Source organism: Peromyscus eremicus, chromosome 7, assembly GCF_949786415.1.
Source record: "Peromyscus eremicus chromosome 7, PerEre_H2_v1, whole genome shotgun sequence".
NCBI lineage: Eukaryota > Metazoa > Chordata > Mammalia > Rodentia > Cricetidae > Peromyscus > Peromyscus eremicus.
The window spans coordinates 44,975,929-45,080,254 of NC_081422.1; the positions used below are offsets into that span (position 1 = coordinate 44,975,929).

Consider the following 104,326-nt stretch of genomic DNA (forward strand, 5'->3'; position numbering starts at 1 on the left):
AGAGAAAGGCAGAGCTTCCAAACAGACCACCTACGCGATAATTACTCAACTGTGGACTTCCACTCCTCGGCGTTTACCACTTCTCATTAGCCTTCTCCAAGGCCTCAGATGTCAGGTGCTGAGGTGACGGACGTGCACAATAATTTATCCAGTCCTCTTCTTGAGCAAAACTGGAACTGGTAAAGGATGGTTGGTGACACAAAAGTGGAGGCTGGTGATTCATTCCTGGTGATGTCTTGGGCCAAATTCCAGAAGGCAGGTTTTTTTTTTTTTTTTTTCAGGAGGGAGGAGGGAAATTTGCATACGACCTCACCCAGAAGCTCCGGCCCCACAGCATATAAACTGGAGAGCCCCGCACTCCTACTCAGTCTTACTACTGCCAAGCCCGGCAACCAAGCGGACCAGGACCATGGCTGTACCCCGTGCCTTGCTGCCACAGCTGGGGCTGTTCCTGTGCTTGGCTCTGTGCTTTTCTCCTGCCTTTTCTGCGAGTTTTAAGAACCCCTGCATGGCTTTGGATACGGTCCTCACCTCTGACAACTTGGGAATCAGCACTAAGGCTGGGGGCTCTGGCGGGAACAGAACTTACACAGGTGAGTCAAAGCCATTCATTCCGCTGTCCTTTGTTCTCTCAGAACAAACCCCTCCATCCTTGCACTCAACGTGTGTGTGTGTGTGTGTGTGTGTGTGTGTGTGTGTGTGTGTGAACAGGATGGGAAATGAGGGGGCGCTGATTCATACCTGAGAGTGGATTGGGAGGACTACTTCAGCAGTTCCTGTCCATAACTGAACCCCGGGTGGTATAAAGCCCCGGGGCCCAGATTAACTGAGCCCTAGCCAGATCACACCTGGACAGACATATTAAAGGGATGTTATGTTATTTTGAGGGATTTCATTGCGGTCTACAGTCCTCACATCCACTTGACAAAATGACTATACCCCAAGAACACCAGGAGGGATGGTTTACATTTAGTGCATGGGAAAAACCACGGGAGCTAGAGGAAGACATCAGTAGCCCAACTTTTCTGTGAGGAGCCCTGAGTGCAGAGGTGTTAAATGACTTGCTGGGGACTCACTGCCCACAAGCGGCAGAAGCTCCCTGACCCTTCGTTATTCAATCTTCACCTAAGATTTTTCTTAGAGGTGTCTGGAAAGTATTTCACATCTTTCCCTTTGGTGATTCAACAAAACATACAAGCTGAAGAATAACCTTTCTAACTAGTCAAACCTACTAGTCAAGGAAATTGCTCTCTACCTAGTTTTATTTGTACTTTAGGGGAAAAAAAGTGTAATGTTCACCCTTCCTTAAAAGTCTAAGCAAATTTTGCAGAGACCACCTGGTTACAGCCTTACCCGTGGACTGCGGAGGCCCAGCCTCAAAGGCCTTCCCACACTCATCCTGCTTGTCCCTACTGTTTGCTGGGGGCTGCCCCTAAGCAAGCGCGCTGTAACAGGACGGTGTCTCATCCCATCACCCCCCCCCCCCCCCCGCCCCGTGCGCCCCCCTCTCCCTTGAGAAGTGGGTCTTTTCATAGCAGAGCAGGGGAGATAAGTCTGTAATTCAAGATGAATGCTAGGTGAGTGTGTGTGTGTGTGTGTGTGTGTGTGTGTGTGTGTGTGTGAGTCCTTTACTGCAAGAGCGATTGTAAAATAGCACATCAGGAGACAGGCAGGTCTGCTGCTGAAATGGAAGAAAGAGAAGTCTACCGGGCGGGGGGGGGGGGGGGGGGGGGGGGGGGGGGGGATGATAAGATGAAGACCTGGAAGCCTTTCTGAGCAGAGGGAGGCAGGAGGGCGAAACAAGACAATGGGGAGTGGGGGGGGGGCAACCGCAGCTGTTCCTGTAGCCTCAGGGAAGAGGAAAAGAACTCCACTTCCTTGAGTGCCTATACCTGCTTTGCTCTTTATCAGATTCCATTTCAAACCAAAATGTGTGCGAGTCAGCGAGTGAGCTCTGAGGTAAATCTGACTCAGACTTTAAATTAAGGTCAAAAATGCTCTCTGTCCTTGGGGATGAGAAGGGCCGAATTCCACCCCTACAGTTACAAAGAAGGCTTGTCCAGTCCCTTTGTAGAATGTCATGGTGGGACTCAGGCCTTCCGGAGATCCCGAATAAACACCAGGTCAGCCACCTTCCCCTGTTTTGGTTTGAAATCCTTTTCCACTTCAGCACTGGCTCAACAGTGGTAAGCGATGTATAAATGGCTACAGTGTAGCCAACACCTCAGCGCACCTTCCCTGGATCGGTTCAGGAAAGAAACCCGCAGTATTTACTTTAAGACTATGCTAGGCCAGCCTCGGCCTCAGTGTTCACTTCTATGGGCAAGAAGGATGTAATTTATTACTTCCTGAACTTTCCAGCTTTAAGAACATTGTACTCCATTGAATAAAGGATTTTTTTTTTAAGTGCTACAGACAGAACTCAAGACCTTGAACATGCTAGACAAGCACTAGCCCACTAGTTTACATCCACCCCTGCCGGATGCAGGCCGTAGGATCGATCAAAAGTAGTAGTTTCCCTGGGCTGCCCAGACGCTAACACCAATGAAACCATAAAACATACTTAAGTATTCAATTCTAGAGTCAGCGTGTCAGTGTTTCAGGCATGAGGGGAAAAGAGAACTAAGTTAGTCCAGAGGAAGGATGAGAGCAAGATCTGGGTGTGTAAGTGGGGACAAGGTGAATGATAACAAAAAAGGAAGGTTCCAGACAGGCACCCAGACATGAACAAACACCAGGCCCAGGTGTGGGTCAGATAGGGGCCAGGTGCGTTTGCAGAGCAGCTGGGGGTGGGGGTGGGGGAGGTGGGAACCAGCTGCTGTCCCTAGAGTGGAATGCGGACCGAAGAGGGAGGCTAGGCTCTTGGGGTCCTGAATGCTGTCTCTGACAGGGAAAAGACTGTGGAGGCGGAAATGTTTCGGTTCTCTAGGTGGAAAGGCACACTTCCCACTTGAGTCTGGTCTGGTCACGGCATGTTGCAAGGCATCCTGAGGGAGAGACTGAGGCCACAAATCCAGAGAATGAAAGTGCTCGGAAGGAAGGCAGGAAGGCTTTAAGCCCACAGTGAAAGGGGAGAAGCAGAAAGGAACAGTCCAGAAAACACCCGTGGAGAGCTTAGAGGATTGATGACTGTCTATCTAAGTGACACCGTTGCGCATCACCTTCCGCCACACCAAGACCCAGAAATGTAGGGCAAAAGTCAACTCCTCTCTGAGTGAGTCAGGGCTTATGGGATTTGCGTCAGCTGACCTTCTTGGCAAGCAAACCAGGCCAATGAAATATAATGTGCTTAAATATAATTAGTAATAACGTTCACAATTTGTCCAATATGAACCACATGTTGGTATCTTTCCCTCAGTCCTCAGGAGCCTTTACTGATAGGTAGCATCATCTCAGATGATGAGGGATAACATCATTGTTCCCCAGACCCAGAGCAACAAAGTGGGAACTTAAAAAAAAAATGTGTAGTTAAGGATATAGCTTAATTAGAGTGTTTGCCCAGCACATCCCAGGTTCTGGGATCTCATAAACTAGGCACAGCTGCACACACCTGTAATGCCTGTACACAAGACAGAGAAGCTGGAAAATCAGGAGTTCAAGGTCATCCTCAGCTACACATGAGTCCAGCTCAGGATGAGATCCTGTTTCAAAAACCAAAAACTGTGCACAGTGACCACTGAGCCAGAAGAAACCAAGGCCCAGAGGTAACTTGTCTTGCTCCTAAGTACCAGAGCCAGAACGCAGATCCAAGACTGTCTACTATTGTGCTATGTGAGCCACTCACTTTGCTTTGTGAAGGAGTTTCAGATGATGAGACACCCCAATATCAAAGCATTTACCAGAGAGAATGACATATCCTCATGTCGAAATTAACAGAGATTAGTGAGGGCCCCTGTAAGTGCAGACAGGCTGGGTCTCAGACCTCATCAGATAGAGAATACCCATAGGGGTTATTTGATTGGTCCTTGGATTAGGACTCTGTGGCCCAGACCTCAGTGTCTCACAGGTACCCCAACTGCTGTCCTACCCCACCCCCACCTTCAACAACCAAGACCAAGAGAATCAGCCTTTCTGGGGTCAGGAGCAAGGTTTTGCTTTTACTCAGCAACAATACTCTCTGTATTCCTGAAGCACTTCCTAGGAGACCTCGTAACTTTTTCAGGGGTATCTACCTTTGAGGAGAGGCTAAGCTACTCACTCTTAGGATCTGTCCCCTCGTGTGTAGCAGAACCAGGGCCAGAGGATGATCAGACTCTTAACTGCCTTTCACTGTAGACTATTTGGAAAATGAAAAAACAAGCATGAAGAAGAATATTAAAATCATCTGTAGCCCAGGCTGGCTTTAAACTTCTGTAGCTGAGGAGGACACTGAACCCATGATCCTCAATCCCCCACCTCCCACAGGCTGGAATTACAGGTGTATGGCACCCTGAGTTCCCCGTTAGTATCTTCATAATTTTCTTCTAGGCTGCCTTCAGTTTCTTTTACAGAAACGGAGCCCTGCTGTCCATACTCTGTAACTTCCTTGTTCACACTTCGTTTTGGTTCTGCTTGGCTCACACTACCTGCTACCTTGTCCTGTCCTAGTGTTCGTTCCTGTGAACAGTTCCGTCAGTGCCGTGATTCTGAAAGCAGTGAACCAGAACAACAACACCGTGGGATCCTGGACTGGACCAACTCAGGAATGCAATGACACCAGTGTCCTCTATCTCATGACATCCTCAAACAACTCCAACTTCCAGGCAACGTGGATAGCTCCTGATTCTGAGGATGTGACTAAAATCAACCTGCAGTAAGGATTGATCGTATTTCACTTTGGCTTTTGAATTTTCATAAAAGGTTTATACAGATTCACATTAACTAGGATTAAAATTAGACTGTGGGTGTGAGTGGAAAACCCAGCAGCGCCGCTTCTTGACTGCCTCGCCTTCCCTTGCTGTGCCTTTCATGCATGCACACACACACACACACACACACACACACACACACACATACACCAATGCACAGTGCCCAACATAATCAGGAAGACTGGGATACTCTTTCAAGTTCTCCATATTCAAACTGGTGAATTTTTTTTTAATCTTTTGTTAGCATACAAAATAATAGATTTCATTATGACATTTTCATCATGTATATCATTGTACTTTGCTCCTATTCACCCTCATTACCTTCTCTTGTTCCCCCTTCCCTTCAGTTACCTTCCTTCCTGCAAATAGTCCCCTTCCACCTTCACACACACACACACGAGAGAGAGAGAGAGAGAGAGAGAGAGAGAGAGAGAGAGAGAGAGAGAGAGATGTGTAAATCTAGTGGAGAATCATTTATAAAACATACACTACTCATTTTGGAAATGTGCAAATAAGAGAAAGTGCAACAGCGAGTAATAACAGTATTTTCCTTTTGTCATAAAAAATGGATGCCCTGAGGCTCTAAGAAGAGGTCACCTGGAGGCTGGCATTATTCTTTCACAACAGATGCCTCTTACTCTGGGGACCTGGTATGACATCGGCTTCAGAACCAAGTGTTGTGAAGAACGCAGTGTTCCTGAAAGGGCAACCCTGGTGTGCTGTGTCCACTGTCAGCACCTTGGTCTCTGTGGAAGCTGGTGACACTGTTAAGCCATGCTTCCCTCTCTTGCCACACTCTGGGCCTAGCCAGACTTCATTGGCTTTAGAGCTGGGACCGTTGTGCCCATAGAGTGATAAATGAAAGCAGAATCCAAAGGGAGCCATTACTACCAATCCCACCGCGGCAACAGTTGCTTAGAAGCCAGTTAGTTCTACTTAGAGTAAGGACTTGACCACACTGGATGCACCAGCTGTGACACAACAGTGACAATGTGCAGGAGAAACAGCACAGGCCCACCAACAGTGCAGACTTGCACATTTACTACAATACACTAGTCTCTCTGCTTGTTCATAGTATACACACTCATGATCAGCAAGACTGACTCAAGGGGAGGCGGACACAAGGAATACCACCATGGGGGCACACTATGCTGAGTAGGGTCCAAAGGGACGACAAAGGTCTTGGCCTGTGGGATTTATAGTGAACCTGGGAAACAGGACCCACACACATGTTAGTACTGAGGTGAAATTCTTCCTCTGCTTTCCCTGAACATGTAGATTCAGAAAGAGCTCTGTTACACACTCTCCAGCCTTCCTCTACTTCATCACACACATCATAACTGCAACTGACTCGTTAATTAATTATCTGGCTATTCACTGAAATCTGTCTCTGAAGACACTGTAAACACCATGAGTGTAAGAGCCATGACTGGTGGGTTCACGGTTGTCTGCTCACACCAAGCACAGTAACTGGTATACAGACTGTGTCCTTTCATTGGTGACCTGCTGGATGTATAGACAAGGGGCCAATGTTATGGTAGACCCACTAATTTAATAACAACAGGATGAGCTCTGAGGATCATTTAATGAACGTTAAGTACCTACAGTACGGCAGACATTCACAACAGAGCCTGCCCTCCAGAAGTCAGCCCTCTAGTGGGTAGAAAAACTCATAGCAACGTTAACAAAAGGTGGGAGATGTGTCAGGGTTAACCATAGGGAGACTGGACTTGAAGGATATCCTCGAGTTTCTGGGCAGATATGACCAGGGAAGTTATTACAGACAAAAAGATTCTCTTGAACAAGGGACAAATATGTGTACCAGCCTGTGGGGAGTTCCTAATGATGAAGCTGGTGGGGATGGGGGATGGGAGAGCTGTTTAGAGTTAAGACCCTAGAGGAGTCCAGTCAAGTCAACATGAACTAGGTCAATATTTAATGATCAGCTTATTGTGCCACATGAAAAGTACGCTCAAAAGACATTAACAGGATGGGGTGGTTCAGAAAGGCTCAGATGCAGCTTGTGAGTTTCACAGACAAGATCCTCACCATTTCTCTCACTGATTTGCCCTCCAGAGTCTCCATCGTCACCGACAATCGTACAGCTCTGATGTCATCTGTGAGACTGGAACAGATAAGTGAGTTCTGTTGCAAACGCTTTGTATATTTACCGATAAACTCAAGCAGTCTGGAAAATTATTTTACCCAAGTATCAGTTGAGTTTCCCACCATCCTCATACCTAATGTGAGATTTTTCCCAAGATTTGTGCAACTTCAGAAATCCCCGTGGTCACCCGTGGTTCCAAATCCTTGTTTCAACAGGGACTACTTCTGTTCAGTACTAGATAGGCACCAATCTGCAAAAGCAACATTATTCTCAGTGTCCACCCAGAACCTGAAACCCCACTCACACAGGCTTTCACAGGGTCTACCTTTAATCAACCAGTTTTTAAGGGAATTATGCAGGGTAGGGGGAATGGAAGGTACTAGTTATACAAAGAGAGTTGGTATCACAGAAATGACAATAATGTCATAAGTTCTTGTCGACTTGCTGTTTGTTTTTCTTTTGCAAAAGATAGATTGACCCTAGTACCTTGGCACAAACTAAGAAAGTACGTGATTGCTTAGCTGAATCCTGACCCTTTCATGGGTTTTCTTTCTATTCCGTGTGTGTGTGTGTGTGTGTGTGTGTGTGTGTGTGTGTGTGTGTGTACGCACACGCACACATGTATTCACAAACATGCATGCATGTTCATATGTATGCATGTATTCATGCTTATGGAGGTTGGTAGTCAGCCTCACCTTGTTTTTTGAGACAGGGTCTCTCACTGGCCTGGGACTCACCAAGTAGGATGGTTAGCCAGTGATTCCAGTGATCTGCCTTCTTGGCCTCTCTGGTGCTGTGATTACAAACATGTGCCACCACATCTGGAATTTTCACAAGGGATTGAGGAGATCAAACCCAGGTCCTCACAACTGAGCAAAAGGACTTTACTAAGTCATGTCCACAGCCCTTTCTCGAGTTCCTAACAGCCTCAGCCACTCTCCCCACCACCAGGAATTTCCACCAGCCTTCCACAGGGTGCAGACCCCAGGCTCATACTTTCCCGGGCTCCTCATCCTTCCTCTGTTCCCTTTTCTCATATTTCCCTGTAAGAAGCCAAAGCATCCGAGCTTCAGAAAGGATAGTCAACTTCCCTAAGGACACAGAGAATGTCCAGAGCAGAGTGAGGACTCCAGTTCCACATCTTACACCTTTTTCTACTTTTCTTAGACTTAGGTTAAAACTAAAGAGATCATTTCAATGCAGTTTTTTTAGTCTAAGATTCGGCCGAGAGCATGCGTGAGGCCTTGGAGTCAAATCTCCAGCATGGGGGGTGTTGTGGGGGGAGAAAAACAAGAACTATTAGTCTTTCACAATGTCCAAATAGCAGGCCTTCCTCTTGAGTCCCAGAGCACTGAAAGGCACACAGCATGCGGCTGGTTTTTCTTTAGGTTATCTACTACCAAACGCACCAATGGAACAGTTATTTCTAACAACAAGTTTTAAAATGCTTATGCCTAATCAAACTATTATATGACAGTCTTAACTTTTTCCTGGGTGGCTTTCCCTCTCTGAGGTTATTTTCTCCCTCAAGGACATTTTTGAGAAAAACACTTTGCAGAAATGCTAATGGAGGGGGAAATGTCTATTTCTAATCAGGACCCCTTAGCTCTACCCTAACAAAATACAGTTTAAAAATCAGAGGAAAGGTGTAGAGTCGTGGTGTACACCTGTGTTCCCAGCAGTTAGGAGGCTAAGGCCAGAAGGTCACCATTTCAAGGCCAACCTGGGCTATACACAGAGCAAGACTCTTGTCCCAAACCAAATAAGAGAATGACAGAAAAGGGGAAGAACGTGGCTGTGCTCTGCTCTCCAGCTGCATGGAATATCCTGGAGAAATGCTGGAGAGAGAAGACACCGTCTCAGAGCAGGAGCGCATCCACCAGGCAGGCAGAAGGAGGCCTGGGCCTGGGCCCATTTTCCTTCTTCTCTTGTTGCCAAGTTCTAAAGGGGAAGAAAGTAAAATGGGCGGGGGCGGGGGAGGAGGGAGTGTGTGGACATGGGGAGGACAAGGGAGGGCATCCTCTGCCTTCCTCGATGGCTTTTCTTTCTTACGACTAAAGATAGGGGCTCTCGCTGAACCTAGAGCTTCCCATTTCCCATGCTGTTGGCCAACAAGTCCCAGCAATCCTCCTGTCTCTGCCCTTTCCTGAAAGTGCCCTTCTACCCACTCCCAGCTAAGGGTGAGACACCCTTGAAGTGTCTGTGCTCCAAGCTCCAGGTGTTCTGGCATCAGACAAGGCCCTAGGAGTGCAGGCCTGGCTCTCTTTGCTTCTCTAAGAAATAATCACTGAGAACCAGAGTCCAGCCAGAAACTGCAAGAGAAAATGGCCTGTGGCTTGCTAGCCGGAGAAATAAAGTCAAGGATAGGGTATCTCTGTATACCTGTCTAGATAGGGTATCTCCTACTAACGTTAAGGCAGAGGCCACTGTTCTTGGTTCTACATGATACTGAGTTCTCACAAGGCCTCGGAATTAACAAGAAAGTCATAAAATTGCACTACATTGGGTCTATTTGCACTAGAGTTGAGAGTATGAAGATATTTGAGAGCACACTGCCCAACCAATGACAAGTTCATATGTTTTATAAATTCTGTGGGTCTCCTCATCTCAATAGACTACGTGGGTGCTGGAGAGATGGCTCAGCTCAGCAATTAAAAACACTGGTTGCTATCCCAGAAGTCCCAAGTTCAATTCCCAGCACCCACGTGGCCTCACAACTCTCTGTGACTCCAGTCTCAGGAAATCTGACAACCTCTTCTAGCCTTGAGGGCACTGTATGTGATGCACAGACACACATGCAGGCAGAACTCTACACATTTGAAAAACAAATAAGCGAAATAAAATGCAGGAGAAAAGACCATGCAGACCTTAAGGATAGAGGCTTAGGGTTTTTTTGTTTGTTTTGTTTTGTTTTGGGGTTTTTTTGTTTTGTTTTTTTTTTGGTTTGGTTTTTTGGTTTGGTTTGGTTTTGGTTTTTTGAGACAGGGTTTCTCTGTGTAGCTTTGGAGCCTTTCCTGGAACTCACTCTGTAGCCCAGGCTGGCCTCGAACTCACAGAGATCCCCCTGCCTCTACCTCCCGAGTGCTGGGATTAAAGGCGTGCGGTGCCACCACCCAGCTGAGGCTTGGTTATTTTTATTACTTAGCAGTCTGAACCTTCTAGCTGCCTACAGCTCCCTCCCCCACAAGGCACTGGAGAAATATTGACTGACTTTTGCTCCTGATCTCTGGCTTTACTATCTTGAAAAAAAGTATTTGTTAGTATTGTGTGTGTATGCACACAACTTATATGCAAAGGTCAGAGGACAGCATTTTAAGATCAGTTATCTTCTTCCGCCTTTATGTGGAATTGAATTCATGACAAGTGCCTTTACCAGCTGAGCCATCTTGCCAGCCTTTTTCTAGCGCCTACCCACCTCCCAACAAAGGTCTAAGAACATTGTTTCTTTGATTTCTCTTTCTCCCCCAGCAACACCTGCACCCTTGACCCCCACCCCTGAGACTTCTGGGACCAGCTGGACTACAACCATGACTACAGCCAAGGGCCAGACCACAACCATGACCACAGCCAAGGGCCAGACCACAACCATGGCCACAGCCAAGGGCCAGACCACAACCATGACCACAGCCAAGGGCCAGACCACAACCATGACCACAGCCAAGGGCCAGACCACAACCATGACCACAGCCAAGAGCCAGACCACAACCATGACCACAGCCAAGAGCCAGACCACAACCATGACCACAGCCAAGAGCCAGACCACAACCATGGCCACAGCCAAGAGCCAGAACACAACCATGACCACAGCCAAGAGCCAGACCACAACCATGACTACAGGCAAGACCACAGCCAGCAGCCTGGCCGTCAACGCCCTCGGCAGCCCCCTCGCAGTCTCCCTCCATATCCTGCTTGTTTTTCTCATCAGCAAACTCCTCTTCTAGAGGAGACGGAGGAAGCCAATCTTTGACCTACAGAACGTCCTCCCAAAGCTAACTCCAGGCCAGTGCTTAGCCGTGTGAATGAAGATTTTTATGTCCTCAGCATGCAACTACACCACCTCGGACCACAGACATGTGACACAAACTAGTGCGTTTGAGCAACACAGAGTTTGCCGGGATCTTTCAGGGCACAAATTCTGCTTTTTGTAAATACTTAGGCCAGTCTAGTTGTAACCCGGAGTTCTGACTCTCAGTTTTACATGCTGATAGCCAATCTGAACTTCCGTTTATTGCCAAAGGATTCCCATGAGCCTCCTGGGTTGGGGGGTGGGAGGGGGATCCTTCTTTACTTTCAAGATGATTTTAGATTTCTGGCCAAATCTACTCAGGTTACAAAGAACTTCTGTGACTTATATGACTGAAGGGAAAAAAGAGAAATGAGTGACAGTCTCGTGGCTCCTAGCAGATCCCCATTGTGCCCAGACCAGCAGGTTTTGAAGAGCAGAAGTATATGAAAACTATGTCTGGGGAGCCAATGACGGGACACATGATTTTTTTTTCCCTAAGTCAAATAAACGATACGTTGAACAAGAATAATAAGTGTGTTAAATCGAAAGATAAGCTTTAAATGAATGATAAAACAAAAATACCAATGAAAGTGTGTGTGTGTGTGTGTGTGTGTGTGTGTGTGTGTGTGTGTTTGTGTTCAAGAACAGATACAAGGTTAATTTATCTCAATTTGGTCAACTGGTTACTTCTTCCTTGATGGTAATTTCAACCAAGAAATGGGCAAAAAAAAAAAAAAAATACTTGTAATATTTATAGTACAATGTGAAACAAAATTATTTGCAGCAGTAAGCCTGTAATAAGAAATAAAGTTTTTCTTTAATAATTGCTGTCTTATACATTCCAGGACCACCTACCCAGGGGTGGCACTGCCCGCATCAATCATTAATCAAGAAAATGTTCCACAGAGTTGTAAGCACACAGGCCAATCTGATGGAGGCATTTTTCTCAGTTTAAGTTCTCTCTTCCTAGATGACCCTGCCTGGGTCAAGTTGACAGGAAACTAACGAACACACACGATGAAGAGATTCCCTTATAACATTATTATCGTCTGTGTGCCGATTCTGTTAGCTGCTTTCACAAACACCGCATGAGCAAGTGTCACAAAAATGTGCTGGCCTGGAAACTGCCTGGTGGTTCTGTACATTTTTGAAGATAAGAAGATTGAGGGGTCAGAGAATGTCTGAAAGCAGCCCTGGCCACAGAGAAAAGCAGCACTCCCCAGTAACCCCGGCACTCATCAGGCAGAGGCCAGAGGACTACTGGGAAATTCAGGGCCAGTCTGGTCTAGGAAGTTCAAGGACAGGAGAGAGCGGTCACTGAGCTGGTGAAAGGCAGGACAGGGATACAGAACTTGGTTTCCTACTTAGTCACAAAGTTCTGAGTCGGTCCTGCCCTTTAACTGGCTGAGACGCAAAATAGAACACCCCTGCTTCACTGAGGGTGTAATGACCACAGTGCTGTTCCTAGGGGCCATGACTACGGCGTCCACTGTAGCCGTGATCACGACATATCTTTGAATCTCCTGCAGTTCGTTTTTTTGTGAATGGAGACGGACATTCATGTCTTTCACCAGCTCCGGTAGTTTCCAACCCTTATCTCTGCTCTTCCAGCTTCCTCCTCTCCTCCATGAGTGTGTCTTCATCCCACAGACCTCTCATTTTCTTCTTTTTCTTCCTGCTCCTCAGACTAGATCATTTCAACCGAGCTGTCTTCAAATTCACCACTTCTGCCTCTTCAAGTCTGGGGCTGAACCTCGAAATTTTTATTTTACTTGTTATACTTTTTAGCTCCAAAATTTCTATTTGGCTTCTTACTATAATTTCTCTCTGCCCACCAATATTCTCTGTTCAGAAATAATTTCCCTGATTTTAGTTTTTTGTCATGGTTTCTTTTTCCACTTTCACGTAGTTAAATCGTTCACTTCAAGTCTTTGCTTCTTCGGCCTGATGGCTGGGCTTTCTTGGGAACAATGTCTGCCTTTCTTTTTCCTTTGAATTGACCATACCTTCTGGCTCTTTTGTACCTTTTTTAATTTTTGTCGAAAACTGGGTATTCTAAATACTACAGTGTGGTGGCCCTGCAGACCTGATTCTCTCAGGTACAAGCAGCCTGTGCTATTGTTGACTCTGTATCTGCAAACAGCATTCCTTGTGTGGTCACTGAAGGTCTGTCCTGATCTCTCAGCAGTTAACCAGGGACCTTTCAGATTTTGTTAAATGATGAAAGTCTGCATCTTTGCCCTGGGTTTTTTGTTTGTTCTCTTTTGTTTTGAGCAGATTACAGAAGTCTAAACATTTTGACAGGTGTTGCCATCTTACAACTGCTCTGACGGAGAGACCACAACACTAGGAACCTTTTATTCATTGGTTTTCTCTTACTGGTGACACCTGCTAGCCCGTGCTAAGCACTGTACATGAATCATCTCATTTAATCCTTACACTAGCTCTATGAAAGTGGGTCATTTGACAGATGGAGACACACAGCTAAAGAGGAAAATTAAAAGCTCAGGATGGAGGTTCAACTCTGTATTTCCAGCACTCCAGAGACTAAATCAAGAGGATTGCTGTGAATTGGAGTCCAGTGTAGGCTCCATGGAGCACCCTGGACTATAGTGTAAAACCGTGTCTCACAAAAACAAAAACAAAAACAAAAAAGAAAAATGAGAGAGAAAGAATATATTGCCCCGTCAGCGAGCAAGCACTGAAGCTGGCATTTAACAGCTGTTCTGTCTCACTTCTGACCTGCTGCCCCTTCATCAGGATACCTGGGGAGTTCCTGAGTAGCTACAAAGTTGACAGGGATTCCCCCAGAAAAACTGGCTCACCTGGTCATATGAGTGGGTGTGGGAGTCCCTCGCTGACACACAAGCTGTGTTCTCTGGGAGTGCTTCTCCGGGTTCCACTGTTGGGCGCCATCTCCAAAATAAACATCGGTGAATCCTGCCCCAGCACGCTAGGAGCAGTTTCGTATTTATCTTTGGCGGTTCAGCTTGTCCCTCGTCTCAGGTGCAGTGTGGAAGGTGTGACAAATGTTGACTTTGCTGCAAGGGGCAGTCCTGGCAAAATAGTTCTCTGAAGATTCCTAGACACAAAGAAATCGGGGTAGTGGGAGTCGGCCAGGCAACGCAGAGGCAGCTGAACAAGAAAATGAGATTAGGAAGCCAGAGACCCAACAGGTCTGACCTTCAAATAAGTTAGAAGGTGAACGGTGGCAAGCTGTGGTGCCGTCTTTTGTCTTGTTTCCTGGTCTGTTAGACAGTGCTCAACCGGTGTCTCGGCTCCCTTCCAGGTCTCAACTTGGGTTTCTCTTGTCATACCCAACACTAACTTTTTTTAAATTTCTTTTGTTTGTTTTTTCTATTTTTATTTTATTTTACGTGTATGAGTGTTTGTCTACACCAATGTAATGCGCCACACGCATGCCTGGGACCTATAGAGGTCAGAAGAAGGTGTCCGGTCCGGTCCCCGGAACTGAAATCATGGATGGTTGTGAACCACAGTGTGGGTGATGAGGACTGGACCCGGGATCCTCCACAAGCATAACAAACGGTCTTAACCAGGGAGAGCTCTCTCTCCAGTCCCTCCATCCTAGTTTAAGAGTCTAGTCAGGGAAGATAAGAAGATGCTACCCTATGCCACATTTGGATGGTTAACACTGCTGGGAGCATTGCCGAGGACTGTGAAGCAGAACCAGGCTGGGGGTGGGGGTGGGGGGTGCTCCACAAGAGACACCCCCCATGGACTCAGAAGGCAGAACCCAGGCTGGGTGGGAGTGTGGGGGGAGTGCTCCACAAGAGACATCCCCCATGGACTCAGAAGGCAGAACTGAAGCAGCACAGGAGTGAGGCAACTGCCACGCCTGGTTGCTCCATAACGGAGTTTATACACAGCAAGTGCAGCAGGCAGCAGAGGAAGAGGAAAAGAGCTTGCGCATGCGCGGTTTCAGGGAGCACTGATTCTAGCCTATTCAGTCTGTCTTCTGAGCCTCATTCACTGGAAAGTGACACCCTGTAAATGCACACACAGCTAAGTGGACAGTTGTCACTCGCTGCTCAACCTTGTTTTCCCACGTGTGCTTTGCTTACAGATTTATGCTTTATAAAATCGATGTATTTCAGTCATTAGGAACAAAAGCATCTATCCACCTAAAGGATATGATTTCTTTCTGAGAAAGCAGGGGAAAAGGCAAATGTCTTCCGAACCCAATTACTCAAGATCTTAAAAAACAGCCCCAAACCGGGTCAACAGACCAATTATTATACCAATAATTCAAAGCAGGTAGAAAACCCAGAATGGCAGATTATTGTTAATCCTTAGGTTTTTTTCTCATCTAACTGAGGCTGGCATTGAGTTCCTGATACGATATGCTTGCCTTCCTCCTCCTTCATGGTGCTGAGATTCAATGCACCACCATATCAGGCTACTTTTAAAGTAAATATTTTAAAATACTAGTAATTAAGTGAAAATTAATCTCCTCTTTCATAGGATGTTAAGTGGCTAAATGTAAACTCCTAAAGCCACATGCCTAGTTTCGGTCTCGTTTGGTTCTTCCTAGCTGTGGGACCTTGTAGATGTGACTTAGTTTCTGTGTGACTTGGCCGTATCATAGGTTGCTGTGAAGGTGAAGGGAATTCATGCACACAAAACACCTAAGACAAGGGCTGGCACCAAGTATACACCACCCAAATATTGCTACTTAATGCCTAAAAAAGATATCAAAATTGATACTGATGGACAAGATGACCAAGCATTACAAACAATATAAATATGGACAAAATGGTGTCTAGATCAAGGGCCAACCTTATAAAGGTGTCACTTCTCAAAGACTAGCTCATGCAGGGCTTTGTACCACCTTCCCTTCCTCCAGCCCCAGTCTCACCTCCGCCCTTCCCTCTTCTAAGGAGAATGTCCTCCAGCTGTCTGCCTAAGCTCCTGGCCGTCCTTCTCCAGAGAATTCAGAGTGGATAATGGGGAGGATGAAGCTGTAATTAAGAGCTTAGCTGGGAAAAGGGGGCCAAGGGAAAAGAGCAAAAGCAATCTTGGGCTGAGCACTCTGGGGACACAGATCAGAGATTAGAGTCATCTGAAGAAAAGCCCTAGGACTTCTCAGACACTACCTGGGCGACAGACCGGGTCTTCCTTGATGGCCTTCAAGAGGTGTAAATGAAAATTAAGTCCATGATGGGACTCAGCACTGCCCACACTGATTTTATGTGCATCATATCCACATAAATAGGTATAATGAAACTACATACATCTCTTTATTTAAGTAGAAAATACATTAATATAAGCAAAATCTCCATATTCATCTCTGTTTACACATATGATTCATATAAAAATAACTGGGCAAAAGCTTGAGCCCAACAAACTCAAAAGGCCTTTTGAAAAAGTAAAACATGCACATAATATGTATTTAAACAGCTTGGAAAGTTTATAAACAGTCATTTTAGCTGTTGTATGTTGTTGGTAGTTTTGCTCTTTTGGGGGGCCCACCACCCAGCTCCCAAATAAATCACACACAGAGGCTTATTCTTAATTATGAATGTCTGGCCTTAGCTTGACTTGTTTCTTGCCAGCTTTTCTTAACTTTAAATTATCCTGTCTGCCTTTTGTTTCTGGGCTTTTCCCATTACTTCTACAAATCTTACTCTTTATTCTGTGGCTTGCTGTGTAGCTGGGTGGCTGGCTCCTGAAGTCCTCATCTTTCTCTGGCTAATTTTTCTTCTCCCAGATTTCTCCTTCTATTTATCCTCTCTGCCTGCCAGCCCTGCCTATCCTTTCTCCTGCTTTGCCATTGGCCGTTCAGCTCTTTATTAGACCATCAGGTGTTTTAGACAGGCACAGTAACACAGCTTCACAGAGTTAAACAAATGCAACATAAACAAAAGTAACAAACCTTAAAATAATATTCTACAACAGTTGTGCTTGGAGGGCATGTGTGTGTGTGTGTGTGTGTGTGTGTGTGTGTGTGTGTGTGATCATCCATACACATACATGCAAGCTCACTCATGTTTTAAGCCAAAGAGACCAAGCTCAAACTTGATTCTTTACTTATGGGGTGACCTTCAGCAAGGTTCTGAACCTGGCCAGGTGTGTGGCACACTCTAAGTCTAGCAGCTGGCAGGTAGAGGCAGCAGGCTCAGGACTTCAAAGCTATCCACAGCTACAGGAGACCCTGTTTCAAAAGAAGAGGTTCTTTTTTTTTTTTTTTTGATTTTTTTGAGACAGGACTTCTTCTGTGTAGCTTTGCGCCTTTTCCTGGATCTTGCTCTGTAGAACAGGCTGGCCTCAAACTCACAAAGATCCACCTGCCTCTGCCTCCCGAGTGCTGGGATTAAAGGCATGCGCCACCACCGCCTGGCCAAGAAGAGGTTCTTAATCTCCTTGAGGCTCGGATTTATCAGTAAACTGGAGCTGACTGCTCCCCTGAAGAGCTGAAGTGATGAACTCAAGCCTAGCAAATGCTCAATGGAGAGCACAATACTCATTCACAAGCCAGAAAGGGCAAATCCTAAAATGTCCAATTATGCAAACAGCACAGTCTCAAGTGGGAAGGAAATACCTTTATAATCCACAACGTGGTTTTCTTTCCTCTTTGTTTTTTTCTTCACATTTCATTTATTCTGTTATTCTGTTCATTTATTTGTCTTAGAGTTTTCATTGCTGTGAAGAGACACCATGACCACAGCAAGTTTTATAAATAAAACATTTCATTGAGGGGGGCTTGATTACAGTTTCAGAGGTTCAGTTTATTATCATCATGACAGGGAGCATGGCAGCAGCAGGCAGACATGGTGCTGGAGCTGAGAGTCCTACATCTTATAAGCAACAGGAAGTCAACTGACACATTCCTATCTTGAGCATAGGAAACCTCAAAGCCCACCCCCACAGTGACACACTTCCTCCAACAAGGCCATACCCACTCCAACAAAGCCATGCCTCCTAACAGTGCCGCTCCCTATGAGATTATGGGAGTCAATCACATTCCAGGAAGTCAACTGACTATCACACTGAGGGAATCTTGAGCAAAAGAGACTTTAATTAGGGTTTCTATAGCTGCGATGAAACACCATGACCAAAAAACAAGTTTGGGAGGAAAGGGTTTATTTGGCTTACACTTCAGCATTGCTGTTCATGACTGAACAAAGTCAGGACATGAACTCACACAAGTTAGGATCTCAGAGACAGGAGATGATGCAGAAGCCATGAAGGACAGCTGCTTACTGGCTTGCTTCTCATGGCTTGCTCAGCCTACCTTCTTAGAGAACCCAGGACCAGCAGCCCAGGTATGGCACCACCCTCCACGGGCTGGGCCCTCCCCCATTGATCACTAAACGAGAAAATGCCTTACAGCTGGATCTCAAGGAGGCATTTCCTCAACTGAGGCTCCTTCCTCTGACGACTCTAGCTTGTGTCAAAACCACCCAGTACAGCATGGTAGTCAGGAGTCTTTGGCAGGTGTATAGAGGTCAAAGAACGGTTTGCAGTAGTCCATTCTTTCCTACAACCATATGGGTCCTACCATGTGGGTCCTGGGTATCGAACTCAGGTCATCAGGTTTGGTGGTAGGTACCTTTATCCCCTGAGCCATCTCAAGGGCTCCCTTTTCTTTCTTTTTCCATTTCTCATGTGTGTGTTTGATGAATACGTATGTGTGAGCATGTTTGTGTGTGTGTGGTCACATATGAGCACATATGCATGCCTGTGGAAGCCTGAGGTTGATGTCCGGAGTCATTCCTGATGTTCTTATTCACTGAGGCATTATCCGCTAAGGCAAGGTCTCACAATCAAACCCGAGCTCACCAATATGGCTAGTCCCCAGCTTGCTCTGGGGACAGAGCCTACTCACATGGGATCTGGAATCTGAAATCCAGTCCTCAAGCTGGCCTGGTGAGTATTCTAATGGGACACCCCACCTTAAGGCCCACCTTTTTCTCATTTACACTATTTTATTTGGAAACGTTTGTAACAGCGCAGTGAAGTTAGTCTTCAGAGACAATGGATGTCAATAGTTTAGGCATCATCGGTTTACTATAAAAGGGAAGCATGGAAACTATTTACATGATGAAATAAATGTTCGGAACTTCAGCGGGATGGACAGCCTCATGTGACACCATTTCAGCAGTGATTTCAGTCCACATACTTTCCAAGAAAGTCATCATCTCTAAATAAGAAGTAACCATGTCGTCTAGAACTGCTTTGGCGCCTCCACGCTCTGGAAGAACTTTGTCTCCAGTTTTCACACTGGCTGGTTGCATCTCTCCACCCTTCCTCTCAGCACCTGATCCCACAGCTGACACTGTGCTTGCAATACTTTTCCTTGAGACGTTTCCGGAAGCATCACACCACCATTGGCTACAGTTTCATAACACTCCTTTCAAGCAACATTCGGTCAAAGAGTGGGAGGATCTTCCTGAAAGCTTGACCAGCTGTGACTTGTGCCTCTGTAGCTTGGACTCTACACTCGGGGCCCCTGTGAGGAGATCCTAAGCCCAACTCTTCTTCCTCCTCCTTCTCCTTCCTCCTCCTCCTCTTCCTCGTCTTCCTCCTCTCCCTCCTCTTCCTCTTCTTATTTTTCCTCTTCTTCCTCCTCCTCTTCTAGAATGGCGTCTTAGGCTGGAAGGATGGCTCAGTGGTTAACTGCACTGACTGCTCTTTCAGAAGGCAGGAATTTGGCTCTCAGCACCCATATGGTGGCTCCCAAACATCTGTAACTCCAGTTCTGGCAATCAGATGCCATCTTCTGACCTTCACAGGCACCAGACACACATATGAATACACGCAGGCAAACACTCATACACATACAAATTAAGAAGGCTAGAGTTTCCAGATTCTCACTAGTATTAGAAAATTACTGAGATTATGGTAACAAGTCAGGCCCTTCTTTGCTGAAGAAAAACACATTGTCTTAAGTTCAGCAGTCCTCAAGACAGCCCACTCTCTAGCCAAAAAGAGAGAGCTCCCCCAAGGCTCAGCAAACCTCCAAGGACATTTGGAGAGCTTCCCATTACCGCAACCGAAGCATTTCCCCTAGATCTTGCTGTAAGAGGAACCGTGAGTCAGGGCTGCTAAGGTTGGTGTGGATGTGAGTGAGGAAGGCTGTGAGAGATGAGAGACTGAAACCTCCAGATCGTTGCTGTCTACATTGGTAGTTAAGGACCAGACAAGATTTTACTCAGAATGGAAATGGAAAATGCCTAGGAAGGTAAAAAAAGTGAGCAGGACAAACAGGTTTGAGGGGGATCTTCAGGGCTATTCTCTAAAGTACAGAAAAAGTATCAAAAGATGTTATCTAATGCATGTTCCAAATGGTTCGGTGTCTCAAACATCTGGCGAGCCAGGGCCAGCCAGATTTTCAGAGATGACAGGTGTGTTCATTATTCAGTAAGTGAGTTTAGTTAGGGCCCTGTGTCTGTGGGTTCCACAACCATGGATTCAACCGACTACCGGTCAAACATACCTTAGGGGAGGGGGTCGCATCAGTTTTGAATATATACAGGCTCACCAAAGAAAACAGTGTAAGAGCTACTTACCAAGGCTTTTGTCTTAGGGATTAGAAGTCCAGATGACTTAAAGTCTATGAGAGGACAGTCATAGGTTCTCTGAAGTGCTGGGCCACGCAGACTTTGGGAAGCAGAGTGGAGGTTGTAACATACATCTGAAAGTAAGAGAGTGTTTTCAGGGGGCAATACGGAGGAGGTAGGAAGATCTGAATCACGTGTGTGTGTGTGTGTGTGTGTGTGTGTGTGTGTGTGTTCGGAGATCTATACATGTGAGGGCAAGTGCCCATGGAGGCCAGAAGAGGAAGTGGATGCCCTGGAGCTGGAGTTGCAGGCAATTATAAGCCTCCTGACATGGGTGCTGGAGCTTAGACTCCAGTTCTCTGGAAGAGCAGTATGGGCTCTTACCCACAGGATTATCTCCCCAGCCCCTGAATCACTCTTCTAGAAAGGTCGCCTCTTTTAAAAGGAGCATGGAAGAGAACCAAGGAAAAGCAGACTAAGAGGCAATGTCAGAATCTAGCAAGAAGGAACGGTGGCAGCTTTTGTTTTACCTTGTTTTTGTAACAGGGTCCCACTGTGTAGCCCTGACTCAAACCTGCTATGTAAATGAGACCGGCCTCGAACTCTCAGAGAACTGCCTGCCATTCCTTCTGAGTACTAAGATTAAAAGTGTGCGTCACCATGCCTGGTGTGGTGGCAGTTTTGGCTAGGGTAGTGGCATCAGAAAAGGAGTACTAGACAATAAACACTATCCGTTTGGAAGGAAGAGCTAATAGGGCTGATAGGTTAGGTGTAGGAGGTGAGAAGGGATGGCATGTGGGGGAATCAAGGACAACACCCAGATTTCTGACCTGAAGAAAAGAATGGAGGGTAGTGGCATTGGAAGACTGGCAGACAAGGGGAAATTGGAGCTCTGTGTTATGTAGTGATATGTTCTGCACCCCAATAAAACTTATCTGGGGATCAGAGGACAGAGCCAGCCACTAGATTAGACAGAGAGGCCAGATAGTGATGACACACACCCTTAATCCTATCACTGAGGAGACAGAGACCTGTCTGGATCTCTGTGAGTTCAAGGCCACACTGGGAACAGAGCCAGGCGGTGGTAGCACACACCTTTAATCCCAACACTTGAGATCTCATGCCTTTGCTTGGGAAGCACACATGCCTTTAATCCCAGGAAGTAAGATGGCAGGACAGAAAAAGGTATATAAGGCGCAAGGAAACAGGAACTCACTGTCTTAAGACTGAGGATTTCCTAGAGGTAAGAGCTTGTTGCTGGCTTGTTCTGCTTCTCTGATCTTTCAGCTTTCACCCCAATATTTGGTTCTGGGTTTTTTATTATAAGACCTTTTAAGATTTGAGTTACCGGGCTGGAGAGATGACTCAGAGGTTAAGAGCTGTTCTTCCAGAGCTCCTGAGCTCAGTCGCCAGCAACCACGTGGTGGCTCAGAGCCATCTATAATGAGATCTGGTGCCCTCTCCTGGCGGACGAGGTACATGCAGGCAGAACACTGAATACATAATAAATAAATAAATCTTAAAAAGACAAAAAAAAAGATTCATGTTACAGTGTTGGGATGTTAAGTTTGACACATCCGTGAGATGTCCACCTCTGGTCTTGTGATCAGATAAAAATTGTAATAGGTTAAAAAAAAGATCACACCGTCTCGTCTCTCCCACTTCTTCCAGTTGTTCTTACAATCATCGTATTTATTAAGATACCGTGAGAAGGAAAAGGAGTTTGAAGTGTTGGTTCGTGCTTATTATCATACTGTGCTGGGAATTTCCAGGGAAAAATCAACGGACTGAATGAAGCATCTCTAGGAACACAAGCCTGGGACGTCATCTCTTATCTGTGCATACCTAAGACATACAAAGGGAGTGGAAACCTGCCCCCATCACCACTCTGACGGTTTTCCTGGGCACGAGCCCCTTTGCATCTCTCTACGTACTAACAGTTCTCCCTGGAGCCACATGGAGACTTGAACCCTGCTTGTCTGGAACATTTTCCAAAACTGTACTGCCACAGAATCTTGCTAGAAAGGGAAACTAACAGGGTTCTTCCGTGTGAAAGGGAGGCTAGAAATACCTGTTATAACAACAGCAACTGAGCGCAGTCTGTTTCCAAGGTGCTTTCCATTCCAGGAGGAATTTAAAAGCTAAGTTTGAAAATCCAAGAGACTGTATACTGGTGGCCACATGTACATCACTAGTCAAGACCCATCTGATCTTGTCTATTTATTTGTTTGTTTGTTTATGTTTGATTGTTTGGCTGTTTGAGACAGGGTCTCTCTAAAGATCTGCCTGGCTTCACCTCTCAAGTACTGGGGTTAAAGGCACGGGCCACCATGCCCAACCCTGTCTGGCCATTTTCATAAATCATTGGTGGTTGCTACAAAACAATACAAATGATGGCTAAGCTTATTCATTACGCTCACAAGATACAGTAACAAGCCAGTAGCCTCAGCACTCAGGAGGAATGCCCTGAGTTTGAGACCAGTCTGGGCTACACAGAAAGACCCCGTCTCAAAAGGTGGGGGAGGGTTGGGGTGGCGTGGAGAAATAGCTTAGTCCCTAAGGCATGAAGACCCAACCCAGAGCCCGCACAGAAAAGGGTCAGGTATGGTGGAACATGTTTGTAATTCCAGCACCAAGGAGGAAAATGCAGGCAGATCCCTGAGGCTCACAGGCCTACCTACTTGGCAAGTCCCAGTCAGCGAGAGACCTGTCTCAGAAACAACACTTGAGTTTGGCTTCTGGCTCCCACAGCACTTGTGTACGCACACACACACACACACACACACACACACACACTTACATACACACATACACACACACACACACACACACACACACACACACCACACACCAACAAACAAAAAATCCAAGATACAATGATTGCTTTTTCTCAATTTCTCACCTGAGAGGGTTTGTTTGTTTGTTTGTTTGTTTGTTTGTTTGTTTTAATCACCCCCACTCCCACCCCAAGACAGGGTTTCTCTGTGTAGCTCTGATTGTCCTGGAACTTGCTTTGTAGACCAGGCTAGCCTTGAACTCAGAGATCTACCTGCCTCTGCCCACCCAAGTGTTGAGATTAAAGGCATGTGCCACCAAGCCCAAACTTGAAATAAAACAACTCTGTTTTTATTTCTGAGAACTAGGCTTTCAAGAATTTTCTGTTTCCAAACCCCCACAATCCCCTCTATAAACAAACATTGCCCTGAGACTCCTAAAAAGGAAATGTGCTTTACTCCCTGGTGTCCAGAAAGTCAGACTCCACAGTCCCTGACTACCTTTTCAACCTCATCTCTGCTATCTCTGTGGGACACTTTGCACACTAGCAATCATGTGCAATTCCTTCCTCTTGAGTGTAGGTTAGACCAGCTTCTAAAGAATAAAATATAGAAATAGGTGTGAGAGACACACAATGGTGACTCTGGGTTTGTTGATGGTCTCTGTTGTTCACTCTGAGGAAGCAGCCATCATGTTAGAAACGCTTCAAAAAAGGGAGAGCCTGGGGTCTAAGTTAACCACCCTGAGGAGCGGGGTTCAGCCATCCATTGCCCAAGTGAGTTGGGAAGAAGATTCTTCCTGGTCAGGCCTTGAGGTAATCCTGAGATGCCTTGTACACAACCCCAAACCAGCAGTCCCAAGCTAAACCATCCCTGGCTTGCTGGTCCACCGAAACTGAGATAACAGCAGTGTGCTGTGTTGAGTCATGTGTACACTATGTTACTTGTTATGAAACAGTAGATAACGATTATGCTAGCCCAACAAGGTGGTTGTAAGGATGAAATAATATAAAGCACCTAAACCAGGTACAGTCACGTGCCTATACTCCCAACACTTGGGAGGTGGAGGCGAGAGGATCTGGAATTCAAGGGCATTCTTGACTACAGGGAGACCCTGTCACTTTTGTTAATTTTTCATTTTTGAAACAAGGTTTTAAAACCATCTAGGAAAATACCTGACACCACAGAAGGCACAGCACGGTGTCGGTTCGATTCCCCTCCCCATCTGTATCCCCTGCCACCACCACAATTACAGACACCAGCTGCTCCATGGCCAGATTCCAACCATCGCTTTACAATAGGTTTAGCTTCCCTGTCACCTGACTATCTTTTAAAGATGTAATAATGAAACAATATCTTCAACAACTTCCTGTTCCTGAGAGGGAAGACTAAGTCTGCGTTTGAAGCTCTGTAGGCTGCCCCGTCCTGTTTCTAAGCTCACATCCCACGACGCGATCACACAGCAGCACTCTACTAAATTACTCTCACTCTATCTCAAATATCCCTCCCACATTCTCACCCTAGTCGCTTTGCTCACTGACAAATACCCTTTTGGTATTCACTACCTCTCTTCTCCGGCATTCTAAACCACCCCCTGCTACCCACCCACATTAAGTACCACTGAGGACGATCCTTTTCCCTGACCTTTCCCAGACCTTACCACCTTACAGTAAACTTCTTTCTTTTCTAGATTAGTAACATTTACTCATTTGGTGTTGAAAGCCATCAGATACAGGCCAGTAGGTAAAGGTACTTCTTAAACATTATGGCCTGAGTTTTGATCCTACACGCTGGAAGAACTGGTTCTTGTAGTTCCTCCACCTTTATATACACACCATGGCATGTGTGCCCCTCAAAACTAAATAAATGTGAAGTAAATGATTATGTTTGTATTTAAAAAAAATTTAATCATCATAATAAAAACAGAAGGAGCTGGACAGATGGCTCAGTGATTAAGAGCACTGGCTGTTCTTCTAGAAGACTTGGGTTTAATTCCCAGCACCCACAAGGTGACTCACAACCATCTGAAACTCCAGTTCCAGGGGCTCTGACAGTAAGTACTCCTTCCTAGACAGCAGCAGCTAACTAGCTAAATAAAAAGCAGCAGCTAAATAAAAAGCCCAGTGCCAGAGTGGGTTATTTCTTTTGGAGCTGTTGGCCAGTGAAGTCGCATAGACCCAAGCCCCAGCCCTCAACATTACAGGCTATTGCCATTGTTCTTGGTTACCCTCTAGAATTTGATGGAAAGACCCTTTTTGCTGAAGACACCACACGCTTGAGTCAGAAAACATAATGAAATCAAACTGGTACTGACCTGGAAGCTGCATCCCTACTAGCTAGCTTTCATAGTGCATGAAGGTTCAAGGCACACTACCGGAGGAGACGATAATCATTATTCATACCCAGCTGTGACCCCTACAAACTACAACAATGACTGGCCTGGAAAGACACACATTAGTGCAATAGAGTCACAAACATCCCCTGGTACAATAAGAGTCATGGTTTGAATGAGAATGGCCCCCATAGGCTCATATATTTGCATGTTTAGTCTCCAGTTGATAGATTAGTAGGTGTGGCCTTGTTGGAGGTGTGCTGCTGGGGGGCGGGGATTGGGGGTGGGGAGTGAGGTTTCAAAAGCCCATGCCAAGCCCAGTCTCTGTCTTTCTTTCTTTCTTTCTCTGTTTCTGTCTGTGTGTGTGTGTGTGTGTGTGTGTGTGTGTGTGTGTGTGTGTGTTCTGCCTGCAGATCAGGATGTAGAGCTCTCAGTGCCCTGCCACCATGTTCCTCACCATGATGATCATGGACCAACCCTCTGAAACAGAAACAAGCCCCCAATTAATGCTCTCTTTTATAAGTGTCGCCTTGGTCATGATTTCCCTTCACAGCAATAGAACGGTGACTAAGACAATAACCAACCACTTTCCAACTGGATTTAAGTCCTGCTCCACAAGATGAAACCCACACCTGGCACCATTATCAGGCTATGGTTAGACAGGTCATAGGCCCTAGGAGAGAACCTACTACTATTAGTCTGCTAAACAGACAGTAGTAAACTCTCCTAATGACTTATTGTTATACCCATAAACCAATGCATCTCTCAACCTTCGTATGAGAAGCTTCTATTTACAGTACATAGTAGTTAACACAGACACACAGCTGGCTAAGGTACAGAGAACAAGAGACTGCAAAATGTTCAGCCCTAAAAGGATATATAACATACATGTACTCGAGTACACACACACACACACACACACACGGCTCGGGGGTCATTGCAGAAGAGGAGATAGAATGTAAGAGCCAGAGGTAGTAGATGACCATAAGGAAACAGTCTTCTGGATACATCAGGACAGCTGCCCGTGAGCTCACATCAATTGCAACAGCATGCACAAACCTTGTGCAAACCCAAGCCAGACCAAATCCCAGCATGGAGAGAGGAGTGGGCACACAATCCCACAACTAACTGTAGAGCTATTGGCAACGGTTAGTCACCAGCAGAGGGAGAGGCAGTTTTCTCTAAGAGTCTAGCCCCTGGTAAGTCAACTATGCTCCAGTGGGAGACAACACATCTAAAAGGATTTGGGCAACATAAATTGGTCTTGAAAGGGGTGGGGGGTAGTGCAAAGCTGCAGGGGGGCTCTGGGAAGAGCTGGGGGAGAAAGGAAGAAAAGAAGAGGAGGAGGAAGAAACTGCAGAAAACATCTAGTCTAAGGATTCCATTTACAGGTTAAAGAACTAAACCTAGAGATGAGTGTGACTCTAAATAGTAATGACTTTGGGACCAGCATTTGAGTCCCAAAATGTTCTAGTTAATCAAATCTAAAAATACATGCCAAGTGTGATAAAATTTCAATTGTTAATAATTTACCATTCATTTATCTATTTAACAACAACAACAAAGCACTGAATGCTATTTACTAGATATGTTACTTAGAAGAAAGGCTTTGCTTCACAAGCAATTCCCACAAGAAACAACAAAAGCAGTAATTACAATGTAAGTTTGACGTTGCCTCTGAAAGAGAGAGAAATGTCGGGAGCCAGACTGACCCAGGACTTTCTCAAAGGCCCCAATGAAAAGACAAAGGAGCTTCAGTTCGATGTCCTTGTCCAGGAGTGGACTTGGCAAGGCCAGTCTAGGGCTGGGTAGGACTGGAGCTAATGCCTTGAAAGAATCAAGTTTGTGGCTTCTGGGGACCTGACTTTTGCCCCTGGGCTGTGGTTATCAGTCCTTAGGCAGCGATATCTGAGGTATCCCATTTTCTCTTTGTCACCGTCTCTCTGCGGCCCTTGCCATTTCCCCTCTGCAAATAGTGCAGATGCTGCTGCACTTCTTAATAAACTTGCTTGGCATAAGTTAACTAATACAAGCCCTCCTGCCCCAGCTATTGCTTTTGTCTTATTTCTCATCTCTGGTCCTCCCACTCAACTCCTCAAAGTTCAGGGTCCATATTCCTGCTGGCTTGGGTCAAGAGGAGCCCAACATGGGGCTCAAATCCATGACCCTGAAATTCAGTCTTATGCTCTATCAACTGAGCTATGCAGGTTCCTATCTTTTTGGTTGGGAGCCTAGCCTCTATAATGGCTAAGCCATCTCTCCAGCACTAGAATGGACTTGGGAAGGCCTTCTCAAGACCATTCCTAAACAAGGACACAAGACTAAAGTTCCCTTTGTCCTTTCTTCAGAGCCTGAGAAAATCTTGGGTCACTCTGGCTCCCCATGGAAAAACAAGCCACCAGTATACAGTATAGTATCTTTGGTCCTTTCAATGAACATTCACTAATTCACTCACTCATTTGCTTTACAGACAGATATATTTTAATAGGAGAGCATACAGAATAAGCAAATGTTATCTTTGGGCCAACAACACCTCTAAGTAGGTAAAAGCACTTGGTTCAAAGCCTGGCGACATGAGGGTAGATGCCCATGGAGACCAAAAGAGGCATGGGATTCCATGGTGCTGGGGTTACAGGTTGCTGCAAGCCACCTGATGTAGATGCTGAGGTCATCTGATATAGATGCTGGGAATCAAACTCCACTCCTCTGGAAGAGCAACAGATGCTCTTAACCTCTGAGCCACCTCTCCAGCCCCTAGAGACTAAATTTCTTAATAGATTGAACATCCTTTATTACTTCTAGTTATGCTAAAGTTACAAGTTTCTTCAGTGAAAACTGGACACATAAATCATATGAGGCAGGGCTGGAGAGGTGGCTCAGAGGTTAAGAGCACTGGCTGTTCTTCCAGAGGTCCCTAGTTCAATCCCCAGCAACCACATGGTGGCTCACAACCATCTATAATGAGATCTGGTGCCCTCTTCTGGCATGTAGGCAGAACACTATATGTGTAATAAATAAATAAAATCTTTAAAAAAAAAATCATATGAGGCAAAGAATGACACATATACTGATGGTATATACCAAGACTGATGGAAATGCTACCTTTACATGCATTATCCACTATAGTCTCAGTTTATTGAAATGTGGGCTGCTACTGTGGAACAACAGACCAAATACACCATTAATATCAGTAAACTACTTATTTATATTTGTCTGGAATTCCAGATGTCATGAACACCTGCATAATTTTAACTTAGAAGAATGCATAGTAACCACATGTTTTAAACAGTGTTAAAAACAGTCAACACAAAGAGCTATGCTACTCAGTAAAGCATCTCCTATGCATACTTCTCCTGACTGATCCCACTTGCTCTGATCACTGAATTTTCCCATGCAAGCTGAACTACGTACTTGGTGCTCTTCACTATCTTTTCATCACGACTGAATTGCCAAGAACGAATCTGCTTGCTTTGCACAAGCAGCTGTTACCCTGTGTCCGGTTTGTATTCTAAACTTCTTAAGTACAGGGCTTTGTATTCCTCTTCACATCACAACTAGTACACACTGGATTCTCAGAACACTGCCACCTAGTGAATACTGAGAAGGCTTATGCACTGATTATGATTCCAGAGGCACCTGTAGAAAAACAGAGCCATGGGAGTAAATAAGGACTTTTATTATAAATTTTGACAATGCAATGCGTACTTGGTTAAATTTTAGTAGTCAAAAACTTTATTCATGTGTAATATTTTGTATTGATTACTAGAAAGGCAGGATTACTATTACTTCAAAAGGTACTTTGTCTTTCAAGTCCTACAAATACCATGTAAGGTGGGCATTTTTCTAATTTTACTGATAAGAAGTTTAAATTGAAAAAAATTGAGTTATTTGTTTAAAATCACTCAACAAATAAATTGCAAATGGGCCATGACACCAAAATAAACTATATATATATCATGAAAAATAATCTCTATATATCATTACACACACAACTAAAAATAACTAAATCTTTACAAAAAATATAGTCTCTAGACTGTGCCCTTAAATTTTTCCCCAAGGTTCATATATTATAAATTGCATAAACATTTTTGCTATTTGTATTATACCAAGAAAAAAAATGCTAAAAATGAGATAACAGAGAACACACACAAGGAAAATGGATTTATTTTGCTTTTAAATAATTCCACACCAAAACATTTTGCTGAGTATGAAATAATTTTTAATCTCTAGACAGAAGATACTCTAAATGGCAATGAGAGGACTGGAATGCAGCTCAACATGCTTGGCATGTGTGATGCCGTGGGTGGAGGGGTCCTCAGCTCTCCCCTGCTCCCTCACCAAATACATATTCAGGACATACTGAAAGTCTGATTTTTAAATACACTTAAATATGGATCTTACAGTTACTTTAATGCTCAGCATTCTAGAATACAACATGGGAACACAAGTATGTGGTGACTGCTGGATATTCTAAGGACAAAGGGCTTTTTCAATTATGAAAAGCAATCAGCCTTCCTATAATTTAACCCTAAGATCTAGTCTCCTTTATACACGACAATGTTGTTGTCAGTTTCATATACTTTTACTTTATAAAGAGCTCCTGCAGGAAGAAGTTTCTGGAGGTTTTCCCAGATGTAGACAGCTACATTTTCTGTTGTGCTGAAGAAAACAAAGGAAAGAAGTTCAAAATACAAATAATGGAAAAAAAAAGTCATTTTAATATACAGAGAAAACAGGAATTCCAGTAACGTCTATCGTTACACCAGTAGTTTAGAAATACCACAATAATCACATCAAATGTTAATTTGTTTCATTTCTACTGCTCAACACGAGACAGTGACACACACACCTTACAACATCTGCAAAGTACGGCACGTCCAGATCCAGGTTCCTGTGATCCAGGGGCTTCATGATGGCCTCCTGCAGACGGAGAAGAGGGAACAGCCCAAGCTTGTTTAGGACTCAAACACCAAAGTGTTCCTTCCCCCAAGTCTCTGAGCAACCCTCTCTCATTTAGCCAAGACCCGACACTGGGGAGCAGTCTTACAAGGTTGTGAAACAAAGTTAGGCCTAGTTCTCTGTAATGACTATGTATCCTGGCTCCTGATGCAGAGGGAAGGAACCACAAAAACAGTGTTCCTGGAACTTCCTAGAAAAAGAGCCACTGTGATTCACAGTTCAGTTTAGCACTTCTGAATTCTGTCTAAAAGTACTAGAAACACTTTTCCACAGCACGGTGTCACCTACAGAATAGTGCCCTGTATCATTAAGACATGGCCTAAAATGATGGACATTTCTAAATTTCTGCCCTGAAAAATAATTTAACAGTGACCTTCTGTCTCAGAGAAAAAATAAATATGGGGATTATCACTTCCTGATGTTTACATATATTAACATAATGTTTCTTCTTATGTCATTGGCAAAGATTGTAATTGCCTTATTCTTTCTAAATTTTTACCATTAGCTCTTGTACAAAAATTTAAGCATGTGTGACACAAACTCATTTTCTACCTGGTCTGATTTCAAGAAGGCACACTAATATAACTGGTTTTCTTCAGCAGAACTGGAATCATAAAAAGACTGAGTCCTGCCAGGTGGCGGTGGCATGCACCTTTAATCCCAGCACTCGGGAGGCAGAGCCTGGCAGATCTCTGTGAGTTTGAGGCCAGTCTGGTCTACCGAGTGAGATCCAGAACAGGCACCAAAACTACACAGAGAAACCATGTCTCGAAAAACCAAAAAAAAAAAAAAAAAAAAAAAAAAAAAAAAAAAAAAAAAAAGAGCGAGTCCTACGTCAACTCCTAAACCACTTAATTTTTAAAATAAGTCAAATGAAGAGATGTGAATACCAAGAAAATAAATATCTTTGCTCTATCTTGGATTGGATCCCAGTTCTGGCTCCAAGTTCTCAATTTCATAGGACTCTAACTTCACTCTATGGCCACAGAAAGCCACTTTTTCTAGTGGGAGTATGTAATAATTTAGGTAACCAAAGGAGGAAAAAAACCCCAAGAGCTCTCTAAGTATTCAATCCTTGACTGCTTAGGCTTCTCACACTGTTGTCTTATAGCACACAGTACCACGTATATATGTTCTGTGCCCCTGTAAATGCAAAGCCCGTCTTTAGAAGTCCTCTAAATTAATAAGCACAGAGCTATTCATTCATTCATTCATTCATTCATCCCCTTATTCCCTTACTCAATAATTTTTGACCACTTACTATTCTTTACCTCCTAGAAAAGGTAATGTGTATGTCTCATTCATTCATCTTTTTATTTCCAGTAATTAGCTTTTAAAATGATGCAAAGAAACAAATTTGTTGAATATATGAACAATATGAGAAAGTAATTATTAGTAACATCGTTTTACAAAACATCCTGTCAACCTTCAGAACAAAAGTAAGCTGAAATGAAGAACTAAACAAGCAGCTTGAAATGGTGGGATAATGGAAGCAACTAGGTGAAAAAAAGTCTCCACATTGTGAACAAGAAAGACCACATAATCTGGGGCAATGGAGTTAACTGTCCAGCATCCCTCAGTTTTAATTTACGGAATGAAGAAACTGGAATAAATAATCTCTAAAATCTCTTGCAACACAAGAATTTACGATAAAACAATCAAGAAGCTTTTTACTGAATACAATCTGATGTGTTATCTCTATCATGAATTGAGTATATTCTGATGTGTTATATCAATCATGAATTGAGTACATTCTGATGTGTTATCTCTATCATGAACTGCCTCGGTAACTCAGCATCAAGTCACAGTTGTTAAGTAAGTGTAGTCTTGGGGCTGCAGAGATGGTTCAAGATGGAGAAGAGCCCCAATGCTCTTTCAGAAGATCCAAGTTGGGTTCCCAGAACCCACAAGGGACAGCTCATAACCACCTGTCACTTCAGTTTACAGAGATCCGAGGCTTCCAGCCACTATATAGTCACCTGCACTTGTATATTTATGCTAGGACTCCTTCATTCAATTCTGTATTTCCAATACTTAAGCTTTAAAAAAAATTGGTTCACATAATTAAAAATAAATCTTAAAAAAAAAATGGGGAGGGGGGCATGGTGGCACATGCCATAAATCCCAGCACTCAAGAGGCAGAGGCAGGTGGATCTCTCAATCTCTGTGAATAAGCGTAAGATTTACAGAAGTAAGAAAAGAAAAAAAAAAGTCAGGAAGCAAAAGGTAGATGAGATAATTTAAGGAAAGCTGGCAAGAAATAAGCCAAGCTCAGGCCAGGCATTTATAATTAAGAATAAGCCTCCATATGTGATTTATTTGGGAGCTGGGTAGTGGGCCTCCCAAAAGAGCTAAAAGAGCAAAAACCCCCAACAACAAGGAGATGAGCATGTGACATTTCTCCCCATCACTACAATACAACTCTGACTACTTTCTAGTAAGAAGACCTTAGAAGACCAGTTGCTATAAACTTTCTCCACTCCCCCACCTACCCCAACTCATAAAGTCATGGCACCTCAATGGATAAGGCAAACAGAGTACTAAAAATTATACTTAGGGGATATCACATAATAAACAACTAATATGACATTACCTCCATGTATTCTTTGAGGTCAGTCAAATTCATAACCATTCCTGTAACAGGATCAATCTAAAGAAGAAAAAAGGGTGTCTATCATTCTAGTAGGCTCTCCATATTTACACTTTCACAGAGCTGGATGGGTGGCTCATGCCTGTAATCTCAGCACTTGGGAAACAGAATCAGGAGGATCTGAAGTTCAGAGCCTTTCTTGGATACACAAGAAGTTCAAGTCCAGCCTAGAAGGCTACATGAGATCCTGTCTCAAAAGTAAAATAACTTTACAAGTTATTAAAGGCTGTACAACATGCAGCTTGTGCCCAAATTTTCCTTTATCTTAGGGACACTTATTGTTCTCAGTGCAGAAGCACCATGGACTTCCAGCACCCTCGTCACTAGATGGATCTTCTGCCCATCCATATGTAACAGAGAGGCCTGGCATGGCAGCAGCTCACCACACAGAGAGGCCAGCAATGAAGCAACTGAAACACAAGCTTTCAACACAGATTTCACCACAGTGTCTGGAAGATGGCCCAGAATCTGAACAACTCCACACACCATTTCCAGCACGTACCTCTCCGTGTACTGTCACCACAACTATGGGAAAGAAAACAAAAACACCAACAAAAACAAGTATGACTTTCAACAGATCAGCATATAAGCACAAGTTAGCAACATAAATTGTTAGCTCTCGGGCCCCCAAGGCTATACGTCAATTTTTCTCCCAACATCTATTCTTTTAGTTAAAATCTTCTTATCAATCAATGTAAGACTCAGTCCAGAGGACCTTGGCAGGAGCTTTGGCTGAGCGGAGGAAATGAGCCAAATTCAAAAAGGTGTGGATGCTACTTATAAGGCTGACGTCCTTGAGAGGAGGGAGATGTTGTCTTCCTGAAAAGTAGAAAATGCACATGCATGCCCAGCTCTGTCCCAAACTGACCCAGTCCCTCCGCAGACAAAAGTACTCATCTTTTACTTTCAAGAACGTGTACTCAGCCCACAAAAATGCTTTGCTGGAAAACAGCAGGTGTTCACAGGAAGCATTTGAAAACCTGGTCAGTACCGTTGTAATGGAATGACTTTATACTTCTGTATTTTTCTGTTCCACACAAACACTACTGGGTACTCACTCCATGGTGAGTAAGTACACTGAGTCTGGGAGGCATCTCAGAAAAAAGAGTCAGGAACTAAACCAGAAATTCGGATCTCCTGAAGCTTTATGTAACCCTACCTCACACACACACACACTACTACATTATAGGCTTATGTAGCATGCTTTGAGGCACCAGGTATGTCTCAAAGAATAATGTCCCTTTTCCTTCCACAACTACTTCCTTAAAATACTGCCAGCAGAGTTTTACATATAAACTACTTTTCTGCCATACAATACATCCCTAAGCAACAGACCCTTTTTGCTGGCCATTATTTACTCAAAATAAAAAATTTTTATTTTTTTTATTTTGCTATGAAGGTTTTTTTATTTTAAATTTTAACTGATACATAAAACATAAAAAAGTCTACATATAAAGGGGTACTATTTGATGTTTCAATCCCTATATACATAGTATGGCATTTAAATCAGGTTAAACATATCTGTCTCCTCAAACACTGATTACAATCAAATTTTAACATTGGTTTCAGCCCAACCTAATTAAAAGGACATGCCAACAGCAGTTTTACTATGCATTCAACTGTCAAAGAAAATGCTTTAAGTCATTTTTGTTGCTGTTGTTACTTACTATTATCTTTAACAGAATAGACGGTTGTGAGGCAAACTATAACACTTACCCAACCAAGACAATAGCTCTTTGTCTTGGATTTCCACTGAAGGGCTCAGAGCACCGCCACTGTGCACAGGCCTCTCAGTCAGACCCTGTGCTTACACCACACACACTTCATTCTTACTGACAGTGTTCTTCCCTCACCTTTATAGTTGTGTCCATGGCCATTGGGATTGTTGCATTTCCCAAACACTGTCAAGTTCTCTTCATCGCTCAGAGAGGGGCTGCCAACAGAAAACCAGAAAAACTCAGTGTGAGACGGTAAGCTTTGCTCTGGATTTTGAAATCTACAACTTAATTTTACTTTACATGATCAACCGAATACATCGCTTGGATTTCATTAGCCACATTTCCATCAAGAACCAATGTACACTCCCTAATTAACTACAGTACCTCATAAAATGACCAAAAACCTTAATTTCAACCCACTTAATCGGCTCACAGTTAGCGCTTGTTCTCTTGGCAAGGTCTCCTGTATTGCAGGCTGGCCTCCAAGTCACCACGTAGCTTAGCATAACTGAACTTTTTTTTTTTTTTTTTGGAGTTGAGGATCGAACCCAGGGCCTTGTGCTTGCTAGGCAAGCGCTCTACCACTGAGCTAAATCCCCAACCCCGCATAACTGGATTTCTGATCCTCTTGCCTCCGCCTCACAAGTGCTGGGATCTGGTACCACACTGACTTATGCAGGACTGGGGGTGGAGCCCTGGGTGCATGCTAGTCAAGCACTCTACCCACTGAGTTACATCCCGCCTCCAATTTTCAATTCTACAAACCGTGAGTATTAGCTATGCAACACCAGCAGAACAAAGTGAGGAACAATGATAAGCACAAGAGATACTTGTCCCCCAGCGGCTTAAAAACCTCATTTCTCCTGAAAAGCAATGACCTCTTAACGAACTTGCTCTTCTCTGCCTCAACTATTGCCTAGTGGGGACTTTACCAGTATGTTCAGGGACACTCAAATTAGGTGAAACTTTAAAATTACTACAAATAGCTGTCGTTCCAGACAGAAAACAATTTTCTCCATGGATTTGTGTATCTATACCAACTCAGCCAACTCCTTATCTTCTGCATCCTTACTAACCTGATGTTTAAGCCCCCATTATAAAAATCCCTTTGAGGGGCTGGAGAGACGGTTTAACAGTTAAGAGCTCTTACTGCTATTGCAGGGGACCAAGGTTCAGCTCCCAGCACCCACATGATGGCTCATAACTGCCTGTAGCACAAGGCTTTTGCCGAAAAATCCTCTCACTGTACAAAACATTTTCGATTCCACACACGGGGCGGTGACAAGTATGTGGTGTTCCCTACAATATCCCCGTCTCCTAGCATGGGACAAAGCCTTGTTCGGTAAGAAGTGGGTGGATGCTGTTAGAAATGATGTTCTCATCTCTCAGACGAGGGAATGGTTCAGAGAGCAGACCTTCTAGTGAGTAACGAAGCTCCCTTCAAAACCAACTCTCAGGTGAGGAGGCGGCCTTGGGTATCTGGGATTCAATTCCCAACTGTGCTGCTCGCTATAAAAAAAAGGGGAGGGCACCTTGTGTTGCACCCGGTAGCTCATGCTCCTGTCATTGTGCCTTCAGGATGTGCAGGGTACTGTGTGATGCCCGCCAGCTGCATGACTCTGGACTGGGGCAGCCCCGGGAGGGAACCAACCTCTCCAGAGTGGAGCCTCCTGGATCAGAGCTCTACCGCCCTCTCCCGGGCGAGGCTCGGTAGTGCGGCTCCGCACCTTCACCATTTCCTCTTCCGCCCGCCCCAGATCGGCTCTAACCCACGCGTGTGGCCACGCCCCCGGGGACGTAGCGGGAAAAGTCCCGCACTTGCGGTGACACACGTGATCACACCCCACCTGTGCAGCCGGTGGCTCGCACTGAAGGACACGAGGCGTGACAGTCGCGCGCGGCGGCGAACGCCACCCGCCGCGTTCATGGTCTTCGGGCCAGCGACCCCGGAGCGACCGGCGCTTCCGGCTTCCGGGGCTGAGGCCAGCCCCGCCCTCCGCGGCTGCGCAGTGTGAGCTCGGCCCTCGCCCGCCGGAAGCGCTCCTCCGGGGTGGTTTCGGCGCTTGGAGCCTCTCAGTCCTCCTGGAGGCGGACACTGGCGTCTCCTGCTGTTCCGTCTTCGCCAGGCAGTCAGAAATACTAGGACAGTGAGTGGGTGGGAGACAGAGGCCTGGACTTTTAAACTGCCCACGATAGTTTGTGTCTTCCCCCTTTCATTCCATTTTTGACAGCCCTGGGTTAGAACAGAAAAAAATCCAGTGGCTGGGTGCCCATATCAGATACACCCCAGCCCAGTACCACATTGGGAGTATCTTTAAATAAAGGAAACCCTAGCCAAGGGTAACAGTGCATTGCTTTCAGGGTTACTCCGGAGGCTGAGCCCGGAGGATTGATTTTAGGAGTTCGGGTCTATTCTAGGCAACATAGTAAAACATTAGCTCAAGTGTAAAGGAAAACTGTGACACTACAATATGCAGGTGAGAGATGTCGTGCAACGACCTTCTCAAACCAGACGCAGGCCTGAGAACACATTCACCCTTCAGAGCCCGCAGCCTTAAGCTAATCCTGGTTCTAGATGGATGGTTTTCAGTGCTTTGGAACAAAAGGCATTCGGGTGTGGTGATAATGTGCTCCCCAAATATTGTACACCCTAATAAATTTATCTCAGGTCAGAGAACGGAACAGCCACTAGATAGACATAGAGGCCACAAAATGGTAGCACTCACACCTTTAATCCTAGCATTCCGGAGGCAGAGATCCATCCGGATCTCTGTGAGTTCAAAGCCACACTGGAAACAGCCAGGCATGGTGACTCACGCCTTTAATCCCAGGAAGTGATGGCAGGAAGCAGAAAGGTATATAAGGCGTGAGGACCAGGAACTAGAGCTGGTTAAGCTTTTAGGCTTTTGAGCAGCACAGTTCAGCTGAGATCCATTTGGAGGAAGACTCAGAGGCTTCTAGTCTGAGGAAACAGGATCAGCTGAGGAATTGGCAAGGTGAGGTGGCTGTGGCTTGCTCTGCTTCTCTGATCTTCCAGCATTTACCCCAATACCTGGCTTCAGATTTGATTTTATTAATATGAACTTTTGAGATTCATGCTACATTCGGGTGTAATCCCCATTGCTCTTGTGCAACATTGACTGGCTATGTTTAGACCCTTTGTCTCAGAAGGTCGGCATCTATTAGATGCTGTCTGAGAGTCAGGTGTAGCATAAATCTGTAATCCTAGCACTGGGACTTGAGACAGGAGGATGGTGAGCTCAGATTCTATCTCAAAAGAATAAAATCCTGTAAGTGGCCCAAATGGACATCTTTGGTGAGGCAGTCCCCACAGCCACCACCCATCCACTCATTAAATGAAAAACTTAAATTTAAAAAAGTGTTCACCTAAGATCTAAATACCAAATGCTTTAAGTACCAGACACATGCACCTCAGAACAACAAAATGGTCCCTGTCATCTGGAACTTCAGTTTAATGGGGGGGGGGGGGTGTCAAACAAGTAATATGACAAGGGAAACATCACTAATTCTGCCTCAGAGGGAAAAGAAAGCTTGCGAGAACACAGTGTTCTGAGCTGGGTTCTAAGGAGTCCAACACATGGGTAAGTAATAAATTCCAGGAGGAAAAGAGTTTAAGCCAATGAAATGTGGAAATGTGGCTTGTTTAAGGCATAGTGACAAATCCTTGGCTACCTTGGAATTCGAGATATAGAAAGTGTCAGGAAATATCAACTGTATACCCTTAGGTTGAAGCATTGTGAATGTTTCTTTTTTTTTTTTTCCTGTGTATAGACGGAAAGAGACCCCACATTTTTCTTCCCATGTAGTTCCTCTCCAAGAGAAAGGAATTTCCAACTGCTTGAATAACATTTTCGGGTACAACTGAGTCCTGCTTGCTCAGATAGTGGTGGCTTACTCTCTGGAGCTATGCATACTGGAAAAAATGAAAGAAGAAAACTCAAAGCCCAACTCTCCACCTCATCAGTTCTGGCCATCTTCCATTCTGTTCTGTATCCTGCTTCCCCGTGGCAAAGCTGAGCCAGGAGCAGACCCTCTCATTCTTCCTTTCCTCTCACTTGTACACTGAATATCACACCCATACTGAGATGAAGTAAAGGTTCATATGCTGAAGAAAGATGCCTTCAGATCTGTGTCCTTCCCAGAAGTCAGAGACCCCATCAACCTCCATGTCTACAGAATATATTAAACCTCTGTGTTTTGTCTGAGGAAATACAAGAATGCTTTTCCCCTGTAGACTCCTGTGAACATCAAGGGGCTTATCCTCTCAAGGTTCTTGGCTTCCACACTCTTAGCTCTGTTTACGAATCACATTCTGCCTCTCATAAAACCTCATATGGGACTTAGGCCTTATTAGTTACTATCATGTGGTGCAAACCTCTACATTTATATATAAGGAACACTTCACTGGAGAAGAAAGGGTTAATAGGGTTTGGAATAACCCCTACAGAAATTAAAAGAAGAAACTGACATTCCATGGACCTAGCTGTAAGTTAACAGGTGTCCAAATCACATCTTGGAGGGCTTCTTCAGGAACAGTGAACAGTTAGAAGGGTCCTGGGCAGTATAACTGCTCTAAGATTCAAGTTCAGCCACCGGGCAACTGAAAGAAAAGGAACAAGGCATTCTGGGAGCATGCCGCTCACTTGACTTCTATTAGTGAAAACAGAGGGCTTAGAACTGTGAAGATTATGTGGTCTCTACTGCCACCTGCTGCCCAATTAAATAAAGAACCTCCTGCTTTTCATCAACCCTTGGAAGATTATCTATCTAGAGATTTGAATAAATGCCTGCATTTAGCAATCTCCCTCAAAACCACCACCTCTGAGGACTGAGCTGGGGGAGAGATGGGGATGGTAGTGGGTGGTCTTTAAGAGGAAAACGGAAGTGAATTGACAGTGTCTGCCACAGGCATCCGAGGAAGACCCAGTCCAGAGGCCACCAAACATGACAGCACTAGCTTCTTGTCCCAAATACCTTAGGGTCAATTTTTTTTTTTTAATAATTTATTTTTATTTTATGTTCATTGATGTTTCACCTGCATGTATGTCTGTGCAAGGGTGTCAGAAGGCCTGGAACTGGAGTCATAGAGAGGTGTGAGCTACCATGTGGGTGCTGGGAATTGAACCCGGGTCTTCTGGGAGAGCAGTCACTGCTCTCAACCACTGAGCCATCTTTCCAGCCCCCTTAGGGCCAACTGTAACAGACAGACTGTGACCTGTTACAGACTTGGAGAGAGCAAGGTGCTGGTCTAGATTCTAAGCCCGTGTTTATCAACCTGTGGGTCGCAACCCCTTTGGGGTGGGGGGTCAATGTCCCTTTCATGGGGATCTCCTAGGACTAATGGAAAACACAGGTATTTACATTGTGATTCACAACAGTAGCATAATTACAGTTATGAAGTAGCAACAAAAATGATTTTATGGTTGGGGTCACCACAACATGAGGAACTGTATTCGAGGGTTGCAGCGTTAGGGAGGCTGAGAACCACTGCTCTGAGTCTACTATCCTTGACTATTTGTATTTCTTCTCCCAGGGCTTCTGATCACCTATGTGGTGGTGGTAATGTCCTAATTTTATTCTTTTTGTGTGTATTCCTTTTTCAAAATTGTGTGTGGCGGGGACAGGTAGCACAAGTGCCACAGCACATATAGGGGGTCAAAAGATAACTTTGTGGAGTCAACTCTCTCCCTCCATCTTTACATGGGTTCCAGGAACCAAACCCATGTCATCAGGCTTGTACTGCAAGCCCCTTTGCCTGCTGAGCCGTCTTGCCAGCCCCACCAGCCCCTTTCCGTGTCTTCTTTTAGTAGAGAAAAGCATGTTCGATCAATGTAGACTACCTTCAAAATATCCCTCAGGGCTTACAAGATGGCTGGAAGGGTAAACATGCTTGTTGAACGACCCTGATGACCTGAGTTTGATCCACAACCCACAAAAGGCCAGATGCAATGCCTTGTATCCATAATCCCAGCATCCGATGTGGGGATGGGAAATAGAGAATGGAGCACTGCCCAGAAGTTCCCAGGTGAAGGAGAGAACCCACTGTAAAAAGATGTCCTCTGACCTCCCTAAGCCTCCATGTCTGCACATAAACATACATTGTCCACAGACACACATACAGTAACAACAAATAATAAAAAACTAAATATTATACTGATGCTTGCCCTACGATAATCTAAAGCCAGGGCTGAAGAGCTCACTAAGCAGTTGAGAGCATGCACACTGCTCTTGCAGGGAACCCGAGTGAGATAGATCACCAGCACTCATACCAGTCTCCACCTGTACTCACATACACATACCCACATGCACAGTCACACACAGACACGTAAATCCTTTTAAAATATATAAAGGGGCTGGAGAGATGGCTCAGTGATTACGAGTACTTGTTTCTCTCATAGAGGTCCTGAGTTCAGTTCCCAGCACCCCCACGGTAGCTCAGAACCATCTGTAACTCCCGTTCCAGGGATTCTGATACTCCATTCTGACCTCCTCAGGCACCAGACATGCATGTGGTACACATACATATATGCAGGTAAAACATTCATACACATAAAATAAATCCTTTAAAATGGCATTAAAAACACAGCAGACCATAATTGCCTCACAAATTATGTTTTTAATAGAAATGTAAAACAATATATCCAGTTGGGGGATTAGTTACTTTACTGCTGCTGCAAAAACAAACCAAACTGATGGAACACCTGAAGGTAGAAAGATTTCCTTCGGCTCACGGTTTCCGGCTCAGTTTCAGGGTCACAGTCCACCACAGTGGGGGGGGGGGGGGCGCATGGTGGAGCACCCCATCTGTGGCAAGATGGGGAGCACGGAGTGAAGGCCGTTCACATTGTCATGGGCAGGAAGCAGAGAGAGGGCATGAGAGAACAGGGGCTTCAAAGGCTGGTCCCTCATCCCAGAACGTTTCCACAGCCTCCCAAAATAGTGTCACAAGCTAGGAACAAACTTCAAAATACGAGCTCACGGGGGTCAGGATCAGGTCCAAACTATAGCAGTTTTGGGTGAGACCCGCTGTTTTCTCTTCTGTACAGAGTGCACTCATTGGAACCTGATTCTCAGACCTGGTTGTGCCATCAGATGGGCACGAACGTGCCGTGGAACCCGTAAGGCATCTGCACAGGTACCTCGGCTCGCCCCAGCTCCGCCAAGTTCTTCGCATCCAAGACAAGGAGAAAGTTACTTTCACTCTAGAAAAGGAAGTGCAACACTGAAGTTCCCTCTTCCTTTGGAAACCATCTCCACTGGCTAGGACCTTGCTAACGAAGAAAGCACGTCTTACTCACGTTCATATCTGTTCCCAGTACCTATGCCTCACCTAGCCATCCACTAAGTGTTTGCCCAGTTGCCGAACTGGACAGAAACACCGTGACTAAAGAAGTTCACACCGTAAGCAAGGAAATAAGGTTGTTTGTGCTAATTCTTTTCATAAGACGGCTTTGAGTCTAACAATATTTTTGCTTGACCCTTTTTAATCTTGTAAAATACGCAGAAATTATTTTTCCCAAGTTAGAAATGCTGCTATTTTGTGTTACTTAGGAGCTGTACAAATGTCAGTGTTGTAAGTCAGTCTGAGATTGGTGCTGACCTAATTACTGGAGTGTTAAGTTCATGGAATAAGCCCATAACAGACATCACTAATTGATCACAGCACTTTTTTTTTCCTAAACCATTAAAGGGTGCAGAACCCCAGACCCAGGTGCCACTAATAATTGATCAAAGCTGGTGCTTGAGGAGAACACATTTGCTATAAGATTGCTCAGACAAGTCAGTAAGTAGCATTACTGAGATGCTAGCCAGGGCTTATGATACTGGAGTTTTTTAGGTCAGTTCAATGAAATTAGAAACATGGTGGTATGAACATCAGGCCAGAAGCCAGACGATTTAAACACTGGCTTTACCACTGTAAGATCAGATGCAAGCCACCTGCAACTTCTAGAAGTGACAAATTCCACATGAATAAAATGGTATTTCATAGTTTATAATAATTATCATAATATGTATGAAAGTGCTTTGTATATAACAAATGCCTCTGAAGATACCACAGGTTATGATTTAACAAATAGGACTTTGAGAAGTATGGACTATGACTTTTAAAGTGGGGGATATGTACACAGTAAAAAGGGGAAGAGGACAGAGAAGATGCCACAAGGCATCAAAATAGATTGTGGGCTGCGTCACTCCACATCGTGCTCCGATGAACTAGTGCTGTGTTTTTATGATGGGGGGGGCAGGCAAATGAACTTACCTGGTTGGGAGTGATCACGACAGAAAGAATAACCCCATCGTCCTCCTCCTTGGCTCCTGGGGCCGGAACAAAAACGGGCTCTGAGGGGTAAAAGCCGTCCTCTCTCCAAACCTGCAAGTCCCCCCAACACACACAGAAGGCATCTGATGAAAGGTGAGGGCGAGTGGGAAGCGTTCCACAGCGTTTGTCACTGACAGCATAAATTGGGCGTCAACAGGATGTTCTGACAGCGAACACGAACCCAGGCTTACTGCGTTGAATGCAGGTAAGAGGAGCCTCTGCTGCCTCTAGATCACCATCTCATATAATTTCCCATCAACCTGAAATATAGGGGTCACTACAGCCTTCACCCCATAATTACTCCAAAAAAATGACATCAATTTTACCATTAATTTCCCAAGTTTTGGCTTCCCTTGAGATTTGTCACCCCTTGCTTAAGTGATTCATGGTTCTCAAACTTAGGAAAATAGCTGAGCTGTTGAAATATTAAAGAACCCAAAGAACTGGGCTGCAGAGACGGCTCAGCAGTAAGAACACTGGCTGTTCTTCTAGAGGACCCGGGTTCATTTCCCAGCACCCACACAACAGCACACAATTTCCTGTGACTACAGCTGCAGAGGATCAGATGCCTTCATCTGACCTCCACAGGTTCCTGCACACATGTGGTGCACATAATACACTCGGGCACAAACACATACACATAAAATAAACAGACAGTAAAATTGTTTGAGAAAAGTAATACATCTGAGGAACTACTTTAAACAAAACAGAAATAATTCAAAGGGGAGAGAAGGTCTTGGAAAAAGTGAGAAAGGAGATTTCCATTACCTTCAGTGTCTTGTTCACCACATCAACCTTAATCAGAGAATCCCCCACCAAATGCCGGAAACCACAGCCATAGAAGAAATTATACTTTTGGCCATTGAACCGGCCATAGTTGATCTGGGGAAATTCAATCCCTCCTTCCTCTACCAGGTCCTCATGGTGTAGATTTTCAGGAGAGCACCAGATCTAAGAGAGATCCCCAAAGGATTAAAAGTGGCTGCTTAATTCTCTTTACTTTCTCTTAGTTCTCTTTCATTTCTTTAGTGTAAGGGCACACTACTCTGTACGTGGTGACAGGATCTGAGAACTACAGTTCTACGTCATGTTTCATATTGTTCCCCTTTCCATAGTGTGTGCACATGCAGATAACATTGTCAGGCTTTGTGACTACGTCAAAGGGCAGAGGAGGCAGAGTGCTTCTGTATTCTGCTAAAAGTAAGGCACCCAGGGCTGCACAGTAAAATTCACATGGGAAAAGCAGTGTCTCCAGAAGGTGGGGAAGGTCCGGTCAATCTTAAAAGCTCACACCTTCCACAACCACTGGCAAGTTGCCTATATCTGGCTCAGAGCAGAGAAGGTATAGCCAAACACAGTGTCCATCCCACCCAGTTTCTGTGACTCTTGTGCAAACAAGTCTCCATGACCTCACCCAAGCTCAGCCAACTATTATGAAACAGCCTGCTGGGCACCAAACATTTGGAGAAGAGCCCAAGAGTAATGTCACTAAAATCCAGACCCTTAGTCTGGTGCCCGCTGGGGGCTTACCTTTCCATCACCCTGTTTCACAGCGCTGGCAGAGGAATAGGACAGTGGACTAAGATTCTTCCCCTCAGGGGCATCCACACTGACACCTAAGGGCAAAACAAATCTTCGAGGGAAAGATTTTGCCGCTGAATTATAGACCTATTCAGAAGAGAGAAATGAACAGATGGGGAAATGCCATCCCTAGGATAATAAACCAGTAACTTAAATCCAGTCATTACTAGAATTGTGCAAATAATAATTCTAATTCATTCGTTCATTCAACAAGTATTTATTGAGTGCCTAGTGTAGGCTAAGTATTGTTTCAGACACTGGGAATGCAACACTGAACTTCATGAAATTTGCATTCTAGTGGTGGAATAGTAATTATAAAATTAAATAGTTATTAATTGGCCTCCAATAAACAAATGATTATATAGTCAAAGGTCCCAAGGACTAGACTGTAACAAGGGAAGATCCCTTTTTCATGTTTGCTGATTCACAGAAGGCCCAGTTTAGCAGGCTAGGATTGCTTAAACCCCACACATTCTTGAGAAGGTCGATTTCCAAGACTAACCCTTGGCTGGCTCCTCGACACTGAGTTCTTAGACTGCTGTTCTGATAAGAGTATGTGAAGCCTTGAATGGCACTGTGTAGTCAATAAATATAGTTCATGATAACGATATTACTTAAAAAGAAAACCTTGGGGCCTCGCGGCGTTAGCACACGCCTTTAGTCCCAGCACTCGGGAGGCAGAGCCAGGAGGGTCTCTGTGAGTTTGAGGCCAGCCTGGTCTACAGAGTGGGATCCAGGACAGGCACCGAAACTACACAGAGAAACCCTTTAGAGGCTGGGAATACCTGGGGGCTAGGGATGCAGCTCAATGGTACAGTGCCTGCCTAGCAAGTACAAGACCCAAGGTTTAATCTTCAGTAGAAAAAAAAAAAAAAAAGATTAACATCTGAGTTCTCCTAGGAGTCTGGAACTTCAGGACCCGAGGTTACTTATGTTGGCTGGATTGCCTACATGACTGATTCCCAGGATGATCCTGAACAACCAGGTCTGTGAACTTCCCAGGAAGTTGACAGGTCTCACACAGTGTCCTGTGCGACTGCACCAGGAGAGAACTGCCCGCTGAGGCTGCCTTCCTCCACTCCAGCTTCTCTTCGTGCTCACTGCGCTGTTGTGCTAAGTCTTGTGAGCTCTCCTCGTGAACTGCTGATGCTGTGGGTGATCAGAGGAACACTCCACACAGTCTGTATACTGAGATGGTGTTTAAGCAGAAGACGCAAAGGAAACACGCACAGCTCCTGGGACCATGTGCTTTAAGCATACTTTTCTCTCTTGAAATACTGTGAGACAGAGAACAAACTGTACCATTCCCTTGACCTACCTACCCCACGTCACCTCCATCCCGTACAGAAATGTTTTCTCTGAGTAAAATACAATGCTGTTCTTTATTTGAATTTTTTTGAAACCTCTAGAATATTATTCTTAAACTTTATAAAGGATTGGCTCTTTAAAAATTACTTTTTAGCCAGGTGGTAGTGGCACACGCCTTTAACCCCAGCACTCAGCAGACAGAGAGGCAGGCAGATCTCTTGAGTTTGAGGCCAGCCTGGACTACAAAGTGAGTTCCAGGACAGCCAGGGCAACACAGAGAAATCATGTCTCAATAAAATAAAAATAAAAATGACATTTTATCAACATCACTTTCTTTTGTAAAACCTTAGCTAAACAAAAAGACATTTAAGGTTGGGTCAGGTGGTATGAACCAACCATTCCTTTGAGAAGAACTAAAAGGGGAAAAAAGTCTGAATAAAATGTTTAAAAATAGGTATTTGGAGGCAATGATGAGCTAGAAAGGCCAGGGAGGACAACGAGGCTGAGATTTAGGAGGGAAAGGACCTGCAGATGGACCAAGTGTTAGGGGCAACTCTTCCCCTCAGGACTTAATGAGATGCTCAACAACGTTAGCCATTTGAGAAATGTAAATCAAAACCCCAGACACCACCCCACACCCATTAGTATAGTTATTACTTTTAATAAAAAAACAAATATTGATGCAGGACTGTGGTTCAGTGGGTAAAAGCACTTGTCACACAGCATGAGGGCCTGAGTTTGAATTCCCAGAATCCATATAAAATCCCAGTTAGATGTTTGCATAGCACAAACATCTATAATGACCCAGCTTCTACTGGGAAATGAGAGGCAGAGACTGGCAGATTCCCAGGATTCCCAGAATCCCCTGCCTCAGCCCCCTAAAGTAATTGGGATTACAGGCTTGAACCACTAGGCTCAATTTAAACTTTTCTTTTTCCTTTTGAGACAGAATCTCACTCTGTATCCTCAGCTGGCCTGAAACTCATTATGTAAACAGACTGGCCTGTAACTTACAGAAACCCGACTGCCTCTACCTTCCAAGTGCTGGGATTAAAGGTACTTGCCACCATACCTAATTTAAACACTTTTTAAAAGAAGGAACAAATATACTTCATCACATTAATAAAAAAGGGATAAAATCCATATGGTACTCTTAATAGTGAGAAAAAATATGAAATGCAACATTTATACATGACCAAAATTCTTAGTAATATAGAAGTAAAAATAAAACTTTCCTAATCTAACAAAATATACACTTTAAAAAAAAAATCTAGGTCAGGCGGTGGTGGTGGTGTACACCAGCACTTGGGAGGCAGAGCCAGGCAGATCTCTGTAAGTTCAAGACCAGCCTGGTCTACAGAACAAGATCCAGGACGAGCACCAAAACTATACAGAGAAACCCTGTCTCAAAAACAAACAAACAAACAAACAAACAAAAGACATCTAAGTTTGAGTGTGTTGACACATGGCTGTAATCCCAGAACTGGGAAGACAGAGGAAATAGGACCAGTGTTCACGGCCAGTCTTGACTATACAGTGAGTCCAAGGCTAGCCTACATTTCATGAGCCTTTGTCTCAAAAGAAGGCATCTATTGATAATTTATGTTTCCATGCAATCTGTGCACAAATGTTTATAACAACTTTTGTCATATTCACCAAAATTGTAAGCTAGCAAGATATTCTTCAATAGGTAGAATAGATGGTCAACTAGTATACACAAGACACTATTTCTCAATAAATAATAATAAAACTATCAAGACACAAAAACCATGGAGGAACCACAAATGCATACTACTAAAAAGGAAGGAAGGCAGGGAGGAAGGGAGGGAGGGAGTCCGCCTAAACTGGCATGGTGGTACCCAGCTCTACTCCCACCATTCGAGAGTGTGAGGAAGGACACTGATGCATGTTCATAGCCAGCTTGGACTACAGACCTTGTGAAACAGACAGAGCTGCAGAGACAGCAGATTATTTAACACAAAGGGTGAGCCCTAAGAGCTGTGGACTTCAGTTGGTAATACAGATGAGAACTGACTCATCAACTATAACAAATGTTTCACAACAATGCAAGATGTTCATATTGGGCTGGTGAGAAGATGGGTCAAAGTGGGAAATGGAGCCTGGTGGTGGGGGTGCACGCCTTTAGTCCCAGCACTCAGGAGGCAGAGGCAGGCGGATCAGATCTCTGAGTTGGAGGCCAGCCTGGTCTACAGAGGGAATTCTAGAACAGCCGGGGATACACAGAGAAATCCTGTCTTGAAAAACAACAACAACAAAAGAGTATAATGGTTTGCTGCGCAGGCCCCACAGCCTGGGTTCAGTCCCCAGACCCCACGGTGAAAGGAGAGAACCAACTCCTGACAACTGTCTCTGCCTTCACTCCCTTCACTTGTGTGTGTGTCACCCACGCTCACGCACACACACCACACACATGCATACATACAATAACAATGCATGAACCAAGTTTACAATATTGATATTAGAGAAACTAGGGAAGAGGAATACATGGGGGGAAAGCTCCATGCTTTCAGCTTGCTTTTCTTCTTTAACCCTAGGTCTGCTCTGTAACAGTCCATTAATTAATATACAGCAAGCAACATCTTTAAAAGTAAAATGTTAATGCCTGGCATGGTGATACACACCTTTAATCTCAGCACTCAGAAGGCAGAGGAGTTCAAGATGTTTACCTACCTGGTCAAGCCCTTCCCCGGCTTTCCTGAGGTTCTGTAGCTGGTAAACTTCCAGGCTTTTCCCATCATCCTGACAGCACAGATCCATCACAATACAGCCCTGGTCCTCAAAGGCGTTGATTTGATGAAAGGTAACAAAGGGGTTGCTGTAATACACTCCTGGCAGAGTCTGCAGGGCACACAAACAATTTAGAAAGACACTCAGTTTCTTTCCTTCTCCTTCCCTCCCCTCCTTTCTGTTCCCTTTCAGGAAGAAATCTACAAAGCTCAAATTAGAAGGATCCCTACCCCCAACTTCCATGTCATGGTCAATAGGTACAACGGAAGAAAAATCAGTATATAAAAGCAAATGATTTAAGGAAGCTCATTTCACGTTAATCAGTGAACTGAGGCTGTCTGACACAAACCAATCTATTGTTGTGACTAATTTAAAAGCCTTCCTGAAATGTGTGGTCTAATGTTTTACAGGATAAACAGGTCCTAGACTCTAATTACAAGATTAATAGAAAATACTGTCACTTAGGATGCTTATTCTAAATTAAGTGAATGATTGAAAAATACACTCATTATTCAAATAATTTTGTAATGAAATCAGGAAAATTAAATTTAGGATGCTATCTTCTTAGAGATAAACATAGACAAGTACAATGACACCATTACTACTGGGGACTATAAGAAGATACGCAGCCTGACATGCTGGACTTCAGTGGGACTATGATAATGGCACACCAAGTCCCAGAAGCAGCTATTTTAAGCTTCAAATTGCCATTGCAGAAGTGACGAAAGAGCCGTGCATAAACTGCACCCCTCTGCACTTTTCTGGCATGAGAAAACCCGTGATGAGAGCTTCCTGTACCCTTTTAATTCAATCAGTTGGAGGGGTAAAAACATTCCCCACAGTTTCCCAACATGCAACATCCTCTGTGCTAATTAATTAATTGGCAGACAATCCAACCAGAAAAAGGAAATAATACTCTTAATTAGAAATGTCTTTAAAAATAATGTATGAAGGTGAAAAGTCAGCCCTGTGGAAATTCACCTTCAGGGGCATACCCTTTCATTATAAATATGCTCAAATACTCAGCCTGTCCATTGTGTTTATCCACCACATGAAACCGTGTGTTATACTGGGGCTCCCAGCTTATCCCATCAGCAAAGGCCTTCCCCCGGATTTTAGAAGTGACTATTTTCCACAGTTTCATCTTTAGAGGCTGTTCGATGAAGATTATGTAGTTTTTTGTCATTCCTAAAAGTTTCCAGAAAAGAATAAAATGTTACTTGGCAAACTAGAGTGAACTGAAATGTGGCAGTGAGGACACCCATCTGAATGACTGGCATGTTACTGCTGACCTAAGTAAACACCACCCAGAAATACTTTGCTGTTTCCCAGCTCAACTGGACACATTTCCTGTTTCTGCATAGAAAAGAGAACTGTTAAGAATACTTGGGTTAATGCCCTTAGTTAGGCTTTTTTTTTTTCCATTTTAAGTCGTTTTGGTTTAAGGATAACAGAAAGCAGAACAATATTAAAGTGCCATCCATGCTCAGTGTATTTACTCCTTAGTCTTTTTCCTGTACACCCTGGGAGTGAAGACCTAGGAGTATTTTGGCTATCACAATTTACAATATGTAAAGTAAATGTTCTGAATAAAGGCTAAAACATCTCAAAAGTTAACAAAACATTTTTTTGTTTGTTTGTTTTTGTTTTTGTTTTTGTTTTTGTTTTCTCGAGACAAGGTTTCTCTGTGTAGCTTTGCGCCTTTCCTGGAACTCACTTGGTAGCCCAGACTGGCCTCGAACTCACAGAGATCCGCCTGGCTCTGCCTCCCGAGTGCTGGGATTAAAGGACAAAACATTATTTTTAAAGGCTGAAACAATCTATACAGAACATAAGGTTCACGCACGTGCGTGACTATTATTTTAGGATTTTAATATTGACTCAAATTTTTCATTATCAATTTATATTTCTAGTAACTACTTACATGAAGAAGCCATGTCTCTTCAAGCAATCTGTAGGCTAGCATAAGGAGTACAGGGCTAAACAGAATAACTTAACTGGTATTAATGCAATCTTGACCTCAGTACGGTAACACTCTGATAAGTGATCAACATGGTACTTGTCAAAACTAATCTTTGTGATACAGCAATATTAATTCAGAGCCCAGGGCAACTGGCCTCATCCATAGACTTACCAAAGCTATGGTAGTAAGAAGGCTTCATAGTCTCAGCAGAAGTGATAGAACACAGCACTTGTGCTCCATGAATCGTCTCCCCAGGCCCTGTCTTCTCTGGAGGAACCCGAATAATATTATAGCAAGAACCTGAACAACAAAAATTTCTCCCTTTACCGTTTTTATATACATTCTAAAATGAAATAACCCTTGCTCTTGCAAGGGCTTGGTATTTAGCGAGCATGCTATAAATAGTTATTGATGGATTAACTAATACCACATATTTATGTAGTTTTAGTGAACAAATAAATATTTAGGTGATACTGAATTATCTTCCTGGTATTATAATTTTCAGTCTAAGACATGATGAACTTACATAACATGGAATTTCACAATCTCCATTATTCTTAAGGAACAAAATAACTAACACTTTTTTCTTGGTTCATTTATTCTGCAACCATTTACTGGTCACCAGTCATATTCCAAACACTGTCCTAAGAAGTCTAAATTCTATATTTCAAACTCACCACAGTACACAGAACAGACAAAAATCTATTCATCTCTAAAACTCAAATTCTTAAAAAAAAAAACTATGAGCAAAAATACAATGCATCTGATTGTGATATGAACTATAATGTAAACAAGCTAGAAATGGGGGCTGCAGTGACTATGTATGGGTAGGCGTTCCTGTTTGTCATTTTGAATATGGTAGTCTGGGGTGATACCATTCAAGTGAAGACCTGAAGAAATTTGAGAACATCTAGGAGAAATACATTCCAGACAGAGGAAAGTGCATATACAGCCAGGAACAGTTTGTAGTGTTCAAATAACAACAAAGAGGCCAGTGTAGTCCTGTCTGATAAGAAGGAGAATCTAAAAGATGAGTCTAGAGAGGTAGATAGGGTAAGAGGTCAGCCTGGCCACTATGCTGAGAACACAGAAAAGTAAGGTGAAGAAAGTATTGAAGAAATCAATTAAGAGGTTAGTTTGATAATTTTAATTGTAACAACACTGTGGTTCAAAAATGATGGGTGGCCATGGAAGTGATGGCATGAGGTGGTTGGATTTTGAAGATATTTTGAGGGCATTGCTCAGATGATTCTTTTGATTAATTGGATATAGGTGTAAGAGAGAAACATGAAGAATGATTCCAAAGTTGTCATTAGCAATTGGAAGGATGGCGCTGCCATCAACTAAAACGAGGAAGACTCATTTTAAGAAAGTTCAGCAGAGAAGATCAAAGGTTTGGTTTTGTAATGCCTGTTGACATCCTGGTAAAAACACCGAGTGAGCAACAGGTACAAATTACCTGTTGCAGATGTCCAGGGTGGAGATATGGACAAGTTTTGAGAGACACTTCAAATATAGGAAACATCATGTTTTGAACAGTGACAGAAAAAAAATAGACAAGAACAGTGATGGACTAATACGAAGAACATAGTTTAAGTCTTAAAAACTAACTGGGTTTATAAAATGTTTAAAGAATTTTTGCTAATTTGTAAAGAGGATCATAAAATATCTGAAAAGGCTAAAGCTTTACTATGATTTGCCCATTGATTCCTTAGTCCCTTTCCTACACCTTTTTGTTCTTCAAAGTAGATAACTGCCGGCATTAAAAATTACAATCAGAAGTATTATGTAACCAAATGTATTCCAGGTATTCAGGCTCCCTGCAACTTAGGTATGCATTGAGTTCCAGTTCAAAACCTTCTCACTGAACCAGATAATCCAATGAGAAAACAGAAGCAGGTTTGCTGTTAGGATTAGAGTATAAAAGGATTCCCAGTGCTGGCATTTGGATTACCCAATTCATTGAATATAAACACTTAGTCACTCAACTGTTCTAACTACAGGGTACTGAAGGCATTGTGAAGGCATTATGCAAGACCAGCCTCTAATCCGGTGAGGAATGTGAAAGAGAGCTGCCTTGCTCAGCTCCTGAGTCTGGCAGTCTCCAGGAGTTTGTATAAACAGGAAGTTGAAGTAACAAGCATGGGCAGTCCTGATTGGTGCCTGCATCAGCTAGACCTAGAGAGTGCTTGCACCAAGATGCCTTGGGATCCATAAAGGTGCAGATTCTTGGCCTCTTTTCAGTTCTGCTGGACCAGAATCCCTAAAGATGGATGGAGCCTGTGGACTATCCTGATAGTGAGCATTCTAGATGATTCTTAGATGCAGCAAGGTTGAGACTGATGATCTAGTGACTATTTTAAGATATATAACTAAGAATGGTATTTTCCAAATTACAAGTAAGTTTCAAAATAAACTACTTAGTTAATAGAGTTAATAAGAAGTGGATTTTTTTTTATGACTAAAAAGTGATGGATGGAACAAAACAAACAGAAAACCTACCCATGTAGGCTTTCATGTACATAAAAAACAGTGGTCTTGTTAGGACAAAGGTCCTGATTTAGCAGATTTAGGTGATGTCGAGACTAACTAAATTCTGATCTTTGAGGGCAAAACCCAGGTAACTGTATGGTTCCCCAGTGAATCCAATATATAGATTTGAAAAGGTCACTGAAGGCTGGCAAGATAACTCAGTCAGTAAAGGCACTTGCCACCAAGTCTGATGACCTGATTTCCATCCCCAGGTCACACATGGTAAAAGGCAAGAACTCACTCTCACAGCTTGTCCTCTGGTTTCCACATGGTCTCCACACATCACTATACCCATTAGAAGGTTTTCTACTGTTTCCTAGAACAGCTTTAAAGAAAAGAAGCTAGATGGAAGCGTATTCGGGACGCCCTATCTGTACCTAAGCCAATAAAACTAAAACGTCAGCATCCATTTTCATAGACACTCATATGTGTAGATACAGACCTATGGAGGAGCTATCCACAGAGCCGACTAGTCACCAAAGGTATACCACAACCACAACACATGTTTCATTGACTGTAGACACTAGTCTGACAATAGTCAAGGTAGACAGTCACAAATATCTAATACTCTCAACTAACACCCTCTTGTTCAGAGACAACATGCTCTCAAAAACAGGAACGCAAATGTGCCTTCCCTGAGAGAGTGGGTGTATCATTTTAAAGGTCTTGAGTAAGTGGAGGGAGAAACGGTGACTGGGTGGAGACTAGATGTTAAATAATATCAATACAGCCTTCTGGAGTCGGTGACGTAAAGCTAATAAAAGGGGCCAACAGAATGACTCACAGCAAGCCTTTGTGTTTAAAGTCAGGCCTGGTTTCAGGTCTGGCTTAGAGACATAGAAATTGGCTCAAGTAAATTACTTAAACATCCTCAGAGTTCACTGGCCTCATCTGTAAAATGGAGGTGATAATCGAGTTGTATACTTTGAGAACTGGTGTGTACAGATTAAAGAAGGAAACAAGAAATATGCTTATCCCTAGCCTATTTTAGGCACTCAATAAACATTAGCTGTAATTACTAGCTACTGGAACATTCTAGAGGAGATTGGTAGCAGGTTTGGAAGTGTGTAGATGACCAGCATATGGGGTAGAGCATATGCCATACAGCTATGGCCTTGACTTACTTTGTTAGTTACTTCTGTGTGATAGACAGTGGGCCCTCCCTACATTCCTTTTCTGTAGCATTTTACATTTTGCTTTTACAATACAGTATGTCTTTAAAGTTCATATTCAAGAGATATGCACCTTCAATGCTTATAACATCCAAAAATCATAATGGAACATAAAAATGTAAGTTACACTGAAAAAGACATATAGGAAATCAGTTGCTAAGCATAGGTACAAAAGGACCACAGAACACATACTTAATGATAAATCATATCTTTTAATCTCAGTAATACCTCTTTGGAACATTTCAAGTGATAGTTCCTGCTTACATTTTAAACATAATGGCACTTTGGGAAACAGTTTACTCCTAATTACATCTAAAAATACTTGCACCCTCACTTTACCTCTTGGCCCATAGGTGTTCCCCATATTGTATGCTGTTCCATCTGGGTCATAATGAGGATGTGCAGTTGCTCCATTCACAGCAATGAATTTGCTCCAGTCCACCTGCAGGTTTAAGACTACTTGAGAATTGTAAATGATACACAATAGATCTTTATTACCATAAATGAACATAGATAACAGAAGCATGTCATCTATGTTGGAAGTGTGATATGAGGAACCTCTGAGAAATCAAAATTACTTTTCCTGCTAAAGAAAAAGAAACGGATGCAAAAACAAAACAATAAAAACCAGCAGTACCACAGCCACCAACAAAAACCTCTGTACAGATTTATCTGGTATCACAGCAAAGTTCAAAATAAGCATAACAATTGTAATCAAAAATAAAATTAAAATTTTAGTCTAAGGTGGTGGAACACACCTGTAATCCCAGCACTTGGGAGACTGAGGCAGGAGGATCACAAGTTCAAAGCCAGCTTAAGGTACATGGCGAGTTGTGGGCCAAGCTGAGCTACAGAGCAGACACTGTATCAAGAACAGAGTTGTCCTAAAATTGTATTAATTAATGTGCCAAGGCAATACAAGTCTACATAACTTCTAATCTGATAGTTACTGTGCCTAGGAAGAACATGAGCCTGTCAAGGCTACTTCCCTCAACCCCCGCCTTGTGATGTTAAAACTAAGGTGGGAATTTGGGATTATCTTTAAGGAAAACCAGCCCCACAAGCATTATAATCCTGGCAGAGGGTGACTGTAGCCTAAATTAGTGGATGTCTTTATTTCTGTGGAGACAAGCCTCTGATTTCTTCCTTGGCTATCTGGATTCTACAAGGTACTCTGAATAGAAAGAAAATTGGGATCTATTCTATTCATTTGGGGCCTGCACATTACCTTTTCCCTCCTTTCCAGAGTTTCAATGTCCACTTTATTCATAAAGTTAGTCTCCGTGCTCATGTAGTAGTCACCCTTGTACTGTACGAAGTTGACATTCGTGTTGTCAGTCATGACTGAAATCAGGTAGCAGACAGTAAGCACATGCTCTGAGGGAGAAATTTTCAATGCCCCCCTCTCTTTTACACACACACACACACACATTTTTTAAGGGCTGGAGAAATGTCTCAAAACTTGTTGAGTACATGTTGCTCTTCCAGAAAACTTGAATTCAGTTCCTAGCACCCACATGGCAGCTCACAACCATCTGTAACTCCAGCTCCAGGGGATTCAACAACTTCTGGCCCCCAAGGACACCCACAATCACAGACACATGCACATAAATAAAACTATACTTTTTAAATGTATATTTTTCAAGATTTCTATTTGTATAGATACTGATTAAATGATGATCACTGCCATTTTAAGGGCTCTTTACCAGGTGCCTCAAACCTTGACATGAAACGTTCAAAGATATTCTTGCATGGGTCAGGAAGAGCCAGTGTGCCAAATTCTGAGATCACAATCCTATCTCCAGCGCTGTTGGCCTTGTATGAGTCACTCTGTAGAAACCTGCTCCGGTATGTCACTGTGCCCTTCTCCATTTTGAACTGGTGAAGCAAAGCCATTCCATCAAACCAGTGATTATATCTGCAAAGGGAGGAAACAAAAGAAACTAACTTATGAGTAAGGAGAGCATGGGGTCAAAATGAGGGGTGGAGTGATATCTCTGCCATCCAAATATAAAGATAAGTAAGTGGTATGTGTTCCCAGTGCCAATTAATAATTCAGAGAATTTGAAATTAAGGAATGACAGTGTTGTGAATTCCCTGGGCTATAACAGGAAAGAGCAACTTGCATTCTCCTAACCCTGACCCTGTGATTCTTAACCCCTGTCAAAAAGCTCACTTTCCAATGCGCTGAAGGAAAACCCTACAGTGGTGAGGCCTAAGATGTTTCTGCTTTTTCCCCTATGACAAGGAGGACAGAGAAAGCTTGGCATTTTCTAAATCAGAACAAGTTCCTAAGAAGAAACATTCATCCTCAAATCCTAAATGCATTAAGTTTTTTGTTTACTATAGTTTTTTTTCAATTTTACTTTTTGCATTATCATTTTGGCCTCATGATTATACTAGAAATTATCTATCAAAGTGATGGGGCAGGGTTAGCAAGATGGTACAGAGGGTAAAGGTGCTTGCTACCAAGCCTGATGACCTGACTTTAATCCCCAGAACCCAGAGGCTGGAGGGAGAGAACAGACTCCTACAACCTGTCCTCTGGCCTCCACGCATATGCCATGGCACGTGTAAAAATAAAATTAAAGCATGGAACATCAAAAACCTGCAAGCAAAAAAAAAAAATGTACTTTGTTTTGAAAAAAAAATTATCACAGCCAGTATAATGACATATATCTGTGATCTCAACACTGGAAAGGTAGATGTAGGGGGACCATGAGTCTGAGGCCATCCTGAGCTAAACCCCTGTCTCAAAAGAGAAATAAACAAACAAACAAAAGAGCTATTATGTGGTCCTTTCTTTCCTAAGTTTGACAGGTTAAATGCTTGATGTCATCAGCATGGGCAAGGAAGGTTAGCATCGTTGTCTGAAAAGACAATGGTTCCTGAAATCAGGACTGGTCTTTGTTCACTCAGGCTCAAGTCAACATTACTCATGAGAGCCAAAAGACAGAAGCAATGAAAGTATCTACTGATGACTAAAAATAAACCAGTTGTAGAGGTTCATGCCTGTTACTACCAAATATGCCACTTTGACACACTATTCTGAGTTTGAAACACTTGAGGATCAGTTGCTGCAGACGAGCACTATGGCCTCCTATTTTCTTTCCAAAAGTGGGAAATGGAACTCCCTCATGAAAGATGGCCTCCCTGTATCAGAAGGAAGAGAGACACCCCTGCACCTGGAGACAGGGAGTTGAAGCAAAGAGAGAACAGGATAACCTGGCTAACGGAACACTCACTTTGATAGTCACTTTCCCACATCTAACTGCCCCAGCTCCAAGCCTTGCCACATTCTCACAATTTACTCCTCTTGGTCCAACTACTACCCAGGCTTTAGACTAAATGATTCTCCCCTTCCAGCACACCCCCAGTGTGTGTGTGTGTGTGTGTGTGTGTGTGTGTGTGTGTGTGTGTGTGTGTGTGTGTGTTTTGTTTGCTTGTTTGTGACAGGGTCTGACTATATAACCCAGACTGGCCTTGAACTTGCTTTGTAAATGAAGCTAACTTCAAACTTGTGATCACCCTGCCCTAGCCTCCCAAGTACTAGATTATAGACCTGCACCACACTCAACTGCTTCTCATTTTTCTTACATGGGTTCCCAAGTACATACAAACATTAGCAAGTTGAAGTTATGTGACTCCCCCCCACACACACTATTAATCCTCCCAATTGTTGATTTAATTCTTGGGACTAGTGAAGACCACAAGACGATGAGAAAAATTTTGCCTCCTTTACAATACACACCATATTATCACCTAGCACTAAAAAGGAGAAGCTGGGCACTGGTGGCACACGCCTTTAATCCCAGCACTTGGGAGGCAGAGGCAGGCAGATCTCTGTGAGTTTGAGGACAGCCTGGGCTACAGAGTGAGTTCCAGGACAGGCTCCAAAGCTACACAGAGAAACCCTGTCTCAAAAAACAAAACAAAAACAAAAACAAAAACAAAAACAAAAAAAGTAAGAAAACGCTATCATATGTCACAGCACAGATGAACCTGGAGGATCATTATGCTAAGTAAAATGGGCTAGTCATGAAAGTACAGACACTGTAGGGTCTACTTATGTACGACATCAGAAGTAGGCAAGGGTCCAGAGAGCTGGCTTAGAGCTGGCACAGCGGCCAGGCTGGACGATCTGAGTTTGATCCCAGAAACCACATGGCCAGTGGAAAAGAACTGACTCCTGAAAGTTGTCCTCTGACCTCCACATGCATGCCATGGCATGTGAGCATGTACACACACATACATACACGCAATTACACACACCCAATAAATGTACTTTAAAATTAAAAGTAAAATATTCAGGTTTATAAAAACAGGAATGAGGCCGGGCGGTGGTGGCGCACGCCTTTAATCCCAGCACTCGGGAGGCAGAGCCAGGCGGATCTCTGTGAGTTCGAGGCCAGCCTGGGCTACCAAGTGAGTTCCAGGAAAGGCGCAAAGCTACACAGAGAAACCCTGTCTCAAAAAACCAAAAAAAAAATAAATAAATAAATAAAAATAAAATAAAAACAGGAATGAGGTTGGTTAATGGACCTGGAGGACGGAGAAAATGACAAATTGCTGCTTAACTGGTTAGTTCCAATTTTGCAAGATGAGAAAATTCTGAAAATGTTTCACAATGTGAATACACATGACACTACTGAACTGTACAATTAAAATGGTCAAGATGTAAAGCTTACATGTTACGGATTTTACCACATTTTTTTAATGTAGGGAAAGAGAAGAAGTCCCTTTATTCCCATGATTTCAGATGCCATCTTTATCAGATGCTCAGTTTGGTAAGTTGTGGGTCTGTTTCTGGGCTTCCTGTTCTGTTATCTGCTCCCTGTTCATGAACAGCATCATAATGTTTCAATTGTAGAGAATTTACAGTGCTCTTAATGCCTTGTAAAGCACTAACAATTTTCATTTTCAGTGTGTTCTTGATAATTCTTGCATATTTATTTCTGCATATGAACTTTGATATTAATTAGTCTAACTTCCTGAAATAGCTTGTTGGGATTTTTATTAATATCATAATGTATTTACAAATAATGGAAAATGCACCTTTAAAATGCTGTCATTCTGTTCAAGAACAAGAGGTGGTTTTCCATTCATCCAAATGTGTTTTTCGTTTCTAAGCACAGTGGTACAAGCCTGACATCCCAGCACTTGAGTGGCTGAGAGTTAAAACCAGGCTACGCCCTACTCCATGTTGTCATTCAGTACACTGTGTATTGTGGAAATCCATGTTTGTAGCATGGTGTGCTCATGACACTGAGGCAGGAAGATTGTCTTGAATTCAAAGCTAGTTCAGGCTATGTAGTAAGACCACGTTGGCACATCTCCCAATGAAACACCAAGAGCCAAGTCCCTTTCCTAAGTATTTAACCCATTGCTACCGTGAGTGATGTTCTCTTCACCAGTGCGGTTCTACATCCTGTTACCTTGCATTTTACTGTTGTGTTTAGTTGTATTATTTATTTTGGATTCTTAGGTTTACTAACCTATCATCTGAAAGGGAAAGATTTACTTCTTGGCTTAGGCTTTGGCCCCTAAATCAATAGTTTAATCTAACTGTGTTACTTACAACTAATTTGATGCTGAGCTATAGAAAAAAACAAAAACCTACAAAAAAAAAAAAAACCACTTGCAAGGCTACACACAGAGAAATGCTGTCTCTAAAAAACAAAAACCAAAATCAAGAAAAAAAAAAAAAACACCTACTTGTAGCAGTTCCCAATTTAGCCTTACTATTTTTACATAAAGATACAGGCATGAAGAGAGAGATAAGACATTATATATTCACATGTTATGAAGACATATTAAGAAACTAACTGTTAAGTCTGATTTTCCTGGAACATTTTATGAGAAATGAATCATGAATTTCAATGAAAAGTCTTCTCAGCACCTATGAAGATAATCTATTATCTTATCTATAACTATTTTTCCCTGAGACCAGTTCATAATGTGATATGGGCAGATTTCCTATCGATGAGCCAACTTTGCCTCTTGGACTTAATTCTACCTGATCTTTGTGGATTTTATGTGCAATGTGATGTTAGATTCTGTTTGTTAATAAATAATTCATTAGTGTCAAATTACTATTTTATATTTTGTTCTTGTTCATATATATTTATAAACATGATTGGTTTGATGTTCCATTCCCTGCACTGTCTTTAGATACTGAAATGATGCTTCCCTCATAAAGTCAACTGAGACATTTCCTCCCATTTCCAGTGCCCTCAAATAATTTATAAAGCAGTATCAGGCTACCTCATATATAAATTTTTGGTGGAATCATCTTTGAAATAATCTAAGCCTTGTGTCTTAAAAAAAAAGAATATATCCTTAATAAGTTTGTATTTAGCTGCCTAAAAGTCAATCTGCTTAAACTTTCTATCTCTATTCATTCTAGTAATTCACATTCCCTAAAAAGTTACTCGAGGTTTTCAAATGTATTTGCATTGAGACCTACAAAATCTCTTACAGGTTTTTGTTTGTTTGTTTGTTTCAGTGGCTGCTTCTTTGTTCTCTCTCATTTCTGTCTATTGGTGCCTCCCCACTGCTTCTCTTTCCCTGTTATCTATGGGTTTGTGGACTTCGATTTTTCCCCACTGTCAACCTCTACCTCAGTCTCTGTCCTCCTCTCCACCCACCAGCAAGCTGACCTCTAAAGAACCTCCTTGAGGCCTCTTGCAGCAGCTGGGTGGGGCGCTCCACTGCATTTCATGCATGCTATTCACTGAGGACAAGAACCGACAAATTAAAATGTCTGCAAGTATGAAACATATATCTTAAAATTATCCTGAGAATGTCTCGTTCTCTTGGTCCTTTGCTTATTACCAAAAACAGATGGAGAGGCGTGATGGACTGTGACAGTCAGGCACCCGCTCTGGTGTAGCTGACAGAAAAGTGGAATGGTAGTTGGCAGGGGAAGGGAAGAAAGGAAGGAATTAACTCTCTGTAAAATGAAATGAGTTCTGTGGACGGATGTAAGAAGGGTGGTATGACAGGATGGATGAACTCAGTGCCGCTGAACTGTACCCTTGTAAGTAATTAAGGTAATAAGCTTACGTTATATATATACATATATAACATAATTGTTATTGTGTATATATATATATATATGTATATATATTGTTCAATTTTTAAAAGGTAATAAGCTCTGAAATAGCGAGTCATTAAAAATAATGATCATCCCTACTTTGTAGCAACATAAAGCTATCACAGTGTGAATTTTTAAGTGTGTATGTTTGTCTATATATACACGTATACCACAGAATGTGTGTGGAGGTCAAGGGCAACTCACTGGAGCTGGTTTTCTCCTTTGACCACGTGGGCTGTATTTGGCTCATCATGCTTGTTAGCAAATACCTTTACTCACTGAGCTATCTTGCTGCTATGATAGCATACATTTTTAAAAAGCAGAACAAGCCGGGCGGTGGTGGCAGTTCTAGGCCAGCTTGGTCTACAAAGCGAGTTCCAGGAAAGGCACAAAGCTACATAGAGAAACCTTGTCTCAAAAACAAAAAAAAAAAACAAAAAAAAAAAGTCTACTGCTGATTGCAATTCTTTTCTTATTGAAATTGCTTTTATTTATTTTGTTTTATGTATATTAATGTTTTCCTTGCATGTATATATGTGTATCATGTGCATGCCTGGTGCCCAGCAAGGTCAGAGGAGAGCATCAGATGCCCTGGAACTGAAGTTACAGATGGTTGTAAGTTACCATATAGTGCTGGGACTCGAACACAGGTCCTCTGCAAAAGCAACAAGTGCTCTAAACCACTAAGCCATTTCTCCAGGTCCCCAGATGATGGCAATTAAAAAAAAAGTCTATAGAAATAGTTGAGAAGACTGGCAGGGAGTAACATAAGATTGCTAAAAGAGGCTGTGTTGGGTAATCCATGTCCACCCCATCCCATCCCAGTGACTTGGCTATAGTTCAAATTTTTTCATGCAAAAATTTCCAACATTTAAAAATATTACAGAGCAGATTACTTTCAAGCCATAGGCATATCTGCCCATTATCTCATATCTCTCAGACACCCAAAGAAATGATATTCTAAAGACTGACTGGGTTTTCATCCAGTGTATCTACCTATTGAGTGCTATCTAGCTAGGTACAGGCTATTGATCAAGATATTGGGAACATATGGATAAATTAGGAAGCATTTCTGCCCTCATGGAACTTACATCCTAGCAGAGAAACACAGCTAAGACACATAAACAAAGAAAAACAAACAAGGCTGGAGAGTTGGCTCAGTGGTTAATAGTTCCTGTTGCTCTTAGAGAGGAAATGGGTTCAGTTCCCTGCACCCACATGGTGGCTCACAATCACCCATAACTCCGGTTTCTGGGGATCTAATATCCTCTTCTGATCTCTGCAGGCACCAGGCATATATTTGACACATATACTTAGAAGTAGGCAAAACACTCACACAGATAAAATATGTGAGAAATAAGTCATTTTAAGAAACAAACCAACAGAGTAAAGAGACACTAGCAACAACAGTGCTCTGTAGAAAACTGGTAATGCAGTCAGTCAGTCTTGGTGTTTTTAGGATTAGAAGTCACAGGAGACATTAAAGGACGTGAGATTTGAGTTGACATCAAAGGACAAAAATCAGGCCTGAGAGATGAGGGAAACAGGTAAGAAAGCATCAATGCTAAGATATTGGGTAAAAATATGAGGAACTGAAAGAAGTCATTGTGTCTGGGAGGTTCAGGGTGGCAGAGAAAGAGGTAGGAGGTGAAGGAGGTACCTTTCCTTCAGGACCTTGTGGTGAAATATCTCAGTAGTCTCACAGGAGATCTTTGCATGGCTCCCTTGGGCATAAACCCAACGAGAACTTCAAATTCACAATTCATGTGGGGGTGAGGGAGCAAAATGGTTTAAAAGAAAGACAAAAAACAACTTTTTTCCCCCTCCTCTAAGCAACAATTTCCCTATCTATAATCAAAGGGATAGAACGGCAGTAATCACCTCAGAGAAGAAAGAGAGTTGAATGTATGCTCCCTAGAATCAAACCACACCATGAAGCCCAAATTGTTCTCCAAAATCTAGGCTTACTTATCCTTTCCAAAGTCGAACTTCCCGGGTCCAACTCGAAGTAGATAGCCATTGAGCCATTCAGGAATGTGTCCTCGGACTTGAGCAGACACGGTGTCCAGAGTCTCCTCCACGGTGGTCAGCAGTGGGGCAATGCACGGCAGATTCTTTCGCTGTCTCAACATGGTTTTTGGTGAGTATTTCCCACGTATTTCTTCGAAACTGTGGAAGAGAAGCAAAAACACATTCGTGCACACACACATTGTTACAGGATCTCTTGCTAATGTGTTTATTCCCCTACAGACACACACACACACTTGTTACAAGATCTTCTGTTAGCATGCTTATTCCCCCAAAGACAATTCTATGGACTAGAAGCTTGAGGGGAATGTGAACTAAATCAAATAGTCTCCAAATTCCTCTCTCCTTTCCTTTTCTTTTTCTTTTAAACGTAATTTCTGTATTGATTCTCTGGGAATTTCACATCGTGAACCCTAATTCTGCTTGCCTCTCAGTCTCTCTCCTCATATCCTCCCCTCCCCTCTGCAGAGGCTCCCGCAAAAGAAAAATTTTTAAAAATCAATCAAAACAAAACAAAGCAAGCCAACAAACAAACAGAACAAAACAAAACAAAAAAACAAACAAACAAACCACTTCACTCCTCCATCTTTGCCGCCTCTCCCACACCTCTTCGTTCGTCCTGGTGGCATTGGGAGTGGTGTGTTACAGTGTATATGCCCTTTTGTCCAATCAGCTTTACTTGCAAATGTTCTTTGTAACGAGTCATTGGTTTGGTTCAAGGAATTCCTCTCTCCGTTTTCTTACTCTCAAGTTACCAGCACGGATTCTCCATTCTGAACCATAACAATCCTTAGATTTCTCTCAGTAATAATCTACCCAAGTGTTAACTCAATCCTAGATTTCTCTCAGTAATAATCTACCCAAGTGTTAACTCAATACTGTAATTACTACTATTGTCTTCTCTCATAGTTGAACAATGCTTTTCTTTTTCTAGATTAACTCCACATGTTAACTCCAGATGTGCTAATAGCAACTTAACTGTTAGAGCAAAAATGGTGGCCATTCAATATTACCATAGTTAGGTTGATCATGGTACCTTAGATAAGCCAGAATGTAACCCCAAATATTTCAGTGTGGTCTCTATGTATTTAGCAGGATTTAGATTTAATTTCTTCTATTTTAATTATATATATATAGTATATATAATATATAGTATATATATAATATATAGTATATATAATATAGTGTATTATATATATACACTAATATTCTATGAAATGACATGAAATCAATAAGCCACAAGAGTAAAATCTTATCCTATAATCAGGAGCTGAACATCATCCCTGTTATTTCATATTTACAAGACTTCACAAGATAGTAGTGCATGAATGCAGAGTGAGATGTGGTCAAATATAACTTTAGTTATAACCAAATTACTTGTAACTTTGGCTACAATTCTTTACTTCATAAATAGAAGGTTTGCAGAGGTACAGGAGTTAGACTAGAAAAAAATAATAGATAAACATCCAAAGACTAGAGGTCTATGTTCTTTTGGCAATTTATTTTATACTGTCCAATTTCTTTGAAATACTAAGTTTGAAGTACATATGACCTTTTACTTTCCCAAATATAACAACTCAGTCAGGCCCAGCTCTTGTTTTCCCAAATAGCATTCATTTCACCCGGGATGCCCTTCCCAAAGCCTCTCCCTAAGAAGATTATAGCTGAGGATGTACGTCAGTGGTAAAGTGCTTCTTCCCCAACATCTACAAGGCCCCGTGTTGGATTCCAACACTGAAAAAGAAAACAAGGAGAACATCTGGCAGTTGTGGTGGCACACAACTGTAATCCCAGCACACAAAAGGAAAGGAGGAGGAGCATATGAGGCAGCCTGGGCTATGAAGTAAGGTACCGGTACCGTCTCAGAAGGGCGAGAGGAGAGCAGGGGGAAGTGGGAGGACCGGAAGGTAGCTTGCTGTGGGATGGTCTGTATGTTAAATTGCTCTGATTGGTCAATAAATAAAACACTGATTGGCCAGTGGCTAGGCAGGAAGTATAGGCGGGACAAACAGAGAGGAGAAAAAAAAGAACAGGAAGGCAGGAGTCACTGCCAGCTGCCGCCAGGACAAGCAGCATGTGAAGATGCCGGTAAGCCACGAGCCACGTGGCAAGGTATAGATTTATGGAAATGAATTAATTTAAGATGTAAGAACTAGATAGCTAGAAGCCTGCCACGGCCAAACAGTTTAAACAATATAAGTCTCTGTGTTTACTTGGTCGGGTCTGAGCGGCTGTGGGACTGGCAGGAAAACTCTAGCTACAGTAGCTCAGTCAGTAAATTGCTTACTGTGCAAGCATAGAACATGAGTTCAATTCCAACACCCACATAAAGAACAACAATGACACTGGGTGCGGCAACAAGCCTTGTTATCCTTGCACTGGGACAGTGGGAGAGGCTACGCTTGGCTGGCCAGCCTGTCTTGCCCAGTTAGTTATCAGCTGCAGGGTCAGAGAGAGATCCCATCTCAAAAAGGTGGAAAGAAACTGAAGAAGACACCTGCTATCAACCTCCGGCCTCTGCCTGTGCACATGCACAGCCATGCAAACACACACACACACACACACACACACACACACACACACACAAAACAGAAAAAGTAAAGAAGATTCTACCTGTTGTTCAAGGTCTAACTCAAATGTTACTTCCTTTAGAGAGCATACCTAGCCAAAGTGCCCAGGATCAACTCTTAAGTCACTTCCAAAGAAAGTTTTTAACCTCTCAGTGCTGCTTCTTCTTTTCTAAGACAGGAGATAAAAATTCTTATCATGTGGGCTGGTGAGATGGTTTAACGGTTAAGAGCACAGGTGGCTTTTCCAGAGGCCCCGGGTTCGATCCCCAGCACCCATAGGGCAGCTCACTTCTGTAACTCCAGTCCCATGTGATCCAACACTCTCACACAGACACACATGCAGGCAAAATACCAATGCACATAAAATAAAATAAAATAATTAAAAATTTAAAAAAAATGCCAGGCAGAAGTGGTGCACGCCTTTAATCCCAGCACTCGGGAGGCAGAGGCAGGAGGATCTCTATGAGTTTGAGGCCAGCCTGGTCTACAGAGTGAGTTCCAGGACAGCCAGGACTGTTTCACAGAGAAACCTTGTCTCAAAAAAACAAAAACAACAACAACAACAAAAATTCTTATCATGCTTAAGGTAGTAAGTGACCATGTAAGTTTATGGGAAGCTTTAGAATACAATACATATCCCCAAAATGTTTAGTATTATTTATTTAACCTTTAATGATCAATACAATAAGATGCACTATGGCTTTTCTTTCTTTGAAATATTTTAGTTTTTCAACAAAGAGCTGGATATTGCTAAAAGACTGAAAAGTCTCCAAACCCAAAAAGAGGAACCTGTTGCCTAGGGGGTGAGATGAGTCACTCCTGTATTGTGCCTCTGTCCTGTCTGAAGACTGTGCATCAAAAAATACAACCCTGTTACTCTGGTACAGGAGCTAAATTCCAAATTCCTAGACTCCATTCCATACATAATAATACATAGTCTCTGTGGTGAAGCAAACAGGTATACAACAAGGTGGGAATGATAGATAGTATTTAGAGGTATTAAGAAAATGCTTTGAAAAAAAGCAAAGAGAAATCTTGATTTTTTTTCTTCCTCTACTTTTGTAAACAGTGGCAAATTTATCTTATTCTCCTCTGATTAAAACTCCCCAATAAAAGCATATTATTAGCTATTTTAGGTAGAGTTAAACTGAATAGCCCAATTAGATACACATGAATTGTAATTATTTCACATTTTTATGTCTTTGCACCATATGCATGCCTGGTGCCTTCAGAGGTCAGAAGTGAGTACTGGATTGCCTGGAACTGGAGTGAAGGATGGTTGAGCCACCTTGTGTATGCTGGGAATCGAACCCAGATCATCTGGAACAGTAGCCAGTGCTCTGAACCACTGAGCCATCTCTCTGGCCCCTTCATTTTAGATTGTATTTAGATATCTGCGTGCTCTATACTCCATGGTATTGGCAATCTTGTACTCTCCAAACTTCTTGTGGTATTTGACATGGCTGCTACCATCTCCTCACCCGTTTCTGTTCTTGGCTTGGAAGACAAGCTATTCGACCACTTAATTGCTGGTTTAACTTTGCTGCCCTCTAACTATGCTGCTTTTTGTCAGCTGGCAACCTGAGGCAAAAATCTTAACCCCATCCAACCTCAAGTTTTTCCAAGATAAAATAAGGATTAAGAGAGGTTAATGATTCCTGCTTATATCTACCATCATAATGAAATATAATGATACTTTGCAAATGTTAATCTCCTTTACCAATCCTTTCCCTCTTATCACCACATAAATGTCAAGGGATAACCTTGGACCTTTACTCTTCAATTTCAGCATTTTCCTTTAGTAATCTCATCTTGGCTCTTAAATTCTCCAGTTATGTCTCAGACGTGGCTCTCAGCTCTTCACCTTCTCTTCTGAATCAGTTCTTCTGCCAGCTAAAGCACCTCACTTCAGTCTCTCTGTGGGCGCTGAACTCATCTTGTTCCCTGCCCTTACAACACAGTTCTTCTGACCACAGCGGCACAGGGCCCATAGGAAATCTCTGAAAGAGACTTTCGTGGCTTGTGTATGTATTTCCCAGACTCAAAGTTCTGCACGGGTAACTTCCTTTTCACAAGTCTCTCCTCCCTGGGACTACACGTTGTTTCCTAACCTAAGCACATCTTCCTCAGCACAGACGCCTGGACTTTTCCTTCCTATGCGTCACTTCCTTCCTACTGCCCAGCTCAGGCCCTTGATTCTTGACGGATCAACAGCCTCCCAGCTGCAGAAGCTGGGAAGAGAAACTCAGTAAGGAATGAAGCTCCTTCTACACACCACAGCTTCCTACTTAGTGAGTTGCTTGAACCCCTTGGCCATCTTAAGGGTTGGAGACCTCAGGCCAATTGCTTCTAGCTCTAAATAGCTCATCAGAATGACAGATTCTGATTTATCTGGATGAGCAGGGAAGATGGCTTCCACCAGAGCAATGATATGAAAAAGGCAGAGACACACTACTCCTAAATCCAATTTCCTACATACAAATCTGGCTGCATCATTTATTCCCCCATGACTCACCAATCACCTGTCATTATTCAAACTACCTGACCAGGCACTTGAAAGCCTTGTATGGTCTCAGCCCAACCTAGCTGTTGACTCCAGCCTAACTAGACTACTCCCCCAATCTCCTGAGCATTCTATTCTCTTCACCTAGGCTATCTCCCATCTCCTTTATATGAAATTTGCATATGCAACTTAACCTTCAAGCTCCAGTTTCTGGGTCACCTGCTTCCTAAGCACCACACCCCCATTTCCTCCCTGCAGCTGTTGACAGCTTCCCTGTGCTCCTTATCTTGCTGTGTTGTGTGACAGAGATAAGGATACTTTACAACCTCTCCTCGCAGTACTCCTGGAATACAAAGTCTAGCTTACATCTCCCCTGTCCTAGCACCTAACACACTGCCTTACACATGGCAAGCACTAAGTCATTAGATAGCTTTATAATTTACTGTGTATATCACTGCAACTTCTGGCAGTTCTACATCAACTAATTACTGAAAATAAATTACTGAAAATATAATAGAAAGCTACAACAGAAAAACCACAGGGTTTGAAACCAGTTCTGAGAATGCAAATAGGAGAACCAAACATTTACAACAGAATACAAAGCAGTGGTTTTCAGTTGTGAAAAGTCAGAATAGAGAAAACCCCTTCCAATGAGGCATCCAAGAAAAATCTCTGGACCTAATCCTGCCCATGTGTTGCATTAACTGAGTGAGCACAATGGCTGCTTCCTTTCCGGTGAGTAAACCAATTCTGTCAGCCTTCTTTCACTTCTCCCTCTGTGGAGTTGCGGCTTGCATCACACAGAGGGGAAAACTTCAGAAGCCTGCCACAATCTTCAGACCCAGGCCCAGCAGTCCACTTGCAAACTGGTAAGAAGGGGACCAGGAAAGGAAGGGGTTGGGGGAGTTCCCTACCTGGGAGCTGGTGTACTGCCACAGAAAGAACGCCCACTTCAGTAGCAGGAAGGCTGCTGAGGGAACGGAGAGAGATTGGAGAAAACTTTAACTCAGTTCAGGGGCAGCTGGCAGGTCTCAAGATCTCCAAATCCAAAGCCGCCGGCCTTATTAAGTAAATAATGAGCGTGAGTTGTCTCTGGCTCTGTGACAAAATGGGACTGAGGGGAAGGAAGGCAAGGGGTGGGGCCTCAAAACACTAGTAAACTTAATCTCAGTTCCATGGCAAGTATCCCTAACCAACTATAAATAATCTTTGTTTCGACATTAAAATCAGACCAATGATAGCCTCCCTTCTTGGCCATCCCTTTCTGGAGTCTGGCCCTACCTGTAGCTAAGTCCATGGAACTTGGATTCAGGGGTTCATTACACAACTTCTCTCCTTCTGAATGATTCAAACACAGAATAAAGTTCAAATTTAGACCAATAGGCAACAGCTCACCCTTTTCCCTTTCATTTCATCCCTTTTCTTCTATATTCATTAATCTTATGAAAAGCATTCTCTCACAATAAAGCACAGACAGGACACCGTGAATATATATAACCATACATGATTTTATTACTTTAACAAGTATCTTTGAGACTCTAAGTAGCAAACACTACTAGGAAGCAAAAATACCAAGACAGGAATGAGCACCCCATTCCTTTTCTTTCTTTCCTTTCTCTTTTAATTACAACACTGTGGAGGCAGAGGCAGCTAGAGTTCAAGGCAGACTGGTCTGCATAGTGAGTTCTAGGCCAGCCAGGGTTACACAGATCCTGACTCAAACGAACAAAAAAGAAACTTGATGAAATAAAACTTTATTTTAAAGTTTACAGGCAGCAAAGTAAGATTCTGTCTAGTTTAAGAATACAAATTCCTTATAGTGCCCTATGCAAAGGTACCTAATTTCTAATTGTTTATATTGGAAAATATACATACAGAAGACCAAATTGTCTACATGATTGAAGGTGGAGATTGAGATTTTTTTTTGATCCAACTAATGTAGTTATACATTACATAGCTCTTTTTGAATAAAATCATAGTAGTACTTTATTTGTATCAAAAGAGGAACTATTTGGTCTGATAAGAGATCCTCTAGACCAAATTCAATTTCACACTATCATAGGATTGAAAGGGCCTGCCAAAGCCATGTTTAAGATGACCTCCTGAGTTCCATACTACTAATTTCCATCTAATCCACCCTACAGCTAAGGCTTCTAAATATAATTTATCAACTTCACAAATCAACGTGGCTAATAAGTAAAAAGCCACTTGGATAGCCAGAATTGGTGGTACATAACCTTAGTGTTGATACTAGGAAGGTTAAGGCAGATGTACCATGAATTCATCTGGGTTCCATAGAACATGACACTTGAAAAATAAAGAAATAGCCAGGTTACAGTAATTTTCAATTTTTATTTTACTACTTTTATCACATGAAAATGTTTTAAGCCAAATTTTTATTAGTCAAATATAATGGTTAAAAGTAAAAATAATTAAATGGTAATATTAAATAGCAGTAGCACAGTTATATTTTATTATATGTTGAAAAACTGGACAAATTACTTTTAATGTTTAATGTTCTTTTATAATACTAACCAAAAAAAACATTTAAAACTATCTCCAAAATTAGCTGCTATTTAAACAAATACTGTTAGACATAATCAAATTAACAGAGTCCTCTTTCACAGTTTAAGAAGGGTTAAGCAATTTAAAAGTAAAGGAGGAAAAAAGAACACATATATAATTTTTAATTTATATTTTTATATAATGTGCCAAATATTTGACCCTCAAAAGAAAGATTACAAACTTCATATTACTGTTCAGGTTAAAACCCCCTTTAAATTAGAAAAAGTTACAGTTCACTACATGTATTTTCTTTAACAAGTAGACTACAGCAATAATAGGAATGGACTTTCAGTTGGTATAGACACTTTACTTGTGCAGGGTGTTGGTAATCAATGTGAACCTCTGCCTCACGAACTCTCTTTTTTGCTCCAGAAAGTTTTCAATACTATTGGCTTCTTTGAAGAGTCCATCTAGCTCGTCAATGTAAGATGCATCTACTGCTGCTCTCTCACTAATAGGGAAAAAGGCTTGATATTAAAATGAGTTATAAAGTCTAGACACGTCATCATTGTCAAGTTCTTTATACTGTATCTGTTAACTATTTCAATTTCATGGCTTTGCTCATGACAGAGCTTAATTAATTTACTAATATTATTCAAGAAAAAGTTAAATCAGTTTAGCAAATATTTTTGACTACTTAAAAAGTCTCCTGACACAGAGAAAGTGCATCTTATACACTTTAATTATAAATTATAAATTAAAATTGAACAAACTATTACTCAGATACAGTGACTGTCCAGTAGCTTATAAAGCACCTTGTAACACTTCAAATTCTCAGGCCAATACTTAAATTCAGCCTTGAAATGTATACTAATAAAACATAAATATTCAAAATATTTATCTTTTAATATAACCCCATTAACATTAATTTCACCAAATAATACTATTCTCAAAGAGATAGCTGAATAAAATTTTAAAGGTACTATCATCTAGAGACCAAGATACATCCATTCTGGTAGTAGCACTAGAAATATGAAAAGTGATGTTTGGACAAGTTGGGGATTACACCCTTAAAATAATCAACTCATCTATTATAAGGAATCGAGACAAAATTGTAACTTCAATTTTCTAGTTACCAGATAAGATTTTTAAGCCACGGAATTAAAATTTTTACTTCATTTTTCAGAAGGAAAGAATTTCTAACAAAAATACTCGAAAAATGCCATAATTACTTGCCTCAAAAGCTTTGCATATGTAGACAACATCAGATTAATTTCCTTGCTCATATCTGTTCAAAAAATTGAGTAGGTTGTAAAATCTAACAAAGCTTCTGCATGATACAGTCAATCACATAAATATAATCATTATTTATACATCACCACTCAAATCCTTCTCCAGGGTTTCCTCTTTATAAAGGAGTCCAGAACATTCAGAGAAAGAAGAATCCGATTTTCCAAGAGAGGGTACTTGTGGACTATCTGACACCTGAGGCTAAGAAAAGAAAGAAAACAGATCAATGGTAAGATCTTTCAGACATATATATTCTGTTTATTAAAAAAGCAAACCAAACATTTTTCAGAGGGGTTGTGTACGGTTCTGTACTACAGTGTTTGCCTAGCATCCTTAAGGCTGTAGGTTCAATCCCCAGTATTTCAGAATTAGAAATGAAACTCTGTGCTTGAGCCTGGGGATTATTTCAGTGGGAAACACTAGACTAGGAAAGCACTGAAAAATACAAAAACAAAAAACAAAAAACTCAGACACGCTAGAGATTCCATACCAGTTATAAAATTTTTATCATCAAGGAAAACTTTAGACACAAGAGACATCTTGCTCAAAATACTAAATTTTGTTCAGTTTTGAGATTTTGAAAATGGCTTTTAACTCTTAACGAAAACCAGTCTTTTATCTTGCACCAGTGGATATTTTTATAATAACATGATAACTGTACTTTAGACAACAGACAAATGGCTGCAAGATTTTGCAATATAGAGACTGGCGAGGTGGCTCAGCAGTAAAAGGAAGCCCTAACCACTGAAATCTGATGATCTAAGTACAATCTCCAGACTTGCCTACGGCATGTAAGAATTTTACTCATCTTAGCAAATAATTATGCATGTAAACTCCCATGTACCAAAAAGACATGGACTCACTTTGGTTACTTTTAAGGCCATAAACTACCAAGAAGAAATCCCCAAGTAGATTTTTATAGGTCTGTTCTTAATGGAAAAGCTAGGTGGAGTCAACCTAGTCCCTGCTAGGACCATCCTACCTCTGGGACTATGAGAACACTAAATTCTACTTACCAATAGCACTTTCTCGAAGAAAAGAAATCAGAAATGGGTAAAATACAACAAAAGGCTCCAGGAGCATAAAGCTTACCTCCGATTCTCTTGACCTCTTGCAGTTTCTAGAATCAGGTTTTACGAGGTGGTTTGCCATCATACTCTGGAGGTACAAACTATAAAGTTTAGAGATTTGTCAATTTAGGTATGAGCTCCACACTACACTTCTCTTCACTTTTCCCACTTCTACCATCATTAATTTCTGCTCTCCTGATCTGCCACCTAAATTTAATTTCTCCAGTCTCTATTTCATCTTATCTCTCAAAACATTTCATTCAAAAACCTTCTGGGTCAGTAAACTCAAGTTTTATCACATAGCATCCAAGGTCCTCCATCATCTGAGACCAACTTAACTATTCATACCATTTTCAACTACTCGTCTATATAAAATGAGCTCAACTAACCTCACTGGCAATTCTATCTTGTTTTAGCACCAGAACATTTAAGGTTCTTCCGTCTTTATAAAATTTTAATGTTAAAATTAAGAGGTTAGATGCTCTTGGGACCCTCTTCCTCCTACTGAGTTGCCTCATCCAGCCTTGATATGAGGGTTTGTACATAGTCTTATTGTAGCTTGTTATGCCATGCTCAGTTGAGATCTCTAAGAGGCCTGCTCTTTTATGAAGGGAAGTGGAGGAGGAGTGGATCTAGGGGAGGGGGGAGGGAGGAGGGAGGAGGGAGGAGGGAGGGGAAACTGAGGTAGGAATGTAATATATGAGAGAAGAATAAATTTTTTATTTATTTATTTATTTTTTATTTTTTGGTTTTTCGAGACAGGGTTTCTCTGTGTAGCTTTGGAGACCAGGCTGGCCTCGAACTCACAGAGATCCGCCTGGCTCTGCCTCCCGAGTGCTGGGATTAAAGGCGTGTGCCACCACCGCCCGGCAAGAATAAATTTTTTAAAAACTAGAGTTTGGAGTTCCCCTTTCTTCCTTCTCGAAAGAAGGACAGAGTGAGGGGAGCGCTAGAGATGGTTGATCACCTGTAAACAAATAAAACTGGGCTATCCCAGAAACAAGATCTCTTCATTCTTCTAATGTGATGTTGTTTCCATTGCCCTACCCATACCTTAATATGGCACCAAATTGCTTCCCCATAAATTCTGAAGCTATTTTCCTAAGAATCTGAACTGTTAAGGTTTAAACTTGAAAAGACAATGAAACTTAAAAGGATGGTCTCTATATCTTAGAGTTGAAGAACTATTTACATTCAAATAATCGATTTGTTTCTCTTTTTTGTTTGTTTGTTTTTTGAGACAGGGTTTCTCTGTGCAGCCCTGGCTGTCCTGGAACTCTCTCTGTAGTCCAGGCTGACCTTGAACTCAGAGACCTTGAACTCAGAGATCTACCTGCTTCTGCCTCCCAGTGCTGGGATTAAAGGCCACATGACTGGTTCTGTTTCTTTTAAATACCATGAGTTAGATAATTATAGGAAATCATATCATATATGTATATGATATGATGGGGAAAAGCGCAAAAAGCAAATTATAAAGATGTTTCTAATTTCAGCATGTACTTCTGAGTGCCTACCATCAGGGTACTAAGTTGAAGCACTAGCATAGTAACATGCAGAAAATGCACAATAGATGCACTGACATTCCTAAAGAATCGAAACCAACACAAGCTAAAAGCCTTTTTCCTTTTTTTTGGAGCTGAGGATCGAACCCAGGGCCTTGTGCTTGCTAGGCAAGCGCTCTACCACTGAGCTAAATCCCCAACCCCCTTCTTCTTCCCCTTTTAGTTTTCCCTTTTCTGCTTCTTACTTCCTTTCTCAAACTAACAGTGCACGCGCGCGCGCGCACACACACACACACACACACACACACACACAAAAACTTCTATAGTTAGGTAATTCTGTGTTTGTAAAAGTGATTTCTGTCATCATTTAAGACTCCTAAATAGCCGAAGTCTGGATTAACAGGCGGGCCCTTCCCCTATGAAAATATCAGCGACTTGGGGCTACGTCACCCAAGGTGTCACCTTGTGCAACTGTTCGTGGTTGTTAGTCTGGGATTTCGTGGTTGTTAGTCTAGGACTTGGGGCTACGTCACCCAAGGTGTCACCTTGTGCAACTGTTCGTGGTTGTTAGTCTGGGATTTCCTTCGGCGGGCGGAGTATGGTTTGGTTTCAGATTTTCTGGGACTGAGACTCACCACATAAACCAAGCTAGCCTGGAACCCATCGGGTAGCCGAGGCTGGACGCAAACTCGCAGCAATCCTCCTGTCCCCGTGCTCCGAGTGCTGGGACTACAGGTGTGTGCTACCACCGCCGCTCCCGCCTTCTGCCGTGCTCCCTTCACTGCGCTGGTGCCTCCTCACGCCATTTCCCCGCCTCTTTCCCTCACCGCCCTCGCCCCTTCCGGTTGGCGCCCCATGCCAGCCCCCGGCCCCGGAGAGGCCGTGCCCATCCCCACCCGCTGCTTTCCTTCCCCCTCGAGGTCCCCATCACGCGCGCTCACCCTCTTGTCCCACTCGCGAGGGGAGATTCGGCCACGACCTGCCCTCCTCAGAAGCGTGGGAGCGCCAAGGCTTCGTGCTCCTCTGCGCAGGCGCCCGGGGCGCAGCTCCCGGCAGGCAGCGCGCCGGTCACGTGACCGCCTCGCTGGCTCCGTCGGCTCGGAGCCACGCTTCCGCTGATTTCCCGCCTTTTCCCTCTGGCCTTGGAACCTTCGAGAAACAGAAAGCTCGCTTCCCACCCTGTGGAGAAGGAAGAGTAAACTTGGAAACTGGTCTCCAGGAAGGAGAGAGGCGTTGCCAGGGGCAGCCGGGCTTGTGCCAGGGCCAGGAGTCTCTGAGCATTAACTGTTTCCCACCTGCTCTCTCAGGAAAGGGCATGCTCGGTGGCGCTGGCGGCATAGGGTGTGCTGGCAGGAGGCGGCTCAACCGGTTCCTCAAGCCCACAGTCTCCATCAGTGCCCCTCTATGTCATGGATATGTCAGTAAGTGTAGCTGACCTCATTAGCGTCCAAAAGGTACACTTAGTAATTCGCATGGTTCACACACTTCACTTTATTGGGTACTTTTGCAGGCTGACTTTGACCTGCGGTCTCACAGACAAACTTCCTAAACTCTTTCTGGTGTTAGTTAACCTGGTGCAGAAACAGTATATTGCCTCATAAAACAAAGGTCAATGACATGCCTCCATGAACCCTGAGCACATAATTTTACAATTTTAGAAGGCTGTTATTTAACTCGTAGTCTTTTGTTTTTGTTTTTTTTCCCCTTTTGTTAATTTACTGGTTAGTATCAAGGCTGGGAAGTGGCTAGCGAGACGGAGCATTTGCCTAACTAGAATGTTCCTTCCTTGCTATGAGAGGTGGGGGGTACTTGAAAGAGTGTTATCTGTGTTGAAATTTTTACTATCTGTAGTATGTAATACACTTTTTATAAAGTTTATGTGTTCATTTTACAGCACTTTCCTATCCTTGGATCCATTCTCCAGCACCTATAAATCAATGCATACATGTAATTCTAGCACTGGGAAGGTAGAGGCTAGAGGATCAGAAATTTAATGTTATCCTTGGCTACTTTTGAGGCTAGCCTGGACTACATGAGACAAAGTTAAAGATTGTCTTTTATTAAAAGACTATGAATGGGTGGTGGTAGTGCACACCCTTAATCCCACCACTAGGGAGGCAGGCAGATCTCTGTGAGTTTGAGGACAGCCTGGTCTACAGAGTGAGTTCCAGGACAGCTGGGGTTTATGCAGAAAAACCCTGTCTTGAAAAAAAAAAAAAAAAAGACTATGACTTTTCTAAATTTTTTTATAAACATGAAATGAAATAAAAATGTAAGGATTTAAATTTTTAAGCATTTCTAGCAAATATAATATTCACCACTCAATATTTATTTGGTTTTGTTTGTTTTTGAGACAGAGTCATACTTAAAAGTCCAGGCTAGACTGGAATTTATAATCCTCCTGCTTCAGTCTTAGCTATTCTATATTACTATCACTAGAACAGTTTTTTTTTCCAGCACCATTATTTTTAAAGGTCCATTAAATGAAAAAGTCTCCCAACCTTCACATTGTACTATATCTAAGCAGATAATTATCCATTTGGTTCCTAAAATATTTCAAAGGAAAAAAAAAGGATTCTCTCCTAATACATAAATGTTTTCATCAGATTAAAAGAAAATCATATTATATTATTTTCTGGTTTTAATGTTACCCTCATTGTGTGAGTAATGAGAAGATATGGAGGGTTCTGGTTAACCAGTGCCTTAGAATCTACCAAGGACTGTCAACAAGTCTATAAAATATATAGGACACAGAAACAGCTTACTCCAGATCATAGAAAAAAATAACTTTGTATCAAAGTCCCAAAACTTAGAAATGTACATATCATTCATCCTACATCTCTTAGAACTGGAGGAAGCTCACTGGCACTCACTCTGCTTCTGGTCACTTTGTTGTGCATGTATGGAGATGGAACCCAGCACCATGTTCTTGCTAGCCAAATGCTCTACAGTTGAGCTAACCCCACTGATCACTCTGTGACCTTACTACATTCAGCCATTTGTGTCGCTTGGAGGATGAAAACTTGCTATTTAAATTCAATCACATTTGTATTCTTACCACATTCATTTTTTAAAATGTTACTTTGTCTTCTGGTAATCCATTACACCAAGTCCCTTCAAAGACCTCACCACAAACTTCCTCTGTAATCATGGCTATGGACATGATGTTTTCATGACTTTAGGAAATTAAAACTCTACCCTGTTTTTTTTTAAGTCAAAACTACCTGCTTACACAGCATTTTATTTCCTAACTTTAGAAGCCCTCTTACCATCTCTGTACTGGAAAGAAAAAAAATCACTTTCTAATTCCATTGCTAACAAAGCAACAATTTAGCTCGTGTCCAAGTAAAAAGTCCCTACGAAATACTGCTATTCTTTCAAGGCTATATTTACACTCTTTTCTTTAGAAGTAACATTTTAGAAGGCTATATCAATGAGTTGATTCGAAAGCTGTATCAATGAGTTAAAGATAAACCTTAAAAAATAATCTCCCTCAATCATATTTCAAATATTTTAGGTCAGAAATCTGCCACCATCCTAGGACTAGATGGTTTGGGTTTGGGTTTGGGTTTGTGTTGGGGGAAGGAGCCTGCAGTACTAACATGCCACAGTATATATGTGGCAGTCAGAGGACAGGCTTCTGATGTCAGTTCTGCGCTGTCTTTGCTACCCAGGCTAGCTGGCCCTGCAGCTTTCTGGGGATTCTCCTGTCTCTACTTTGAATTTCCTGTAGGTACACTGGGATTAGACACAAGTGCTACTGTGTCCAGCTTCTAGTCTATTTTTACTCAAGTTTTTTATAAAAAAAAAAAAAAAAGAAAAAAAGAAAAAAAGTCCAATGCTGGGATAGAGGAGACAACTCAGCCAGTAAAGTTCTAGCCACACAAGCATGAGGACCTGTGTTCAATCCCCAACTAACTCACATTAAAAAAAATAATGCCTGGCTGGGCAGTGGTGGTGGTGCACACCTTTAATCCCAGCACTCGGGAAGCAGAGCCAGGTGGATCTCTGTGAGTTTGAGGTCAGCCTGGTCTACAGAGCGACATCCAGGACAGGCACCAAAACTACACAGAGAAACCATGTCTCAAAAAACAAAACAAAACAAAACAAAACAAAACAAACAAACAAAAGCCTGACATAGGGCCAGTGAGATGGCTCAGAACATAAAGGCACCTACTGCCAAGCCTAAAGGCCCAAGTTCAATCCCTGGGGCCTGCATACTGGAAGGAGAGAACCCACTCCTGCAAGTTGTCCTTTGACCTCCATATGTATACCATGGCACACAAATCCCCCACATGCACACACACATTTACACAGAAAAAAAAAAAAAACTTTTTAAAAAGCCTATTAGCATGATGGCACACACTTGTAACCCCAGCACTGAGGAGGGGGAGAGAGTCAGCTCCCTGGATCTCACTAGCCCATCACTTAGCTAGCCAAATCATGTGACAACCCCCGCCCCCAGGTCTTTTTTTGTTTTATTTTGTTTCGGAGACAGGGTTTCTCTGTGTAGTTTTGGTGCCTGTCCTGGATCTCACTCTGTAGACCAGGCTGGCCTCAAATTCATAGAGATCCACCTGGCTCTGCCTCCCGAGTGCTGGGACTAAAGGTGTGCACCACCACCGCCCGGCAACCCCCAGGTCTTAGTGAGAGACTCTGTCTCAAAAACCAGTATGCACAGTTCTGAGCAACACCACCAGAGGCTGGCTTCTGCCTCTACATGAGTGTACAACTTCCACACACCCACGCGCCCACACACACAGGAAAGATTCTAATGATATAGATTTGGCCTGGTATTTGATGTGATAATGGAGAGGCATTATGAAAATGTGCTGTTTCCAGGCCATTGAGAAGTAAATCTGAACAGCCCCTATCAAGTGTCATGTGACACCATGTTGAGCTTGGGAAGGAAAAATCCTAAATAAGGTCTTAAAAGGGGAAAAAAGAAAATACTATACAAAAATATTTATCCCCCCCCAAAAAAATATATTTTAGGTATTTGGGGTATAATATAGAAATATAATAATTTCTATATTACAGAGATTACTCCAGTGTGTTAGATGGAAGCATTTCATGCTCAAGTGTGACAAGAGCCTCAGAACCAAGAGGCCGGTGTGAGAAAGGATGCTCTAGTTAACCAAACAGGGTCATTTCCTTATGTTGCTTTCCTAACCTTCTGAAAGAGGCATGGGCCTGGGAAGGGCCAGAAACCAGCTTTTACAGAAGAGATGATTCACCAAATAGTGACATTTACATTAAAGGAAATACCCGTGTTCTCTAGCATTTTGCTGCAAGTTCTCCGTGCCTTGGAGACAGGCACCATTTGAGGCGGGTCTGAGGCGTGCCAGGGGCAGTCTCCTCCCTTGGCTACCTCCTTCCTCATTCCTCATGTCTCAGTCCTCTTCTCCCAGACTGCTGCTGGATCCACACCCAGACTGCAGGCTCTCTGGGTCTCCATGCTCTCTGTGTTCCCGGCTGCCTGCTCCAGCCGCTGACAGAGCTGCCACCTTCTACCTCTCCAGTGTCAGGAAGAGGAAAGAAGTCTCAGAGCTTCCAGACCACTTCCTCTTGGAGGGAACTATTGACCCAGGTAAGACATGTCCCTCTTTCTTTGGAAAAGCTGTCATGACAATTAGAGAGAAATAAGCTAAAACCACTATTGAGAGGAATGCGTCTCCTCTCTCTCCAAGACAGGAAGTCAGTGATCCCCTAAGGAACAGATGCAGGGGACAGGTTGTTTTCTTTACTAGATGTGGGAGAGTGTCACTCCAGGGCACAGATTCTGTTTGTCTTTTGAAAATTATTAAGGACCCTGGAGAGCTTTTCTTTCTCCTGACTGTTTTCCAATTACTGTAATGTACTGTGCTAGAAAAAAATTGAAAGCTGCAGAAATTTAATAGCCACCTAGTGGTTTATTGTAAAGTACATCACATGTATTTTTAAATAACGTTCTTGGAGACAGCCGTCTAGCCTGAACACTCTACAGCCGTTTGTATATTTACAAATCTCTTTACTGTTTGGCCCAGTGGAAGAAAGCAGGATTCTGCTTGCTTTGTTTTCATACTGTTGCGATGGTACACAGACTTCGCCTCTGATACTTTCTTGTCCACTTGTGAGAATACGAGATCTGAAAGGCAAGTGGATTCTAGGATTACCAGAAACAGTCTCGGCTACCCTATGAGCCACTCCGAACCTCTGCTTTGGAGCGATGAAACAAGATTTTCTTTCAAGGACGTCTCAACTCCAAACCACTTTTGTCAAAGCAAAAAAGACCTAGTGCAAGGCTGATAATCAAGAAGATCTGCAGGAAGTCTTGGGCAGGTCTGTACTTGGATAACATAGCATTCCCCAGGAAGACTATTTTACAAGGGAGGGGCTGAATAAAATTATCCCTATTTTTTGTTTTGTTTTGTATTTTTTATTTTTTATTTATTTTTATTTTTTTATGTGTATTGGTGTTTTGCCTGTGTGACAGTGTTGGAGCCCCTGGAACTGGAGTTACAGACAGTTGTTAGCTGCCATGCGGGTGCTGGGAATTGAACCTGGGTCCTCTGGAAGAGTAGTCAGTGCTCTTAACCGCTGAGCCATCTCTCCAGCCCCAATTATCGCTATTTTGAAGTCAAAGAACAAACCCAATCAAGATGTCTTTAATCTCTTTACTTTTTGCCTATTTTTAGCTGACCAAATTCTCTGACACGCTCCTGCAGAATACCTTACCTCTCACCTGCAGCGCTTTCCCAGGGCTGTTAACCAGGGTCTGACTCTTCCATAGGACTGTCAAACCCCTCCATAGTCTTCTGTTCACTGCAGGAGAGAACTGCTCCACCCGCCACCCCACCCCACCCCACCACACCACACCACTGTTTCCCATCACACAAGTACCCTTCCCCAGTGCCCTCCTCCTCGCCGTCTTCAAAATTAACACTGACTCTCCTTTCACACATTCAGGTATGTCAGGTTCATTTGACCTCTTTTGTCAAGTCTATATTTAACAGTTGATTAAATATACCTGTCATTAATGATCTAATTTCCTGTTGTGTTCTGCCCCCATTGCTTCCACATCCCACGTACACACATTTGTGCGATAGCCCAACTGTCAAGGGCTAACTGACTTACTGAACTGAAATGTCACCTGGCCGGCCGGTGAGGTGGCTCAACAGGTACTAGAGCTGCCTCAAAGCCTGCTGACTGAGATTGATCCAGGGGACCATGTAAAAATGGAAGGAGAGACTCGACTCCACAAAGTTGTCCCTGACCTCCACACATATGCCGTCGTATACTCATGCACACAAACTAAATACAGGCGTTTTGGGTTTGGTTTGGTTTGTTTGGTTTCTTTTTGTTTGTTTATTTGTTTGAGACAGGGCTTCATTATGTAGCACTGGCTGTCCTTAAACTATGTAGACTAGGATGGACTTGAACTCACAGAGATCATCTGCTTCTGTCTCCCGAGTGCTGAGATTAAAGGTGTGCACTGCTATACCTGGCTACAATAAAGGTATTTTTAAGAAGAATCAAAATGTTGAGTGTTGATCTTGCTGCTGTCAAGACGACTTCCCACCTGATTGTAGAGATTTAATCATGTAGCAGGGCCCTCTGTTCTGCCCATACCTAGTCCACAGAACTGGAGTTCCACAGAGAGGGCAAGTGGGATCATAGTTGCTCTTCAAGTTCAAGGTATTTTACTTTTAATGCAATACTACATTTTTAAACTCCTAGCAATTTAAAAATTCTGGCTGAGCCGGGCGGTGGTGGCGCACGCCTTTAATCCCAGCACTCGGGAGGCAGAGCCAGGCGGATCTCTGTGAGTTCGAGGCCAGCCTGGGCTACCAAGTAAGTCCCAGGAAAGGCGCAAAGCTACACAGAGAAACCCTGTCTCGAAAAACCAAAAAAAAAAAAAAAAAAAAAAAAAAAAATTCTGGCTGAATAAGATTCTATAGCTGTGTATTGCCTTCCAGTGGTTCTCAGCCTTCCTAATGCTGTGACTCTTTAATACAGTTCCTCATGGTGTGTGGTGACCCCAGCCATAAAATTATTTTTGTTGCTACTTCATAACTGTAATTCTGCTACTGTTATGAATCATAATGTAAAAATCTTTGTTTCTGATGGTCTTAGGAGACCCCTGTGACAGTGTTGAGCCCCACACGTTGAGAACCACCACAGGAGGAAGCGGCTGCTGGGACATTTGTCCCATATAAATGGTCTTTCGTGGCAGCTTTAACTACAGCCTAGAATTGCAGAATGCTGGGGCTGGAAAAGACCTTAAAGCTTGACCACCAGCTTCCTTGTTTTCCAAATGAGGAAACTGAGACCCTTCCCCCCAAAATTAAGTAACTTGTCCCAGACAAAATTGGAACCCATGTGACCTAATTTTCATCATGATATTTAGCCATTCACTCTCTGTGGGCTAATTTTCAAAGGTTTATACAACTTTTTTTGTTTTAAAGACCCAATGTTTGCTATATGCTCCTAGGAGGCTCTTTATAAGAATATTAGGTGAAGGCTGGAGAGATGCCAAGGCTGGAAAAGTACTCCAGGACCTGTGTTCAATCTCCAGAATGCAAGTTTAAAAAGCAAACAAAACTGAGTGGTGCAGTGAGCTGCTAACCCAGTGCTAAGGTGACAGGAACAGTTGGATCCATCATGGAGCTTGCTGACCATCCAGTTTAGCCAGCAGGCAAGTGCCAAGACACTGAGAGGTACTGTCTCAAAAAAAGGTGTGGCCAGCAAATTAACTCAGAGGGTAAGGGTGCCTGCCACCAACCCTTGCCCCAGAAATGACTTCTGCAAGTTGTCCTCTGACCTTAGACATGTAGACACACGCACAAATAAATACTGTTTCTTTATTTTTTAAAAGGATGGATGGTACTTAATGAATAATACCCATAATTGTCCTCTGATACACACACACACACACACACACACACACACACACATGCATGTGCATGCACAAACACTTACACACACATACACATGCAAGAGACTATCAGATAAACTATTAGATAAATGTTAAGGCACTCTTGGCCACTGGGAACTGTATGTCATAGATTCTGTCAATTATTACAATTGTGCATGTGCATGAGACAGATTAGAATTGAGGAAGCCAAGAAACATGGGTGAGAAGGAGTCAGAGAAACATGGGAAGAGGAGTGAAGAGGAGATTACATTTGCAGTCACAATGCACTGAGAGCTAACTGAAGTGGGGACAAAGTAAGTGAAAACTTCAGACTAAATATATGAAACAAAACAAATTTTAAAAAAAGGAGAGTGAGAGTCTTACACTTTGAGTAATCTGTTTTCAGGTTCCCCTTGTTTTCTTTCTTTCACTGAGTTTTAGAGGGGAGTTCTAAGGTCTGTCCCCCAAAATAGAATGTATTGGCTACACTATGACCCAAGTGACTTTTGAAAAACTTAGGTTGAACCTGTCTTTCTCCTACCCAAGGAGATCAAACTTTTCAGCCTGAGGAAACAAGACTTATTTCCTGGTTTGTGGCAAAGGAACTACACTGCAAGTGCCTCTAATTTAAATTAAGGCAAAATTGAAATAATGTAACAGGAAAATAATGGTTTAACTTTATAAGTAATTGGAAATAATATGAATATTTTCAAATTAAATACTTGGTCTAGCTGGGAGGTGGTGGTGCATGCCTTTAATCCCAGCACTCAGGAAGCAGAGGCAGGCGGATCTCTGCAAGTTTGAGGCCAGCCTAGTCTACAAAGAGAATTCTAGGACAGCCAGGACTACATAGTGAAACCCTGTCTTAAAAAAACTAACTAAATAAATAAACAAACAAACAAACAAATAAATAAAATACTTGGTTTAGATTGGCGTAATTTCAGAGCTGCTAGGCCAGGGGGTTGGTAAACTCTTTGTACTATTGCCAAGTGGAAGAAGACCTTACCCTGGTTGGATTATCTGCCTCCACCACTATGGCATAAATTAAGCTGTTCCTTCCAGATTTCAGCTCTCCCACTGAGCCCTAGTTCCAACCTTCCCCCTCCCTTTTTTTTACATTTGTGGGGGAGGGGAGACAGGAGCTAAATTACCTAAGCTGACCTTGAACTCATTCTGAGTTACCCAAGCAGGCCTCCTGTCTCTACCACCCTTGTAATTGGGGTTACAGGCCTATGCCAGACTGGATTATAATGCTAGTATACATTTTATTACAATGTATGCATGTGCATGAGACAGGTGTGTGGGAGTTAAAGGACACTTTTTGTGGAGTCAGTTCTCTCCACCTTTATGTGAGTTCTGGGAATCAAACTCAGATCTCCAGACATGTGTGGCAAGTGGCCAGAACCATCTCACCAGCCATTTAATACTATTTTTCATCATAGTTATTTCCTTTTCCTTTTGCCTTTTTGAGACAGGGTCTCGAAAAACCCAGAATGGACTCTAATTCACTGTGTAGATGAAGATAATCTTGAACTTCCTATCTCTATCTTGAACTCCAGGCCTTTTCCTACTAAGTGTGATGACTGGTGTACACCAACACACCCAGGTTTCAATATCTGATAACAATGTTATCAAGGTATTAAGGGGCATTGTTACTATTTGTGATATGAACAATCTCTAAGTATGTAAGTACAAGTAAGATGCAAGAATACAGCATTAAGAGGGCCAAAGTACCACCATGATAAGGTGTGAGGGGAAAGGACTCTACAAAGCATTGTTAATCATGCTGAGAAGGTGGATGGAAAGAAGGCATGCATCCATGTTGATGGCTGTCAATATGTGCCCCCCAAGAATGGTGCCTCCGTACTGTTACATTTATTATCAAGGACTAAATAATCTTGGATGTGGGATCTTCAGAAACACATCCTTTCGGAAAGCTGTGACTACATTTATGCTTTGTATGGTAAAATGATGAAAAACTCAAGCAAGCCTTGTTCTCCCAACCTCCCTGCTCCTTGGCCCTTGACAAGGCTGCTCCTCTGTCCTTACTGAACTAACACCACTAGGAAACCTTCTCCAACACCACCATGAGGTTTCTTGCAATTCCAGCTCCTACAGCATGCATTATACTTTGTCTCACCCACCGGCGTCTGAGTCACTGGTAGATGGGAGCTAAGTGTCATTCAGCTTCTAGCCCCAGCTGACTCATATTAGATGTTTAGTGATTAAATGGTAAACAAGTTCAAGAATTATGGGGAAGAGTGGTTGTTTTGTTTGATATTATTATTGTAATTTTTTAAGGGAGGAGCCTTGCGTGTGCCAGCCAAGCTCTCAAACACTGGGCCACATGCCTAACCTCTGTTTTTTTGAGGCAAGGTCCCACCATGTAGCCCAGGGAGGCCTCTCTCTAATTCATTATCCTACAGCTTTGGCTTCTTGATATTAGGAATACAGACATGTACCACCAGACCCATTTAGGAGTGGTAAATTAATACATTATTTATTTATTTTATGTATATGGATGTTTTGCCTGCATGTACCACTGCTGTCTGTGGAGGCCAGGAGAGGGCATTGGATCCCCTGGAACTGGAGTTATGGATGATTGTGAGCCACCGTGTGGGTGCTGAAAATGGACCTGGGTCCTCTCGAAGCCAGTGCTCTTAACCACTGAGCTGTCTCTCCAGGCATAGGAGTAGTATTTTTAGGATAACTGACTAAATCCTTCTCTAGGGTCATTCAATCAATGACTAATTAAATACTCACTATAGTAAATACTAGTAATTTAAAAACACAATTTTTGACCATAGTGTTTGCTGTATTCCAGGTAAATTACTTTTGAAAACTATGGGCTGGGCAGTGGTGGTGTACACCTTTAATTCCAGTACTCAGGAGGCAGAGGCAGACAGATCTCTGTGAGTTCGAGGCCAGCCTGGTCTACAGAGCAAGTTTCAGGACAGCCAGGACTATCCAGAGAAACCCTGTCTTAAAAAACAAAAAACAAAAACAAACAAAAAAGGCAGAAAGATATATACATTGTATAATATTAGAAAAGACAACATAAGCCATTTATTCACTAATAATGAATCAAAATAGAGTCCCACTCTTTACTCCTCTGGTCCCCTTCCTCCTTCAAATCATCTCCCTTCTACTTTTCATAGTTTTTAAATCTAGATTCTGCATCTGAGAGAAAATATCTTATATTTGTCATTCTGAGTCTGGCTTATTTCATTTAAGATGGTGACTTCCAGTTCCAAGCATTTTTCCACCACGAAATGTAATTCATCCTTTATGGCTGAATAATACCCTGTTGTATTATTTCATTCATTCATCTGCCGGTGGACACCAACTGATTCTATAACTTGGCTCTGGTGAACAGTGCCCTGAGTAACACAGATGTGCAGGTATCCCCACTGTGTGTGTGGCTTTGACTTATTTGGGTATATTCCTAGGAATGATATACCAGGATAATATGATAATTCTCTTTTTTGTTTTTTGAGAGACCTCCATTTTGATATCCACAGAGGTTAAACTAAGCTACATTTCTATCAGGAATGTAGAAGGATTCTTTTTTCTCTACATCCTTGCCAGCTTGTTAGGGATTTCTTTTTTTGTTTTGTTTTTGTTTTTGTGTTTTCCTGATGATAGGTATTCTGACTGGGGTGAAATGGAAACTCAACGTAACTTTTATAAGACTTATTTTTTATTGTTCTAAATTATGTGTGTGCTTGTGCTTCTGTGGAGGGGTATGTGCATGTGAGTATAAGTTCCCATGGAGACCAGAGACATCAGATCACCTGGAGCTGGTAATTATAGGCAATTGTGAGCAGCCTGATGTAGGTGCTGGGAACTGAACTCAGATCCTCTGCAAGAGCAGTACAAGTTCTCAGCCAATGAGCCATCTCTCCAGCTCCTCAATGTATTTTTAATTTCTCTGGGAGCTAAAGGTGTGACCCTTTTTTTCATGCATTTATCAGCCGTTTGTACTTCTTTTGAAAACTGCATGTTCAGGTCCTTTACCCATTTATTAATTGTAATATAAAATATATTTAATAACTATTTACATTTGGATATAAGGAACTAAACCTAGGTCAAACTGTTAAAACATCTACCATGTAATAAATACTTTAGGTTAGCTTCATTAAAATTAAGTTTTTCAACTGAGTTTTAATTTCCTTCTCCTACTGTAAGTACTCGGTCTCAGATTATGCTAAAAACATTTAGTGAGTTCTTAAGAGCACAGATTTATAAATACTCCCCTAAATACTACTGTTTTCAATAGCTATAACAGAATACCTAAAGCTAGACAATTTAGAGGGGGGGTTGGGGGTCAGCAGTGGAGAGGGAGGGAGACAGAAAGAGACAGAGAGAACTTAAAAGTAATAAATACGGATGGTCTGTGACCATTTGTAACTAGAGCTCCAGGGTATCCAAAGACACACACACACACACACACACACACACACACACACACACACACAGAGAGAGAGAGAGAGAGAGAGAGAGAGAGAGAGAGAGAGAAAATAGATCTTCTTAAAAGTGCCCTCTCATGAGAAAAAGCACTAATCCCTTCCTTCCTGTGGGCTCCACTTTAATGTTATGTAATTCCAAACATCTCCACAAAGCTTCACCTCCTGCACTGACACATAGAGACCAAGTCCCAACACTAGTCTTCGTGGCTACAAACCATAAAAACAATTAACAGCTGTGACTCAGTCACAGTCCTGGGAGCTCCATCCATTAACAGCCCTCAATGCACAAGACACCAGCTGCTCTCTAGAACATTCCTGTGGTGTAGGGGAAGTTTGAAGTTTTCCCCTGAAGGTGCCATATTTGAGTCTGCTGAAATAAGACTACAATCAATAGATTATCAGGAGCAAAGGCTACAAGAGATCGTTAACTCACACAAGGACCTGAGCTACACGAAACAGGAAAATATTCGAAGCCAGAGAGGTGAAGTTTGGATACGTTCCTCAGAGAGGAAGTGGAAGTAAGGTTTGCAGGTGGCTTTAAAGAGTGTTGAATAACTGTTGGGGGAGTGTGGCCCCTGAGGCAGGATTATGATTTCAACAGGACCCTGTCTCAAAAGAGAAAAAAAAAAACCAAAAAATGAAAAAACCCTAAACGACTGAAGGTAATCGTGTTCCTCTTCGGTGGACCCGCCTTCAGGAGACAGTGAGCTGCAGAGAAGTCTCTTTCCTACCTTAGGTGAGGAAGGGGTCAAGAGAACCTGCCGGTGACCACAGGAGGGAGCAGAGAGACCCTGAGGATGCTGCTTTCATCCAGCCCGTTATTTTCACATTAATGTACATGCAGGAAACACATGAAGTTAGAATGGTTATTAAAAGCTGAGGAGGCAGTTGTTGAGACAGGGCCTTAGGGAGCAATCTTACTGCATAGTCTTGAACTCCAGATCCTTCTGACTCAACCTCACAAGTGCTGTCGAAAACAACCTATCAACTTTATAGAGTGCTTTTGTGTTCCTTATTAATACATTAAGCAACAAGATCTATTAGGGTAATTTCAAAACGATAAAGAGCTGAAGACATATTTCAAGACTCCTGGTAGCAACAGTAGCTGATAATAAGCAAGCATTTCTATTAGTAGCAGGGTCAGGGCACTGTGGTTTGTTCCCTGCATAACACCAGGAGGGGTACTACATTTTAGCTTAGAAATAAATGGGAATAAATATGTATTTTTTTCTACCCAAAGTCACAGATTTCTCATACTTAGAACTCCATGACAAACCCTTATTCCATGACAAAATTCTGAAAGGCTATACACATGTAAATGTAGAGGAGGGTGAAGAAAAGGGAAAAAGCAAATACAATGAGGTTTTGGGTTGGGTTTTTTTTTTTTGGCAGAAACATTATATTTATGTATTACTCATACACAAACACTTCAGATCAAAAGCTGCTGCTGCCTTCAGAAGGAACCCACAAATGTCAGAGCCTTTTCCCACACTGCCCCAAATACCGCTTTCTTCTGCCTCCTCTCCTTCACCACTATAACAGTGAGGTCATGAACCTTCAGCATCTCATCTACAGGAAGCTACTGGGTTTAAGTTCAGGTTAAGTTCATCCCCAGTTAAGGATGTATTTCTAGCATCCTCAGTGAACTTGAAACTAATCATTCAATAATGAGCCATATATTCACCCTTTAAAATATTATGAAACAGCACTCTCCTGATTCCAGACAGCTAACAGTTTATAAAAGACTATAAACATGAGTGTGCTAGACTGATACTTCACATTTATTAAACATCACAGTATTCATCAGCATACTGAATGATAAATGACTTTCAAATGTGGAGGTTTAGAAGGTAACATTAAGGAACTGGAGAGGTGGCTCAGCAGTTAAGAGCACTGGCTACTCTTCTAGAGGACTGGGGTTCTGTTTCCAACACCTACATGGTGCCTCACAATCATCTGTAACTCCAGTTCGAGGGCATCCAGTGACTTCTGGCCTCCATGAGAACTGCATACGTGTGGTGCACAGACATACATGCAAGGAAAGCACCAAATACATAAAACAAAACAAATCTTTTTTAAAAGAAAGAGGTTTGTTCATTTTATGTGTACAAAGAGCAGTCTTTGCCTCCTCATGGGTGACTCTTTGCTTTCATTAGGAATAACGATGGCTGCCGTGCCAGAAGGCTTTTGCATCAACTTCAAGGAAATGATATTTATTGACAACACACTTTACTTTTTGCGTAAGTCTAAATCAATAAGACAAATGCAGGGCTCAGATACAGGTATTCAACTAGAAAGGAAATCATGAAGTGAGCTTGGACTTCTGTTGGTCATCAGATTCTACTGTAATGTTAATGACCTCCCTCTCTAAAAATAATCAGAAGATTCTCAGGGTCCCAGTGCCCTGCCCTATGTCATGGGGTGGCACTCCAGCAGTAGCTCACCAAGATGGTGTCTGATGCCCATCATGGAAATGTACCATTGAGGAAACATTGTCTCCCAAAAAAAGATACAATTCATGGTATTCTAGGACTAGAGTTCTGTGTACACCATTCATGTGAATATATTTAACCAAAAAAAAAAAAAAGATTCTAAGTTTCCATTGGCGATTTGACTTCACTGAAAGTTCAGCTTTCTTTGGAAGCTTTCTGGAAAATCCTTAGATGTCTTTCCATTTAAACAATAAATTTAAAGGAAAGTTTGCCACTTTATTAAAACTTTTTTATTTACAAATCCTGGGTTTAAATATTTTAATTATTACTGTTTTATTTTATGTGCACAGGTGTTTCTCCTGCATGTATGTCTGTGTGCTATGTGCATGCAGTGCCTTTGAGGCCATAAAATAGCGTTGGATCCCCCTGGAACTGATGTTATAGATGGTTGTGAGCTGCCATGTGGGTGCTGGGAATTGAACCTGGGTCCTTTGGAAGAGCAGACAGTGTTTTTAACCACTGAGCCATCTCTCCAGCCCTGGATTTAAGTCTTATACCGAACATACTTGAGCACACACAAGCCCTGTTATGGGCTCCTGAGTGTTTGTCATCTGATATTCCTGATGGAGGCCAACAGAGCCCATCACCATTCCACAAAGGTTAGGGAGTGAGGAGTGGGGCCAGGCATGGTGGCACACACCTTTAATCCCAGCACTTAGAAGGAAGAGGCAGGCGGATCTCTGTAGGTTGGAGGACAGCCTGGTTTACAAAGTGAGTTAGTTCCAGGGCAGCCAGAAATATTTAGTAAGACCCCAAGGAGAGAGGAAGAGAGACTGAGAGAGGTGTGGAAGGAAGAATAGAGTTGCAAAAGGGTGGGGAGGGGACATGTTAAAATGAACTATATAATTTAACATATGTTTCTCTTTTTCTCCCTTTAGCCGAAGATGATGGTAAAGTATGAATTTATTTTTCTCTCTTTGAAAATTAGAAGGTACTTGAGACACATCCATTGTCTGCTGGGAGAAACTGTCCATAGAGATGTTTCCTTGGTAGTTAATAATTACAGTTATATTAAATAGATTATCCTATGGTGAGAGCATAATAAAACTTGAATTCCTTGGCCAGTGGACTTAGGTTGTTTCCGTCTTACTACTGTTTACAGCACCCTTGCAGGATTCTTGGAGATTTCTGTTGTCTGGCTTGATTTGACACTGGTTGTTATTATATAGCCTAGACTAGCCCAGAAGTCACTATATTTCCTGGACTGGCCTCAAACTTGTGATTCTCCTGCCTTAGCCTCCCAAGTGCTAGGGTCATGAGTGTACAGCAGCATTCTTGTACAACAGTGTTAGCACATGTGTCTGTCTATTTGTTCAGGATAAAATCTAGGAAGTAAGCCAGGTGGTGGTGGCAACGCCTTTAATCTCAGCACTCAGGAGGCAGAGCCAGGCGAATCTCTGTGAGTTCGAGGCCAGCCTGGTCTACAGAGTGAGATCCAGGACAGGCACCAAAGCTACACAGAGAAACCCTGTCTTGAAAAAAAAAAAAAAATCTAGGAAGTAGAAATGCCAAGTTGGCAGAAGGAAGGGAATAATTGGCAAATCACAGCTTCAATCCATTGCACATAGCACAAGTGAGGTCTGCCTTATACACTGGGGGACACTTTTTCTATATTTTCCTTTGGTGGAGGAAAAGAAATGGTCCCTCCATTGAGTTTATAAATGTACTAGCAAGAGATAATTCCCTAGCCTGGTGTGATGGCACATGCCTTTAATCCCAGCACTTTGGGAGGCAGAGACAAGCAGATCTCTGAATTTGAGGCCAGCCCAGTCTATAGAGCAAGTTCCAGGACAGCCAAGACTATACAGAAAAAACCTGTCTTGAAAAAAATTAATTAATTAAAATATATATATGTGCATATATATATATTTAGAGAGAGAGAGAGAGAGAGAGAGAGAGAGAGAGAGAGAGAGAGGGAGGGAGGGAGAGAGAGAAGATGGATTTTTCCTTGGAACATCAGATCACAAAAAAATCTAAATGAAGACTTATTAATTATGAAAGCTCTGCCTTAGCTTAGGCTTGTTCCTAACTAGTTCTTATAACTTAAATTAACTCATCTCTATTCTTCTATTCATCTACATATTGCCACATGACTCACGACTTTTACCTCTCCTCCTGCATGTCTGTTCCCTCTGTGTTTGGCTGACAACTCCATTTTTCTTCTCCCCCGAGCTCTCTCCTGCTTTACCTCCTGCGTAGCTGTTGGCCGTTTCGTTTTTTATTAAGCCAATCACAGAGACACATCTTCACATGGTGTAAAGGACTATTCTACAATGAGGGGGGATTCCCTGGAAGGGAAAATAGAGATGGTAGGGTAAAGTTCCTGAGAGCAAGACGACTTGAAACCACAGCTGTGAGAGACAGAGCTCAACTGGGAAACAAAGTACTGACAGTTGATGAGCCTATGCTGGTACAGTTCTCACATTTGTGTAAATAGGTTGAAGATTTTTTGAGTTTTTTGGTTTGGTTTTTGTTGCTGATTTGGTTTTGGTTTTTCAATACAGGGTTTCTCTGTGTAGCCCTGGCTGTCCTGGAACTCGCTCTCTAGACCAGGCTAAAACTCATAGAGATCTGCCTGCCTTTACCTCCCAAGTGTTGGGATTAAAGATGGGCACCACCACCTCACAGCTGGTTAAGGATTTAAGGTACTAACAAAATGCTGTAATGAGCCACCACAAGGTGCAGTTATGAAGGGAAGGGCAGGCAGAAGATCAGCTAGGGAAGAGGTCCCAGAGGCAGGAGACTAGAGGGCTTCGTGATGTCTAAGAACATGGACAGCATGAATAAAAGTGTAAGAAAACAAAGGAGACTAACCAGAAAGTAAAATATTCGAACCTTTGGAGAGACAGTAGTTCCGAGTGCAAACAGGAAACATGGTGTGCTTGCTCTTAGAAGCAAACTGAAACACAACAGGCTCATTGCTGCTTCTAGAACAGAGGGTTGTGCTAACTCTGGAAACAGTATTAATAGGTCTATTTGTTGATCTAACAAAACAACTTACCTTTAATGAGTCAACGTGTATTACAGGAGACCTGGAATCAGACCACTTTCGCAGGGATTGCTCTACAACTGCAGTAATACGAAATATGGATGACCAAGTTCTCTTCGTTGACAGAAACAAGCAACAACATGTGTTTGAGGATATGACTGATGCTGACATAGGGGGTACTTTTCTCTACTTATTTAAAAACACAGAGATGACCACCCACTTCTTCCCACTCTATTTTACTGCCTACTGGTAGAGTCCAGGTCACTCTGAGTCTATGTGTGTATCACCAGTTCCCCTATTTCAATTGTACTCTCCATAGAAGAACCTTTTCAGGTTGGATCCTTTATCCCCATTGGTTATAGCTGAATATACTGCTGACACCATCAAAATGCAAAGGAAAAGTAAAACACAAGCATTTCAAATAAACCTGTCTTCCACCAGAACGTGAGAGTGCCTCTCAAGATGAGCATGCTTACTTGCCTCTCAAGATAGACGTTCCAAATATCACAGTTTGGGGCCTAGTTGAATGTATATTCCTGAAAAAGTCCTATTCTAAGATTTTTGCCTTAACAAATGTTTTGAATGCTCTGTTGAACATTCAACAATTAAACATAGTCTTTAGACTTAGAATAACATTCTGTTTGGGGGTTGATTTTATTTTTTATTTGAGACAGGATATCATTATGTAGCCCTGGCCGTCCTGGAACTCACTTTGTAGACCAGGCTGCCTAAAACTCACAGAGATCTGCCTGCTTCTGCCTCCATAATGCTGGGATTAAAGGTGTGTGCATCCACACCTGGCAGGGTTCATGATATCTTTAACACACTTAAGAAAAATATCAGAAATCAAGAAATATATCAGAATATCTTTAACACTCAGAATATTTTTAACACACTCATGTTGCCTACCCAATGGTTTATAACACCCTGTAAGGATGTTTTAAGGGGTGTCTGGCTAGCTGGGTCTCATGTCTGTTGGCCATTTGGCCAAACCTGAGTTCAAGGTTGTGACTGATCTATTAAGGTGGATCTATCCTTTTGTTAAATTTCTATAGATGCCCATTTTAGGGGGAAAACTACTCTAATTAATGGCTTCACTTATTAATATTTATTTCAGCTAATGAGCCCCAGACCAGACTGATAATATTTATGTATAAAGATGATAAAGTAAGAGGACTGCCTGTAACCCTCTCTGTGAAGGATACAAAAATGTTTACCCTCTCCTGTAAGGACAAAATTATTTCCTTTAAGGTAAGATTCAACTTCATTTTAGTTTTAGTCATATTAATGCACAAAATTAAAATACAGATATCATCAGACTAACCTTCTATGTAAAGCCCAAAGAGCAGAGACAACCACTGAAATGCATGATACAGGGAACTGCCAAGCCCTTTGACTTGGTTGGCTAACTCTGTCTCTGAGCCTGTCAGAGAGGGAGAGACAGCTGAATGGTTTTTTTCTTTTAAAGATTTATTTATTTATTATATACACAGTGTTCTGTCTGCATGTTTTGCCTGCACACCAGAAAAGGGCATCAGATCTCATTATAGATGGTTGTGAGCCACCATGTGGTTGCTGGGAATTGAACTCAAGACCTCTGGAAGAGCAGTCAATGCTCTTAACCTCTGAGCCATCTCTCCAGTCCCCAGCTGAATGTTTTTTTTTTGTTTTTGTTTTTGTTTTTTTTTGAGACAGGGTTTCTCTGTGTAGCTTTGTGCCTCTCCTGGAACTCACTTGGTAGCCCAGGCTGGCCTCGAACTCACAGAGATCCGCCTGGCTCTGCCTCCCGAGTGCTGGGATTAAAGGCGTGCGCCACCACCGCCCGGCTTAGCTGAATGTTTTTATTCAAAAAGGGTTTCTTGTATCACAGACTGACCTCAAACTCAGTAGTATATAGTTGAGGGTGACCTTGAACTTTTAACCCTGCCATCTCTACTCCCAGGTGCTAGGATTACAGGTATATGTCACTGTGTCTCATGCTCAGGGTCTCCCACTAATGCAGATCTTACCCATAGCTGCCATAGACTGGGTTCGGGTAAGACCCAGCTTCATTTCCCCATCATATCACTAGAGCTCTGTGGTATAGGATTATTTCTCGTTTAGACTAGGCTTCAGCTTGGCCCTGGAGCATCTCCTGCAGCTTAAGTCTCTCCCTGAGTTGTGGTTTACCAGGCACAGCTTCAGAAGCAGATGCTAATGAGAAAGCAATTTATATTACCATCAATTCACAGCCCATACTAGTTTGGTAAATGGCAAAGAACTATGGCTGTCAATTTATCTAGTTCAGTTGAAAGCACACCTTCAGAGTCTTCTATGCATTTTAAGAGGGCAGAATGCATTAATTCTAGAGATTTCTCGATCAGTCCACAGGATCATGGGGATCTTTGCTCCCATGGGGCCAAATTAACTCCAAAATATCAGTTCTATGATTAACATAGAAGAACCTTGGGTAGTGCCCATATTTTCTAATACATCCTGAAAAGTAGACAAGATGCAAGAATAGGAAAAGCCAGGCACTCCTAGAAGTTACAGGCCCAGTGGGAAGAACTGCAGTTTCCAGACATCTAATCCAGACTAGGACCTTGGTGTCTGGACAAAAGATACGAGAATCAGTACTTGGTACTAAACTCAGGACAGAAGGGAGAGAGTACTGTAAAATGTCGTGCTTGGCAGAAAAGCAGAGCCGGGGGGCAAGGGGCTGAGTCCATGCAGCTGGGGTATTGGGGAACCCAGGATTCAGCTGTGGAACAACTGCTGGTCTCATCACACTACAGTTTAGTTTCAGGATCCCAGGAAGAAGGAGCTAAGATTCTGACACCTCCTGCACCTCTCATGGCTGATTCAGAAACTAGAGCTCCTGAGCTTAAGGGAGGATGCCATGAGTGTTTTTAGCTAAGGACGACTGAAGAAGACAAGAACTGAAATTAGCCCAAAGAGATGGTTGTCTTTGCTAGACCTTTACTTCATCGTTAGCAGACTTGGACTCCGCTTGGTGGAAGAGAACAGAAGGAAGGTCTCTGGGCATAGGGGAACCAGGAGGTCTCTGTATTGATGAGCTTGCCATGGCGGAAAAGGTCAGAATGGACAGGAAAATACGTTAGGAACTGAAGAGAGGTGGTCAGTACTCCCATTGCGCCTATATTCAGAGGGTTTTTTCTTAACTCTTGAAAAAGTAAAGCTTTAAGTCTGTTTAGTAATACACTTCTAGATAAATTGCACACGTTCAAATTGTTAAAATACTTTTTTAAAAAAATAGTTCATTTTCTGTATGCATGTCTGTGTGTATGCGCATGTTTCTTCAGAGGCCAGAACGGGGAGTCATATCCCCTGGTGCTGGAGTTCCAGGCATTTGTGAACTGCTCCATGTGGGTGCTAGGAGCCAAATTCCAGAGAGACCAGAGCAGCAAGCCATTGCTCCAGCCCCAGTTATTTATATCCTTAAAAATTATGTAATATCAGGCTGGGTGGCAGTGCCTTTAATCCTAGCCCTTGGGAGGCAGAGGCAGGCGGGTCTTTGTAAGTTCGAGGCCAGTCTAGTCTACAAATGAGTTCCAGGACAGCCAGGACTGTTACACATAGAAACCATCTCGAAAAACAAACAACAACAACAAAATTATGTAATGTGTGTTTTCTCCACAGGAAATGGATCCACCTGAAAATATCAATGCTACAGAAAGTGATCTCATATTCTTTCAGAGAGGTGTTCCAGGACATGATAAGATGCAATTTGAATCTTCACTGTATAAAGGATACTTTCTAGCTTATGAAAAGGATGGTGATTTGTTCAAACTCATTTTGAAAAAAAAGGATGAAAATGGGGATACATCTGTAATGTTCACTCTTACTAGCTTACGTCGACCTTAGGTATTAAGTGTTATTGTGTTCCAGAAAGATGATTAGAATACATGAGCCTCAGAATAATCCATTATGTGTTGCTGTAACAAAATACCTGAGGCTGCATAATTTATAAAGTAAGCAGGTTCATTTGTCTCATGTGTCTAGCCCAATTCCTACTTCCTGGTGAATGGCCCTGACTGCATTGCAACATGGAAGATAAAGGGAAAGGGATTAACTGCTCTTGAATTAGCACATGGATGAGCTTCACTTCATTTGTCCTGGAGAGAGGCATTAGTCCTTTCCAATGCTGGAGCCCTAGTGATCCGTTCAGTATCTCACCACCTCAAGACGGGGTATACCAAGTTTCCAGCACACGTATCACAGCAAATCTACTCTTGTGGGGGTAAAATAAATATCAATAATGGCCTCAACATGTCATTAAAGTGTGGTAATAATTAGATGATATTTTTTAAGATAGCATTTAGGGGCTGGAGAGATGGCTCAGAGGTTAAGAGCACTGGCTGCTCTTCCAGAGGTCCTGAGTTCAATTCCCAGCAACCACATGGTGGCTCACAACCATCTGTAATGAGATCTGGTGCCCTCTTCTGGCCTTCAGTCATATATGCTGTATACATAATAAATAAATAAATCTTTAAAAAATTTTTTTAAAAAAAATAGCATTTAGGAGGTAGAGAGATGGCTCAGTGATTCTTCCAGAGAACTCTTGTGCATATGATGGGTTTGTGCACATGCCACACTGAGTGAGTAGAGTTAGTTCTATCCTTCCATCTTTGTGTGGGTTTCAGGTTCCAGGTTCTAGGAATCAAACTCAGATCATCAGGTCTACATAGCAAGCGCCTTTCTCTGTTGGGTCGTCCGGCTGACTGTGTTGTGTGCTCACTTTGTAATTATCGCTCTGTCTCACTGTGAAAAGGTTGAGCAAGTCAACATTATAGGGTGGTTCACACTGCCTTTGACCCCAGCTCCAGCAGCTCTGACACCTTCTTCTGGTCTCTGTGGGCACCCCCGCTCACACCACACACACACACACACACACACACACACACACACACACACACTTAAAAGTAAAATCTAAGCACAGAATACACCTGACAGCAACTTTATTTTATCATCTCTGGCCAGGGTTCCCCGGTCTGTGTGGAGTTAGGAAACTGAAGGACTGAATTCTACCATTTGCTTTCTTTCTGTCATTTCCTTGAGACCCAATCTCCCTATGGCCTTGAATCCAATCCTCCTGCCTTGACACCCCCAGTGCAGGTTTTATATGCAGGCACCACCATACGTTTTCTGGCGGTTCTGTTCTCTCCCCCTTCTCTCCTGACTCCTGAAGGCAGATGCTTAAAGAGTGGGGTGGAGTGATGTGAGGACAGACACTGGGTTTTGGAGTCAGACAACCTCATTCTGAATCTTGTCCCATAACCTAAGAGCCAAACGAACAAGAGGTATGGGCACAGATACACTCTTTCTGGGTGCTCAATGGCCAGGCATATACAATGGAGACAACAGAAACATCTCTTCCGGAGGCTAGCTGTGTAGATCCCATGAGATAAAGATCTTGGTGGCATACAGCACTGGAGTGCTTTACACTTCTCCAAGTGTCCACCACGCACTTCCAACTCAGCTCATCACTCATACATCACGTCTCAGACATGAGGCTTTCCCTCCCACATGAACTACCCACCCCCACATACCACTTTGGGTTGTTTCTCTTCCTGCAGTTTCTTCTCCTCTGGAGAAGGATCTCTTCATTGCCTTCTGCTCTATTTCCTGACTCTTAGACATACACTGCTTTTTTTCTTCCTATCTTCTCTCAACATAGGGCCTTTAAAATTTAAAGAGAAAATGTTAGCTCATAAAAGCCTATTCTGTTTTCCTTGTTAGTTTTTCCAAATTTCAAGCCCTTGATTTTGCTGCACAAGAGAATTCTAGTTTAACCTAGTGCACAGAAAACAGCCACTCACAGTTGGAAATCTTGTTAATGTCCTGACAGTTGTCAAAAAACTACACAGCCGACTAGGCTGTAGTCACAGCTTCAGGCAGCCTCAAAATTTGGCCTTTGATTTTTTTTCCCCCTCCAGTGGTGTTTGAGATATTGGTTCATGGCTGGGCCTCTCACTCTCATGGTGGACTGGTTATGTTTGTTTGTTTGGTTGGTTGGTTTTTGTCTGGATCTAAATTCAGTGTATTCAACAGAGCTCATGTCTGAAAACTAGAAAGTAAAAACAATAAATGGCATAGTCACTACAGACAAACTTCTAAACGGTTTTACTAAATAAAAAACACGGAGCCAGATATAGGGGTGAAAACCTGAGAGATCAGGGAAGTAGGGAGAGCCACAGCTAACCTTACCTCACCAACTCGGCAGCTCCCAAAGGTCAAGCTACTTCCTGTCTACCCACGCCTATATGCCTTGCTGTTCTGCCATCTGATTTGCTCTGTCAAGCTATATCACTTCCTCTTCCTGTCCAGCTCTGTCACTTCCTGTCTGTCTGTACAGACCTCCATGGTTAACTAGTGTTGGAATTTAAGGCATGTGCCTAGATCTGTTCCCAGTGTGGCCTTCAACTCACAGAGATCCAGACAGATCCCTGCCTGCCAAATGATAGAATTAAAGGCATGTGCTACCATTGCCTGACTTCTATATAGGGACTGGCTTTTTCCTCTGTTCTCCAGGCAAGTTTTATTTTATTGGGAGACACAGTATATTGGGGGACACAATACATCACCACAAGTCACTGAAAACATAAAGCTTGAGACAAGAGCCCGTGAGGCTCATATACACATAAACATATACACATACAACACACACACAAAGACTGATTAGAGTTGCTGATAGGCTGTGGTCCAGCTAGTCCAACAACGGCTGTCTATCAACAGAAAGTCCAAGAATCTAGAAGTTGCTCAATCCATGATGCTGGATGTCTCAGCTAATCTTTAGTACACACCTGATTCCAAAGAAGTAGGCTCTAATGCCAGTGAAGGAATGGACTTACCAGCGAGTGTAAGGGTGAGCAGTCAAAAGGGAGCAAGCTTCCTTCTTCCATGTTCTTTATATAAGCTACCATTAGAAGGTGTGGCCCAGATTAAAGGTAGGTCTTCCCACCTCAAAAGATCTGGATTAAGGTGTATCTTCTCATCCCAAAATATCTGAATTAAAAGTTGGTCTTAAAAAAAAAAGTTGGTCTTTCCCACTTCAAATGATTTAAAGAAAAATTTCCTTGCCGAGTGGTGGTGGCACATACCTTTAATCCCAGCACTTGGAAGGCATAGGCCAGCCTGGTCTATAGAGCGAGTTCCAGGACAGGCTCCAAAACTACACAGAGAAACTCTGTCTCGGGGGGGGGGGGGGGGGGGGAAGGAAAAAAGAAAGAAAGAAAAATTTCCTCACAGGTGTACCCAGCCACGCGGGTTTTTGTTATTCCAGATATAGTCAAGTTGACAACCAAGAATAGCCATCACAGGCTCTTAAACTGAAAGAATCTGCAAGATGTCTTCAGAATCATTAATTCACTTTGCTGTAGCTTTTTTATTAAAAAAAAATGATTTTTTTCAAAAAGCTTTCAGATGTTACACTCTGAAAACAATATATTTTTAAGATTTTATTTTAATTTCTAATATATGTATATGCATGGGTGAGTGTATACACGAGTTCAGTGTCCATGGAGGCCAGAGGAGGGTGTCGGATCCTCTGGAGCTGGAGTCACAGGCAGTTGTGAGCCACACAAATAGGTGCTTGGAACTGAACTTCAGTTCTCTGCAAGAATGGGAAGCATTCTTAACTGCTGAGCGTCTCTCCAGCCCCACAATATGTGTAGTATCAGAAGCACACAATATTTTTAATATCAGGAGTTGGAGAGACGGCTCAGCAGTTAAGAATGCTTCCTGCTCTTCCAGAGGACCTGAGTTCAGTTCTTAATACTCACCTCTGGTAACTCACAACGGCCTGTTAACTCCAGCTCCAGTGGGGATGCAGTACCCTATTCTGGCCTCTCTGTGCACCTGCACACACACACACACACACACACACACACACACACACACACACACTGCACAATTAAAAATAAATCTTAAAAAAAAATAAGACCATAAGCAAACAGAAGCAGGGAGGCTAAGGTGTAGCTACATTAATGGAGTACCTGAAGTATGCACAAAGTACTAGGCTGGACCCCCAGCACTGCATAAAACTAACCATCATGGTACACTCCTGTAATCCCAGAACTCTGGGGGTAAAGGCAAAAGGATCAAAAATTTAAGGTCATGCCGGACATTGGTGGCGCACACCTTTAATCCCAGCACTCGGGAGGCAGAGCCAGGCGGATCTCTGTGAGTTCAAGGCCAGCCTGGTCTACAAAGCGAGTTCCAGGAAAGGCACAAAGCTACACAGAGAAACTCTGTCTCGGAAAACCAAAAAAAAAAAAAAAAAAAAAAATTTAAGGTCATTCTCTACCATTATAGTAAATATTGAGGCAAACTTTGGCTACATGAGACCCTGTCTAAAAAAATAAAATTAAAATTAAAAATATATATATCAGGACACAATCTTAGGTCTTCTAAAAATTCATGCAGTAAGAATAAAAACAAGCTGGACGGTGGTGGTGCACGCCTTTGATCCCAGCACTCGGGAGGCAGAGCCAGGCGGATCTCTGTGAGTTCGAGGCCAGGCTGGGCTACCAAGTGAGTCCCAGGAAAGGCGCAAAGCTACACAGAGAAACCCTGTCTCGAAAAACCAAAAAAAAATAAAAAAATAAAAACAAAGGCCAGGCGGTGGTGGTGCATGCCTTTAATGCCAGCACTTGGGAAGCAGAGGCAGGCGGATCTCTGTGAGTTCAAGGCCAACCTGGTCTACAGAGCAAGATCCTGGACAGGCACCAAAACTACACAGAGAAACCCTGTCTCAAAAAAAACAAGAGAAAGAAAGAAAGGAGGGAGGGAGGGAGGGAGGGAGGGAGGGAGGGAGGGAGGAAGGAAGGAAGGAAGGAAGGAAGGAAGGAAGGAAGGAAGGAAGGAAGGAAAAATAAAAACAAGGAGCTGGAGAGATGGCTGAGGGGTTAAGAGCACTGGCTGCTCTTCCAGAGGTCTTGAGTTCAGTTCCCAGCAACTACATGGTGGCTCACAACCATCTATAATAGGATCTGATGCCCTCTTCTGGCCTGCAGGGATACATGCAGAGCACTCATACATAAAATATAAATAAATAAAATGTGTAAAAAAGAATAAAAACAGGGGAGAAGCCCCACTGCCAGGTGAGCCTTCACTGAAAACATGTCACTCAAGTCTCGAAAACAAAAAAGATTTTAAGCTTATGAATATGGAACTCATCGGAAGGTATCTGTGTAAGTCAGAGGGCTAATTGATACAACGGAGGCCTAAATCATAGACTGTGGGGAAAGAACTCAACACTCTCCACGTTTTAATTTCTTCTCTGTGTTCTCACCATTCTGAAAGTGGTAGAGACTAGATTTTAGATCTTTTAGGGTGCTCCTTTGTCCAGAATTGTATCTAAGTTCCATGGGGTAATACCAAAGTACCAGGAATAGGATGGGTAGGGAACCTAATTATCTGTTATCACCACACTATGGCATATGCTAAGATGTCACTCCCTTGTGGTCTCTGGCTGGCTGCTCACAACGTTGCTATTTAGCAGGCTCTCACTCCTGTCCACGGAACCCTTCTAGGAGTTTGGCTGTCTCCACCTGTGTGGTTGACACTCTTGGTCACTGCTCTAGGATCCATTTTGCCTCCCTCCTTATGTATGCAGTTTGCTCGGGTCAATGGTGTTGATTGACAGAGCTACTCTCTTGCCTCCCAACGCCACTGGCAGAGTTCCATTCACTTGGGCATGCCTTGATGACATTTCCTAATATACAGTGGTCCCTTGAGGGTGTGTGTGGGAAGGATGTTGGTCCAAATCAAAGTTGAGTATTTTCCCATGGTTGAGAGAAGAGAAATTCCTTTCTGAACAGGAGTGGGTGAGGCCAGGAACTGATGTAGTCATTATTTGCTTAATATTAAATCATTTTGTACTGCAAGTAGGAAAAGAGCCAGCCTTAGGAGAAAGCCAACACCCAGAGGGAAGAGCAAGGGAGCCAGTGCCTGATAAAATCCCTTCCGCCTCTGATCTTTTAACACTGAGCATCGATCAGCATTAACTGGATTTCCTATTGCTGTTAACCAAGAGCTTCCAGACTAATCCAGTCAGCCTTAGGAATGTTCCTTAGAACACTGAATGTCCCGGGTTTCTGGACTCTGCTGGACTGCACTGAGGAAGTTCAGGTCTTAGCTGCTATCCACCCGTTTCTTTTACACGGGGGCTCCACTCCGAAGACAGCATAGAAGTCCTCTATTTTTGTGTCTACCGCACAGTGAGGGATGGCAGCCTCCATCTCAGCCCTAGAACTCCACAGGGAAGCTCTCATTGGATCCTCTCCCACCTCTGCCCCAGATCTGCTTTTTCGGGAGGTGGCTGAGCCTGCACAGGCCATAAATCCACATCACT

The 104,326-nt window shown here is 42.7% G+C and overlaps 5 protein-coding genes, 1 non-coding gene and 1 pseudogene across 8 annotated transcripts; 2 read left to right on the forward strand and 5 right to left on the reverse strand.

Moving 5' to 3' along the window:
- The first annotated feature begins 342 nt into the window (after positions 1–342).
- On the forward strand, positions 343–11,510 carry Plet1 (placenta expressed transcript 1). The gene is made up of 4 exons (XM_059266900.1): positions 343–593; positions 4,588–4,792; positions 6,924–6,985; positions 10,423–11,510. Exons 1-4 carry the CDS (start codon positions 410–412, stop codon positions 10,893–10,895), a joined length of 924 nt encoding a protein of 307 aa, XP_059122883.1. The 5' UTR covers positions 343–409; the 3' UTR covers positions 10,896–11,510.
- Positions 11,511–19,090: 7,580 nt separating this feature from the next.
- LOC131915614 (10 kDa heat shock protein, mitochondrial-like) lies at positions 19,091–19,985 on the reverse strand (annotated as a pseudogene).
- A 9,748-nt stretch (positions 19,986–29,733) lies between these two features.
- Positions 29,734–36,894, reverse strand: Pts (6-pyruvoyltetrahydropterin synthase). Its single transcript, XM_059266902.1, has 5 exons — positions 36,765–36,894; positions 35,033–35,132; positions 33,143–33,199; positions 30,440–30,510; positions 29,734–30,249 (listed from the first exon to the last, which is right to left on the reverse strand). Exons 1-5 carry the CDS (start codon positions 36,842–36,844, stop codon positions 30,126–30,128), a joined length of 432 nt encoding a protein of 143 aa, XP_059122885.1. The 5' UTR covers positions 36,845–36,894; the 3' UTR covers positions 29,734–30,125.
- A 4,640-nt stretch (positions 36,895–41,534) lies between these two features.
- Positions 41,535–69,873, reverse strand: Bco2 (beta-carotene oxygenase 2). Its single transcript, XM_059267823.1, has 12 exons — positions 69,674–69,873; positions 63,627–63,827; positions 56,269–56,480; positions 55,791–55,906; positions 54,902–55,004; positions 51,030–51,158; positions 49,923–50,083; positions 48,839–49,006; positions 44,789–44,926; positions 44,027–44,209; positions 43,199–43,309; positions 41,535–42,140 (listed from the first exon to the last, which is right to left on the reverse strand). Exons 2-12 carry the CDS (start codon positions 63,788–63,790, stop codon positions 42,027–42,029), a joined length of 1,599 nt encoding a protein of 532 aa, XP_059123806.1. The 5' UTR covers positions 63,791–63,827; positions 69,674–69,873; the 3' UTR covers positions 41,535–42,026.
- A 1,224-nt stretch (positions 69,874–71,097) lies between these two features.
- On the reverse strand, positions 71,098–76,293 carry Tex12 (testis expressed 12). 3 transcript variants are annotated; one of them, XM_059267826.1, is made up of 5 exons: positions 76,068–76,293; positions 73,647–73,712; positions 72,644–72,755; positions 72,501–72,552; positions 71,098–71,775 (listed from the first exon to the last, which is right to left on the reverse strand). In XM_059267826.1, the coding sequence occupies exons 2-5, from the start codon at positions 73,707–73,709 to the stop codon at positions 71,631–71,633; spliced, it is 372 nt and encodes a 123-aa protein (XP_059123809.1). In that variant the 5' UTR covers positions 73,710–73,712; positions 76,068–76,293; the 3' UTR covers positions 71,098–71,630. The 3 variants fall into 3 exon arrangements, with proteins under 3 accessions (XP_059123809.1, XP_059123808.1, XP_059123807.1); XM_059267825.1 differs by having other exon boundaries at positions 73,647–73,725; positions 76,068–76,285; XM_059267824.1 differs by lacking the exon at positions 76,068–76,293 and adding an exon at positions 75,762–75,957 and having other exon boundaries at positions 73,647–73,725.
- On the reverse strand, positions 75,254–75,326 carry Trnaa-agc (transfer RNA alanine (anticodon AGC)). Its single transcript has one exon. It is a non-coding gene; the product is annotated as a tRNA-Ala (tRNA).
- Positions 76,294–80,338: 4,045 nt separating the features above from the next.
- On the forward strand, positions 80,339–97,960 carry Il18 (interleukin 18). The gene is made up of 6 exons (XM_059267827.1): positions 80,339–80,716; positions 90,648–90,731; positions 91,862–91,873; positions 94,011–94,148; positions 95,090–95,223; positions 97,612–97,960. The coding sequence occupies exons 1-6, from the start codon at positions 80,515–80,517 to the stop codon at positions 97,834–97,836; spliced, it is 795 nt and encodes a 264-aa protein (XP_059123810.1). The 5' UTR covers positions 80,339–80,514; the 3' UTR covers positions 97,837–97,960.
- Positions 97,961–104,326: the final 6,366 nt, after the last annotated feature.

What these genes read in the sequence shown, in the direction of transcription:
- Il18 (XM_059267827.1), top strand. Translation starts at nt 80,515, where the DNA reads ATGTCTCAGTCCTCTTCTCCCAGACTGCTGCTGGATCCACACCCAGAC. An exon ending in GGAGGGAACTATTGACCCAG is followed by an intron (nt 80,717 to 90,647) that starts GTAAGACATGTC and finishes TGCTTTCATTAG; the next exon opens with GAATAACGATGGCTGCCGTG. An exon ending in GACTGATGCTGACATAGGGG is followed by an intron (nt 94,149 to 95,089) that starts GTACTTTTCTCT and finishes TATTTATTTCAG; the next exon opens with CTAATGAGCCCCAGACCAGA.
- Tex12 (XM_059267824.1), bottom strand. Translation starts at nt 75,790, where the DNA reads ATGGGTTCCAGGCTAGCTTGGTTTATGTG. An exon ending in AGGCTAGCTTGGTTTATGTG is followed by an intron (nt 73,726 to 75,761) that starts GTGAGTCTCAGT and finishes TAAACTTTATAG; the next exon opens with TTTGTACCTCCAGAGTATGA. An exon ending in CCTGGAGAAGGATTTGAGTG is followed by an intron (nt 72,553 to 72,643) that starts GTGATGTATAAA and finishes TTTTTTGAACAG; the next exon opens with ATATGAGCAAGGAAATTAAT.
- Bco2 (XM_059267823.1), bottom strand. Translation starts at nt 63,790, where the DNA reads ATGTTGAGACAGCGAAAGAATCTGCCGTGCATTGCCCCACTGCTGACC. An exon ending in CTCTGGAAAGGAGGGAAAAG is followed by an intron (nt 55,005 to 55,790) that starts GTAATGTGCAGG and finishes TTAAACCTGCAG; the next exon opens with GTGGACTGGAGCAAATTCAT. An exon ending in TGGATAAACACAATGGACAG is followed by an intron (nt 49,007 to 49,922) that starts GCTGAGTATTTG and finishes TGTGCCCTGCAG; the next exon opens with ACTCTGCCAGGAGTGTATTA.
- Plet1 (XM_059266900.1), top strand. Translation starts at nt 410, where the DNA reads ATGGCTGTACCCCGTGCCTTGCTGCCACAGCTGGGGCTGTTCCTGTGC. An exon ending in GTGACTAAAATCAACCTGCA is followed by an intron (nt 4,793 to 6,923) that starts GTAAGGATTGAT and finishes TTTGCCCTCCAG; the next exon opens with AGTCTCCATCGTCACCGACA. An exon ending in TGTGAGACTGGAACAGATAA is followed by an intron (nt 6,986 to 10,422) that starts GTGAGTTCTGTT and finishes TTTCTCCCCCAG; the next exon opens with CAACACCTGCACCCTTGACC.
- Pts (XM_059266902.1), bottom strand. Translation starts at nt 36,844, where the DNA reads ATGAACGCGGCGGGTGGCGTTCGCCGCCGCGCGCGACTGTCACGCCTC. An exon ending in GTGAGGGAAGAACACTGTCA is followed by an intron (nt 33,200 to 35,032) that starts GTAAGAATGAAG and finishes TTTCTTCTTTAG; the next exon opens with ATTGATCCTGTTACAGGAAT. An exon ending in ACCTCAAAGAATACATGGAG is followed by an intron (nt 30,511 to 33,142) that starts GTAATGTCATAT and finishes CTCCGTCTGCAG; the next exon opens with GAGGCCATCATGAAGCCCCT.